Source organism: Trachypithecus francoisi, unplaced genomic scaffold, assembly GCF_009764315.1.
Source record: "Trachypithecus francoisi isolate TF-2019V2 unplaced genomic scaffold, Tfra_2.0 Lachesis_group10, whole genome shotgun sequence".
NCBI classification, from domain to species: Eukaryota; Metazoa; Chordata; class Mammalia; order Primates; family Cercopithecidae; genus Trachypithecus; species Trachypithecus francoisi.
In genome coordinates, this window is record NW_022681455.1 from 49,438,183 (window position 1) to 49,582,361 (window position 144,179).

At 37.4% G+C, this 144,179-nt stretch overlaps 4 protein-coding genes across 11 annotated transcripts; 3 read left to right on the forward strand and 1 right to left on the reverse strand.

Annotated features, from left to right (window-relative positions):
* Window positions 1–21,907: 21,907 nt before the first annotated feature.
* MMUT (methylmalonyl-CoA mutase) lies at window positions 21,908–57,651 on the reverse strand. Of its 3 annotated transcripts, XM_033217405.1 has the most exons (14): window positions 57,432–57,575; window positions 55,064–55,122; window positions 52,918–53,341; window positions 51,537–51,904; window positions 49,932–50,089; window positions 47,112–47,283; window positions 44,925–45,173; window positions 42,314–42,425; window positions 41,179–41,294; window positions 37,793–37,908; window positions 33,855–33,986; window positions 31,331–31,478; window positions 26,678–26,845; window positions 22,882–23,016 (listed from the first exon to the last, which is right to left on the reverse strand). In XM_033217405.1, exons 3-14 carry the CDS (start codon window positions 53,300–53,302, stop codon window positions 22,888–22,890), a joined length of 2,253 nt encoding a protein of 750 aa, XP_033073296.1. In that variant the 5' UTR covers window positions 53,303–53,341; window positions 55,064–55,122; window positions 57,432–57,575; the 3' UTR covers window positions 22,882–22,887. The 3 variants fall into 3 exon arrangements, with proteins under 3 accessions (XP_033073295.1, XP_033073296.1, XP_033073297.1); XM_033217404.1 differs by lacking the exon at window positions 55,064–55,122 and having other exon boundaries at window positions 21,908–23,016; window positions 57,432–57,651; XM_033217406.1 differs by lacking the exon at window positions 55,064–55,122 and having other exon boundaries at window positions 57,497–57,622.
* A 20-nt stretch (window positions 57,652–57,671) lies between these two features.
* On the forward strand, window positions 57,672–82,967 carry CENPQ (centromere protein Q). Of its 3 annotated transcripts, XM_033217409.1 has the most exons (10): window positions 57,672–57,782; window positions 58,057–58,180; window positions 63,794–63,913; window positions 64,630–64,684; window positions 65,713–65,833; window positions 66,436–66,504; window positions 70,405–70,534; window positions 75,181–75,300; window positions 75,436–75,513; window positions 81,977–82,967. In XM_033217409.1, exons 3-10 carry the CDS (start codon window positions 63,812–63,814, stop codon window positions 82,106–82,108), a joined length of 807 nt encoding a protein of 268 aa, XP_033073300.1. In that variant the 5' UTR covers window positions 57,672–57,782; window positions 58,057–58,180; window positions 63,794–63,811; the 3' UTR covers window positions 82,109–82,967. The 3 variants fall into 3 exon arrangements, with proteins under 3 accessions (XP_033073300.1, XP_033073299.1, XP_033073298.1); XM_033217408.1 differs by lacking the exon at window positions 58,057–58,180 and having other exon boundaries at window positions 57,675–57,782; window positions 63,770–63,913; XM_033217407.1 differs by lacking the exon at window positions 58,057–58,180 and having other exon boundaries at window positions 57,696–57,782.
* Window positions 82,968–95,181: 12,214 nt separating this feature from the next.
* GLYATL3 (glycine-N-acyltransferase like 3) lies at window positions 95,182–110,391 on the forward strand. The gene is given in 5 exon segments (XM_033219895.1): window positions 95,182–95,259; window positions 98,845–98,952; window positions 100,685–100,811; window positions 104,954–105,080; window positions 109,836–110,391. Coding segments are annotated over 5 exon segments (867 nt in total). The 3' UTR covers window positions 110,263–110,391.
* Window positions 110,392–133,318: 22,927 nt separating this feature from the next.
* On the forward strand, window positions 133,319–138,410 carry CUNH6orf141 (chromosome unknown C6orf141 homolog). Of its 4 annotated transcripts, XM_033217412.1 has the most exons (3): window positions 133,319–134,483; window positions 135,287–135,392; window positions 137,707–138,410. In XM_033217412.1, exon 1 carries the CDS (start codon window positions 133,598–133,600, stop codon window positions 134,333–134,335), a length of 738 nt encoding a protein of 245 aa, XP_033073303.1. In that variant the 5' UTR covers window positions 133,319–133,597; the 3' UTR covers window positions 134,336–134,483; window positions 135,287–135,392; window positions 137,707–138,410. The 4 variants fall into 4 exon arrangements, with proteins under 4 accessions (XP_033073303.1, XP_033073304.1, XP_033073301.1 ...); XM_033217413.1 differs by lacking the exon at window positions 135,287–135,392; XM_033217410.1 differs by having other exon boundaries at window positions 133,319–135,392; window positions 137,707–138,125.
* Window positions 138,411–144,179: the final 5,769 nt, after the last annotated feature.

A 144,179-nucleotide genomic window follows, 5' to 3' on the forward strand; every position in this document is an offset into this window, starting at 1 on the left:
GGCCTCAGAGCACAGAAAGCATATTAGATTGCCTCTTCCTAAGGAGAATGACATCTCCCAAAGTTTTATTTTCTTTTGTTTTTGTTTTTCAGTTGTTTGTTTGTTTTTATAGTAAGAGCCCTTAATATATGGTTTGCAAATATTTTCCTTTTGAACCTAAGATCCACCCTGCTAACATTTTGAAGTGCATAATACAGCATTGCTAACTATAGGGACTATGTCATATGACATATCTTTAGAACTTGCTCATCTAACATAAGAGAAACTTTGTACTAATTGAACAAATTCTCCATTTCCTCCACCCCTTAGGTGTGGGAAACCACTATTATATTCTCTACTTCTATGAGTTTAACTATTATAGATATCATACATAAATGGAATCATGCAATATTTGCCCATCTGTGAGTGGCCTATTTCCCTTAACATAGTGTGCTCCAGGTTTATTATGTTGTGCAAATGGCAGGATTTTCTTCTTTTTTAATAGTGAACAATATCTTATTGTATGTATATACCACATTCTTAAAATCCATTCATCTGCCTACGGGCACTTGTGTTGCTTTTTTATCTCAGCCACTTTGAAGAACACTGCAAGGAATATGGGAGTGCAGATATATCATGGAGAACCTGATTTCAGTTTTTTTGGATATATATCCAGAAGTAGAATTCCTGATTTATTTACATGATAATTTTATTTTTAACATTTTTGAGGAAACTCCACACTGTTTTTTGTAGCTGCTGCACCATTTTACATTCTCACCAACAATGTGCAAGGGTTCCAATTTCTTCACATCCTCACTAACACTTATCTATCTATCTATCTATCTATATGACATTCTAACAGGTATGAATAATATCTCATTATAATTTTACATTAATTGCTCTAATGATTAATAATGTTGAGCATCTCATATACCTGTTGGCTGTTTGTATGTCAAAAGGAGAAATTTCTGTTCCAGTCCTTGCCTATTTTTTTATTCTTTTGTGTTTATAATCCTTGCCTATCGTTTAGATAGATAGATAGATTATAATATAATATATATATGGCATTTAATGACAGGAATTCCTTACATTTCCTTACATATTTTGGAAATTAAACCATTATCACATATACAGTTCGCAGATATTTTCCTTTTGATTTCCTTGCAGCTATCACAGCTTTTCTGAAAAATCCAGTGCTGTCATGTACTTCTGATGCTGACCTCTCCTGGCCATTTGTGGTATAGCAGCTCCTTCAACGTAGCACACAATATTGAGGCAGCTGTCAGCTGTTCACTGTTACAGATGAGCTGAAATGACCAGAGGCGCCTGAGAGGCTAACACTGCTGGGATGCACTGCCAATAATGCCAAATTCGCTTTACACAACTCTTGCCGTTATCCAAATCCAAGTTTGTAATAGGTAGGGACTCCTAAGAGCTCTCTCACCACTCAGCGTGAGGCAACAGATTCCTCCGTTGTTAGACTCATTAGATTCTCATTCTCATTCTCATCTATGTTTCCTGGTTTCACACCTTTCTTTGCCTAATTTAACAACGTGCCTCGCTTTGATAATTGTGTCTCCACACTGGATAATAAGAATATTAAATTTGGTAGCAATATCAATTCAGAGAGAAGAAAAGCTGAACCCTTTCACATCTGAAATTCCATTTTTCACTTTAGGAGTAAGGAACTCTGTCCTTATATTGAAATGATACTCCAGCTGCAGTTGAAAACAGAGCCTTCGTTTTGGTCGGGTGCCCTGGGCAATCACTACACTACTAAGAAATTTCATGGGTCATACATTTTTTTAAGTCACTGACAACCAGCCCAGTCCAATTAGTTGATAAGTGCATTTGTCAGTCATTCAAGCTCTATTTTCTCTTCATACTAAGAGTTAATTGCTGGATAGGATATAATCAGAAAGCACAGTTTTAACATGAAGATTATCCAACTGGTAAAATAGATTTGTATGATTTATATTATGGTTGTAGCCTGATAAACAATTTTAGATGGATTATTTGGGTGACACCAGTTCTTAATATTAGGCTTGGAATTTTTCTAAGGGAAATTTCCTTCGAAAGCGTACATATGATTTTTAGCATTTCTGAGTATAAATGTGGTCAATCCTATTGAAATTAAATGATAATATAGGCCATTAAATCATGTAATTTGATACATTGACCTTAGACATGAGAAAGAGAAATGAGAGAGACATTAGCACAATGATAGAAGTATGAGAACTATTTACCCAAGAGGTTATGAAGCTTTGCCTTGTTACCAGTCTACAGAGGCACAGTTGGAAGCTGTCCTCCATCACAGCTTTCATTTGTATTGACCCCTTTTATCTTGCCTATAGTATTTCTACTTTCAATTTAAGTCTTGTTTATTTCAGGCCTTGGGTCTGTGGCATCCTGCTAATGACATGGTCATATAATCTTAACAATCAATGTGTCTATGTTTTCTTGGGGTATAATTTCTTTGCCTTTGCAAGGAGTTGATGAATATTAGTACCCATTTTACAAAAACATGAGAAGAAAATAAATAGAATTATAATCAAACATGGAGTACTTAATAATCTAAACCTGGCCTTGACACTGTGAAGGATATAATAGAAGTAGAATCCTTTGGGGTACAAGGAACAGAATATGCAGCTTAAAAGTGGTTTAATTGATAAGAACAGTTATTTTCTTCTATAACAAAAGTTCTGGAGGCAAAGCAGTTTCACGGTGTAGGTAATAGTTCAACAATAGAACAAGAGCCCATGTTCCTTATACCTTTCCACTCTGCCACACTTAGATAACTGGCACTCATTTTTGGCTTTTCTCTTGGGGTGGCAAGATTACCATCATGGTCCCTGGCAATCACAGCAAGACAGAAAACAGAAAATGTTATTTTCATGCATTTAAAAAAATCAGAGAGCAAACCATATCCCAGAAATCACAGAACGGCTTTCCACTCAGGACTCCTTGGCCAAAATTGAGTCTGCTGCCCAGGTTCTAGCTGCAAGTGATACAGGAAAAAGAATATTAGACATATTTAGCCTCTACTGTGGCTACTGTGAGACCGTATTCTGCTAGCAAAGAAGCACAAAGGAGCATGTAGGGTGTAGGCAGCTGGTAGATGATCAGTAGGCACAATTTGCTACACAGTAAAAGGTATACTTCACTCTCAAGAGGCTTACAATTTACTATTACTAATAATATCACGTTGTATGGTGATTGACAATTCATGAAGCACTTTCAAATAAATTACCTCACTTAATCTTTATATTACCTTGCAAAGTAAATTACCCTTTTCATATTTTTTAACAAAAAAAGTTAATCTTGGTAATGAAAAAGACTAGTAATGTAGCACAAATGAAGCTTTCTTCAATTCTTCAACTTTGTAAGCCTAGTAGTATACAAATTTAGAAATCACAGACATCAATTAGAACTAGAGTGGACATTTAAGACTGGAGACTGAGTCAAGAAAACTTGACTCAAGGTGCTACATAGCAGAATCACCACCAAGAATTAGGTTATAATCTAGAGGAGGAAGACATTAGCAAACAAGAAAAATTTAGCACCGATTGAGCAACTAAACTCAAAGACAGGGGCTATAAATGTGAGATCAGCCAAGAAGTTTAGTCCACAGAATTTATTGGTCACCTACTTTGTGCGAGAGTTAGCCTGTGGAGAAAATCAGGCTAAATTAGACTTAGTCTTTGCCCTCAAAGAGCAGAGTGTAATACAACACCAATTAATAAATGCTCTGATAGGAATATGAATCCCAGTATTCCATGGGCACGTGGAGAAAGATGGAAAAATATAGGCAGATTTTAGAGAGAAGGCAGTATGTCACTTAACATTAAAGACAGGATTGAGATGAGGAGAGAGTGCATTACAGGTGGAGGCAACACATGTTAGTAAAGGGATTAATACGGAGTGTGTGTTTAGAAGGGTAAAGAAGGGAGCCTAACAGAGCAAGTAGAATGCTGGGATAGGTGGGAATCGATGCGTGAGAAAGGATGAAGAATGGTATCTGAAGTGCAAGTGTTTGAGAAGTATCTGTTCATTCTCTTTGCCCATTTTATAATGGGGCTGATTTTTACTTGTCGATTTAAGTTCCTTAAAGATTCTGGACATTAGACCTTTGTTGGGTACATAGTTTGCAAATAATTTCTCCCATTCTTTAGGTTACTCTGTTGATAGTTTCTTTTGCTGTGCAGAAGCTTGTTAGCTTAATTAGGTTCCATTGGTCAATTTTTGTTTTTGTTGCAATTGATTTTGGAGCCTTCATCATGAAGTCTTTGCACTGATGTCCAGAATGGTATTTCCTAGGTTTTCTCGTAGGGTATTTATAGTTTCACGTTTCAGTCTTAACTTAATCCCTCTCGAGACGATTTTTGTATATAGTAAAAAGTAGGGGTCCAGTTTCCATCTGCATATGACTAGCCAATAGACATATGAAAAAATGCTCATTATCACTAATCATTAAAGTAATGCAAATCAAAACCATAATGAGTCATCATCTCAGCCTAATCAGAATGGCCATTATTAAAAAGTTAAAAAATAGCAGATGTTGGCTAGGTTGCAGAGAAAAGGGAATGCTTATACACTGCTGATGAGGATGTAAATTAATTCAGTCACCATGGAAAGCAGTCTGGAGATTTCTTAAAGAACTTAAAATAGAACTACCATTTATTTGACACAGCAATGTCCTTATCAGGTATATACCCAAAGCAATATAAATTGTTCTACCATAAAGACACATGCACACGTATATTTATCACAGCACTATTCACAATAGCAAAGACTCAACCTGGATGCCCATCAGTGGTGGGCTGGATAAAGAAAATATGATACATATACACCACAGAATACTATGCAGCCACAAAAAATAATGAGATGATGGACTTTCAGCAACATGGATGGAGCTGGAAGCCATTATTATATGTGAATTAATGCAGGAGCAGAAAACCAAATACCACGTGTTCTCACTTATAAGTAGGAGATAAACATTGTGTACAGATAGATACAAAGAAGGAAGCAATAAACACTGGGACCTACTTGAGGGTGGAGGGTGGGAGGATGGTGAGGATTGAAAAACTACCTATTAGTTACTTTCTCATTACCTGAATGACAAAATTACCTGTACATGAAATCCCCACTACATGCAATTTACCCATGTAGCAAATCTGCACATGTACCTGTTGAACCTAAAATTTAAAAAAAAAATAAAAAACTTTTAAAAGAAAGACCTTTACAATGAACAACTTTCACTTAATGAATAGTAAATATATTTTCTTTTCTTTATGTAAAAAAAATAAGTAAAGTGCAAGCACAAGCAAAACAAGGAGGCAAGGAGGCCGGCATGTGGCAGGGAGCCTGGGTGTCACCGTGAATGCCCGAGGGCCATGTGGAGGAGCTGCGGGAATGAGGCTGGATGGGCCTTAAGGGGCCAGGTAATGGGGGAAAGAGGAGATCCACATATAAGTAAGTGAGCATTCATAAGACACAGTAGTTCTGAGTGGAGAAATGTCGTGATCAAAGTATTATCCAAAAATAATGAGCCTGGATGAAAGATGCAGTTTGTGCAGATGAGAGGCCATGGCAATGATCACTATACACAATGCCTGAGAGCAAAGATAGTAAAAGGACTGGAAATTGGATAGATGTGTGCCTCTGATAAATATGTCAGAAGGGGGAAAAAAGGCAAAATCAGATGACAAAATAACTATGGGGTATTAAAGAAAAATAAAGAAATTTCCAAATATTTTAGCCTGACATACTAAAGCAATGTTGATGTCACTAAGAGAAATGAGAACAGTGAGATAAATAATTTGTTTGGAAGGTAAAATAATGTCTGGTTTGAGATACAGTGAATTTTTGGAAATGGTAAGTTGGAATGGAAATTGGAATCCAAAATGGAAATTTTGGATAGGCTCTTACATTAATATTAAAGGAATAAGATTGGAACTAGAATTTTGGGGTGTTAGCTATAAAGAAATCAGACTTGAAAAATAGCAGATATGACATTGATCTTGCAGGAAAGTAGAATATTAGGAATGTCAATGTGGAGGTGCTGGTAGATGTTTTAGACAAAGATCCACTCACTAAAATAAGAGTGAGATTATCAGTAGGAATTCCAAAAATGCAACTATGTAAAAGCAAAAATTAGAGTGTTTAATGTTTCATAGGTTCCTGCACTTCTCCCCCTTTTCTTTCCCCCAAGTCACCTCCTCTAAAAGGCCTTTTCTGGCCAATCTAATGTTTTTGTCTCCATACGCTCATCCCAGTGCCACCTATTAACATTTATTACATCACCCTGTTGAATTTTCTCCATAATAGCCATCACCAACTAAAAGTATGTTTCTTGATGAATGGATATATGTATCTGCTGTCTGCCACATTGGACTATAAAACTGCTTTGGTCAGCATTTAGTACAACTTAGTGTTATAACATTGACACATAACATATTCATTAAACACCTAGAGGAAGAACGAGAGAGTGGAGAGAGGAAGGAACAAAGGGTGAGAAGGAGAGAGAGAGGGAGAGAGGAAAGAAGGAATGAAGGAAATTTACATAAAATTCTTGTATATGTGCTATGTCCAATTGGTTACACATCTGTTATGTGTTAATGCATAACATATGGTAAATAAATATTTGGCGAGTAATTGAATAAAGAAACTAGAGAAATGAAGAATAAATTACAACAAAATAGATACATGTTATATAACATTTTAGTAAACTCAGAAGTAATTCATCAAATAATCGTCATATTTTCTGAGGCTGCAATAAAAAATAAATGAATGAAAAACTGTTTTTCATTTTTACCTTATCTCAAAATCATTGTCACAAAACTTCTGTTTTTCTCAGTGAGAAAAATCATAGTGCCATGCCCTCCATCCAATCTTCTAACCACTAAGAAGTTTTCAGTGATTCTGAAAAGTGAACATTTTCCAGTGTCACCATTCTAGCTTCTTGTGCATGTGTCATCGTAAACTTAGGTTAGTAATATTCTTGAGAGTAAGTGATCCAGACATCCAACCATGTCCTATAGATGAAGAAGGTGGGGGAAATTCCACAGAACAAACTACACAAAGAGGCAGACAAATAGAGACATTTGCATGTCTCGTTTGCGTGTATGAAACATTTGCATGTATCATACCTAACATTCCTGAGAGCTGATGCCCAGCACCGGGACTCAGCTGGGCTTCAGTCAATTCTGTCATTCTACTTAGAAAATGAGCCTCTCGGCCGGGCGCGGTGGCTCAAGCCTGTAATCCCAGCACTTTGGGAGGCCGAGACGGGCGGATCACGAGGTCAGGAGATCGAGACCATCCTGGCTAACCCGGTGAAACCCCGTCTCTACTAAAAAATACAAAAAACTAGCCGGGCGACGTGGCGGGCGCCTGTAGTCCCAGCTACTCGGGAGGCTGAGGCAGGAGAATGGCGTAAACCCGGGAGACGGAGCTTGCAGTGAGCTGAGATCCGGCCACTGCACTCCAGCCTGGGAGACAGAGCGAGACTCCGTCTCAAAAAAAAAAAAAAGAAAAAAAAAAAAGAAAATGAGCCTCTCTTCTTGTGTTTACCTTCTCAATGATGCACTCTGATCCTGGAGCTTTGGTCTTGCTTACAAAGTAAAAACTCGAGCACATGGTCAAAATATCCCAAGTAAATCGTCCTGGTGTTTTGCAAAATTCTTGATCAAATATCAGGAAGTCTAGATCCCTTCTTTTTGTCGGTATTATTTGTTCATTTATTCTTTCATTTATTTTTACTGATTCTTTCTATGAGACAGGCAGTGAAAGTTACAGAACTCTAAAAGCTAAATGCCATATCAAAGGGTGTTTCCAAAACAATCCCTTTTTGTTTCCAACTCAAGGTGATGTCAAGGAATAATCATATGTTACTTGCACTGGTTTTTCAGTCCTCCATAGGTGAGATTTTTTCTTTCAGCTCAAAGGTCTGGGTAGCAGAGACTATCTACCTTAGCAGAGAAATGGACACAGATAAAGCCACCTGAGGAAGACCTCCAAGGATGTGGCCTGTCACTGCTCAGCACACTCACTCTTCCATAAAAAGATGACTGTGCTGACACACTATTACAACTTTTCCTTTCAAATATGGGACACCAAGAGGAGGCTTCTTTTATTCTTTAATAGAAGAACGAATATTAATGCTGAAAAGTACTAAACTGACAATTTCAATCCTGGGAATGAATTTGAATAGGCATTCATATAGGTGCCTACCTTGATATAACCCAAATGCTCATCAATAGGAGAATGATTATATAACTGTAGTTCTGAAATATGAAGAATGTGCAAAGAATGGGGTAGATTAATACACACTGACCTGATATAAGACACATTAAACTTTTATAACACAATTTCTAGAACTACACATATCGAATTATGCCACTTAGATAAAGCAATGTCCAAACATTTAAAGTATGTATTAATGATGCACGTATAACATTTTATGGTGAATATATCAGGAGACTGGGATGAATGGGGGTTTTCACATTTGTTCCATACATTTTCCTATTTTTTCACATGATAGAAAGTGTGTAATCATCTTTCACCTGTATAATTTGAAAGACAGGTTCTGTGCCTATATATAAGTGGTGGCATACGGCACTGACCCACAGGGGCCATGTTCAGGAGTCTGGCTTGTTGGAACTCAGGTGAACCTGAAACAGAAGAGGGACGTGAAAGGGAAGCAAGGGAGGAGAATTTCTTAGGCTGGACAGATGACGCTGAAGTGAATTCCAGCACCAGTGTGTGCAGAAACTTGATTTTGTCCTGTTTTACACTGCAAGCTCAATAAGAGCAGCTGAGAGTCTAATCATTTCTTCACCACAACTTGGCTTTGGAGAAGCCATTTCACCTTCTCAGTGTCGGTTTTTCCATCCGTTAGAAGAGGAGAGGGTAGAACATCAACTGTGGAGAAAGATCACATAGTAACGTTGAATTCGTGGGAGCTGTGCTAGTCACATTTAAGGTCATTGACTCTATCTAATTTAGTAGCACCCAATCGATGTCACCTTGAATAGACAACTAGAACTTCCTCCTTTCTAAAAACGTTCATGGTATCCTGGCCTTTCCTGGTGCTTCAGTGAGTTTCTTGTGTCTCCTCTTCCCCCATCTCCTGGGGACTACTACTAATTCCATGTAGGCAACTGAATCAGTGAATACATGCTTTATTCTTTTTTTGCCTCTAAACAGGAAATAATTTTAGTTTGGAATAAAGGGCTTTGGGTCTAACAGTCATCTGGAGCAAGTAACAAGAGAGGGCAGCGGGTGAGCAGTCCTTATGTACCAGAGGCAAATGGGCAGTTGAGGTGATGGCTATCACAATTACTCTGATTTGATCATTACACATTGTATGCTTGTATAAAATATCACATGTACCTCTTAAGTATGTACAACAATTATGTACTGATAAAAATTAAAAATTAATAAAAAGAAAATATAAATTGAGCAGAAGCAGCAAAAATGGTGAAGAAGCAAGTGTCTCTGGCTTCTGCTGAAATAGCCTGGCTGGGGCCGTGGATGCTTCTCAGAGAGAGCATGGGAGTTGCATGAGAATGAAGCTGTCATCTGTGGAAATGGAGCAGACTTTTATGATATCCCCAGTATAAATTCTTGACTCCACCACTTGACTGAAAAGCCATTTTAGTACTCTGGGCCCATTCTCACTGGGAGTCATGACACATCCTTTTTAGGGTGATTGTGATAGTTAAATGTGAAGTGGCCAGCACAGTCTGGGTAGATGTCACTTGTCTTACCTCTGATCCAATTCATCCTCCACACCTTTCCTTTTTAAATTGAGGACTTCATCATTACAAGATACCACAGTCTTTTATTCAGTTTTCTTCTCCCTCCGTATTGGACGTTCATCGCCAATGGAAATGAGCAATTGCTAATGAAAATTTGTACTCTTATTACAGAACTATTTTGATGCCCAGATCATTTGACATGAACACTAACCAATCAGTGTGGCTTCTTTTTAATGCTCCAAGTGCTTCTGATAAGAACATGTGTAAGGAGAACCACATTCCATGGTTTCAAGTAAATCCCTTGAAAGACAATTATGAGCAGGTCAGGAGAGTCCTTGGCTTCCATTTGGTTAGATTTTTTTTTTTTCTCAATAGTCCTTATTTCTCCTATTCAAATCAAGGGCTTATTATGACCTGATTCTCACGTTCTTAATAACCGTGAGAAATCAACACATGTCAAGATATAAGATCCATCCAGAATTTAGCCTAAAATACATTTATTAAACCCTAATTCTGTTTTGGTTCTTCTTTTTTGTTTGGTTTTCTTTTAATCTATACTTCTAGGGAACGCTGAACGAATTTGTTCCAGAAAGCCCTTATGAAAAATATGCGAGTAGAAAAGTAGAGAGGAAAATGACAGGGAATTTCATGGGAAATAGACAAAGATTTCTCCTTACATAATGTCATGTAAGAGCTTAGGAGTTGCCCCTTCGTTCACTAGTTTTTAGTAAAGTTAACTTGACCTGCTTTCCCAAAGGAACTTCTAGTCTTAAACATTTGCAACATGCTCAGTGGAATAAACTCTTAAACTATTTCTTTTTCTTACTTAAAATTATTCTGAGATATACAACATTCAGTGGAACTTTCATAAGAGAAGTCAAAAGCAGAAATAATTTTTAAAAGAGAGAAGGAGTATTACTGACATTGCCTGACCTCCAAGTAAATAAACAAATCTGCGTTTGTGATCCTGTGAACTGTGCCATGAACATGGCATTTAAAAAAAATATTTTAGGGACCAGTCCTCCAAGTGTTACTTAGCATCTCATGCAACAACGAGACCTTATCATATAGAAAAGTGAAAATTGCTGCTGTGATGTGTGTGGTTGATAGAGAATAGAAATAGTCTTCTCAGTAGCTAATAAAATGCCATCTGGAAACACCTTTCAACACTGATGTTACATTTTATTTTTTTTGATGCACCAGAGACTGCACGGAAAATTAGGTTTTGTGAAATCTAGCAAAGTGGCATGGCCATTGCCTTTCCTTGGGAATTTGTCATTTATATTTATGATGTTGTTTCTAAACTGACAAGGTGACTCAAATCAAATCTATTCGCAGGACTTACTTTGAATGTGCTGCTGTAGACTTCTATATATCACAAATCCACACCTTGAAAACTGACTAAATAAATATCATACCTTACTTACTAGTGTCCTCTGATATATTTGGTAGTCAATGTAAACTAGAAGGTCAGATTTTGCTTTCCTTCCAGTCTTAATGGAGTTAAAAATTTTATCCATTGTATTATCAGATAACTCATATATTTGGTTTCTCTCTCCCTAAGGGAAGTGAAATGAGCATGTCTTCAGTTTACTCTGTTCGTGCAAAGAACATTTAAGGAAAGTATTAAGGTATTAAGAAACCTGAGGCTAAGCAGGACAAATAGATAACTTGCCCAGAATCCAACAGCTGGGAAGAGGCTGAAAGAGAGCTACAACCCAGGTCAGTCTATTGCCCATGTCCATGTTCTTTCCAAAACTCAGTATGTTCACTGAATTCAGCTGAGATACAGAGTCCTAGGTGTACAATCATAAAAGCCTACAGAGGAAACTTGATCAACGTGACAGAAAGACAAAGAAATTTGTTTTCAAATTGAAATCAGAATCTTAGAAATGGAAAGCATTATACCCGTCAATACCCACAATTAGGTTACTTCCACATCATCTGCACACACACACATGTGCACATGCACATGCGCGCACACACACACACAAATATTCACATGAATCAGTGTTAAAAATACTCCAATTATTGAATACGAATAAACAAACTGACAGAGGAAATGTTTCTATACAGAAAGGTATGCATGCAGCATTTCTTAGCACCCCTGTTTTCTTTCCACTCTTGGTTCCCTGTGGAGTGCAGAGTTCCTACTGACATTATCCTAGGAAGTATACTATCACACATATATTGGTATTTCCTGGTTCTTGAATTAAATTTGACCTGAGTAAAGCCATATTTGCATGGAAGAGAAACAGTAGGGTAGTAGAGTGAATGATAACCTAAGCTGCACACGAGTAACTACAAAATATTTTCGCTGCCAGTTACCTATTGTTTAGGAAAATCCATTGCAAGAACATGCCTTAGTATCATCTCCTCTTCCCCAACCCTTTCCCCATTCTATTGCTCACACAAATCCCCTTTTCGCATTATTACCTCCTGTATAATCTCTCCTAGATCAAAATGTATGTGTGTAAATGACCTAATATGGATGGTCTGTTAACATCTCTATCAGAGTTATTTAGTTTAGTCTGAGTTCTAACTGAAATTAAAGATGTGTTCTTTGTTAAAGGAACTTCCAGCCCAAAGTAGCATGCAGGAAGTTATTTTGGGGCAACATCTCTGATATCATGCGAGTTGATTTTTTGTTGTTCTACAGTGTATTGTCTCACTGAATAGTGACTTTGAAGAGTTTCAGAAATTTTTAACAAGTAAAACTGCTATTTAATATCATGTGTATTATGGTAATCTCAAGCAGCCGCATCCTCAGAAAAACAACAGAGGAAAGGTATTTCACGGGACTATTTTTACTCTGCTCTGGAATGATTCATATGCACAGATTGACTAACAATTGGATGTTTAAAGACTCCTTAGCTGAATTCTTAGCAAATGGAAGTCTACAATTATTCCAAATGCCTTCTATAGTAAAATCTGACATTAGGGAAAATAGAAAAAATCATTCTGAATTTTGGCCCCCCAAAAAATTCTTACTGTTCCTGGATTATTCACCTGATGATCAAAATAAGTCTTAGTCAAGGAACCTAGTTCTTTGGGAGAAATAGCATTCTGTTTGGATATGCCAAATAGGAAGAGATTAAATTTTCTCACCTAAAAAAGGCAGTAAACACAGGTTATCTCAATTATTTGACTTATTGCAAACATCATCTCTATGAACCACTTTATATTAATGGTGCTGTCAATCTTGATACATATAAGGCATGTCTGAAAAGTTTTTCTTGTGCAAACCATAAAATCGTTTGCCAGTAGTCTAGTTATCAGATTCTTTTGTGACCAATAACATGTACTTAGTACAACCACCCTGGGTTTGAGTATGGGTTTTACAAAATAGACCGAAAGTAAGGGATCTATTGTGAGCCAACTTATGCTTATTTAATAAGCAATCTTAAAGGATTTCAAAGCAGGTCATCCATATGCCATGACTTGGGAAGTATCTCTCTAATCACAGGACTTGGCCAATCCTAGCAAAAAAGAAATGCAACTTGAAATTAGTGAGTTAATTCAGTTTTTTTTAAAAAAGACATCATTGTAACATGTTAACAAATGATAAAATTCATACCCTATATTTTCAATCTTATCTCCTTTTATGAATTTCATGCTCTGTCCATTTAATCCCTGTCATTATTTAGGTTCCAGATACTGTCTGTTTTTTGAAGGCTTTATTTCTCTCACAGAAGAAAATTAAGTACCTCTTTTACCTTCTCAAGGTACTGTGTGGAAATCTACTTTATGACATGTACTAACAATCTTTTTATCAGTTCATCTTCTGCAAACTGGCTACCAGCTCCTCAAGGAGAACAATCATATGGTACGCAAACTTTTGTTTTCAAGGGTTAGACATGAGACTGTTCTAAAGTATAATAATAATAATTTCTATAACAAATCTTTATTGTGGTTTTTACCACATGGTACTCAATTCCAAAATGTTATATACAGTATCTCATTTAATTCTTGTAACAAACATTTGAGTTCTATTATTATCCCTTTTCTAAGACAAAAGAACTGCAGCACAGAGTATGCAGGACTACAACAGTGCATGTCGACAAAGCAAATGGCTCTCTCTGGAGTTGGACAGTCTATGACCCATGCACAATTAGCAATGGCCCTTGCAATCAACGTTTTTAGAATTAAATTAATATTAAACTTTCTCAGTGTATTTGCAGCTTTTTCAAATAATATTTTTAAAGACATAGATCCCCTAAACCAATGAGAATATGTTACAGGCAAAGAGGGCCATCTGCCTAGTGTCCTTCAATACTTGATATCTAATAACCATTTTATTCTGTCTGGCAAAAAATTGCCACTTGGCCGGGCGCGGTGGCTCAAGCCTGTAATCCCAGCACTTTGGGAGGCCGAGACGGGTGGATCACGAGGTCAGGAGATCGAGACCATCCTGGCTAACACGGTGAAACCCCGTCTCTACTAAAAAATGCAAAAAAAAAACTAGCCGGGCGAGGTGGTGGGCGCCTGTAGTCCCAGCTACTCGGGAGGCTGAGGCAGGAGAAGGGCGTAAACCCGGGAGGCGGAGCTTGCAGTAAGCTGAGATCCGGCCACTGCACTCCAGCCTGGGAGACAGAGCGAGACTCCGTCTCAAAAAAAAAAAAAAAAAATTGCCACTAATATTGCTCTGATGACCATATGGTCTGATGAGAATGACAAAACTAAAAAAGGCAATAGGACAGAATGCTTAAAGTCAAGTCAAGATGGTTCAGAAAGCCTGAGAATGTCATCAGTGTGGCTCTACTTTTCTACCCCCTTAAGCAAGCTCAGGGCTGAGCCTTCCATTTGCAGAAAGAATTGAACAGCAAAAACGTCTCTTTCCCAAAGGGACATATAGTGTTTATTGGGCATGAGTAGCTCTGCAAAATCACAGGAAAACCTTGTTTTTATTTTCTAAAGTAATAGCATATTACAATTTGACAAATGATAGTCAACCAATAAAAGTATATGGTATCATGAATTCATAGCATTTGTCTGAATTAATATTTTACCCATGATTTGAAAAGGGTATTGGAATAATCCTGACAGAAGATATTAAATTCTGCATTTCCCTGTTTTTCAAGACTTCAGGGGAATTACGGTAAATAGTAGGAAGAGGTCAGTATAACAATAAGAGGTTTGAATGTAGATGGAGGAAACAGGCCATGGAGAATTAGTAACTTAAAAAGGAGTCTATGTGAGTTAGGGATGGATTGACAGAATATAATTCAATATTAATCTCATATAATTGTAGTTTCACTGCTAATGAACTAATCAATTTAGTATGACATGCAGCACAGTTCATAAACAATTATCAACATTTAGTTTTATTGACCACAGATCACAATCACAAAGGATGACCTAAGGAGCATCTAAATAAATTATTAAACAGACATGTTTTTTCTCAGATTGTTTATAGCTCCTAAGGGTTTCTTGGATGGGCATCATTTCAAATACAGTGTCAGGAAAATAGAATAATCCTGAACTTAGGGAGACACCTACAGGTACGGTAGAAAAAAAAATAATAACATGAGGATCTGAGAACCAGAAAACAATAGCATTGTGTTTAATTAGGAAAACCAAAATAGTTTTTTCCTTCAAAATATTTTTGAATGCTTAGAGCATTTTTCACAACGATAAGCACAACATATACAAGGATATTTTAACAGCAAATATATGGTTTTTCAATTTTATCTCTCAACTTTAGGCTACTTCTAAAATCAAACTTTGTCTAATGGCCTAAAAGACGACCCATAGTTCTTTGGAAGTGAGTTAGGATTTACTTATTGGTAGAAATAACATTAGCTGTCATCATTGCCATTATCACCATCATCATCTTCTTCATTATCATTTTTACCGAGTGTCAACCAAGCGGCAACAAGTATATTTAGATATTAATCACTTTGGTAAGTTTTTTCTTCAGTTAAAATAAAAATATTTCTGTTAGAATAAACACATTTTGCATTAATAGACATTTTTGCCATAACATATATGGTTTTATTAGATTCATTTTTAAGAATAGGTTTTTGACTAGTATGAAGTGCAGAGGAGTTTAAGGATGCGAATGGAGGGTGGCAGTGACATGCGGCATAATTTTGTTAGCAAATGGACAGATCTTTTTAAAAGCTTCTCCCCTCACCACCTACCCCCCATTATATAAATTCCCACTCCATGAGATGAAAATCAAAGGAAGGAGTAATCATCCAATTTTTTTTTTATGCTACTTTAATTTAAATCTCCAGTTCCATGCAGGTTTTGCTCAGAAAGGATATCTCTCCAAAGCTGTCCTTCGCTTCCTGTATTTAAAATATTTATGCAATATGTAAATTTCAATTACATTACAGGAAGAGAATTTTCATGTCTTCAGTGCCCCCTAAATACATCATTCTGGTGCTCTTCTGATGCCAGAAAATCTTAGAGAGCTCTAGTATTGACACAAATTATCACTGAGAAAAAATTCCCATAATTTTACCTTTTCCTGATTTTGACATTATACCAGTGTATTCAGTCATGAAATCACTACACATCAAAAGAGGTCCACAGAAAACAACTAAAATGGGTGAGGGGATATAGCAGATTGCATACAGCAATACCTAAGGATCTAGAGACTTTTTTAAAACAGATAAAATCCAGTTTCTGTCAAGCCAATCTTCCAAAACAAAATCATATTCTCTCCATCTCTGACATCTCTAATCAGCACCTAAGCAGATAAGCTTAGATACTTTGAATTCTCTATTATACCACTATAACAGCCTTTTAATTCTTTTCTCCATCATTGCCCCCATAAAAAGGCGTCTTCTATCTGCTGTGCTGAAACAATCTGAGAATATTTCTCTGGTTAAAACTCTTAAATGGCTCTCTATAATCTTCAGGACAACAATCCAAATTTCTTAACAGCATAAGCCTCTAAACAACCTGTTCTCCACCTACTTTCTTGGTTTCACACCTTCACATTCATTAATTTCTATAAAATAATAATAATAGGAATAATAATACAGTAATAATAACTAATATTTACGTAGCCTGTATTATGTGCTAACCATTGTCCTAAATATATCGTTTTTATTGTGATAAAATATATATAACATACAATTAATCATATTAACCATATTTCGGTGTAGAGTTCTGTGGTCTTAAGTGCATTCCCATTGACCTGCAACCATCACTGACATCCATCTCCAGAACTCTTTTTCTCTTGCAAAACTGAAACTTGGTAGCCACTAAAGAATAACTCCCCTTTCTCCCCTTCCCTCCCAGCTCCAGGCGACCACCATTCTACTTCTATCTCTGTGAATCTGACAACTATGAAAACCTCATACAATAGGATTCATACAGTGCTTTTTTTTTTTCTTTTTTAACTGGCTTATTTCATTTAGCAAAATGTCTTCAGGGACAGGTGCATATTGTAGCATGTGTCAAATTTTCTTCCTTGTTAAGGCTGAATAATATTCCCTGTAAGTATATATCACATTTTATCATGGACACTGGGTTGTTGCTAGTTTTTGGTTATTATGAGTAATGCTGCTATGTGCTATGAACATTTGTGTCTTTGCTTGAGGTGTATAACAAATTACCATCGACTGCATGACTTAAACATCAGGCATTTATTTCTGTTATTCCAGAACAGGCAGTTCTGGAGGCTGGAAAGTGGAAGATCAAGATGGTAACCAGTTCAGCTCCTCTTGAAGATAGCTGCCTTTGTACTGTATCCTCACCTGACCAGGAAAACTCTGGTCTCTTCATAAAAGGGCACTAATTCCATCATGAGGCTCCCATCCTCATGATGGTATCCAAATCTAATTACCTCCCAAAGATCCTACCTCCAAGTACCATTACATTGAGGATAAGCACTTCAAAATAAAGTCTGGGGAGTCACATTTAGTTCATAGCAATTAGTGTACAAATCTGTTTGAGTCCTGCTTTCACTTCTTTTGAGTATATACCCAGAAATGGAATTACTGGATCATGCAATATCAGAATTTTAAAAATGGCACTAGGATAACAGGGTCAGGAGTTTGAGACCAGCCTGGCCAACATGGTGTAACCCCATCTCTACCAAAAATATAAAAAATTAGCTGGGTGTGGTGGCACGCACCTGTAATCCCAGCTACTAGGGAGGCTGAGGCAGAAGCATTGCTTGAACCCAGGGGGTGGAGGTTGCAGTGAGCCAAGATCACACCAGTGCACTCTAGGCTGGGCAACGGAGTGAGACTCCATCTCAAAAAAAAAAAAGAAAAAAAAAGAAGAAAGAAAGAAAGGCACTAAATTAGCCCTACTGTAAAGGCTGTTCTTGATCCAGACTAACAAAGCTTAAAAACAAGTATAGAAAAAATAAAAATGATCTGCAAGTAATTTAACTTTGTGCGAGGACATAGTTCAATACTCTTTGAAGGAATGCAATTGATATGGTTTGGCTCTGTGTCCCCACCCAAATCTCGTCTTGAATTTTAATCCCCACTTGTTGGAGGGACCTGCTGGAAGGTGATTAGATCTTGGGAGTGATTTCCCCCATGCTGTACTCAAGCTAGAGAGTGAGTTCTCACAAGATCTGATGGTTTAAAAGTGTGGCACTTCCTCTTTCTCTCTGCTCTGCTGCCATGTAAGACATGCCTTGCTTTCCCTTCACCTTCTGCCATGACTGTAAGTTCCCTGAGGCCTCCCCAGCCATGCAGAACTGTAAGTCAATTAAACCTCTTTTCTTTATAAATTACCTAGTCTCAGGTAGTTCTTTCCAGCCATGTGAAAACAGACAATACAGCAAACTAATATAAAATTTACAATATCTGTCATCTAATGATCAATTATCAAAAAAGCAACACAACCCATAACCAGAAAGAAAATAAATTAATTAATGCAAACTCCAAAATGACAGAAATAATAGAATCGTCTTGCAAAAACCTTAGCACAGCTAATATATTACAAATATGTTCAAAATGTAAAGAAAATGTGACAAGAGAAATAGAAAGCTATAAAAAAAAAAACAAAAAACAAATGTAACTTCTAGAGATAAGAAACACAGTATCCAAATGAAAAATATGTCACTATTGTTAGGGAAAGAACCTCCTCACTTTTAGTTAGGAAATATACGATACAGAATTCTTGAATGACTTAACTAGCACTCTATTATCAGCAGACTATTAGTTGGAAACATATTTTCTGGATTATCCAGTCTGGAGTTCTTTTTATATATTTTATATGTATTTTCTATATTTTTTTCAATAACACTTTGTGCAAGACTTTGAAAGAGCCCAAGGCTGGACAAATGAACTTCCCTTCTCCAGATTAGCTTTTTGATAGAACACTGCAGATAGATAAGATGTGATGCAACTAGCCTACTTATAATATTGCTAGAAAGACTTTGCCTTCCCTGTAGTTATGGAACTCCATATATTATAGCCAGAAGTTCCATCCGAGTCTATTTACTCCTGACTCATTTGGGAAGAAGAGTCAATAGTGTCTATAATCAGAGCCATCTTTACAGTAAAGGAAAAGTAGTGCCTGCTTGGTATAACAATTACTGTTAGTTGTTACAGTCTTGGAAAAGTCTTATGTATTTACTAATCCCAGTTGATATATATTCATTAATAACACAGAAGCTCTGAGAATTTTGTTTAAAAGACTGGTTTTGAGAAAGTACATCCCCAGATACCTTTGATGCAAATGTTTGATTCAATACAAAAGTGATTCTTCAATATTTTTGTCAACAACCATATATGTACTGACTCTAAATTTTGGACCTTTCTGCGGAATAATGAATAGCAATATGGGTAGTTATAAATCTTGATAATGTGACTTTCCTCAGATATGAATATGAAAACTGCTGAGTCTGGAGCCAACAGAGCGGGCTCTATACACGCTATAAATACCATGTCATCGTGGTTAAATCTTCTTCCTTTCTCTGCATCAGTTGCCTATCTATAAAGTGAGGGGATATGATGATTTTGTAATTGTAATGTGTCAGTTTAGCTAGAATGAACTACAGTCTCCAAAATTCTCTTTCTAGCATATTTCCAGTTAGGGTGAGATACAATGGATAAGATATTCCCTCTCTTTTGTGAATTGGAGGACAGAAAGGAGACGGTCATTCTGTAGCACACACACAAACACATTCTGCCAGTCTATCAAACACTAATCTCTGAATAATGCTGGAAAGAAATGTCGTAGATATAATTAAAGCCCCTAAACAGTTGGCTTTAATCAAAAGACAGATTATCCTGAGCAAGCCATCTGACTTAATCAGATAAAAGCTCACTAGATAAAGAAAATGATGTGGCACATCTACACCATGGAATACTATGCAGCCATAAAAAGAATGAGTTTCATGTCCTTTGCAGGGACATGGGTGAAGCTGGAAACCATCATTCTCAGCAGTTTAACACAGGAACAGCAAATCAAACACCGCATGTTTCATTCATAAGTGGGAGTTGAACAATGAGAACATGTGGACACAGGGAGGGGAACATCATACACAGGGGCCTGTTGGGGGGTTGGGGGGCAAGGGACGGGAGAACATCAGGACAAATACCTAATGCATGTGGGGTTTAAAAAACCTAGATGATGGGTTGATGGGTGCAGCAAATCACCATGCCACATGTATACCTATGTAACAAACCTGAATGTTCTGCACATGTATCCCAGAACTTAAAGTATAATTACAAAATAAATAATAATTAATAAATAATAAAATGGGCTTGAATCTTTCCTGAGCCCAGAGACTCCAGTCACTGAATCAACACCTGCTCTCCCTTCAGTCTACTATCTACTATCTTCCTTCCTGACTGGTTCCCTGAAGAAAACAAGCTTCAGCTTCTGCCTGTGGGGTTCCAGCCAGCTCATAAACACACATACACACACACACAAACTCACACACATTCACACACACATTTCTCCTACTGATTCTTCTCTGATTGAATCCTGATTGATATGAGTTTAAGTTAGTTAATGCCCGAGTTCCCTATTTCTTCAATTCATGTGTGGATGTGTGTATGTGGTATGTTTCTCACAGATGAACTTTTGATTCTTCATTAGCCTGTAAACAAAGCAAAGATATCTAGATCACACTGGCTATGAATGCAACATCTTCTTCCTATATCTGTCAGTTGCCTTACTGGCATCATGCATCATAAATATAATCTTATCAAAGATGAAACAGTTGTAACTAAGATTGGGCACTATTAGACTGATGAAGTGCTGACCTGTGAAACAACACACATCTCAGTAAGTTAAATTGCTTTGTGCTGTATCTTTTGGTTGTGTTTTATAATTGTCACTGGAATCTTCTATCTTGAATTGGATGTTTTTGATGAAAGGAAATGAGGAAAGTAGTTATCTTCCTGATCCATTTATTAATATCTTATACTATTTGGTGAATATGGGATAGCTTAGCTGTATAAAATATCTATCCACTTTTTTAATATACTTGGTTATTTTCCCGATCATTTCCAAAAGTCTGCTCATTGTTGGCCATAGAAGTTTTCATTCAAAAATAAGGATAGTAATAAAAGTCAGATGAAATTTCTTTTGGAATCTAAATAACACTAAAGTGTTTAAGTTTTAACATCTCCTCAATTTAATGAGAAAATTTAATCTTAGAGTCAGGCCAGATTTAATTTCTATGAGTTATGCCACTGGATATTTCAAATATCAAGGTTATTGGAGCCCAGTACTTCTGACTTCAGGTAAACACACACACACACACATACACAAACACACAATGGATGTGAAATTTGGTAGCAGGTGGCTGCTATTCTTCCTTCCAAAGTAGTCTACTCAAAAGATACTGAATGTCAAGAACTGTAAACTCCTCAAAGATGAGTTTATTTCACGTCACCCAGCAGACAACTGAACACATCACAGAAACCAAACACCTATTAAATTAGTATGCATTGCTTTACAAGCAATAGTCAATAAAATGGTATAGTGAATATATCATTGGACTTGAAGTCAGTGTTCATCTGTAAAATGGGAACAATAATCATGACAATACCATTCAGATAATCTTATTCTGAAAATTAAATACATTGTATTACAATGAGTTACTGTAAATTCTACAGTAATATAATACTTTCCAAAAGGTTGCTCTCTGATCTAACACAACAGAAATTTATTACAAAAGATAATTATTTTATATTCATGTAATGGATCATGTTAACAATAAAAGACAACTTTCCTTTTTTATTTTTAAAATTTTTATTTTTATTTTACATTCTGGGGAACATGTGCAGGATGCACAGATTTGTTACACAGGTAAATGACAACTTTCCTTCTTTAGTGAGCAAATCTTTCAATAAGCAAAGTACAGGTGTTCTCTGTGATATTTTTATCTTTGCAATTTATGTTTAATGAGCAAATCTAGGCAAGGTAGCATCTTTCTAGATCTGGAAAGTTGAATTCTTTCTATATCAGACCTATACTCACAGTTGACATCATCACTCTAGACAAAGCCATAACTACAACCTAAGCACTTTCATTTAAAGGAATGTTCATAAACATCTACTCTCCTGAGTCTTGAGCAAAGCCCAGAAATAACAAGGTCAAATGGTCATGCTCAGGAAGAAAGTAAAATCAGACTTGAAGAAATATGATGTCAAATTCCCCATATTCCAACCTGCTGTGCTTGATTTCAATACTTCTTTTATCAAGGTGATTCTGGTAGAATTTGGCTGAGGACTCCACCCAAAATCTCTTTCGCCACGTAAATACACTCCACTAGTTTTTCAAGATAGGTGTTTATTAATATATGGATTTTATTTTCTGGTGCTCAAGACACGTAATGCTAAACTGAAAAATGGGACTAGTCAGAGTTTTTTAGATATAGTTTAATTCTCAATATAAAAAGCAAACAGATTTATAAGAAACATTCTACTAAATACAACACCATGATTTTTAAAAATAATACCTTTGTCTAGAGTTCTTGATAAAGTATTGTTATAGAGAGGTTTTAGAGATTTTATTTTTTAATTTTTGAAGTGAAACTGTATGTACATACGTATAGCATGACGCCAGGCTTATAAGTAAGGTATTTTAAAGTAAAGCTTTCAAGGAAAGTACAAATCAAGTATTGAAATTAAATTGAAGACATAGCTTTACTCTCTTCTTTGATCATAACTAAAATAATATTTTAGAAAAAAGCTACAACAAAAAGAGGAAATTACATAGATTGCTGCTTCTTTTCCAAACACTTCTCAATATCATCAAGCACTTGAACGGCAGCCTTTGGAATTCGAGTCCCAGGACCAAATACATTGGAAACACCAACTTCAAACAGAAATTCATAGTCCTGTTGAAAGAATTTGTTTAATTAATAAGAGACACTATTTCCATTTTCAAGGAAATAAAACGCTATCTTTTCTTCTTTGTCCCTCAATTACCCAAAACCTTCCCAACTGGTATACTATTGGCATGTGGGTCTAAAAAATTCTTCCTTGTTTGGGAGTGCTACTAATAGCCCTCAGCACCAGTCTCCCAGTCCACATTAAAAAAAAAAAAAAAACTCCACCCATTTTCTAAATACTTCTATGTGTTGTTTGTGGTGGGAAGCTGGATATCCTGACTGACAACTTCTGAGCCTTAAGTCATAATTTTCTCTCACCTAAATTTTCACTACTTGTCATTATTTGTGTTAAATTTAGTATCATATGATAAGTTTGAGCCTAAAAAACTATTTTCTCCTAGGTATTCTGTCTGCAGTTAGTGAATGGTGGCACTTTGAATTTGGACACCTGATAGATTTCCTACAAATGAAAATAAGCCCATTTTTTTCTCATTCTCTGTTGCTGTTTTATTTTATTTATTTATTTATTTATTTATTTATTTATTTTTTGAGACGGAGTCTCACTCTGTCACCCAGGCTGAAGTGCAGTGGTGCGATCTCGGCTCACTGCAAGCTCCGCCTGCAGGTTCCTGCCATTCTCCTTCCTCAGCCTCCTGAGTAGCTGGGACTACAGGCACCCGCCACCACAACCGGCTAATTTTTTGTATTTTTAGTAGAGACGGGGTTTCACCACGTTAGCCAGGATGGTCTCGATCACCTGACCTCATGATCCGCCCGCCTCGGCCTCCCAAAGTGCTGGGATTACAGGCGTGAGCCACTGCGCCCACCATTTTTAGTTTATTGTAACAGTCAAAGTATGAGTCAAAAGATAGCAAGGGCACAAATAACCCCACAGGATTTAGGCTGTTTTAACATCTGAACATTTGTAGCTACAATATCGATTGCGGTTAGGATGTGCTATAAGAACCTGATCCTTATCCAGTAGAGTGATCATATATGACAGGACAGTCTGATGAGTGATCATATATGACAGGACAGTTTGTTGTTGCAGCACTCTTTTAAAGAGCACCCATTTCTACTCTCAAGTGACCATATTTGGATGATAAATTATATGGTCAAGCTAATTACTCCCCAACTACTACTTTTCTGTCTCTATTATATAACTGTAATATTCTTATAATACTATAATGTTGCAATAGAACTTAACACATCTCATTGAACTTGTCTCCTTCTAGTCTGTGAAATTCTGAGAGCAGAGATCATGTCCAATCTGTTTCCCTGGTACCTGACACATAAAAGTGCTCAAAACATGTCATTGTTCTTGAGCAGATGTTACAGAGTTTAAGAGCTCATAAGGGAACTGAATGAAACATGTAATAACAATCATCTCCAAATTGCAGATGGTCAGATTAATAGGTCATATACTTCTCTCCTTCCTAAAAATCCCATGTACCATTTGTCCTGACATCTGAGTTACGGCTTTAGAATGGAGGATTCAACTGGAAGAGAACTGCAAGATGTTGCAACTGCAAAAAGGGTATATGACTTACCTAACTCTTTCTTACATAAGCCTTGTAAAATATACCTTTGTGAGAGGGTAAAATGTTAGCAGTAAGTTAATCTGGGTAAAGGGTATACAGATATTTTTTGTACTATTTTTATTTTTGCAACTTATCTGTTAGTTTGAAATTATTTCCAAATAAAAATATATGTTTGAATGTCCTCCACTTAGCTGGGCCAGGGATAGCATAATACCTGCTTCAGGATGGAAGCAGGCATCGTGAGTCTGCTCAAGCTGCTGAAAAAAACTTGGAGGCGACTGCTGCTAAGAGAGTTAGAAAATCCTGATTGTAGTAACATATTGGTAAGGACAGACCACGTTTATTCATTTAATCAGACTGCAGAAATGGTAAGCTCCACATGGCAGAGGCTGTATCTGTTTGATTAGCCACTAGATATTAGCGCCTTCTAATTTAAAACTAAGTGACCTTTAATTGAACAATAGCAACATTTTACATATTCACTGCAACCAAATAGTGAGAAAATAAGGGTGTTAACTGCTATAATTATATAATATGGGATACCCATATTCACACAAAAGTATAACACAGAAAATGGTCCTTATCCTCAGTTGTTAAATTCATGGGAAAAATCACATGGAAAACACCTAAAGATGTTCTAAGTAATTTCAATATCCAGAGAATTAATACAACTTATTTGAAATACAATTCTTGAAAATGTCAGCTCACCTATATAACAGGCCTACATTTTTTTTCTCAACATGAATTCCAATCCAAATGTTTTCTACTGGCTAATTATTTTGGTCCTTACATTTTAATATCATGCCTAGGCATCACAGACTCTAAAACTGCAACACTGATAGAAGTGTTCTGCAGATAGACTGCAATAAAAAATAACTACGTTTTATTTTCTCAGATAATGACCTATTTTAGGAATGTAATAGGCAAGTATATTAACAAAAAGAATTTTGTGTTGATTATATCACATTAAATAATGTGCCGTTGGAAAGAAAATAAATATGTAGTTTGTTCACTAGCCCCACTTTATTACGAATCTCACAACCTTATTCATATGAATTTTCTCCTTTCACGAGTAGTATATTAATGCACTATTCTATATTCTGAGTTTTAATGGAGGAAAAAAAAAAAGCTGTAGAAGTGGAAACAAGGTCACACTTCACTGATGGATTCCGGCTATAGCAATGGGGCCTTTGTAGCATCTATGAATCATTTACTTACATGGCCTCATATACAGTTCTTTTAACTTGACATTTTTCCCATTCTTAGTAAAAAAGAAAATCTTGATATAATTGAGAACTGGATTGGAAACAGAACCTATTTGTATCTTAAATAACTACTTTAACTGGCCAGGAATGTCATATGTGGAAGGTGTCTCCCTACCTCACTAATAAATTAACTGATATCATTGTAGGTAACATCTATTTCTCCTTTCCTAAGAGGACTCACAGTTTTGTTCATGTATTCACCTCCTCCCCATTCAGCCTATAATTTTCAAGACAAGCTGATTCTATTTATGTCTGCAATAGGATATTTTTGGCTCCTGAAATACCATACCCTAATCAAATTAGCTTAAATAATAAAGAGTTTTATAGGACCACGTAAATGATATAGCTCTGAGGTAAGATAACATTTAGGGATGGGACCATCCTGGAGGAAAAGGACAAGGTAGCTCCTTCTAAATAGAAGCAAGCAAACTAAAGGACTCATCCCACACCCCAGGACAAGGAATACTCACTATATCTCTGGCTAGGGTTTGACATATTCACTGTGTATTTACTACCACTGTTCTCTACTCCACTTAGGAGTTTTATTACTTTTATCCTTTTCTTTCTCCATAACTGTTTATTGAGAATGAAGGTAGACATCTGGCATAGGTTACTGGTTTGCAAGGAGGTAGTTCTCTCACTGAAGCTTTGTAAAGTGTTAAATTATACATAATGAATTGCAATATAACGTGAATATAAAACAACACTGTCCACTTTTAGACCTTCTAGAATTTATTTAGTGAAATCAACAGGAAATAAATTTGTTGTAGATTTAAGAACATATTATCTTTAGAACCACATATAAGCTATCACTACTCAGGATTCCCATCACAGTACTAGAAAAATAGAGATGAAAAATACCTGAGGTGGTATCACCCCTCCACACATGACAAGAATATCTGGCCGTCCAAGGGAGTTAAGTTCTTTGATGAGTTCAGGAACTAGGGTTTTATGACCAGCAGCAAGGGTGCTTACGCCCACAGCATGCACATCTGCATCCACGGCCTGCTGGGCCACTTCATGAGGAGTCTAAACAGTCAGAAAGTAAAGATAAATCATTGTTTATTACTAGATAATGACTATAAAAACCCTGGAAGACTATCTAGGCAATACCATTCAGAACATACTAATAGGCAAAGACTTCACGATGAAGATGCCAAAAGCAATTACAACAAAAGCAAAAATTGACAAATGAGATCTAATTAAACTAAAAAGCATCTGCACTAAATAAGATACTGTCAACAGAGTAAAGAGAAAACCTACAGAACGGGAGAAAATTTTTGCAAACTGTGAATCTGACAAAGGTCTAATATCTGCATCTATAAAAAATTTAAACAAATTTACAAAAAAAAAACACTAAAAAGTGAGCAAAAGACATGAACAGACACTTTTCAAAAAAGACATACATGTGGCCAACAATCACACTTTAAAAAAAGCTCAAAATCACTGATTGTTAGAGAACTGCAAATAAAAACCCCAATGAGACACCATTTGACACCAGTCAGAATGGCTATTATTAAAAACGTCGAAAAATAACAGATGCTAGCAAGGCTGTGGAGAAAAAGGAACGTTTATACACTGTTGACGAGAGTGTAAATTAGTTCAACCATTGTAGATGACAGTGTGGTGATTCCACACAGACCTAAAAACAGAAATACCTCCCAACCCAGCAATCCCATTACCGTACATATACCCAAAAGAATAGAAATCTTTTCATTATAAAAACACATGCATGCAGCCGGGCACGGTGGCTCAGGCCTGTAATTCCAGCACTTTGGGAGGCAGAGGCGGGTGGATCACTTGAGGTCAAGAGTTCGAGACCAGCCTGGCCAACATGGTGAAACCCATCTCTACTAAAAATACAAAAATTAGCCAGGTATAGTGGCACGTGCCTGTAGTCCCAGCTACTCATATGACTGAGGCAGAAGACTCGCTTGAACCCAGGAGGTGGAGGTTTTAGTGAGCCAAGATCATACCATTACACTCCAGCATGGACGAAAGAGTGAGACTCTCCAAAAAAAAAAAAAAATACACATTCACATGTATGTTCATTGTAGCACTATTCACCACAGTAAAGACATGGAATCAAGCTAAATGCCCATCAAGGATAGACTGGATAAAGAAAATGTGATACATACACACTGAAAAATACTATGCAGCCAGAAAAAAAGAATGAGATTGTGTCCTTTGCAGGAACATGGATAAAGCTGGAAGCCATTATCCTCAGCAAACTAACACAGGGACAGAAAAACCAAATACCACATGTTCTTTCTTATAATTGGGAGCTAAATGATGAGAACACACGGACACAAAGAAGGCGAAGAGGGAAACAACACACACTGGAGCCTATCAGAGGTTAGAGGAGCAGGAGGAGGGAGAGGATCAGGAAAAATAACTAATGGGTACTAGGCTTAATGACACAAGTTTGCCTATATAACAAACCTAAACATGTACCCCTGAACTTAAAATAAAAGTTAATAATAATAATAATAATATTTTTTTGAATACTAAAAGAATGTTTCCTCAAATGTTGGGGGTCTTCCTAATGTAATGCCTACAGGTATCAGAAACTTTTAAATTTAATATTTATCATTATATTATTTCCCTCAGAGAACTTTGTTCTGATTATCTACATTTTTCATCAAATTTTCTGAAAGCAATAACTCAATCCCTAACTTTTCGTGTTTGCTGATTTTTATGTTGTGAATATTCCAACCATAGCCAATTTCACCCTATTAACATGACATTACTAAATGCAGAGCAGAAAAGATGCACAATAGTCACACAATTATACAATATCTCTACCATATAGATAAAATAGATGGAAATAACCTAAAGAGCAGATAATAATAAAATATAGTAAGTATAGGGAGTGATGAGTTTTTAGTACTTATCACCTTTGGTTTTAAGCAATAGTAAAAGGTCTAATCTCTAGAATCTATAAGGAACTTAAATAAGATACCATTTCACACCATGAAAAACAACTGGCTTTTGAAATTCTTAAAAATTTAATTCCTGGAGGCCTCGCTATTCCTTAGTGGTTCTATCAATCTTGCCTACGTATCTGTAAGTAGTCACTCCATTAAATTTTCTTCAAAATCCTAGCTGAGATTTGGTTTCTCTTGAGATCCTGACATTGCCCTAGTTAAGGTCTTCATTGCTTCTCATTTTTTTTCTTCACCGGACTCTTTGCATCTAGTTGCAGCTCTTTTCCATCCACTTCAGAGAGTGATTTTTACTAGAAAGTGAATGGCACTGTGCTTCTGAAACAAACAAAAGTTTCAGGGATCAACAAACATAAGTTTCTGAGTTTCTTGTAACAAGTGAGGTGCCCTGCTTGTCCCTATTTTAGTTACAGTAATTTTCATGCTCTGATGTAATTACAAGTAAGTAAATTTCTCTTTGTTAGGAGATTGTAATCTCCTTGAGGACAAAATTGTATCCTACTCAACTCAGAGCCTAGCATCTGGTAGATGATTAATAAATATGTAGTTGGTAAGGCTTTTCATATAAAATTATTACAATGTACTTTTTAGACAAATTTTTTTTGTATTATCATTCTATGGAAAATGTCAGTGTAATTTATCTCCAGCAAATTATTTTCCTGTCTAATATTCTGTGACTAAGTAACATATTAGTAGAGAGCTAAAAAACAACAGCAAAAATAAACAAAAATAACCTTACTTATGAATTGAGCTTATATTGCTATTTGATTTCCTTTTCAAAACACTTTTCACCAATCCCATGTGGGCTATCTTTCCCACAAAATATTAGTCAAATCTCAATAAAGAGTACAATAAGATCTTTGAAAGTAATCTTCATAGTTCCAGGCATAATCAGTTTTAGTTCTGAATTGACACTTTTAAAAGTCTGATAGATTAATTATATTTTATTTTTATTTCTATCATAATTAATTGGACTACATGTGTTATGGTTAATACTGAGTGTCAACTTGGTTGAAGGATACAAAGTATTGACCCTGAGTGTGTCTGTGAGGGTGATGTCAAAGGAGATTAACATTTGAGTCAGTGGGCTAGGAAAGGGCTAGACCCACCCTTAATCTGGGTGGCCACCATCTAATGAGCTGTCAGCATGGCTAGAATATAAGCAGGCAAAAAAATGTGCAAAGAGAGACTGGCCTAGCTTCCAGGCCTACATCTTTCTCCCGCGGTGGACGCTTCTTGCCCTCGAACATCAGACTCCAAGTACTTCAGTTCGGGAACTTGGACTGGCTCTCCTTGCTCCTCAGCCTGCAAAAGACCTATTGTGGGACCTTGTGATCATATGAGTTAACACTTAATAAACTCCCCCTTACATATATATATATATATATATATAAAGGCTGGGGGAGAAAAGGCAGGGTGGCAGGAGTGGAGACCATGGGTATTTGAGCCACTTTCTCATGTAATTTACTTGTGCCTTCAGGACCTGCTCAAGTCCGATCACATATATACCACTTCCATTTGATGATGGAATACTGCTGTGCATGACCCACTTTATGGTTAGATGGGTCAGAAAGCACCCAGTTCATGATAGGCAGTTCAGCTTGCATGGTGACTTGACCCATAGTCAAATGTTCAGTTTCCACCAAAGCCCAGTAACAGGCCAAGAACTGTCTCTCAAAAGGAGAGTAGGTATCTGCAGAAGATGGCAGGGCCTTGCTCCAAAATCCTAGAGGCCTCTGCTGTGATTCACCTATGGAGGCCTGCCAAAGGCTCCAAACATCATTGCTATCTGCCACTGATCTCAAGCACCCTTGGATCTGCTGGGTCATATGGCCCGAGTGGCAAAGCAGCTTGCACAGCAGCCTGGACCTGTTGCAGAGCCTTCTCCTATTCTGGACCCCACTCAAAAGTGGCAGCCTTTCGGGTTACCTGATAAATAGGCCAGAGTAACACACCCAAATGAGGAATGTGTTGCCTCCAACAATCCAAATATGCTCACTAGGTGTTGTTCCTCTTTCTTGGTTTTAGTAGGGGACAAATTCAGCAATTTATCCTTCACCTTTGAAGGAATATCTCAACAGGCCCCACACCACTGGACCCCTAGAAATCTTACTGAGGTAGAAGGTCACTGAATTTTAGACAGATTTATTTCCCATCCTCTGGCATGCAAATGTCTCACCAATAAGTCCGATGTGTTTGCTACTTCTTGCTCACTGGATTTAATCAGCATAACGTCATCAATTAATGGACCAGAGTGGTATCTTGCAGAGGTGAAAAGTGATCAAGATCTCTCCGAATAAGATTATGACAAAGCCGGAGAGTTAATAAACCCCTGCAGTAGGACAGTAAAGGTATATTGCTGGCCTTGCCAGCTGAGGGCAAATTGCTTCTGGTGGGCCTTATGGGCAGGAATGGAGAGAAAGTCATTTGCCAAGTCAGTGGCTGTATACCAGTTACCAGAAGGTGTGTTAATTTGCTCAATGTCTTGGTCTGTCATCATTTTACTACTATTTCTGAATGTAAGTGACTAGTACATACTTTTGAAATTCCCCCCAACAGTTTTTAGTACCTGGAAAAGAGGGCCTATGTCCACATCAAAACCAAGATCAGCAAATCCTGTCGCTATAACTTTTGCTCCTCTGTCATGGCCATCTTGTCCCATTTTTGCTACAAGAAGACGAGGTCTGCGACCTTCACGTTCCATGAATTTATGAACCCTAAAAAACATTTAAAAATATATCAGTAGTTAGATATTAATTTTCCAAAGGTAAGATAAAAAAACTAATTTATTCACAGCAAATCTTTCAAGTTATTGAAAAACACTTAATTTGTTTACTTGTATTTTGGGGTTTTGTTGTTGTTGTTCTATTTGTTTGATTTCCAATTTTTATTTTACATTCGGGGTACATGTGCAGGTTTGTTACACAGTTAAACATGTGCCATGGTGAACAGCTGCATATATCACCCCATCACCTAGGTATTAAGGCCAGCATCCATTAGCTATTCTTCCTGATGCTCTCCCTGATCCCATCCATATTTTGTTAATGTATCTATTTACATTGAAAACTCCATTAAAGCTATCTCCCCCTTAGAGAAAAATCTGAAAGATGGCACAGACTATAAGCACATAACACTGAGAACATCACAGTGAAGTAAGACAAAAAATGACAACCTCCCACCTTCATGAGTCAGTGTACAGAGTACAACATGCAGAAAGATTTAAATATAAGCGAAAAAGTGACTTCATAGTCATTTATACATATATGTGACAGACTAGCTGCTTTGAATTGTCCATATCTCATCTAGCCTTCATAAGTGTGAACTCTCCCAAGCTAAGAGCAACATGGTTTCTTATAATGCGAAATAATCAAAATGCTTGCTTGCTCCACCAACAAATTCACTTCCAACACAAAAAAGCACTTATCTTCGTTAAAAGAAAAAAAGTTCCACTTTGATGACTTTTACCTTGGTTGTTTTGATATTTACCTAGTGTACAAGTATTGAAATTCAGTTTTTAATGGGAAGCTTGTTACAGAAGTTGGAAAGACCAATCATCAAAAAGCTAGTTTTTACATTTGAGAGATATGATCACATTAATATATATTTCTAAGTCATGCTGTGGAAGTATAAGTCATTATCAGTTCAATAAATACTGATTGTAATGTATGCATAGATGCCAACTAAATGCTTACTTTCAATTACGAAAATTAAGATTTTATAATTATTCAAGCAATAAATAATGTAAACAAATTCAAAAAATATGAAACTCTACCAGAGTAAGCAGACTGAAATATAAATACCTGGAGTATATGAAGCAGTATCATTGTTAGTTAAACATCTGTTTGACATGAGAAACTCCTGAAGGGGACCATAGTGAAAGTTCAAAATAGTATTAATTATATGAAAACTAATATTATTAGTTTCAATATTTAATATTTATTATTAAATAAAAACAACGCCATCAAAAAGTGGGCAAAGGATATGAACAGACACTTCTCAAAAGAAGATATTCATGCAGCCAACAGACACATGAAAAAATGCTCATCATCATTCGCCATCAGAGAAATGCAAAGCAAAACCACAATGTGATACCATCTCAAACCAGTTAGAAGGGCAATCATTAAAAAATCAGGAAACAACAGGTGCTGGAGAGGATGTGCAGAAAGAGGAACACTTTTACACTGTTGGTGGGGCTGTAAACTAGTTCAACCATTGTGGAAAACAGTGTGGCGATTCCTCAAGGATCTAGAACTAGAAATACCATTTGACCCAGCCATCCCATTACTGGGGATATACCTAAAGGTTTATAAATCATGCTGCTATAAAGACACATGCACACGTATGTTTATTGCAGCACTATTCACAATAGCAAAGACTTGGAATCCACACAAATGTCCATCAGTGACAGACTGGATTAAGAAAATGTGGCACATATACACCATGGAATACTATGTAGTCATAAAAAAGGATGAGTTCATGTCCTTTGTAGGGACATGGATGCAGCTGGAAACCATCATTCTCAGCAAACTATCGCAAGAACAGAAAACCAAACACTGCATGTTCTCACTCATAGGTGGGAATTGAACAATGAGATCACTTGGACACAGAAAGGGGAACATCACAACACCGGGGCCTGTTGTGGGGAGGGGGAAGAGGGGAGGGAGGAAGAATAGCATTAGGAGATATACCTAATATAAATGGGTGCAGCACACTAACATGGCACATGTATACATATGTAACAAACCCGCATGGTGTGCACATGCACCCTAGAACTTAAAGTATAATAATAATAAAAAATAAATAAATAAATAAATAAAATAAATATTATCATGTACATATTATGATAGTACAGATATATATCATGTATATTTCTAATTATATATTATATGAAATGAATAAATGTATACTCTATTAATTATGTTATATAGTCTATATAATATAAATAATATAATTAATATTTATTTTGCTATTTATTATTTTAAAATTCAAAAAGTTTCTCAGTTGTATGTAAGGAAATTAAGCTCCCAGTAGATTCAAGGGGATTCTGTTAACAGAAAAGATGAAATTCTGGCCTAAGAAACCTTACATGTTACCTCTTGATAGCAGATGTTATCTCTTTACTTTCTCCAAATTCCTGGCGATATGCTCCACTCACCATTCGATCATTCGCTTTATGTTCACCAAATACCTTTTTCAGGGCATCTGTGATTTCTCCCACTGTACATCTGAAACAAGAAATGGTGGTTCCATCAACTTCATTATTTTGTGATAAAGATATATATTTACCATAATATTCAATATAATTAAACATATTTTATTACCTAAGACTGTTTATTAAAAATAGACTGTAAAAATGTAAAATAAGAATGTTTTTGGCCAGGCGCAGTGACTCAAGTCTGTAATCCCAGCACTTTGGGAGGCCGAGACGGGTGGATCACGAGGTCAGGAGATCCGAGACCATCCTGGCTAATACGGTGAAACCCCGTCTCTACTAAAAAATACAAAAAACTAGCCGGGTGAGGTGGCGGGCGCCTGTAGTCCCAGCTACTCGGGAGGCTGAGGCAGGAGAATGGCGTGAACCCGGGAGGCGGAGCTTGCAGTGAGCTGAGATCCCGCCACTGCACTACAGCCTGGGCGACAGAGCGGCACTATTCACAATAGCAAAGACTTGGAATCAACCCAAATGTCCATCTGTGACAGACTGGATTAAGAAATGTGGCACATATACACCATGGAATACTATGCAGCCATCAAAAAGGATGAGTTGCGTCCTTTGTAGGGACATGGATGCAGCTGGAACCATCATTCTTAGCAAACTATCACAAGAAGAGAAAACCAAACACCGCATGTTCTCACTCATAGGTGGGAACTGAACAATGAGATCACTTGGACTCGGGAAGGGGAACATCACACACTGGGGCCTATCATGGGGAGGGGGGAGGAGGGAGGGATGCATTGGGGAGTTATACATGATATAAACGTTATGCACATGTACCCTAGAACTTAAAGTATAATAAAAAATAAAAAAAGAAAAAAAAAAAAAAAAAAAAAAAAAAAGAATGTTTTTAATGTATTATGAAAGTGTTCTTCTGAAAATACTTGTGAAAAATTTATTCTGGATGCCTTTATGCAACCAATTCTCTTTTCAACATTTGTCAATCAAGAAATGACTGAGTGACCTAATAATTATATATAGACAAGTACCTTAAGGTTGCTGAATAATTCACCACTAAACACAAATAGATAAAGAGAAACACTCCCATAAATATTTTTTGATAAGAAGCAAATCTTTTAGCATATTCCATCCATTTGTTCACTAACTCATCCAACATTAGCTGTGTGCCTATTATGTGCCAGATATTACTATATCTCTAGATCTACTAGAGCAATACAGTAACAAATGAGACCAAAGAAACAGTGCTTGTTCTCATAGACATTAACATCTGTAACATCTAGTCAGAGGATGCACATGATAAACAACTAAATTAATAAATTAGTAAGATAATTTCATAAGGTAATAAGTACTATAAAGACACTAAACCAGGCAAAGATGGAACGGGGTGTCTGGAAGAACTATTTTAAAGTTATTGAAGATGTGAAGATATGACTTTTGAACTAAGATATAAATTATAAATAAGGGGATCCCAAGGGAACATAAAAGAGTAAGAGTGTTTGAAAAAGGAAGCACTAGGCCGGGCGCGGTGGCTCAAGCCTGTAATCCCAGCACTTTGGGAGGCCGAGACGGGCGGATCACGAGGTCAGGAGATCGAGACCATCCTGGCTAACACGGTGAAACCCCGTCTCTACCAAAAACTACAAAAAACTAGCCGGGCGAGGTGGCGGCGCCTGTAGTCCCAGCTACCCGGGAGGCTGAGGCAGGAGAATGGCGTGAACCCGGGAGGCGGAGCTTGCAGTGAGCTGAGATCCGGCCACAGCACTCCAGCCTGGGTGACAGAACGAGATTCCGTCTCAAAAAAAAAAAAAAAAAAAAGGAAGCACTAAAAGTAAAGGCTCTGAGATGTAGGAAAATATGTTTTATGTTCTAAAAATAGAAAGAAGGGCATTAGGAACACAGCATATTGAGGAAAGTGGTATAAGATGAGGTCAGAGAAATGGACAAGAGTCACATCTAGCATATCTTGCAGACTATCGAAAGATTAGGTTTTAATCTAAAAGGAATGGGCAACCGTCAAAGGACTTTAATAAAAGTCATCTCATGTAATGACGAGTTAATGGGTGCAGCACACCAACACGGCACATGTATACATATGTAACAAACCTGCACATTGTGCACATGTACCCTAGAACTTAGAGTATAATAATAAAAAAAAGTCATCTGATTTCTTTTATGAAATCAGTAGTAGAAAAAAACAACACATACTATTTATATTATACCTTAACCAGTTAAAGCAACATGTTTTTTTAAAAGTTCATTATATTAAGAAATAAACACTTAAAAGCAAAAGTAATCTATTTAATGATGTTGCCACATATTGGGAGAAAATTTTCCGTGGGTCACTTGCGTTTCTTCACATCCTGTGGGGCAAAGCACTGATGGCTCTTTATTCTGGACTATATTTTCAAAGATGTCTGTATAGTGAATTGCCTTAGAAGACAGGAATATTGGCTACCCCCAGAGCAAAGGGTAGGTATGCTTTCTGTCCAATATAATAATGCCTCCCTCTAGAACAATGGGGGCCATGCTTATTACCCATTAAAAAAGATTCAGAATCCCTAAGCTCAGGGTTCCTGTCCTTGAAAGTAACCCAATACACTGTACAAGAGGTATCACCTAGCAGCCCTTTTTACATCAGTCACATCAATTGGGCATCAAAGGAACTAGCCCAAACCTGCTGATGTTATGACTATTAATACTGTAGTAACAAACTGTCATTAGGTTCTGATCCAGGGATCTCATATCATCAACCAGCACCCCACTAAACAGGATAACTTGCTAGCTTACAAGAAGGATAATATTTCAGACCCCTTCTGGTTGTTAATATAATGAATTTATTTATATATTGATATATATAATGAGATAATTTTTAAATAACAACAAATAGAAAAATAATAATTAACACATTAAGTGCCATATTCTGTTTCAGGAACTATTTTTAATGCTTTAATGTCTTCTCACAACAATCCTATTGGGTAGTAAGTACAAAAAACTTCACTTTGCCAAATATCATGTCTATGGTAACACAGAAGCAGATATAACATGAGATTAGATTCTGTTTTTTACTTAGCCTTTTTTAAATGCAGGATGACAAAAGTTAGCAGATGAAGGAGCATGTTAAGGGTTACAAATGGCAAAAAGTTTCAAGAAGGAAGAGGTGGTCAATAATGTTAAATACTTTAGAGAATTCAAGATATGGACTAAAAATTATCCACAATATCAGACAAAGAGGGGGTCACTAGTGAACTTAGTAAGATCAATTATATTATAGTAGAAATCAAATGCAGTAGACCAAAATGTCAACAGGAGATAGAAGACTAGTAACAATTAACAAGTATTCTACTCCTAAAAGAACATATGGCTCTAATAACAAGGGAAGGACTGGGATGGGAGTGTGGGGAAGCTGGTTACTCTTCTGGTTGCTTCATGGTTAAAACTAATTCAAAAACAATGGGATGGCAAGTTTTTCCTATTAATTCTGAGATTAATGTTCCCCTCCCCGCCCAGAGCCATTTTAACTGGTAAAATACCAAGGTAATAGGCATAAACCTAGTGATATACTTGAGAGTTCAACACATTTCAACCTGTGAATCAGTGCAATGGATTCATTTCAACAGTTTCAAAATTCCTCAGCCACAGTAAAATATACAATTATTAATACATTTCACTCAAAATATATGAATGTTTTAAATACAGAGGATTTTAAAATGATAAGAATTAAATTTATTATGGATGCCATTATTTTCTTTTGGGCTCGCATGGTTTATAGCGTCAACCTTTTATTTAAGTATACTCTGAAAAGCTAAACTGGTCAACTTTCAGTCTTTGGAAACCTCCAAACTTATATATCTTTACCTTGCACGAGATGCATCCACTGCGAGAGCCAGGATATTTCCATCTCCGCTAGCAGCACATTCGGTTAGTGCAGCAAGACAACGTTCAGCCAAAGCTTGATCCCTGCTGGATTTGATCTATGGAAAAAGTCAAGGGAAGGGACAATTTACATGAAGAGAGAATAAAACAGAGATCAAGAGATTAGACCCTGATGCATACCACGTGGCATTTTTTTCCATAATCCTAACTCCAAATATAAGAGGAAAAAAATGAACAGAATAATATATAACCTAGTAAGTTTATTCATTCAATTCATTCATTCACTCAGGATTTCCTAAAATAATATTACATTTGGTACAACCCCAGCAAATCAGAAACATGCAGGGCAATAATAGTGCTGACCTTCCCAAGTAGCACATGTTACTTGGGCTTTTCTAAAGTAGCAAGACATTGAAAACAAGTAGGTCTTTCACATGAAGTATTTTGAAGGAACACTAAAGATTAGTAGTGACAAGAGAAAAAAAATATAAACTTGGAGAATATTTTAGTTATAGTTATATGTTAAGTTTCCTTTAGATAAATAACAATATATTGATAATATGTATGTATATTGCTGTACTTTTATTTAAAAATAATCTTAAGAGAGAGAGACTAAGAGAAAGATATACAATGAAAAGCATAATAAAAAATGTTTTCCCTGGGTCCTAACTCTGCTCTGCCAACAATTTGTCAAAACAAAGTTGCATAAATCCATTTTTTTTTTTACAAATTGTACCACCTGTAAAAGAGTCTAAAATATGATAGTGCTGAAGCTGCCACGAATATTATATAGTATATATAAGCAGAGATGGTACAGAAAATTTATACCGTCATCCCTCAATATCTTTGGGCGACTGGTTTCATGATCTACTGCCCACCCTATCCACAGATACCAAAATTCAGGGATGTTCAAAGTCCTTATACAAAATGATGTAGTATTCGCATATAACCTATGTACATTTTCTTGTATACTTTAAATCATCTCTAGATTACTTATAATTCCTAATACAATGTAAGTACTACATAAATAGTTGTTATACTGTATGGTTTAGGAAATAACAACAAGAAAAAAAGTCTGTACACATTCAGTACAGATGCATCCATTCTTTTTTTCTCAAATATCTTCAATTCATTATTGGTTAAATCCATAGATGTGGAACCCATAGATATGGAGGTCCAACTATATTTAGGGCAAGAAAAAACTCAACTCCAAATTCTCCATAAAAATGCCCAGTTTTGGCCGGATGTGGTGACTCACGCCTGTAATCCCAGCACTCTGGGAGGCTGTGGTGGGTGGATCACAAGGTCAGGAGTTCGAGACCAGCCTAGCCAACATAGTAAAACCCTGTCTCTACTAAAAATACAAAAATTAGCCAGGCATGGTGGCTCATGCTTGTAGTCCCAGCTACTTGGGAAGCTGAGGCAGGAGAATTGCTTGAACTGGGGAGGCGAAGGTTGTGGTGAGCCAAGATCAGGCCACTGCACTCCAGCCTGGGCAACAGAGTGAGACTCTGTCTCAAAAAAATAAATAAATAAATAAATAAATAATGCTCATTTTTCTTTATCTTTCATTGGAGACAGAAACAATAAACACATACAATTTAAGAGAAAAATAAAGTAAATCGAGAAAATAACAAAGTGATTTGGCACAGGGTAGAAGGGTGCTATTATAGATATTGGATCACCGTAAGCTTCTTAGATAAGGTGACATTTGAGCAAAGACCTGAGAAGCATACCTTTTCTGGTTTACTAGAAAACTAGTCATCCATAGATTAGGTAGTTTGCTCTAATTATCTCAACAACAGATTACTAAAATTCAGGGAGTGAAAACACATGCTAAAATTAATTGGGACTAAAGATTTAAAAAATAACTTAATACAAAATTACTGTTGAGGTAGTTCAAGTTTTTTAAAAAATTACCACCACAAGTAAAATACTGTTAAAACCCATGGGTAAAAGGAAAGCATAAGACAATATAAACTTGAGTTCATTACTGAAGAGAGCTCAGAGTATTGCAGCAGAAATATATTTTGCTATAAAAATATCTGATTCTAGCTATGAAAGTCAATTTTCATAAAAGAAGAACTTTGATTTGGTCATGGTCCTAAGAAGGTTCAAAACTAGGAAAGTTACATCAGAATATCCATTTATCCTAAACTGGCACTAGAATCAAAAAGCCTGCATTCAAATCCCAGCTTTCTCACTTATACTATAAACTTGAGCAACTAAATGAGACTCTCCAATCATTAGTTCCCTTATCTGTAAATGGAAATAAAAATAGTAATTACCTGCTAAATAAAATAATACACAAAAACAACAATTCACGAAAAGCATTTAGTATAGTATGTGGTACCTAGTAAGTGCTCAATAAATGTTAACTATTATTCCTATATTGTCATTAATGAATTTCTCTCTGTTGCCCAAAATAAAGTTTATCATTATTTATGATAAATGAAATCCCTCAGGCTATGAAGATATAAAGTTAATAAGAACCTAAAGTATAAGAGAGAAGAAAGGGGTTTTCCAAATACAATAAATACTATTAGATTTTTATAGATCGAACTAAAAAAAAAGTCATACATTAAACAATCTCAGGAAAAGTGAAGAAAGAAAAGTAATTAAATTTTTAAGCTTCCTACCTTGGAAACAGCAGTAATTACAAATGCCAAAGATTAAGAAGCCAAAGTAGCTTCACACAACAAAAATATATAGGTTACAACAGTGTCAATGAATTTGATTTACCTATTTTAGTATTTCATATGCTTTGGATCAACTCAGTGACAAAATAAGAAGGGAACACAGTACTCTAGTTTCAATCAAAATAAATAAAGGTTATTATAAACTGTACCTTACTAAAGCACTACCAAATATAGTTGAATTTTAAAAATCAAAAAGCAAGTAATTATTTAACAGTAGTATCAGACGCTATCATTCTGGTGAAAGAAATCATAATAAGAAGCCCTGGATTCAAATACTAACTCTAAACTTTATTCTGTTTTTAACTTTGAGTAAGTTACATAATTATCTAAGCCTTGGTTTTAATCTATAAATTATGGAAGGTATTATTGTAGTGTGGTTTTTAATAACAACTTAGAAGTTTCACAGAGGTAGATATCATGGTTTAAAACAAGTTTTTGGTGTCAACAGACTAAGACTGAGTCCTGGTTGTCTAATTATTTATCCTGAGCAAGTCTCTCAATGCCTTATCTTTAGTTCCCTTACATTTGAAATAATGGAAATTAATACCCACCTCATGCTGTTGTAAGGATTAATTTAAGCACAATTTCAAAGCCTAGCCAGTGCCCAGAACACAGAAAATACTAAAAAAAAAACAAAAAACAAAAAACAAACAAAAAAGCTATTAATACCTTCTGAAGTTTTTCAATCTGCCTGTTTCGCACTGAAGTATTATCAATTGCCAGAACTTCTACGGTGTCTTCTTTTTCCAACTGGTACTTATTTACTCCAACGATGACTTCAGAACCTGGTAATTTCCCAAAGAAAAATTTTATTCCCAAATAATTACCTAATTGTAATGCTCTGGGTATGATGTATTTTTCTTACAAATTTAATATCTTTAAGTAGTATTCTTAAGTCTTAATGAAACTTCAACATAGATCAGCAAATCCCAATCTGAGAAGGGGGTGTGAGAGGAAAGTAGAGGTATATGTCAGAATCTCTGTAAGGAAGGACTTTCATTATTCTACCAAACTATTAATACACACTTTCCCACAGTTTCTAATAAATCTTCTATCACTTCAAAATAACAATCAGAGAAGTTGCCATCTAAGATTTATAAGGTAGAGAATGAATACCCAGTAGCTTTTCTAATATTTTTTTGAATTCAGCCAGTCACTTTTAAACAAAAAAAGAACCCTTCTATAAGTAGTAAATCAAAATGACAAAGATACTTCCTTACATGATAAAGAATATATTTTACCTCAAACTACCAGATTATTATTCTTATATAAAACTTCCTACAACCCCTACCACTGGTTATACTCCTTCATATTTCCTTCATAGCACTTATCATGATCTATAATTCTTTATTTGCTTGATCATTTCCCTCTCTTTTACTAGAATGTAAGATTTGTGTGCATAGAGGTCATGTCTGTCCTGTTCACAGTTGTATGCCCAGACATAGCAAGTGTCTCAAACAAAATAAACTAAAAAAGTATTCATTGAATGAATGAATACTCCAATGCAGAGAACACTGTGATCATCAACAGTGTCATCTTCAAAATGTTAATGACATCTACTCACAAACAAGTACATATATACAATGGGTAGACATCCACACACACTTTGTACATATGCTTGCCTGTGTGCATCCATGTATGTGAAAATACAAACACAGATAGATACAAGTATATGAGAAAAAATTTACCCAAGTTCCATTTTTCATTATTTTTGTTTTAGTAACCATACATGTTATCTTCAAATAGAAATGAATTTCTTTTTAAATGCTGGATTTCATATATGAACTTTCTCACTTTATCTTACCAGAATCTATTCTAGCTTGCCTTCGGGCAGCACATTCTTCAATTCGAAGTTTAGGTATCCCCTCAGCTACAGCTTTGGCCATTCCGCCCATTTCTTCAATTTCATTAATGAGCTAAAAAGAAAAACGTTAACAAAACTAAAAGAGAATATTAAAAATGTGTATAAAATATATAAATTTGTTATGAGTGTTATATAATTACTAATATTAATAAAACTATAAACTAAATGTCAATGTTTCATAAGAACATAAATAAACATAAAAGGCATTAATTAGAATTTGTGTGTTTATAGTTACTTGAAAAGACAACTAACAAGTATATTCCAAAAAACACAAAACCTCTTAAGTCTTGGGAGAAAATTAAAGCCACATCACTTCTCTAATCCTTATTTTTAGGTACCTAAAGTTTTCATAATTACATACAGTCTCTAAGAAAAATATATTTTAAAATGCAATTTGCTTTTTATTTGAGCTGCAGAGAAACAATATAACCTCATCTTTAATGAAATATGAAGGCAGAAAGCAGACAGAGGAATGATACATGGCTTAGCAGAAAGGATCAAGGTCAACCCATTTTTCCCTGATGAATTCAAGAAAGAAGAATCTGTATTGGATTCTACGTAAGTATAAAATCAGAAGCTAAAAAGAAGAAAACAATTTGAGAGTCTGCAACCACCCCCCTCTCATTCTGTCAGGAGAACCAAAGTTTACTGTCTACAGAAAATGAACTCAAGATGCAACGAACTATCAAACACCAAATGCAGAGAGAAGTAAGGGCAAGATGTCTTACCAAAATAAAAGCCTGTACACTAACTAAAGGCTAATCACAAAAAGCACAGAGAGAAAGCAGAGACAATACAGGATGCAAAAGAAAACTTCAGAAAATATCATGAATTCAGAATAAAAAGGGATTCTGCACTAATGCAACAAATGAAGATGACATTAATTATAAGGGGGAAATTAGAAAACAAAAATGAGCTCTACAAATTAAAAATATAATACATGAATATAAAAATAAGTAGAAATATAAAGTTGACAAATCTTTAAGAACACACAACAAAAAGGCAAACAGATATACTATAGAAAAGATAAGAACAGGCACGGAGCAGTGGCTCACGCTTGTAATCCCAACTCTTTGGGAGGCCGAGGTGGGCAGATCACAAGGTCAGGAGTTTGAGACCAGCCTGACCACCATGGTGAACTCCCCATTCTCTATTAAAAATACAAAAATTAGCTGGGTGTGGTGGCGTGTGCCTGTAATCCCAGCTACTCGGGAGGTTGAGGCGGGAGAATCGCTTGAACTAGGGAGTCAGAAGTTGCAGTAAGACGAGATCGTGTCACTGCACTCTAGCCTGGTAACAGAGTGAGACTCTGTCTCCAAAAAGAAAAAAAAAAAAAGATAAGAACATCATCAGCACATTAGGATATTATTTAAGGAGGTCCATAGCTTATGACTAGGAGTTCTAGAAAGAGAAACCATATGAAAATGGCAAGAAAAAAACTGTCAAAGAAATAATACAAGAAAATTTCCTAGAGCTATAAAAATATTTTTTAAAAAAAGGTAAGACAAGAAAGAACCAATAAAGGTTCAGTACCACGTAGAAAAAAATACACCAAGTTATACATCAACACAAAAAGTAAAGACAACGTCCCAATACTTTCAAAAAGAGAGATCCTGAATGAGAATGGCATCAAATTTCTGATCAGAAATATTGAAAGCCAGAATAAAAATATAGAATAAAAAACAGATCAATGCTTATAAACTTGCTTATGAATTTCCTGAATGGAAATAATGTCACGCTTAGTCAGACTATCAATCAAGTATAAAAACAGAATAAAGACATTCTCAAACAGGCAAAGTTTCAAATAATTTATCTCCCATGCACCATTTTTAGCAGGTTTCTATGTACTTCCAAATAACCAAGACATAGACATGGGATTCAAGATTCAGAATTCAACAGAGGAGAAATGAAAATATATTCCTACTACAATGGCAAAGAGGAGTGAAACAACAGCAATAGTGAGCAGAAATAGAGAAAAAACAATTTAAATTAAATGAGAACATTAGAAAATTTTAGAAAAGATTATATTGAGATATAATTATATTGGTAGTAAGAGAGGAGGCAAAGTAGGGGTATAAATCAGCCAAAATCTAAACTACTCTACTAGGAAAGCAACAGATAGTGTCTAAGGTCTCACGTGTAATGTCTACAGTTGATATAATTAGAAGAAACAGTATACATGTGATTTTAAACTATGCAGATAACAACAAAAATAAGCAAAGAAGTATGTATTTTACTCAAGGAAGCAGGAAAAAAAAGTGGAAGATCAAAAACTGCTGTTCTTTGTACAAGCTTTTTAATACTAGCTGTCAATTCTTTTAATAAAATACTTTAATACAAATGTATTTTTAAATGGATTCAGTTTTGAAAACTATAAAATTAAATCTGAATTTCTTTTTTGGCAAACATTGTTTAAATTATTATATAAATTTGTAAGTGATTTGATTTGTAAATTTAAAATCTATAAATCTTGATTTATAAGTTTTAAAATCTATAAATCTTTATAAATCTGTAAATTCTGAAAACAAAGTTGCAAAGTGGAAAAACTTACCTTTAAAGCAGCATCATAAACATCATTTGTGAGAGATTCCATCATGTAGGAACCTCCCCAAGGATCAGCCACTTTGGGAATTCCAGATTCTTCTTGAATGATAATTTGTGTGTTCCTGGCAATTCGAGCACTTTTCACAGTTGGCAAACCCAAAGCTTCATCAAAAGAATTTGTGTGCAAAGACTGAGTCCCTCCAAATACTGCTGCCATTGCTTCTATTGCAGTACGGACAATATTATTGTAAGGATCCTAAAATATTTGATAAAAAACAAAAACCCAAAGAAACAGGTGATAGATATTGTAACTATAAACAGCAACATGATTAAACAGCAACTGCTGCATACTTTCTATGTCAATTTCCATATTAAGCTTCAGAATAGCAAATAAATTTAGACAAATTAGTTTAGAAGCCACAATTAGAAGAGAATTAGAAGAGTCAGAGTCAGTGTTTAGTGCTTAATCTTCTCTTAAGCACTAAAACATTACCTCTTATAATCCTCTGAAATATCAGACGTGTGTTGTGCTTACTTTTATATTGCCTACTTTTCTGTAAGTATATCAAGAACACATTCTTTTTCTACTTAAAATTACATAGTCCTTCATTTCATAATTCACTCTCCCCTAATTATTTTGTCTACCTCACAGTCCACAATGATGTGTACAAAACAGGCACTGAATAAATGTTAACCAAACACATAAACAACGAACTGAGATATCTGAAATTTGAGTTCTAGTTTATTGTATGCCTAATTGTGATTTGGGCAAGTCATTGGATCTCTCTGAACTTCAGTTTCCTTAGCTGAAAAAATAAGCAGGTTAAAATAAAAATGATTATTAAAGTTCCTTCCAACCCTAAAAATCTCTATTTCTCCATTTATTCATTTATATTTACTTTATTTTATTTTATTTTATTTTATTTTATTTTATTTTATTTTATTTTTGAGATGGAGTCTCGCTCTGTCGCCCAGGCTGGAGTACAGTGGCACAATCTTGGCTCACTGCAAGTTCCACCTCCCGGGTTCATGCCATTCTCCTGCCTCAGCCTCCCAAGTAGCTGGGATGATAGGTGCCCGCCACCATACCCGGCTAACTTTTTTGTATTTTTAGTAGAGACGGGGTTTCACCGTGTTAGCCAGGATGGTCTTGATCTCCTGACCTCGTGATCCGCCCGCCTTGGCCTGCCAAAGTGCTGGGATTACAGGCGTGAGCCACTGTACCCGGTCTATTTTTCCATTTATAAGAACCTGAAGTTATATTTCATATGGAGCACAATAGTTATTATTCAACATTTAAGTGTATAAAAGCAATGTAACTTTGCACATATAAATTATTTTTAAATGTACCAAAATAATTTCATATGTAAACAGAACATGTATAAAAACAAGGCCATAACTATACAATTTTTAAGAGAACAAATAAAATTACCCAAGTAAAAATAGTCTTCAAACAGTCTGTTTGCTTGCATGCTTGTTTAAACATATAACTTTAACACATAAAATATGTATTATATATATACAATTAATTTTAAATAGGCAGTTTTATGTTAAGAATTATAATTCTTACAAATATATGGGAGTATTCTTATGACTTTTGCTTCTTCCTCATCATTAAATTCCATTTACTTTTTTTTTTTTTTGACACGTAGTTTTGCTCTTGTTGCCCAGGCTGGAGTGCAGTGGTGTGAGCTCAGCTCACTGCAATCTCCACCTCCCAGGTTCAAGTGATTCTCCTGCCTCAGCTTCCCAAGTAGCTGGGATTATAGGCATGTACCACCATGCCCAGCTAGCTTTGTATTTTTAGTAGAGGTGGGGTTTTGTCATGTTGGCCAGGCTGGTTTCAAACCCCTGACCTCAGATGATCCATCCGCCTCGGCCTCCCAAAGAATTACAGGTGTGAGCCACCTCACCCAGCCTTGTTTACTTTTACAAAAGTGTTTCAGCACTACATGGAAGCTAAGATGTAAGTGATTTTATATTGTTAACCACTAGAGGGAGACAATTTTTATTTATTTATTTATTATACTATGTATAATTACAAATCTAAGTATACATTATGCTTCAGAATATTTATCATTTCAAATATTAACAGATAGCTTCTTAAATCTATTTCCTGCTTGTGCCATATTGCTCAGAAAAAATATATATAAAAAACTTTATTAAAATTCTACATTTTACATTATATACACACCTGCTCAGTAAGTGACCATCCGGATGTCTGACAATGTGCTCTTAGAAGAAGAGATTTTGAGCTTTTAGGCTGAAACATTTTCTCTATTAAGTGAGCCCAGAGTCTTCTACCAGCTCTCATCTTTGCTATTTCCATATAGAAATTCATTCCAATTCCCCAGAAGAAAGACAACCTAAAATAGTAATGCTAGGTCCAGAATTTAATGAAACTTAACAATATAGAACAGAAAATAAAACTAATTGCATCACACACTAGAAAATCAAGGTCTATATTTTAATTTCAAACAACTTAATTTGAATTAAGATCAGTACATGTATATTTATGTAACTTTAAACCTAACATAAAATCACAGTTTTATGCATATAGAAGAAATTTTGTTTCAGGTAAGAATTATTCACTTTGTAATTGGTTTTCTTCATGAAAGAATCTCTTCTTGTGTCCTTCATTAAAGAAAGATTCAATTTCTTTAAAAATATATATTTTAGGAATACTCAATATGTAAGATAGGAGTCACCTACGAATGAAATAAAACAGCAAATTTGCTTTGTTTAAATAGTCAGAAAGTGTTTTGTAAAAGAATGATTGTGCATTTGATCTAGGCATATACTTCTCCTTCACCTCTCCCTTTTATCTCACATTCTGTGCTGATTTAAACATTTAGGTTACTCGCCTGTCTCTAAAGGCACAAAGCTTGCAAATCCACTCCTGATAGATTTTTGGAAGAAGCTGATTTTTTGAGACAGAGTCTTGTTCCATTGCCCAGGCTGGAGTGCAATGAAGCACTGTCAGGTCACTGCAACCTCCACTTCCCAGGTTCAAGCGATTCTTGTGCCTCACCCTCCCAAGTAGCTGGAATTACAGATAAGCACCACCATGCCTAGCTAACTTTTGTATTTTTAATAGAGACCAGGTTTTGCCATGTTGGCCAGACTGGTCTTGAATTCCTGGCTTCATGTGATCTGCCCACCTCGGTCACCCGAAGCACTGGGATTGCAGGCATGAGCCACCACATCCAGCCTTGAAAGAAGTTCTTAACACAGCAGTTTTCAAATATTTTGATCTCAGCTTCCCTTTTTACTCTTAAAACTTACTGAAGATTCCGGCCGGGCGCGGTGGCTCATGCCTGTAATCCCAGCACTTTGGGAGGCCGAGACGGGCGGATCATGAGGTCAGGAGATTGAGACCACCCTGGCTAACACGGTGAAACCCCGTCTCTACCAAAAATACAAAAATTAGCCGGGCACAGTGGTGGGTGCCTGTAGTCCCAGCTACACGGGAGGCTGAGGCAGGAGAATGGCATGAACCTGGGAGGCGGAGCTTGCAGTGAGTGGAGATCACACCACTGCACTCCAGCCTGGGCCACAGAGCAAGGCTCTGTCTTAAAAAAAAAAAAAAAAAAAAAAAAAAAAAAACTTACTGAAGATTCCAAAGAATTTATTTCTTTATTTGTATAATATCTATCAATATTTTATTTACTAGTTCACTTGAAAGTAACGATAAGGAAGGGCATAGTGGCTACTGCCTAGAATCCCAGCACTTTAGGAGGCCAAGGCAGGAGGATAGCTTGAGCCCAGGAGTTTGAAACCAGCTGTGCAACACAGGGAAACCCCATCTCTACAAGAAAATTTAAAAATTAGCCAGGTATGGTGGCACACACCTGTAGTCACAGCTACTTGGGAGCCTGAGGCGGGAGGAACGCTTGAGCCTCGCAGGCTGAGGCTGCAATGAGCAGCGATCATGCCATTGCACTCCAGCATGTGCAACAGAGCAAGATCCTATCTCAATAATCATCAAATCAAATCAAAATAAACCCACATGTTAACATTAGGAACATTTCTTATGAAAAATAAGTATGCTTCTTAAAATATACACATAATAAAAGCATCATTGTTTTACATTTTTGCAAATCTCTTCAATGTATGGCTTAAGAGAAGACAGCTGGAGTCTCATATCTGTTTCTGCAATCTGTTGCAATATCACTTATCGTGTAGTTTCTGAAAAACACCACTATAAATTCTTGAGAAAATGAAAGTGAAAAAGGCAAATAAAGCTCTAATATAAGCATAAAAACCATTTTTATCTCAAATACCCCAGAAAGAGTCTTAGCAATGCCCAACTGTTCTTAGACCACACTTTGGGAACTGCTGTCACAATAAGTACACATATCCCTGGTATAAAGGAGCATTTCAGTAGTCTATAAACACTGAAGGCAGAAGCTATGTTTTCTACATATTGTATTGTCAGCATATAGGCTAGTGTTTGGCACAGCAAAGCTTAGCAAGTGATTGCTATACTGACTGAACCACTGAATGACTTTCGATTCCAAATTTAAATATTTCATAAACTTCATTTAAGTTTTCCCATATTTGTCATACAACATTATTAAGAAACTGTTGTGAAACGAATGTTTCAACAGCACAGTGGATCCCAAAACCATTACACTACATAGTGCAACAGGAAAATAAAAAATAAAAAATAAAAATAAAATAATAGATTAATTCTGTATTCTAAAATGGAAAAATTAGAAAAATAAAACTGTCTAAACATTATGTCTAACATTTTAATATAGTTTGTTAAAACGTGCAACTTGTGTTCTCTAAATAGCTGGAAATAAGATATTCCTTGAATTTACAAAGAAGTACAGCCAAATTTAATTCTATTTTTTATTAGAAATATTGGCTTTTTCTCTCATTATCACTCAAATATAAGAAAATCTAAATCTAGCCTGATATTTATATTTATAAATTCATTTTATTAATATATAAAATGGTCCTATGCATTTCTTAATGTTGAAACAATATCTAGGTTTAATTTACTCACCTTGGTGCAAACTCATCAATTGTCAGGCCAGCCTGGAGTCCAGTTCTAGAGTACTCCAATCCATCTGCTAAAGTATAGGCCAGCTCCAGAATGGCATCAGCCCCTGCTTCCTGCATATGGTATCCACTAATTGAAATTGAATTAAATTTTGGCATGTGCTACATAAAAAAAAAATTGTAACAGTGACTAAGTAAAATATCAAAAGGTTCTATTAAATCCACTTTCTAAGTGTAAATATTATTTTAAAATGATGTTAAGCTCAAATATACTTGGTAGTTTATAATATTAACAAAATATTTAATGCTTATTTGTTATATTTAATTTGCTTTCCAATTTAAAGGGATGATCCATGAACCATCATCAGGACTGTACCTACTTTATTTTTCTGGTGGACAAGAATTTGTACTAACCACTCTCCTAAAAGTTTAAATTGTGGAATTACCTAGCTGAGGTTAGGAATGTAACCTTTGGTCTGAGAACTAAATGACGCATTTTTAATTCCAAACCAATGACTTGGACCTCGTAAGAGGTTGTAGACTCAAACTTTGGATTAATCTGCTGAAGATGTATAAATTTATTATTATGTACTAGTTATTAATTTTCTAATTTGAATGAAGGCATCAAACATGAATAAGTACACAGTAGAAAAAAAAGAAAATGATTTGATTCTTAGTACTATATGCTAAAACAAAATGGGATAAAATGCATGGCTTTAAAAATCAAAGATTTCAGTTTGATTTACTGTGACATTTAATACTAAGCATATCCCAGACAGGTTCTTTCCACCACAATCACTACAAAAACCGTATTTCCACCATTCCCCTAAAATTTCATGTTAGGTAGAGTATATCACACATATCCTGCAGAGTCAAGAAAAACCATCTTTACCAAGAGTTAACCAAACATAAAATGCTTGCTAGGCAATGCTTGCCAGAGTTTGGAGATAATAGTAATCACAAGGATTGATAGAGATAAAAAGGGTTGATGATGATTTTCCCTGTGCCATGAAATAATGGTCTGACTTTAACATAGGTAAGGAGAAGGAGCGCATTGCTGGTAAGAAGCAAAGTGTGAATAATGGGTGGAAATATAAACAAATTGCTCACAGGAAAATGAAGGAGAAAAATGTGTCCCTATGGAAGGACTTTTCCCATCATTCTCATTGGGAAGGATGAGTCTAATTCAGGGGTGAATATTAGGGACCTCCTTGAGGTTGCAGATATGAGTGATAAGTGATATCTCCCAATTCAGTTTTTAGCAGAAATAAAGCTGATATTCCAATCCCCATTTGTCTGATACCAGTGTCTACTTCACAACTGCATCTGAATTTTGGAGGAAAATTTTAAAATGTAAGTGGAAGACCTCCCTGAATCTAACAGTTATCAGAGTGAAATTTTAGGAATAAAGAAAACACAGTAAAGATCTATTGCCCAGATTCCTACAAGTAATGACAGAACATAAAATTAGTACATTAAAAACCAAAAGTAACAATAATAAAACATTCTAAATTTATAATACTCAGTTTTAAAATTAGGTTTTAGCATGGTGTAAAAATTCCTACATTCAAGGAACTATAGAAAAATCTATAATAACCACAAAGTATACCTTTGACGTATATTGAAAGATGTCAGCAATAATTTTCATGGATGGTTCTGGAGGAAAAATATATGTGTTTCGAACCATAAATTCCTTTAGAATATCATTTTGGATGGTACCAGTAAGTTTCTCTTTAGGTACACCTTGTTCTTCTCCAGTTACTATAAAATTTGCAAGAACTGGAATAACCGCTCCATTCATAGTCATGGAAACTGACATTTTTTCTAAAGGAATTCCATCAAAAAGAATTTTGGTATCTTCCACAGTGTCAATAGCAACTCCAGCCATTCCAACATCACCACGAACTCGAGGGTTGTCTGAATCATAGCCACGATGTGTCGCCAGATCAAAGGCAACTGATAATCCCTGCTGACCAGCTAAATACATACAGAAAAATAATGTAAGATTCAAGAGTCTGGAATCAAGGTAAATGATTTACTTTAACACCACTAAAAATACTGATTCATCTCATAACAGTATACTTTTATAACAACTATTTTTATGCTCATACATGTCAAAACCAATTTAAACAAAGACACTTCACTTCTTAAGAGAGTTGGTTGTTTCCCTTGTGCCAAAACGCACAAATTTAGTTCCGGACCTCACTAAAGGAAAGAATGGAAGAAACAATAAATCTCAATCATCTCATGTCTATCTGAAGATATGGTACTTGATTGAAATATTTCTAAAATTCATGAAAAGATCTGGCTGTTCATATATGGTAAAAATAACTTAACATTTGTATGCTTGCTTACTTTTTTGCTCTTTTATCTAATATTGTCACAAGAGGATTCTTGGCTATTCAAATATTCTGGAAAACAGAATTATGACAATTGTACAAAATTTTTAAATAACTAAAATAATCTATACTAAATATAAGTTCAACCTTCCATGGGCACTACAATCTTATAAATCTACCAGTTTAGTATTCAAACAGTATGATTTTATTACAGCTCAGAAAGAATAATTAAGATAATTTTCAGTGAATGAATGCCAGATTGCACTGAATGTTTGTACCACGTTATCACATTTACACTTTCTTTGGGCATCATTTAACTATCTTCCTCTCCAATCCCTATCCCAACAATGTTAAACATTTTTCAAAGGCAAAGCTAATGTCTTCTTTTCTTCATGCAATTTCACCTCACCTAATTCCTTTTAAATAATGTGCATGTAAGTGTTGTTTTCTTTCAAAAATTCAGCACCTTATTCTAATTCACTTATCTTTTTGACCACAGAAGTTCAAAAAAATCTACTTTTTTCAGAGTGTAGTCTTTAACTACATAATTATAGAGTGAATATCATCTTTACATAGATTAACCTCAAAAAAATCAAAATATAGGAGATATATGTCTTATCATAAATACTATGTCTTACATTAAAATCTCACCCTTAATATTGTCCTTATAGAACTTATTGCTCTCTTCCACAGTACTAAAACCAGCATACTGGCGGATGGTCCAGGGCCTAAAGGTATACATGGTAGGATATGGTCCACGTGTGAATGGCTTCACTCCTGGAAGTTCTTCAGGTAAGTCTGTAGTATCTCTCTTGGAATACAAGGGTTTTATAGAGATCCCTTCTGGGGTGTGCCATATTAGGTCTTCTGGGTTTTTGCCTTTCAGCTGCTGTTTAGCCAGGGCAGCCCATTCTGGGTGAAGGGGCTGTTGCTGGTGTAGAAGTCGTTGCCGTATGAGCCTGGAGCCTGATGATTCTTTTACCTGCTTCAGGTAATGAGGTGAAAGTAAAAAAAGCTGATTCTTAGCTCTTAACATGGTGGAGCATGGAAACACCCAACAGAAATAAGAACTGACCTAGAAAAAGAAACATAGTGTATAAACATTTAGAAGAGGGGGTGGGAAATAGGAGCTACTGATTAGAAAGGAACAGAAAAGAAAGAAGATGTATTAGTCTGATTTCATTTCTTCCCCTTTTCTGCTTCCTGCACCTGATATTTTACAACTTTGGCCCCTCTTCTCCATAATTACTATCGGTCTTCTAGTTCTAGTCTTTTTCCTCAGTAGCCTCTTAGCTGGCCTTACTGACCAGTCTTAGCCCCCTTCTACTCCATTCTATATGAATCCCTTCCATACAATGACATCATTGTAAATATGACTATGTCACACTCCCCATGAAATTTTTCAAAGACTCTGTATCATGCGGAAGATATACTACAGCCTCCTAATTAACATCAAAATGCTTTTATTAAATATCAGTTTATGACTGATATTATGTAGGGCAATGGAGGAAAAAAGTGGTGAATAAGACAAACAGGTATTCAAGGTCTTCATGAACCAGTCTCTGTTTCCCCCTCAAACCCACCTCTGTCTTTGTCCTTTTTATGCATTTTGTGCACTAGAAATACTGCATTACCTACAGTTGGCTGTGCATATGTCAATGTTCTGTGAATTTGCTCTTGCTCTTCCTTCTGCCTAAAATACTCTTTTCTGGCTAATTCAGCTAAGGCATTATCTCCAATTTGCAGCGTTTCTATGTGCCAGTAACACAGAAGTCTATAAAGACATCACAGAGAGTAGTAATTTTCATCTCTGCAATACCCGTCATAGGTAGGTACTATTATTATCCCCATTTTACAGATTAGGAAACTGAGGCACAGAAGAGCCAGCATTGATTGGAACCTATGCAGCTTGTTTCAAAGTCCTTGCATTTAACTAACACGCTCACAACTCATCCCAGAACCCGTAAGGTGAGCCAAATGGCCTCTTCAGTAATCTGTGCTAATTTATAAACTGCTCCAACATTAGAGCTGTACATTTCTGATAACTAGCATAGACTTTTATACTAGGTTGCTGGGTTCAGTGTCATCATTTTCCAGATGTAGAAACAGAGGCTTAGAGAAATAAAGTCGCCTGATCAAAATCCCACCTCACAAAGCAGTAAACTGTTCACCTGAATTACTAAAACTTGTCAGAGTTACACAGCCTAAACATATAGAGCCTATTATTTAAAAAGATACTGAGATACAAACATTAATATATTCACTATACTATGTGTATTATAATGGATAAGGCAACAAATAAAGGGAGTTTCAAATTGTATTTTCCATATCACTTCTTACCTATCAGTTTAGTCAAGTTTAAATGAAACAAATACTCAACACTTACTACGGGGTTGTTAAACAAGAGACATAAACCACTGGTGAGAGTATTAACTATTTTAACGACTTTGGAAAGTAAATTGTCAATATATATGAAATGCTTCAGAAATGTTTACGCCATTCCACTGAGGAACATTACTCCTGGGAAAGCTTCTGTAATAATACATAGATGTTCCTTATAGTTTTATTTGTAATAGATAAAATTTAGGAAAATCGTGTCTAATAACATATGAATAAGTGAATTACAGCATATAAAAATGATAGCATTTCATGTAGCTATTAAAATATGTTTAGAAAGCTAGCAAAACTAATCTTTGATGTCGGAAGTCAGAAGAATGATTACTTATGGTTGCTAGAATACAACAGAAGTAAGAGAGGGGCTTTTGGGAGTAATGCTCTTGATCTGATTGCCACTTACATAGATATATTCTGTTTGTGGAAATTCATCAAATTATACAGTTATGTTTTATGCAGTTTCTGTAAATACATGTATAAGCACAAAGTTAATGTGTTATGCGTAGTTTCCCAAAAAAAGAGAAACTCAAAAAGTAGTAAGTAAAAGACTCAAGACACATAATTTTAAATGCAATAGATTCAACTATGTAAAAAGTACATAGAACAAAGTCTAAATGGAAACATAACAAAAAAGAGGCCGGGCATGGTGGCTCACGCCTGTAATCCCAGCACTCCAGGAGGCCGAGGCGGGTGGATCACTTGAGGTCAGGGGTTCAACACCAGCCTGGCCAACATGGTGAAACCCAATCTCTACTAAAAATACAAAAATTAGCCAGGCGTGGAGGCACACATCTGTAATTCCCAGCTACTCAGGAGGTTGAGGCATGAGAATCACTTGAACCCGGGAAGCAAAGGTTGCAATGAGCACAGATTGTGCCACTGCACTCCAACCTGGGCAACAAAGAGACTCCGTCTCAAAAAAAAAAAAAAAAAAAAAAAACAAACAAACAAACAAAAAAACCCTTCAATTTTTTAATACTAGCAGGATTTTTATTCTTTAAATCAATGGGATCCTTGTCATCCATCTTTTTGCAAGCCATCCACTATATTTACTAGCTTAAAAGGTGGGTGAGAAAAATAATGAAGCTACAACTAAACCGTTTCAATAGTAATCCTATAAAAGATAATTTGAAAGCCACCTGAGTCTAAACTGTTGGCAGGAAATATCACATTCATTTCACGTGGACTTTCCCAAATCTGAACAACTAATAGGAAAGAGCCCCGTATAAGGGACAATAACCTCCGAGATATTGCAGGGTCGGTTCCAGACCACCACAATAAAGTTAATAAAGCCTGTCACACAAATTTTTTGGTTTCACAGTGTATATAACAGTTGTATTTACAGTGTATTGTAACCTATTAAGTGTGCAATAGCATTATGTGTAAAAAAATACTGTACATACTTTAATTTTAAAATATTTTATTGCTAAAAAATGCTAACAATCATCTCAGCCTTCAGCAAGTCCTAATCTTTCTGCTGGTGGAAGGTCTTGCTTGAAAATCACATGTGAATTGGTGGACGCTGGAAACAGATACCATTTTTAGATAAAAACACAACTACTGTGGATGGCAATACGACCTCTGAATTTTCTCAGAAGACCATCAAGAGAGGCCTCAAGCATTCAAAGAAGCAACACGCAAAGCAAATATGTTACTGACAACTAAAATGAGTTAAAGAGCAATGATTAATCCCACCCCCACACCTCAAAAACAAATCAGTGAGAAAAATATTCTGAACCAGTAACTTTCAAGCTTTAGCTGCTGATGTGTTATTGTACATTAATAGTTGGATTGCATTGGGGAGTTATACATGATATAAACGTTATGCACATGTACCCTAGAACTTAAAGTATAATAAAAAATAAAAAAAGAAAAAAAAAAATAGTTCAAGAAGGTACTCTGATGTTCAACCAGTTGGGTTTGGAGATGGAAACATAGGACATGAAAATTATATTTGATATTAGCATAAGTACATCATTAAACACAAAATTATATTGAGAGAAAATCATCAAGTGGTTTAAAACTTTACACACGTACGTTATCCAGGGCTTCGAGCTTCCCTAAAATCACCTTCTTTCTAGACAAAACTGAGAACGAGTTAGTAATTTAAGCTTTTACGTCAATTTAGACCTGTCTTTTCTATTCTACCTCTCACTCTTTTTTTTTTTTTTTTTTTTTTTTTTGAGAAGGAGTCTCGCTCTGTCGCCCAGGCTGGAGTGCAGTGGCCGGATCTCAGCTCACTGCAAGCTCCACCTCCCGGGTTCATGCCATTCTCCTGCCTCATCTACCTCTCACTCTTAACCCTGTTTACACTCTTAATCCTGTTTACACACAGAAAATCACTTTTAGTCCCGAAAACTCTTAGAAAAACCCTGACAATAACATAACCCACAACCTAGAAGGGAGGCAGTCATGAAGCAAGCTCATCCCGTTGGAACCATACAAAAAGTGACCTCTGCCAACGGGAACAGTTCAGGGTGCTTAGGTGGCCAGAGAAGATAACGACATGGCCCCTAAAGTATTAAAAGCACCTTCTTTCCAGAAGTACCTCCGAATTGCCAAGGACTTCGCCCAAAAAGAGAGATTGGTCGAAGTGAAAATCTAAACCTTAGGAGAAGGCAGAGAGTGGGATCCCGTCACAGTAGGAAGGTAAAGAAGACAGAAGTAAAGGACAGACGGGGAGAGAAAGGACAAAAGTTCAAAATACAGGGGTAGAGGAGGGACAGGAGCCAGAAGAATGGAGCGATCTGAAAGGTGTACGTCCTACTCACTGGGAGGCCTGTTTCGGACTCCGCTGCCTGAGAGGGCGGCTGGACTTCTGCGTCCCCCGCCTCACCTGTCAGAGATCCACACAGCCAGGTCTCCCCGCCCTCACCAAACCCACACAAACCGCGCAACCGCAAGCGACAGCTGGATGACTATAGGGGCGTAGGCCGACTCCGCCTTCCCTCCAGCCAATCTAATCGCGCTCTCACGGGCGCGTTCCTGATGACGTTCAGGGGTAGGGTTAGATGCCCGTTTCCGCTTTCTTCCCGCCCACTTCCGGGTCTCCTCTGTTTACGAATATTTGGGCGCGAATTATTCTAAGCGCGGCTCCCAGAAGGGTGTAAGAAGAATCAGTGGTGAGTCGTGATATCCTTAACCGGCTGGGTGGATCCAAAGTTGAGGGACGAGTTTTAAAGCCAACGCGTTTGTGGCAGACTTCGCGGTTTGTATTTGAGGAGGGCGAGGGGGGATTGTTCACGGGGAAATGCCTGATGTCCTAAAAGGTCTGCCGTTAGGATCCTGGGATTGAGATATTTGATAAGGGTGGAGGGAGCAAAAGCGTGAATACTTCCTCCCTGTTTCCCCCGAATCATCCTTATACTCATCCTCATTGCTGGATTTCTTCCGCAGGCACGAGTGAAGTCAAGTACAGCCTAGGACATTAGTGTCTGTTTTTCCAGGCGTCCTACTCACTCTTGTGCCCACATAGAGGTCTAAATTGAGATAATTGAGTCCCATGAGTACCAACAAGCTGGTAAGGAAAACAAGACAACCTAGAATGCCTCCCTCTCTCCTAAAGCATATAGTCTGGCGGCAAACTACTGTCCAGCCTTATTTCTTTTCACTCCTCCTATACACATTAAAAACCTCGCTGAACTTCTCCTGTCCCTGAACACGCCAGTTTTTTTGTTTTGTTTTGTTTTTCCCGAGCTTTCCTGCCGTCCGAGTTTTACTGTTTTCCCTTGGATGCTTCATTTTTCTACTTTTTCACTATTTCAAAACGTCATTAAAATAATACTTTTTCCATGAATAATGTACAAGCATACCTCCGAGATATTGCGGGGTCGGTTCCAGACCACCACAGTAAAGTTAATAAAGCCTGTCACATGATTTTTTTGGTTTCCCAGTGCATATAACAGTTGTATTTACACTGTATTGTAACCTATTAAGTGTGCAATAGCATTATGTGTAAAAAAATACTGAGCATACTTTAATTTTGAAATATTGTATTGCTAAAAAATGCTAACAATCATCTCAGCCTTCAGCAAGTCCTAATCTTTTTGCTGGTGGAGGGTCTTGCTTGATGTTGATGTCTGTTGACCAATCAGGGTGATGGTTGCTGAAGATTGGAGTTGCTGTGGCAGTTTCTTAAAATAACAAAATAATGAAGTTTATACAGCAGTTGACTCTTCCATTCACTAAAGATTTCTCTTAGTGAATCTTTTACTAATCTCTTAGTAAACGGCGATGCTGTTTGAAAGCATTTTATCCACTGTAGAACTTCTTTCAAAATTAGAGCAAATCCTCTTAACCCCTACCATTGCTTTAGCAACTAAGTTTTTGTGATATTCTGAATTCTTTGTTGGTATTTCAACAATATTCACAACATCCTCACCAGGAGTAGATTCCATCTCAAGAACTTTGCTCATTCCTAAGAAGCAACTTCTTATCCACTAGTTTTATCGTGACATTGCAGCAATTCAGGTACATCTTCAGGCTCCACTATTTCTCTTGCTATTGCCACCAGATCTTTCAGGACTTCCTCCACTGAAGTCTTGAACCCCTCAAAGTCATCCATGAGGGTTGGAATCAACTTTTTCCAAACTCCTGTTAATGTTGTTATTTTGACCTCCTCCCATGAATCATGAATGTTCTTACTAGCATTTGGAATGGTGAATCATTTCCAGAAGTTTTCAATTTATTTTGCCCAGATCCATCAGGGGAATCACTGTCTAGGGCAGCTATAGCTTTACAAAATGTATTTCTTAAATACTATAACTTGAAAGTCAGAATTATTCTTTGATTCATGGGCTGCAGAATGAATGTGTTAGCAGACAGGAAAACAGTGTTAATCTCCTTGTACCTCTCTATCAGAGCTCTTGGGTGACCAAGTACATGGTCTTTGAGCAGTATTATTTTGAAAGGAATCTTTTTGTGAGCTGTAGGTCTCAAAGATGGGCTTAAAATACTCAGTAAATCATGCTGTAAACAGATGTGCTGTCACCCGGGCTTTGTTCTTCCATTTCCAGAGCACAGACAGAGTAGATTTAAAAGAATACGAGCCCTAGGATATTTCAGAATGGTCAATGAGCATTGGCTTCAAGTCACCAGCCACATTAGCCCCTAACAAGAGAGTCAGCCTGTCTTTTGAAGCTTTGAAGCCAGGCAGTGACTTTCTAGACATGAAACTCCTAGACAGCATCTTCTAAGAGAAGGCTGTTTTGTCTTCATGGAAAATCTTGTTTAGTGTAGCCACCTTCATCGCTTATCTTACCTAGAACTAGATAACTTGCTGCAGCTTCTGCATCAGCACTTGCTGCTTCACTTTGTACTTTCTTGTTATGGAGATGGCTTATTTTCTTAAACCTCAGGAACCAAGCTCTGCTAGCTTCAAGCTCTTTGGCTACAACTGTCTCACCTGTCTCAGCCTTCACAGAATTGAAGTGAATTAAGACCTTGCCACAAATTCATCTTTGGTTTAAGGGAGTGTTGTGGCTAGTTTGATTTTCAATGCCAGACCACTCGAACTTTCTCCCTATCAGTAATAAGGCTGTTTTTGCTTTCTTATCATTCATGTCTTCACTGGAATAGCACTTTAAATTTCCTTCAAGAACTTTCCCTTTGCATTCACAGTTTGGCTAACTGGTGTGGTTTCCAGCCTATCTTGGCTTCTGACATGCCTACCTCACCTTGCTTAATCATTTCTAGCTTTTAATTTAATGTGAGAGAGGTGTGATTTTTCCTTTCATTTGAACACTTGGAGACCATTGTAGGGTTATTAATTGGCCTAATTTCAATATCATTGTGTCTCAGGGAACAAGGAGGCCTAAGGAGGGGAAGAGAGGCAGGGAACAGCCAGTTGGTGGAGCAGTCAGAACACACACAACATTTACCTATTAAGTTCTCTGTCTGATATTGGCATGCTTCATAGTGCCCCAAAACAATTATAGTAGTAACATCAATCACCATAATAGATATAATAATGAAAAGTTTTGAAATACTTTGAGAATTATCAAAATGTGACACAGAAACATGAAGAGTGAGGACAATCTGTTGGAAAAATGGCATCAATATAGTTGCTCAATGCAGGCTTGCCACAACCTTTAGTTTGTAAGATGACAACAACAACAAAATACAGTGTCTGCGAAGCTCAATAAAGTGAAACACAATAAAAAGAGTTATGCCTGTACATTCTTACCCATATGCACAAACCAGTTTAAGACAGTCATTCGCTCACTTGCCTCTTTATAACATTTACAAATATATATAGTAATTATTTTCATATCTGTCTCTACCTATGCACTATCACTAAGCTATGGTTTCCCTTGGATCTAAGAATGGGACGAAATATCTATTTATTTTTATATGCATTGCAAGTAGCCCAGAAGTAGTAGAAACGATGTATTTTGTTTATTGGATTCTTGCTATGTCTCAAATACTGTTCTAGGTGGTTTATATATTCTTCGCTAAATCATTTTTGCTTTACAAAAGCATTTAATGTTAGTACTTTTATTAATCATTTGACTAATGTGGAAAATGAGTTAATTTACTTGCCCAAAGATATACAGTTAATTAAGCGGCAGGGCTAGATTTGGAGCTTGAACAATTTACCCTTGTCGCAGAACTGCTCTTAACCATTATGGTAGTGTTCTCAACCTGGGTTGATTTTGACCCAGGAGACATTTGGCAATGTCTGGAAACAATTTTGGTTGACTCTACTCAGGGGTTGGAGGTATTCTAGCATGTGACGGTCTACGTAGACCCAAGCATGCTGCTAAACATCCTACAATACACACCACAGACTCCACAATAAAGAATGATCCATCTAAAATGTTAATAGTGCTGAGGCTGAGAAACTTTGTGCTATTGTCTAGTGCCTCAAGTAGGTTTCATTGTTAACAGTACTTCTGAAACTCTGTTAGACCGGTTTTGTTTTTTATTTCTAATCAGTCATAACTGATAATTTTGTAAAATGCAATTAAAAATCAATTATTAGTCAAACTGCCTCGTGGTATAATACCAGGAGTGAACTCTGATGTAAACAATAAATTTTGGGTAATATGATGTGTCAACAATTACAACAAATGTACCACTTCGGTGTGTGATGTTAATACTAGAGCTTGCAGGGGATGGGGGGGCAGGGATTATATAAGAAGTTTCTGTATGTTTTGCTCACTTTTCTGTATATCTAAAACTGTTCTGAAAAAAGTCTATTTTTAAAGAAATAGTAATTACTAGAAAATGATATGGCAAAGACAAGGCTAATTATTTTATGATTAGGTTCAATGTGCATAAAATTACTCTTATCAAATTCCTGTAAAAGTTTCTAAATGATTACCTTCAATTTCCACACTTGAAAGGATTATGGCAAACAGTTTGAATGAGATTTGGAGTAGCACTAAATTACATGTTATTTTAATAAAGAATATCGAGAAGAAAATGATTAATGGAGCCAAACTATAAATAAGTGCCAAATGAGAGAGAGCACAAGAGCCACAGACTTAGAGAGAAATGAAGTAGAATAGTTAGGAAGATTTTGAGAAGGAGGTGGCTCATGATCTGAGAGGGTGGGCAGAGATGGGAGAGAGCTGCTCAGGTAGAAGGTATAGTATATGTTTGGGAGGCAGAATTACTCAAAGTGTGTTCAGGAAATCATCAAATCTAGCTAGAGAGGGAGATTTGATTAAGGAGTAGTAGGAGAGAAGTATGAAAAGGTAGGCAGAGTTAGGTTGTTAAGAACTAAAAATGGCATGGTAAAGAGTTTGACTGTTACACAGAACATATAGGGGTAAATTTTTTACTCACTTAATTTGTTCCAAAATTTGGGATTGGGAGGGATTAGGCAGAGCTTGCTCATGTCCACGCAGTGTGGGCTGCAACATACTGACTTAGGTACATGTACCAGACTGGCAAGTTGGTGCTGGCTATTGGCTGGGAGCTCAGCTAAGACCTTCCTGGGGTTTCAATTCCTCTCAGTGTTGGCATCCCTCATATGGTTATGGCTTGGTTACAAAAGCAAGCATTATCTGGGCTCAGTGGCTCACACCTGTAATCTCAGCACTTTGGGAGGCCAAGGCAGGAGAATCACTTGAGGTCAGCAGTTCAAGACCGGCCTGACCAACATGGTGAAACCCCATCTCTACTAAAAATACAAAAAATTAGCTGGGCGTACTGGCGGGTGCCTGTAATCCCAGCTACTTGGAAGGCTGCGGCAGGAGAATCGCTTGAACCTGGGAGGCAGAGGTTGCAGCAGTGAGCTGAGATCCAGCCCAAGCGACAGTGCAAGACTGTCTCAAAAAAAAAAAAAAAAAAAAAAAAAAGCAAGTGTTTCTAAGCAAGAGGAAGTCAAAGTTGCCAGTCTCTTCATGTCTAAGCCAGTAAGCTAGAACAGAATCACTTCTACTATATTCTGCTGCTCAAACAGCTTCAGAGTCTGCCGAGATTTAAGACATGGGGACATAACACCTTACTTCTCATTAACAATCGTAAGAAGGAATGGGTACCATTTTTAATCTAAAATCTCAGCTGTCACTTGCCCTTTCACTGGATGCTTTTATTCAGTGAACAACTTGAACTGCTGTACATGTCAGCCCTTCCAGGAGAGATCTATAAGTGAAATTCTTAGTAGTGTCAGACCAACAGATTAATTTTCACATAGATTGATGGTATAATCCTAAAAACTGTCTCCTTCCATTTTTGGCAAAAATTGAGTAATGGTAAATTTATTACTTAAAATAACAAGACCTAGGTTTTACTCCTTAAACTGACATTATCTGTGACCACTTTATATTTCTATTTCCGTGGACTTAAACATGGAGAGGATGTTATTATACGATTGAGTATAAAATAAGAGATACAAAAGCATTTTTAAATGATTTTCTAAAATCCATACAAATGGAAGTTAATTTCTAGGAATGAAATTGAATTAGATATCCTTATTCTGATAAGAGTGAAAATTATTTGTTTTAAAATGTTTGTTTAAAAGCATACAATACTATCCCCAAACTTTTAGTATCATTTTTCTTTAAAAAAAAAAAAAGAGAATGTGGAACATTTATAGGTAAGTTTTTTAAACAAAACATTGTGCAAGGCTTTAGCTTTTTTTGTATTTTCATCTTTACAGATTTTTTTTTTTTTTTTTTTGAAGCACTGTGTTTAGATCAAGATGTCTGGTAAAGCAAATGCTTCCAAGAAAAACTTTGAACAGTTAAAAAGAAATCCAAAGAGAAAAAAGGATAATGAGGAAGTTGTGTTGTCAGAGAAAAAGGTAATGAAAATATCAAGTTTCTCATTTAGAAATCTTCAACTAGGGCCAAGCACTGTGGCTCATGTCTGTAATCCCAGCACTTAGAGAGGCTGAGGTGGGTGGATCACGAGGTCAGGAGATTGAAACCATCCTGGCTAACATGGTGAAACCCTGTCTCTACTTAAAAATATATATATATATACACACACACACACACACACGCAAATTAGCTGGGCATTGTGGTGCGCACCTGTAATCTCAGCTGCTCGGGAGGTTGAAGCCGCAGAATCGCTTGAACCCAGGAGTTGGAGGTTGCAGTGAGCCGAGTTTGTGCCCTTGCACTCCAGCCTGGGCGAAAAGAGTGAGACTCCATCTGAAAAAAAAAAAAAAAAAAGTTTCAGGTTTTACCCTACTCATTAGGCAATGCCTATATTTGTTTTGGAGGTAAAGTATGTAACACTATTTCCTAGGCAAAGTAAGTAATGATTCATTTAAAACGTTCTTTGACACTGTATAAAATTTTGTTATTATCACCATTGTCAAGAATTGCTTTAGTATATCCTCTGCCTGTGAAAAATATATACCATTTTTCTGTAGAAGTAGCAACATACATTTTTTCTATCTACTAGAAATTATATGAATACTCTTTGACATATATAAAATTCTATTGTAAAAGTAGTATCCTTTTATCTGATGTTTAATTCTGTTTATGTTTATGCATGTGTTTTCCCCTGTAGGTTAGAAACACAGTGAAAAGAAATAAAAATCATCTAAAAGATCTGTCTTCTGAAGGTATTTCTTTTCTATTACCTTGTTTAACCTGCTTCTATGTCAAGCTATATCTACATTCATGAAAAAATGTTCAGCATCTTGTTTATGAGTTCTGGAAAAGATAGTAATAAACCACTACATTTGCATTTTTGTAAGAATATGTAGTAGTGGTTAGTTATTTTGGTCAACTGAAATTTTATTTAGCACCTCTGGCAAAATACTGTAGAGACTTCAATGCCACTGAGTTGATAGGAAATAGAGAAAATCAAAGTGGCCCACAGCCTGCATTATTAGTGATCTGTAATAAAAAACAAACCTGATTTTTCTTCAAGACAAATATGCTTTCTGTTCTGTATAGATTAGTTTGGAACCACTATTATAAGTTGGTTTAGAGTAAACTAGTTTGGAGTAGTTGCCTTTGCTTAAACATCACTGTTTTGTGAAAGGATTCTTTACGTCTCCTGAGCCAACACTAGGTTAGGTCCTCTGGTTTTATACTCCCATAGCATACAATACTTTTTTTTTTTCCTTTTGTATGCTTTGCATGCCTATAATTTGTTCAATACTCCTTCTCTCCAGCACTGATTTTCATGAGATCCAGTACTATTTCTTCTTTTTTTAATACCTAATAAGTAGAACAGTACCAACAACATAGTTGACACTAGCTATTTGTAGTTTGATTAGTCTGTTTTGTTCCAGTTGCCATCCAACATTTGGAAAATAGTTTTCTGGTCCTCTCAATGAAATGTTTAAAGAATTTAGGCCATTTCTGAGAATGAAACCTTTCATAATTAAAGTTCGATTCTTCATTTAAAATTATTTCTATTATCACTTGGTAGTATTTCCATTAACTCATCAGTAGAAAGCATATTCATATTCAACACCTGGAATGTTATAGCTGTGTGATAAAAAGTAAATTAAACAGTTTATACAGCTTGATAATATTTTGTTCTGATAATTTCATAAGCTTTTTTAGATACAAACATTCAGTTTTTAAGCAACAATATGTAAAACATCTAGATTGATCAGAGCCTCTTCTATTACGACAGGACAAACAAAGCACACTAACCTAAAACAGATAAAGATAGCACCCAACAAGAGAAAAACCTGGCAACCTCTGTCAAAGAGTACCAGAGACTATTTGCAAACTATGATGGAATCAGTAATAAGGTGAGTATAAAATTTTTCCATTTCATTCTTTTGGTTCCCACTTAGGCGTTTCCTATGGATACTGTTCTTTTAAATATTGCTATCTATCTTAAGGTAATAGAGTGTATTTCTATTTCGGAAAAGGATATAATTAATGTGGTGGTATTTGCCTTCAGCAGAAAAGTCTTTGTTAATTTTAGAAACTTGAAATTCTATCAATGAAATAAAAGCAAGTGTTTGTGGCCTGACTTGCTATCAATAAAATTTTAATTTATGTCAATAGAGATTGTTTAGGCAGAAGTTGAGTTCAGAGTGACACTTTACATAGAAGCTACCACACTAGAGGGGATACAGAGAAAATAAGACAGAATTCTGCTATGTGGAGCTGAATTCGATCGGAAGAGCCAGGCATATAAATTATTACAATACAGTGTGGCAAAATATATATATAAGTAGAAATTTTTCATTGTACCTCTGTTTAAAGTATCTTTAATATGGAAGGAAAAGTGATTGATTTTGCCTGGCTAGTAGGGAGGGACACTTGAGAGAAATCAGAGAAAAAATATACAGAGTATATTATTATTTGTGTTTCAGACTACTATTCCATCTTTTTTCTTCTCTAGGACAATTTTGAGTAACAGAATTAAAGATAAAGAAGAAATACAGTACCATCTCAACTTCCTGAAGAAAAGGTAATACTGTTGCATAATTAAAATGATTAAAACAAAATTTTTAAAAACCTGACTTCTTCCTATGTTGCCAAACAGACACTTGGTGGAATGTAAGTTTTTCTTTTTTTTTAAAGAAGGTGAACAACTTGGAAATATGTTTTCTTTTTTTTCTAAACTGCTGCTGCACGTATTTCTCAAATAAGTTTCAGGGGAACTTACAAAAAAACACCCTGAAAATCACAAAATTCTGTTTCCACAGTTCACTCTTCCGTATTTGAAATTTCAAATTTCAGAATTTGAAAACAGTTTTGTCAGCTTGAACTCCCTTCAACTTCATTTTTAATAATTTGAAGTTAATAGTTTACCACTCTTATCTATCTGATATTTACCCTATTGCGGTGTTTTTCCACTTCATATTGTCTTAAATTATTTGCACGAGCAACAAGTCTAATTTTCTAAGATATTATTGCTCTTCATCTTATGGTAAATCACCAATGGAGATTTCTCTTCAGGAGTTCTTAAAAGGCACACCACTGCCTGTGATTTTCAATAATTACTTTTCTCTAGTATTTACACAACTTTTTATAAGAAAATGTTCTGCTTCTCAGTTTCAAGTTTGCCTAGAAATGTTTGTGACCTATTTTAAGGAATTCCTTTGAGCACAAATTCTATTTACTTTTTCTTTAAATATAATTTTTAACCCATAGTAGCCAAGTAGAAAGAGTGAATGGGATGGGTTGGGTGGGGGTGGGAGTTTGTTGAGAAAGGTTGAACAAATTAAAGACTGCTAGAAGCAGGCTTGTAAATTTGCTTAAAGGTATAGCAGCCTATTATTAAAGAAGGAGGAAGATATTAAAAAGATAATAAATAAGCTAATACAAGCATAATGAAAATGTAGCTGTTTAGGATCTTTTTAATATAGGACAAATACTAATGTTTAGTGTATGAATGAGAATATTACATTACATAATAGTTGCTGTTCATAGTGATCACCTTGGTTCACTGGAAAAGATTATATTCAACAGATAGGCAGTCTCTTCATCATGTAGCAGCTATGGAGATACACATTTCAAGGCCTGACTATTTCCTCCTTATTTTTACTTTCACAGCTTGCTTTCTTTCGTTCCCGAAGTAACCATACCCAAGATACAGTTACTTATACCAATACAACAAAGTATAGCATTAGCAAACTGATAATTGGAACTCTAAATACATTCTTCTGTAGCAGTGTTTCTCAAAGTATATTTGAAACACTTGTTCTTACAGTTAGTCTATGGATAAAGATAACCTATGGTGAATTATATTTGGGTACCTTAGCATGTAAGAAGTCCTGCAGTAAATAAATCTATTTCATTTTCTTTAACCTAGCATCTCCCAAATTGATATTTCTGGGAACTCATTTTCATATATTAGGCTCATCTCTGCTTTTGACTAAATGTTAGCTTCATTATTTTCATTTTTTTTAGTTTTCAGTTCTTACTAGATTACAACTATAGTGATAGGCAGCTTCCTGTATATATCATTTTAGCCTTGTAAAGAAAGAGGAAAAAGACAATTCTTACCCCTTAGCTTCAGTTAGAAAATTCTAGGAGATGGTTTCTAATTGGCTGAGCTTAGGTGATATATATCTATTCTTGGCGTGATTTTGTGACAAGAGCTACCATGGATATGGTTGATATAGACTGGATTATATACCTAGCCCCATGATTACACTGACAAGTTTGCTAGGCAAACAAAACTATTCGCCATTACAATTCTAAAGGAACATACTTCTAGAAAGTCTGTCCTATAGAAACAATGTTATAAGTGGTGATTAAATGTTGCTGATATAGTAGGATATATTCAAGTCATGGTTTTAGTTTCTAAGAGTTAGTGAGACTCCTGGAAGTCTAACTGCTATTTAGAACGTTTGGAGCAGTGAATGACCCTTCTACATAATTGATTTAATAAACATATAGAAGAAACTTCATAAACAAAATATTTTTGTCAAGAAAATAAAAAACTTAGCCCTCTTAGGAAGGCTTAGGCAGATAGTTTGTGTTTAAATATGATAGCCTAATGACAATTTTTCTAAATAACTGGAGTTTGTCTTAACAGTTTAATGAGAATTACGATTTGTGGAGTTTTTGCTGCCTACTTTCTTCTTTACAAAAATTAAAATTTTATTTGCAAACTATGCATCGAACAAAGGTCTATATCAAGACTCTATAAGGAACTTAAACAAATTAGCAAGCAAAAAACCAACAATCCTTTTAAAAAGTGGGCAAAGGACATGAGCAGACACTTTTCAAAAGAAAACATACATGCAGCCAACAAACGTGAAAAAAATGCTCTCAACATCACTAATTACTAGAGAAATGCAAATGAAAACCACAATGAGATACCATCTTATACCAGTCAGAATGGCTGTTCTTAAAAAGTCAAAAAGTAACAGATGCTGAGAGGTTGCCGAGAAAAGGGAATGCTTTTAAACTGCTAGTAGGAATGTAAATTAGTTCAACCATTATGGAAAGCAGTTTGGCAGATTCTCAAGTTAAAACAGAACTACCCTCCAACCCAGCAATCCCATTACTGGGTATATACCTGAAGGAATATGAATTGCTCTACCATAAAGATAACATGCACACTTATGTTCACCACAGAACTATTCACAATGGCAAAGACATGGAATCAACCGAAATGCCCGTCAGCGGTAGATTAGATAAAGAAAATTGTGGGACATATAAAACTTGGAATGCTATGCAGCCATAAAAGAATGAGATCATGTCCTTCGCAGCAACATGGTTGGAGCTAGAGGTCATTATCCTAAGCAAACTAACACAGGAACAGAAAACCACATAGTGCATGTTCTCACAAGTGGGAGCTAAACATTGAGTACATATGGACACAAAGACGGGAACAATAGAGACCAGGGCCTACTTGAGGGAGGAGAGTGAGGGTTGAAAAACTATCTGTCAGGTACTATGCTTATTACCTGGGTGAAAAAATCATCTGTACACCAAAGCCCCACAACAGTTGCCTACATAACCTGCATATGTACTCCTGAATCGGAAATAAAAGATTCTTTTTTTTTTTAATTAAGATTTTTAACAAGATCCCAAAAGCAGGACAGTGGGTTCCACTATTGTTCAGATTTCTCCAAATCTTAAGTAGTAGAACTTTTTAGAATGCAAAGATGCTGCTGTTATAAAAGGAATCAAATTTAGCTTTTCCTCCTCATAAAATTCAAGAATCAAATCTGGGAAAGCTATTTTGCAGTCTGCCAGATGTGACGATAGAAACAGATGTTTCTACTGGTGATCAAATCAACTCGAATTTATAAAGGAATTTTTTAACTTTAATATTAAATACCATTCATGTTTATAATATTTTCGAGCAGTGCACTTTAATCTTAGTGTTTTATTTGCCTTAAACTCTATAGAACTTAGTTTTCTTCGAAATCATTTAAAATAACTAAGGTAAATCTTCTCTGTTTTTTATCACATTCTCTAAAATAATTGAGATTTGGGGTCCAGGGTCATAGTTAAGACTTCTAGACTAGTGTTCTGTCTCTTAACCAACAATTCACAATATATAATAGACTCATGTCCTGTAATAGTCTAGAAAACATCTGGATGGTACAAGGAAATTTTGGTTTTAAAATGTGTATACATTGTCAAATGTGTAAAATAGAAAGTTTTCTTTTAGTAAAGTAGCCCCAGTGTCCCTTAATTTGAGGTAAATCTTAATAAATCGAAAGGCTAAATGATGATTTGTCAGGGCTTTTTGAGGGGGAGACTTACTGGCACTGTTACCCAGTGGTAATAAAAGAATATTGTACCTTTTAAGAATATGAGGACAAGAAAAAATGAGGACTGTTTTAAAATAATAATAAGACTTAAAAAATAAACAAAATAATTACATTTTTATTTTATCCTTAAGATTGCTACAACTGTGTGAAACTCTGAAAGTCCCTCCCAAAAAGATGGAAGATTTAACTAATGTGTCAAGGCTACTGAATATGGAAAGGGCACGAGGCAAAGCTAATGAAGAAGGTCTGTCATTACTGCAGGTATGAAATTTGAATAGGGAATCCATAATTAGAGAGTTAGGGAAAGGGGAAAAGACTAAAGTTTTTTAAATTATCATGATGTTCCTGCAGTAGTGAATACTAGATCTTGAACCAGGTTTTTTTATTAAATTGTTTTTTTTTTTCATTAAAGCAAAAATTTGTCTGAACTTGGCGCCTCTAAAGTTGAAGTATTTCTAATATATTTGTGGTTAAGTAGCAGTCCTATTTTTTTCATCTAACTTTAACTGAACTATCTTAGTCTTTTTAATTATCACTTTATAGGAGTTTATCACTCAATACTGTGGAATTTTAAAACGTGTAAGTTTTTCTGACCTGTATATGGCAAGAAAACACAGGTATCATTAGAGTTAAAATGTACTGGGGACTTCCTACACTTCAGACACTGTTCTAAGCACTTTATACTTATATCCCTTAATCCTCACAATGACTTAGAGTATGACCTAAATTATTCTCTTTTTACAAATGTGATAAAAAGACATAATGCTATTTCTAACTGAACCTTAGATTGCTTAAAGTTGAGATGCTAACTTTGTCATTCTGACATTAGCACGATTCTTGATCACTATGTCGTATGGCATCCTTTGGAAGATAATAGGAGATAACCTTATCTATCATGGTTAACTTCAAGCTTTTAAGTAATGGATATCCGAACAACTAAGACAAAGCAACCTTAAGGAGCTTATTATATAATTATAAAAACTAATACACATCAGACCGTATATCCTTTAGACATTTTGAAGTAGTTTGTAGATGTCGTGTGCATAGATTTTAGTTGCAATTTAGTAAGTACAAGGTGGTAGTAGTTTCTGCAAGGAATATATTCCCAAAATGTATAATAATTCAAAGGTAACAATTCATTCCCATTTTTCCATAAGATTGAGAATAAAGTTGAAGGAACAATTTCTGAACACAAATCTATATATATTTTTAGTTAATAGGGTGGCATTTTTTGGTGGCTGGCTGCCTCACTTTATTCAAAGTGTAATATTATATTTGATTTCCATCCCAAGGTTCCTACTTTTTTAGGGCATCTTTTCAGTATTGGCACTAGCTTCATCACCTAAACACTTAGATGACATTTATTTAGGTTATTTTAAAAGGTTCGAGAGTATGATCATGGAGAATTTTAACATTTAGTATTTATGCACATCAGTTAAGGGTGTTTGAAGTCATAAATGATAGTATGATTTTTATGCTATTCATAAGCATTTCTGGTCTTCAGCTGAAATTTGACCTCCATGGGACATAAGCATAATTACAGTCTATAGTGTGCTTGTTAGTCACTCAGAAGAAGCACCACTGGCACCTGGGGCAGGAGAGTTCTTCATTGGCATAAGAGGATTTTCGGACTAGCAGCTTGTAAACTCGATCTCGTTAGTTTTCTCCTCTGTGCCTTAGACCCATTGCTTTTTCTCACTGCAGCCTAGAGTTATTGCTGGTGATGATCTTCTAAAACCTGTAATAGTAACAGAAATTTTATTTATTTAACATTTTTGTCGTGCTGTCACTCAGTAATGGTGCTGGGGAAACAACAGTGGTGAACAACATCTCGGAGATTCTGGGAAGACAGCATTAGAACAGCTGAAGCATAATTTTTTAGACTCCCTTGATGTTGTCATAAAAATGGAGCCATAGGATTTCAGAATCAGAGTTAGCATAAGAAAATAGGACAATAAAGACCAAAAATAACATTCCTGATACAACGAAAGCATGCCAAAAAGACATGTGCCTAGAATGGATGAACATTAACCTAATTTATCAAGTGAACTGAAATAAATTCAGAAAAATGATAGAAAGTATAGGGGAAAAATTATAAATCAGACTTGGAAATACTGATAAATGAAAGAAGAGAATTCAGGAATGAATGAGACATAAAAGAAAAAACCTTTCAGATATGTAGACTAAATTAGAAGAAACACTAAAGCAAATAAACACAACAAATAATCCTTATGGTAAATAGAATATAACATAAGGAGAAAATTTTCAGAATCATAAAAACACTTTTAAAAGGAATTGAGAAAAAAAATCCTCAAAGAAGATACCATGTGAGTATGGTAATAATACCCAAAGATAACCAAAGCAATGGAACAAAATAAATTTCATAATGAGAAATTTTAATCCTTGTTGTATTTAACCCCTTTATTCATTCAGTGCTGTTACACATTCCCTTTGTAGTGGGTTGAATCTAGGAAAAGGGTCTTGTCAGATATAATTAAGGATCTCAAGATGAAATCATCGTGTATTGTCATGGGTAGGTCCTAAATCCAACAACAAGTGTTCTTATAAAAGACAAGAGAAGGCACAAAGAAAAAGTCACGTGAAGGCAAAGGCAGAAACGAGAGCAATACAGCTACAAAGAATGCGTACAGCTACCAAAAGCTGAAAAAAACAAGAAACCATTCTCTCTTGTCTTCAGAGGGATTGTGTCCCTGCCAACAGCTTGATTTTGGACTTCTGTCCTCCAGAACCATGACAGAATGAATTTCTGTTATTTTAAGCCAAGTAGGTGGTGCAGCAGCCACAGGAAACTAATATATGTGGTTTGCTTTATATTTATATTGGACAGCACTCTGTTAGATCCAACAACCAATTCACAGAAAATACAGGGCTGAGGAACCAGTTTAAACTTCACCAGGGAATGCAGTTCAAAAATTTAGCCTATGGAAAATTCCACAGAGCAAACTAATCTCCACCATGAATTGAAATGGAAGTCTCCTATAGATGAAAAGAGACTTAGACATATCAACCAGTCACAAACAGTTTGGAACCTGATTAAAACAAAATGTAAAAAAAAAACTCCAATTTATGAGAAAACTGAAAATGTGAATACTAACCATATGCTTGATATTAAGGAATTTATTGAGATTCTTTAAAGTGTAGTAATGATATTGTACTCTCATATATCTTTAAATCCTTTAGAGCTATATACTGAAATATTTATAGATAAAATGATGTGATATCTAGTATTTGAAATAGCGCAGAGGAAGCAGGAGAAGTGGATGGAGTTAAAGGTGTGACAGGATGGCCACAAGCCAAGCACGGTGGCTCACGCCTGTAATCACAGCACTTTGAGAGGCCAACGCATGCGGATAACCAGAGGTCAGGAGTTCAAGACCAGACTGGCCAACATGGTGAAACCCTGTCTCTACTAATAATACAGAAAAAAAAACTTATCTGGGCATGGTGGCAGGCGCCTGTAGTCCCAGCTACTCAGGAGACTGAGGCAGGAAAATCACTTGAACCCAGGAGGCAGAGGTTGCAGTGAGCCAATATAGCACCACTGCACTCCAGCCTGCGCAACAAGAGCGAAACTCCATCTCAAAAAAAAAAAAAAAAAAAAGATTGTCATGGGTTGATAATGGAAACTGGCTGATACGTATATAGGTGTTCATGATAACGTTCTCTCTTACTGTATGTGTTTGAAATTTACTATAATAAAAAATAAAAACAGAGTCTGTTCCTCCATGGAGTTTAGATTCAAGTGAATAGAGCTCACAGTCCCAAAATCTTAGGCATTCAGGGAACAGCACATTCCCAGTAAGGGGCCAGACAATAAACATTTTAGCCTTTTTGGACCACATATGGTTGACTGTTTTGTTGCATATCCTTTTGTTTTGTTGAGGTTTTGACCAATCTTTTAAAATGTAAAAACAAATCACAGTTCTTGAACTGTACAAAAATATGCCATGGGCAATTGCTGACCCCTGCAGCTACCCTTTAAAAAAAAAAAAAAGTGGTCATTTAGAAGCCAAAATATATTTCTTGAGGAAGACTACTCTAGTTGCCAGCAACAGTTCTGCATCCAGTATTTGCAGAATGACATAGATAGAGCATCAACCTTATTGCTGAACAAGATGTAAGAGTTACTACTTCTGTATATTTTCTGTGTGGCTTATTTACTTGTTCCCCAAAGCCAGCAGGCAATGTTATCATTGACTGTTGCTAGGACTATATTTGAAAGCAGTGCCATATTTAATACCTTTTAGAAACCTGGAGACTTGCTAATTTTAATTTTATCCTCAGCCTGCACACAACACATCCTTAATGTCTTGTCCCCATACTTGTTTTATTCATTTCTTATTTTCTTTTCATCTTCCCCTCTAAATTATATATTCCTTTAATGTGGGAAACTGTTACTCATTTTTTTATTATTCTCCCTGCTCTAATGCCCAACATTACTTCCTTTTGACAAATTAAAATAGCAGCCTCTCAAATGTTCCTAAATAAATGAAAACAATTCAGAATTTCTCCACTACATGAAGTTTTATGCTGTTTAAGGAAGGTTACTATATTTGCTGTCATCAGTTCTGGGCTCTGCTAGATTTACACTTGGATCTTCCAGGATCCCTGACCCTACCAGCATTGGTAAGTTTTGAGGAAGTGTTCATGTACATCTCCTTATTCCAGGGAAATTAGATATCCTTATAACACATTAATACTTTGACATACCAGCTCTCCAAGAAGTCTATTTTTTGAAAGAAACAAAAGTAAATTCACCATTTGCTTCTAAAAATGTTTTAAATGTATATGGTGTTTTTAAAAATGTATATGTATAACAATATCTATTAGGATTTAATATAATAATGTGTTTAAGTTAAATTTTTTTTTTTCTCTTTCTGACTCAGGAAGAAATAGATAAAATGGTAGAGACCACAGAGTTAATGACTGGGAATATTCAAAGCCTAAAGAACAAAATTCAGATTCTGGCAAGTGAGGTGGAAGAAGAAGAGGAGAGGATAAAACGGGTAATTATTTTAAACTGTATTACTGGAATTTGGATATAATTTTGAATGGTTAAATTATGCCAAGACAGCTTTCGAGTATGATATGATGAGAGAAACCAGCTTTTTGAAATAATCTGCAGCTTTCTTCTACTTTAGATGCATCAAATAAATACTAGTGGAGTACTCTCTCTTCCAGAACTTTCTCAGAAAACTCTCAAAGCACCCACACTTCAGGTAAGTACCTATTTACCATATTGATTACAGGCATACTTTAGAGATATTGCAAGTTTGGATTCAGACCACAGCAAAAAAGCAAATACTGCAGTAACGCAAGTCACACAAATATTTTGGTTTCCCTCTGCATATAAACGTTATGTTTACACTATACTGTAGTCTAGTAAGTGCAAAAAAGCATTCTTTCTTTAAAAAATAAAAGAAACATAAAAGGACATACCTTAATTTAGAAAATGCTTTATTGCTAAAACATGTTCATCATCTGCACCTTCAGCAGGTCGTAATCTTTTTGCCGGTGGAGGGTTTTGCCTCAGTGTTGATAGCTGCTGACTGATAGCATGGTGATTACTGAAGGTTGGGATGCATGTGGCAATTTCTTAAAATAAGAAAACAATGAAATTTGCCACATCAGTTGATTCTTCCTTTCACGAAAGGTTTCCCTGGAGCATGTGATGCTGTTTCATAGCATTTTACCCACAGTAGAACTTCCTTCACAGTTGGAGTCAGTTCTCTCATTCCTTGTCCTGGCTTTGTCAACTAAGTTTTTGTCATATTCTATATCCTTCATTGTTATTTCAACTGTGTTCACAACATCTTCATCATGAATAGATTCCATCTCAAGAAACCACTTTCTTTGTTCATCCATAAGAAGCAACTCCTCGTCCATTCAAGTTTTATCATGAGATTGCAGCAATTCAGGTACATCTTCAGGCTCCACTTCTAATTCTAGTTCTCTTGCTATTTCCACCACATCTTCAGTCACTTCCTCCACTAAAGTCTTGAACCCCTCAAAGTCATCCATGAGGATTGAAAATTGAATCCATTTTTTCTAAACTCCTGTTATTGGTGTTTTGACTTCCTCTTGTGAATCATGAATGTTCTTACTGACAGAAGGATAAATTTCTTTCAAGATATTTACAATTTATTTTGCCCAGATCCATCAGAGAAATCACTACCTAGGGCATCTATAGCCTTATGAAATGTGTTTCTTAAATAGTAAGACTTGAAAGTTGACATGACTCTTTGATTCATAGACTGCACAATAGATGTTGTGTTAGCAGATGTGAAAACAACAATCTCCTGGTACATCTTCATCAGAACTCTTGGGTAACTGTGAACATTTTCAATGAGCAGTAATATTTTCAAAGGAATCTTCTTTTCTGAGCAGTAGCTCTTAACAGTGGGCTTAAAATATTCAGTAAGCCATGCTCTAAACAGATGTACTGTCACCCAGGCTTTGTTGTTCCATTTACAGAGCACAGACAATGCAGATGTAGTCGATTTAGTAGAATTAAGGACCCTGGGATTTTCAGAATAATCAGTGAGCATTGGCTTCAACTTCATGTCACCAGCTGCATTAGCCCCTAATAAGAGCCTAACAAAACCATGTCCTTTAAAGCTTTGAAGCCAGGCATTGCCTTCTCCTTTCCAACTATGAAAGTCCTAGAGATAGCATCTTCTTCCAATAGAATGCTGTTTTGTTTACATTGAAAATATGTTGTTTACTATAGCCACCTTCACCAGTGATCTTAGCTAGCTAGGTCTTCTGGGTAACCAGCTGTAGCTTTTCTATCAGCACTTGCTGCTTCACATTGTACTTTTTGTGTTGTAAACACAGCTTCTTTCCTTAAACCTTATGAACTAACTTCTGCTAGCTTCAAGCTTTTCTTCTGCAACTTCCTCACTTCTGTCAGCCTTCATAGACTTGAAAACAGTTAGGGCCTTGCTGTGGATTAGGATTCGGTTTAAAAGGGAATATCGTGGCCGGTTTGATCTTCCATCCGGACCACTCAGACTTTTCCCATATCGACAGTAAGGCTGTTTTGCTTTCTCATCATTCATGTATTCACTGAAGTAGCACTTTAAATTTCCTTCAAGTACTTTTCCTTTGCATTCACAACTTGGGCGTTTGGCACAAGAGGCCTAACTTTTGGTTTGCGTGGCTTTTGATATGCCTTCCTCACTAAACTTAGTAATCTCTAGCTTTTGATTTAAAGTAAAAGACATGATTCTTCTTTTCACCTGAACACTTAGAGGCCATTGTAGCATTATTAACTGGCTTAATTTCAATATCGTTGTGTCACAGGAAATAGGGAGGCCCAAGGAGGGGGAGAGAAACTGGGAAATGGCCGGTTGGTGGAGCAGTCAGAACACATAACAATTACCAATTCAGTTCGCTGTTTGATATGGTTGCAGTTGTGGCACCCAGAACAATTACAGCAGTTCCATCAAAGAACACGAGGCATAGATCACCATAACAGATACCGTAGTGATTTTTACAGTTTGAAATATTACAACAGTTACCAAAATATGACGCAGAGACACAAAGTGAGCATGTGTTTTTGGGAAAATGGTGCTGATAGACCTCCTTTACACAGAGTTGCCACAAACCTTCAGTTTGTAAAACAACGCAGTATCGGGGAACACAGTAAAATAAGGCATCCCTGTATATAATAGATCAGTTATACATCACATATATATGAAAACATTATGTCCTATTTCGTTCTTTAAACAAATGGAACCGGATATAAATGGTTTGGCAAATTACTTTGCTCATTTGACTATATAGTTTGAACATCTAGTCAGTCATGTAAATCTCTCATTTTTGTTGATAGCTATGTAACATTCTGTTGCATGGAGGTCATATAATTTGTAAATTACTGATGGAAATACATAATTTTTTTGTTACAGGTAAGACTGGGTACACCCTTGTACATACGTCTTTACTGATTTGTGTAGTCATAATTGTGGGATACATTTCTAGAAGTAAATAATTGACAGTTTGGTTTTTTTATGCTTTTAACAATAGCATATAACTCCTTATAAAACAGTGCTGTCTTATTTGTAGTAAACTCTAAACTGCTAATTTATCTTTCTTCAAAGGACTCCAGTAGATATTGTAGTGTAAATGTTTGTAGCATTGGAAAGTCTTCATGTTTTCTTTTTCTTTTTTTTTTTTTTTTTGAGACGGAGTCTCGCTCTGTCGCCCAGGCTGGAGTGCAGTGGCCGGATCTCAGCTCACTGCAAGCTCCACCTCCCAGGTTTACACCATTCTCCTGCCTCAGCCTCCCGAGTAGCTGGATTACAGGCGCCCGCCACCTCGCCCAGCTAGTTTTTTGTATTTTTTTTTTTTTAGTAGAGACGGGGTTTCACCGTGTTAGCCAGGATGGTCTTGATCTCCTGACCTCGTGATCTGCCCATCTCGGCCTCCCAAAGTGCTGGGATTACAGGCTTGAGCCACCACGCCCGACCCATGTTTTCTTAAAAAGTAATTTAAAATTTTCCTATTGGCTGGGCACAGTGGCTCATGCCTGTAATCCCAGCACTTTGGGAGGCTGAGGCGGGCGGATCACCTGAAGTCGGGATTTTGAGAACAGCTTGACCATCTCTACTAAAAATACAAAATTAGCCAGGCGTGGTGGCACATGCCTGTAATCCCAGCTATTCGGGAGGCTGAGGCAGGAGATTTGCTTGAACCTGGAAGATGGAGGTTGCAGTGAACCAAGATTGTGCCATTGTTCTCCAGCCTGGGCAACAAGAGTGAAACTCTACCTCAAAAAAAAAAAAAAAATGGACACTTACACTCTCCCAAGACTAAACCAGGAAGAAGTTGAATCCCTGAATAGACCAATAGCAGGCTCTGAAATTGAGGCAACAATTAATAGCCTACCCACCAAAAAAAGTCCAGGACCAGATGGATTCACAGCTGAATTCTACCAGAGGTACAAGGTGGAGCTGGTACCATTCCTTCTGAAACTATTTCAATCAATAGAAAAAGAGGGAATCCTCCCTAACTCTTTTTATGAGGCCAACATCATCCTGATACCAAAGCCTGGCAGAGACACAACAAAAAGAGAGAATTTTAGACCAATATCCCTGATGAACATCGATGCAAAAATCCTCAATAAAATACTGGCAAACCGGATTCAGCAGCACATCAAAAAGCTTATCCACCATGATCAAGTGGGCTTCATCCCTGGGATGCAAGGCTGGTTCAACATTCGCAAATCAATAAACGTAATCCAGCATATAAACAGAACCAAAGACAAGAACCACATGATTATCTCAATAGATGCAGAAAAGGCTTTTGACAAAATTCAACAGCCCTTTATGCTAAAAACGCTCAATAAATTTGGTATTGATGGAACGTACCTCAAAATAATAAGAGCTATTTATGACAAACCCACAGCTAATATCATACTGAATGGGCAAAAACTGGAAAAATTCCCTTTGAAAACTGGCACAAGACAGGGATGCCCTCTCTCACCACTCCTATTCAACATAGTGTTGGAAGTTCTGGCTAGGGCAATCAGGCAAGAGAAAGAAATCAAGGGTATCCAGTTAGGAAAAGAAGAAGTCAAATTGTCCCTGTTTGCAGATGACATGATTGTATATTTAGAAAACCCCATTGTCTCAGCCCAAAATCTGCTTAAGCTGATAAGCAACTTCAGCAAAGTCTCAGGATACAAAATTAATGTGCAAAAATCACAAGCATTCTTATACACCAGTAACAGACAAGCAGAGAGCCAAATCAGGAATCAACTTCCATTCACAATTGCTTCAAAGAGAATCAAATACCTAGGAATCCAGCTTACAAGGGATGTAAAGGACCTCTTCAAGGAGAACTACAAACCACTGCTCAGTGAAATCAAAGAGGACACAAACAAATGGAAGAACATACCATGCTCATGGATAGGAAGAATCAATATCGTGAAAATGGCCATACTGCCCAAGGTGATTTATAGATTCAATGCCATCCCCATCAAGCTACCAATGACTTTCTTCACAGAATTGGAAAAAACGGCTTTAAAGTTCATATGGAACCAAAAAAGAGCCCGCATTGCCAAGACAATCCTAAGTCAAAAGGACAAAGCTGGAGGCGTCACGCTACCTGACTTCAAACTATACTACAAGGCTACAGTAACCAAAACAGCATGGTACTGGTACCACAACAGAGATATAGACCAATGGAACAGAACAGAGTCCTCAGAAATAATACCACACATCTACAGCCATCTGATCTTTGACAAACCTGAGAGAAACAAGAAATGGGGAAAGGATTCCCTATTTAATAAATGGTGCTGGGAAAATTGGCTAGCCATAAGTAGAAAGCTGAAACTGGATCCTTTCCTTACCCCTTATACGAAAATTAATTCAAGATGGATTAGAGACTTAAATGTTAGACCTAATACCATAAAAACCCTAGAAGAAAATCTAGGTAGTACCATTCAGGACATAGGCATGGGCAAGGACTTCATGTCTAAAACACCAAAAGCAACGGCAGCAAAAGCAAAAATTGACACATGGGATCTAATTAAACTAAAGAGCTTTTGCACAGCCAAGAAACTACCATCAGAGTGAACAGGCAACCTACAGAATGGGAAAAAATTTTTGCAACCTACTCATCTGACAAAGGGCTAATATCCAGAATCTACCAAGAACTCAAACAAATATACAAGAAAAAAGCAAACAACCCCATCAAAAAGTGGGGAAAGGATATGAACAGACATTTCTCAAAAGAAGACATCCATACAGCCAACAGACACATGAAAAAATGCTCATCATCACTGGCCATCAGAGAAATGCAAATCAAAACCACAATGAGATACCATCTCACACCAGTTAGAATGGCAATCATTAAGAAGTCAGGAAACAACAGGTGTTGGAGAGGATGTGGAGAAATAGGAACACTTTTACACTGTTGGTGGGATTGTAAACTAGTTCAACCATTATGGAAAACAGTATGGCGATTCCTCAAGGATCTAGAACTAGATGTACCATATGACCCAGCCATCCCACTACTGGGTATATACCCAAAGGATTATAAATTACTCTACTACAAAGACACATGCACACGTTTGTTTATTGCGGCACTATTCACAATAGCAAAGACTTGGAATCAACCCAAATGTCCATCTGTGACAGACTGGATTAAGAAAATGTGGCACATATACACCATGGAATACTATGCAGCCATCAAAAAGGATGAGTTTGCGTCCTTTGTAGGGACATGGATGCAGCTGGAAACCATCATTCTTAGCAAACTATCACAAGAAGAGAAAACCAAACACCGCATGTTCTCACTCATAGGTGGGAACTGAACAATGAGATCACTTGGACTCGGGAAGGGGAACATCACACACTGGGGCCTATCATGGGGAGGGGGGAGGAGGGAGGGATTGCATTGGGGAGTTATACATGATATAAACGTCATGCACATGTACCCTAGAACTTAAAGTATAATAAAAAAAAAAAAAAAAAAAATCCTCTCAATCATTTACCAGTGGTGAAAGGAGCAGGATGGGGGGAGGGAGAGAGATTTGAAAGAAGAATGACCATTAGTTGACAATTATTGAAGTTGGGTGATAGATACTTAAGGTTTATTTTAAACTGTTCTAACATACATTTGAGATTTCTCATAATAAAATGTTAACAACTATATTTAATACTATCTTTCCCACAGAAAGAAATTTTGGCACTAATTCCAAACCAGAATGCTCTTCTAAAGGACTTGGATATTCTTCATAATTCATCACATATGAAGAGCATGTCAACCTTCATTGAAGAAGCCTATAAGAAACTGAATGCCTCTTAAAGAGTTTTTTTATTTTTTAGATTGTTCCATATTAATTTAATGTTCACGAATTTGTAAAACTGTTAACCTATGATTATATGTACAGAGGCTAAGGCTTCTGCAGGATTTCTTATCTCCTGATACGCACTTTAAAATTAGTCTTTGTAGCTCTATCATTAGCATCTAATGTAGTTCTGAAAACTGTTTAGCAGTTGCCATATCTAGGAAGCTAACATTTATATTGCTCTATCAATAAGTATTTGCTTAGAACCACAAAATAGGAATTGCCTTACGGATCGAATAGTTTATAATGCCTGAATGGAGGTCATTTATTGATTAACAGCGCATATCAGGAACTGTGATAAGTAAGTGTTTACATGTAGTGTCTAGTGCATAAAAACCTAAGCGTTTGCTATCATTCATTCTGTAGCCAATGGCTTACATTAAGTTTCTGTCTGGTCATCCGGAACTTGAAAAATCCTCAAATGCTTTCACTCTTTTACCTAATTCCGTAGTCTTTTTTGGGAAGTAGTTAAGATATGCCTGGTATCTTTAACTTTGGAGGTAGTCTCAAAATTTTACTTCTTTGGTTGTTTAGTGAATTAATGTTGAATATTTATTTTCTACTGTCATCAAAACATACTCCCAAAAAATATTAAAAAGGAACCTTAGCATATTTATTTCATTAAAACAAAACAAAACAAAAAACCAAAAAACTTTATAAACCTTTTCTCATTATGATAATAAGCTTATATATGGGAATAAATTATAACCTAATGTATCAAAAATTATTTCTAACTACAGTATACTGTCTTGGGTTTTTTTGTTTTTTTGTTTTTTGTTTTTAATCTGTAAAATAAAATGACTGCAATTACTTTTTTGTGTAACCTATAATATCAGTTCATTTGGGAGATGCCATAATTCTGTTAATATCCTTCAGGCAGAGACCACCAGGAACACACCTGTAATTAAACAAGTTAGGTTTTTACTGTACTGAGGAGATCACACATGAGGACCCTGGGGCAGCTTGAGAAGGGTCACAAGCAATATCCTCATAGGAATAATGGTAAAGAAGGCCTATTAACAGATTTTGGAGGAAAATAAAATCTCAAAGAAAAACCTGGCAAAGTGACTAAAAGTAAAGGTTATTACAAAATGTCTTAAAAACCCTTCACGTGGAAACTTAAAGCTTCATGTTTTTAGAATGAGTAGTAGAGCCCTAACTCTGATTTTTAACACTAATGTTATAGTAGCTTTTTGTGGGGAGGGAGGAATTACATATGCTGTTTCTCTCAGGGCATCTGTTTAACGGATAACTGATAGTTAACTGGGATTTTAACTTTCCATTGTTGCTGAGTGATATAGTTCTTCACCCTGTGTGAACTGGCCATACTACTCTTGTAGCTTTGAAGGTTTTATAATCTAACTTTAAGAGATCTACAGTATCATCTGGTAGGAAGCATCCAATCCAAAACATACACAATATTTTCTTTAAATAAGACTGCATCTTGGTATACTCTTTGGAAAGAATTTAAGAATTAATTACAGATCTGTTATGATTTACTTACGGTTTGTTTGGCCCCACCAACGTCATGTTGAAATTTTTTGATCCCCAATGTTGGAGGTGGGGCCTGGTGGGCGTTGTTTAGATCATGGCATGGATCCCTCATGAATGGCATGGTGCCATAGATGCTGATGCCATGCTTCTTGTACAGCCTACAGAAACATGAGCCAAATCTCTTTTCATTAATAAATTTACCCAGCCTCCGATATTCCTTTATAGCAACACTAAACATACTAAGAAAATTGGTATTCAGGAGTGAGGCATTGCTCTAAAGATGCCTGAAAATGTGGGAGTAGCTTTTGAACTGGGTAATAGGCAGAGGTTGGAAGAGTGAGAAGACAGGAAGACAAGGGAAAGTTTGGAACTTCTTAGAGATTGGTTAAGTAGTTGTGGAGCAAAATGCTTATAGAAAAAGAGACAGCAAAGGTCATACTGAGGAAGCCTTAGATGGAAATGATGAACTTATATGTAACTGAAGCAAAAGTCACACTTGTTATGCCGTAGCAAAGAACTTGTCCGCATTGTGTCCATGCTCTAGGGCTTTATGGAAGGCTTAATTTAAGAGACGACCTAGGGTATCTGGGAAAAGAAATTTCTAACCAGCAAAGTACTCAGACTGCTGCATGGTTACTTCTAACTGCTTACAGTAGAAACCAGAGGAAAATTGGAAAATGTGCAGCCTTGCCTTGTGTTAGAGAAGGAAAGAAGAATGTTTAGGAGAGGAGTCTAAGAGTATGGTCAAGCAGGAGCAGGAGTATGCTAAAGAGATGAGCATGACTAAAAGGGGCCAGGTGCTAATAAAACTATGGAAAAAATGTCTCTCAAAGCTATTTCAGAAATCTTTGATGCCACCCCTCCCATCACAGATTAAGAAGTTTAGAATGAAAGAATGGCCTTTCGGTGGGGCAGGTGATACTGCTCCCTATATCCCAGTGGCACCAGCTCAAAGGGCCTCAGGCTGCTGCTCTGGAAGATGTACCCAGTAAGCCTTAGGGACTTCCATGTGGTGTTAAGTCTGCGAGCATGCAGAATGTAAGAGTAGTGGAGACTTGGCAACTTCCACTTACATTTGAGAGGATGTATTAGAACGCCTGGGTACCGAGTCTAACTCGAGAAGGGGAACATCACACACCGGGGCCTATCATGGAGACGGGGGAGGGGGGAGGGATTGCACTGGGAGTTATACCTGATGTAAATGACGAGTTGATGGGTGCAGCACACCACATGGCACAAGTATACATATGTAACAAACCTGCATGTTATGCACATGTACCCTAGAACTTAAAGTATAATAATAATAACAAAAAAATAAAAAAAAAAGAAAGCCTGGGTACCCAGACAGAAGCCTGCCACAGGGGCTGAGAGCCTCTACTAGAGAAGTACCTACTGGAGCAGATGGAGCAGGGCTAACACTCTCTGATCTCAGAATGGTAGAGCCACCAACAGCTTACAATCTTAGCCTGGAAGAGCTGCAGGTATTGGATTCCAACCGGTGACAGCAGCTACATGGGCTGCACCCAGCAAAGCCATGGGGATGGGGATGCCTGAGGCTCTGGAACCCACCCCTTGAACCAGTGTTCTTAGGATGCAGGACATGGAGTCAAAGCAGATTATTTTTGAGCTTTAATATTTAATATCTGTCCTGATAGGTTTGGGACTCACATGGAGCCTATTACCCCTTTCTTTTGGCCTATTCCTCTCTTTTGGAATGGGAATGTCTGTACCACCATTGTATCTTGGAAGTAAATAACTTGTTTTTTATTTTACAGGTTCACAGTTGTAAGGAACTTGCCTTGAGTCTCAAATGAGACTTTAGACTTTTGAGTTGATGCTGGAACAAGTTAAGACTTTGGGGGATAGAATAATTGTATTTTGCAATGTGAGAAAGTAATGAGATTTGTTTTTCATCCCACCAAATCTTATGTTGAAATTTGATGCCCAATATTGGAGGGGGGGCAGATGGGAGAAATTTGGGGACAGATCCTCCCTGAATGGTTTGGTGACATTCTCCCAGGTATAAATAAGTTCTCTTGGTTCCCATGAGAACTGCTTCTTAAAAAGCCTAGCACCTCTTTCTCTCTCTCTTGTTTTCTCTCTCACCACATGATCTGCAAATGCCAGCTCCCCTTCACATTCCACCATGAGCAGAAGCAGCCTGAGTCCCTGGCCAGAAGCAGATGCTGGCACCATACTTTTTGTGCAGCCTACAGAACCATGAGCCAAATAAATCTCTTTTCTTTATAAAATATCCAGCCTCAGGTATTCCTTTATGGCCACACTAAAGAGACCCAAGACAAGATCCAAATAAAATTAAACTGCCGGGTGCAGTGGCTAACGCCTGTAATCTCAACACTTTGGGAGGCTGAGGCGGGCAGACCACCTGAGGTCAGGAGTTCGAGACCAGCCTGGCCAACATGGTGAAACCCCGTCTCTACTAAAAATACCAAAATTGCCAGGCACAGTGGCGGGCTCCTGTAATCGGGAGGTTGAGGCAGGAGAATTGCTTGAACCCGGGAGGCAGAGCTTGCAGTGAGCCCAGATAGTGCCACTACACTCCAGGCTGGGTGACAGAGTGAGATTCCATTTCAAAAAATAAATAAATTAACTACGTGATCCCAATAATTCAAATAACAGTCCTCCTCAGTCAGCCATCTAACTTCTCCCATGCACAGCCCATGCCAACTATGATGCATCTCTTCTTTAGTGACTGATAAATGCCAATGCCAGAAACTTTAAAAAAAAAAAAAAAACTTTCAGAATAGAGGATATATTGTATTAAAATGTAGCACATGATAAAGATAGCATTTCAAATGAAATACAGAAAAATATGTATTATTCAATAAATGGTCTTCATAAAACTGGCTAATTACATGATGGAAGGTGAGAGGATGTTTAATATTCTTACTTTATGCCTAAATACATTCCCAGTAAATAAAGTTAAATATAAAAATGGAAGCTAAAAAGAAAGAAATGAACAGTGGAAGTCATGGTAGCAAATGCCCTATTATGCATATAAGCAAAAGTAAAACCATGAAAGATTATTACATAATATTTTGAACTTTTTGAAATAAGATTTTTAAAAACACAAAACTGGCCGGGCATGGTGGTTCACACCTGTAATCCCTTTGGGAGGCTGAGGCAGGTGGATCACCTGAGGTCAGGGTTCAAGACCAGCCTGGCCAACAAGTTCTCTACTAAAAATACAAAAATTAGCCGGGCGTGATGGTGGACACCTGTAATCCCAGCTACTCAAGAGGCTGGGGCAGGAGAATTGCTTGATCCTGGGAAGCGGAGGTTGCAGTGAGGTGAAATCGTGCCACTGCACTCCAGCCTGGGCAACAGAGTGAGACTCTATCTCAAAAAAATAAAAATAAAAATAAAAATAATACAAAACCAAGCCAAAAACACATCACAAACAGGAAAATATCTACAATATAAATAAAAGAAATAAAACCTTTATTAATAAATAGCTCTAAAATATCATTAACAAATAGCTTAAATACAAATAGGAAAATGGGCAGTTCTCAAAGGAAGACATCCATAAGTATTTGAAAGATGTTCAACCTTAACTTCACCATTTAAATGCAAATTAAAACATGTTTTCACCTATCAAATTGACGAAGACTGGAAAAAGCTAAAAGAAAATTGCTGAACATACTGAAAAATGGGCACTGAGTACTTGTGCTGAAGGAAGGTGAATTGGTAGAACTGTTTTGAGAGGCGGATTTTACAGATTTGTTGCAGAACCTTAGTGTAATGTTAGCCACTTAAAATTCTTACTTTATATGAGCCCTTTGATTTTCCCCAACTCCCAGTTGGCATATATTCAACAAACAGGCTTTGTTTAAATATGAGCCACCTGCACTGGAACCTAAAATTTAAGGGATTTACTTTTGTTTATTTGGTTGGATAGAATTTCTTGGCATTCTGTGTTTACCAAAAATATGCAGTTGCACCTGTCAAAATTAGTATTTGAATTATACGGATTGGCTTAGTTTCTAAACATAAGTCTAAATCCTCTCATGTTTCATTCATTGTTAAGAAATATTTAGCTTTGAGAGAGAGAAAGGAAAGAAGGAACGTAAAAGCAGAGAGAAATTTTAATTTCTCAGTTGGGCTTTATTATGTCAAAAGAGTTATTTTTGTTTTCTGATTTGCATTTTTGGTTTAGAGTTGTTACTAAATGTGTTTCTTCACAACTAAGCCACCATAGAACCAATTTTTCTTGGCTTAGGGGTTTGCTGTCTTATTAAAGTAGCCTCTGTTCTTCTCAGGGCTGTGAAGTTGCTTTAGCAACCATATCCAAAATTGGATAAAATAGTTGTTAAAACTGGACAAAGAAGAAGATAAAAGAGTGACATTTTCTAAATTCAATAGAACTACAATAGAGCACATTTTAAAAATGAAGTTTTTCATTTTTAAACTAATAGAAATAAATGTGCCTTAGCAAATTTTGACCCATTTCTACCCCCTAGAGGGGTCCTTAAAATTACTTGAAGTTTTCAAATAGTACAACAGGGATATAAGACAGTAATAACAATGAGAACAATGGCTGACTTTTTTCGAGTGCTTGCTACATGCCAGGTACTAGTCTAATCCCATTACATATATACATATATTTATGCCAGTGTTTAATCTAAATGACAACCCTATGGGAATTAAACCTCTTAACATTCATTGTTACCTCCATCCTGCAGGTGAAGAAACTGTGGCACAGGGCGGCTAAATCACTTAAGGTCACACAGATAGTAAATGATAGAACAAGGAAGTGAAAAAATAACTGAACCTCTTCTTAGGAGTCTTCTGATAAACTACAAGTAGAAGGGGCTACTGAATCTAATGAATAACCCCTATTACAGCAAAGTACAATCTGATGTATTTTTCTGAGTAGAGTGATGATCGATATTGCGGATGTGTTCACCTGGGTCTTCAGAAGACAATTTCTTTAAATTAATCTTACAGTGGGAATCTCCTTTTTTCCTCCCTTTTCCTTTAATCTCAGAATTAAAAGTTTGCCTTAGCCTGATACATATAAATATCTCAGATTTAATTACCTTCAACCATACTTTCCTGGAAAAGTAATGTTTTGCCTTATTATTTATTTATTCAGGCAAAAGTTAGTTCCAATTAGTTCTGATGTTTTATAAAGAACAAAGAGCTCAAATTTCTGTTTTAACTGCACTTGGAAACAAGATGTAATCTAAATTTGGGGAGACTTTTACATGTCTCAGAGTTTATAAATAACCAGACCTCAAATTTTTTAAAGTTTCCCCTAGGATATTGCACTTACTATCTAAAGGAGTTCCTGTTTTGCAAATAAAAGCCTTAGCTTAACTTTTAAAAACTCTATTTTATTCAGTTAATATTTAGAAAACTATATTTATATAGGCTCCTTAGGGCCAAAAGTAGGTATACTTTGTTCTCAGTAACATCTTTTAAAAAAAGAAGTTATCAATATATACAGCAAGATCAAAAGCTCTTATTTTGACATTCAGTAATTGACACCTAATACAATTTCTCCACTCATTGTTAACTATTAGCTGCCCATTGTATTACAAAGCTCAGTGCCCTTTAGTGAAGAATGCCCTAACTTACCATTTTATGAGACATAAAGATGGTAAACAGAATCCTCCCATGTGACCACATTCAAACCGAAGCACTCTGCATATGTCATTGAGACATTTGTGTTGCATATTATTTTAAGATTCAGGTACTGAGTGCTGAGATGTCCAAGTAAATACTTACATGGTTGTTGAAATTTCAGTCTTTTGAAAGAAGTGGGTAAACTCTGAATGACTTTTCATTTAAAAGAATAGGCTGAAGTAATTAAAATTCTTTAAATTACTCTCATGTTCTTATGTATCCTCTGTAGAGATTACCCCCTTTCAGCCTTGTAAGTTTAGGGCAGCAAAATCATTTTCTTCAGAATATATAAAAAATAACTAAGGGGTCAATACCTTTATATTATTTTCTTATCATACTACCATTCGCCTGGGTTCCTTTTCTTTTTATTCTCGTTCATGAGATACTGATTATAATAGACAGGTTTTACGTCTAGAAAATACCTACCTCTAAATCAAGATTAGTATTCATTGGCTTTTACACCATGAGGCAAAATGTGATAAAAAGGAAGGGATGAAGTGGAAATGCCTGTGCTGTATGTGAGATGATTTTCACCTGACCAACACTATAAACTCCTCCCCCTCTACAGGTGTGGGCACTTTTTTTTTTTTTCCTCTCTCCCTCCTGTTTCCACTAAGGGCTAATTAGGGAGGTAGCCTTGAAGAATAAACTTACCATTGATATAAAAGGAGCTACTGGACTGATACACAGCTGAAAACCCTCAGTTTTGGACTGAACGCCCAACAGGTAAGCATTTATTCATTAATATAATACATTTTAAGTCATAGTTTATAATTGCAGAAAGGGATGGGAAAAATAAAGAGATGAAATCTAACCTTACACAGAAAGAATACATTGCAATTAGGTTTCAAGGAAAGATATATTTTGTTTTGTTTCTCGGTGTGTTTTTGTTTGGGGTTTTTTAAACTCTTAAATTTTGATATGAGGAAAATTTTTACTCTTAAATTTTGATGTGAGGACAATAAGCATTAAAGTATAAATTTGTTTGCATTGTGATATGGGTACAACTAGAACAACCTCTCTGAACAAAAATCCTAACATATCAAAAATAATTATTAGCATAGGATTGCAAGTGCAAAAAAAAAGTATTTCCTCATTAACAAATGCCCACCATTGTACTGTAAATAGTGTATTACATTATAAAAACGGAGATCTTATGTTTTATTGTTTATAAGACTTAAAAGCCTCCCAGGAGAGTTTCATGCTTTCATTGTTATGATAAATATTAATCAATAAAATATTTTAGATGCTTGCTCTGTGCTTATAAACACTCAAATGCCCTCAAAGTAACTTCAGTTTCTAAAACTTATATGAGCATAATTCTTTTTCCTGACAAATACTTTCAAACAGTGAGTCTATTGGCTATAATTTGGTTAAAGGAGTCACTAACGTTTACTTTCCAATTCCAGAACATACTGATTGTGGACGGTAGTAATTGAGTGGTAAGGATATGACATTCTGCTCTTGTAGCTTTCAGAGTTAATCGTCACTATTACTCTCTAACATGTTACAAAAATGTGTAGAAAATATTTTCTGCATCAATGAGAATTTCTGCTCTATTTTGTGGCATTAAAAAAAATTCTATTAAAGAAAGAGCCTTATGAAATGAATCACTGTTTACTGAAAGGGTATTGTCAAATGTAGATTAATTGTAGTGTCCTCTCTGCATGAACCCATGGGGGAATGTCTCTGATTTTAGTTTGTCACCCTGAGTCATTTGTGAGTTGCAAGAGTATAGTCTAGAAGGGTAGGTTAAAGCCTGATTAAGGAGAGGTTTATACTACTAAGAAATTCAGAAGCCGGGCGGGGTAGCTCACGCCTGTTAATCCCAGCACTTTGGGAGGCCAAGGCGGGTGGATCACATGAGGTCAGGAGTTCGAGATCAGCCTGGCCAACATGGTGAAACCCCCATCTCTACTAAAAATATAAAAAAACTAGCCAGGCATGGTGGTGTGTATTGCAGGATCTGGCCAGCAGCCCGCAATGCAACGGAGCTCTCTCTTTGTTCCCAGGCAGATCAGCAGATCAAGAAATAACAGACAAACATAAGATAGTAAAAGCTGGGTCCAGTGGAGGTCACTGCCTTCTGGTCCCCTAGTGGCGCCAATGCACTGAATATACCAGCATTTATTATTAAATTTAGTGAAGGCGGAGGTAGGTTAGTGACGGATTTAGGGTCATTTGATTATGAGGTGAGATGGTCACATGGGGATGAAGTAATTCTTTAACATAACATCTGTATGCAATTTACAGTATACGGAGATAAGAATTTACAAAATAATGTGTGCATCAGTAATTTCTAACAGAGCCTTAAAACAGAAACGCAGTCTTTCCATAATCTATGATTAGCAAGATATTAATCAGCAGTAACAGTTGCAGCAAACGCTGGTTACAAACAATCCATAGAAACATGATGTGAAGCTAGACAACTGGTTAGACCAGAAATCCTCAGAAGGGAGTATGCTTTAACCCTAAAGACGCCTAGAAGAGCCGTGGCAAGATGAGGGTGTTTGTAGCCCTATCTTATCCATATGGACAGGGGCCCCTCGTGCATCCATTTATAGGCTCTCCACAAGGGTCACATTCCATTCCCAGAGCTATGAACATCTGCTTTTCTGGGATAGGAATCTTGGTGATGTGAAACCTCCCTGACTGCACGTCCATTCATAGGCTCTCTGCAGGGAGAAGCACATCACGCGCTGTTGGCTCATTCTGGCAGTCCGACCTAGCATTGTCTTTACACAATCCTGCATGCAATTTTGTATTTACAATAATCAGGAGCATTTCATATTTTACTCCGTAGCAGTAGTTTCAGGGTGTCTCCCTACAGGTGTGTGCTTGTAATCCCAGCTACTCAGGAGGCTGAGACAGGAGAATCACTTGAACCTGGGAGGTGGAGGTTGCAGTAAGCCAAGATCATGCCACTGCTCTCCAGCCTGGGCAACAGAGCAAGACTGTGTCAAAAGAAATAATAATAATAAATAAACAATAAATAATAAGCTAGAGTATTGGACTTTAGAGATGGCATAAGTGAAAAAACAAGTAAATGTTAGAGGAAAGAGTGTAAGGAGGATAATTTTCTGGCAAACTGCATCATGAAACTAATCATATTTGTTTCACTTTATGTTAGAAAGTTTAGTGTCAAAAGTGGCCTCTCACCTGCTGCAAGTACAATTGATTCTCATTGTGGTAGTTATTTTCAATAAAATGATACCAGATACTGACTTAGTCAATACTGAAACATTGTTCCAAGCAGAAATACAGCTAGGTTCCTGTCAGCCTCTGGTTACGGTATTTTCATCAGCAGATCAGTAGTAACCTTGTTTCATATGTGTTTTTGTTGAAAGACACAATATATATTGTTGATTCAAAAGCATTGTAACTTATGTCCAAACGAAACTTACCCAACACATGTATTTCCTCCATTATTCACATCACAGCCTTTTTGCACTTAGAAACACCAATACAGCCAAAACGTGCTATGCTTTTGGTCCATTTTTAAACAGCAAAATCAACACAAAGCACAAAAACTTGAAAAACTTAGCACTTAACAGACCATGAAAAGGGCACTTGTTTACAGTATGAGAACAAACAAGAAGACAGAGCACTCTGTTCAGCCTTAGCTGGAAACATGTGAGTTAGGAAACCCAGTTCTTTTTCTTGCTCTATGCATGACTGCAAATGACTGTAAAAGTGCCACAAGTATTGAATTGGGAATTACAAATAAATGTTAGTGAGCAGACAAATTTTCAAATGTGAAATTCATGATTAAGGATGATCAATTGTATACATAGGATTATGTTCCATGCTCCATACTTTGCATATTAACCTCACTTTTGACCCCATATTACTTTATCCCTCTATTTCTCCTTTGCCAAGTTTTAGTTTAATTATTTTTCTTGATATATTTTACATATTTTCCTTCCCCGCTCCCCTTTCTTTCTTCTTTCTTTTTACAGAGTTTTGCTCTTGTTGCCCAGGCTGTAGTGCAATGGCGCGATCTTGGCTCACCACAACCTAGCAACCTCCGCCTCCCAGGTTCAAACAATTATCCTGCCTCAGCCTCCCTAGTAGCTGGGATTACAGGCAAGTGCCACCATGCCCGGCTAATTTTGTATTTTTAGTAGAGATGGGATTTCTCCATGTTGGTCAGACTGGCCTCAAGTGATCTGCCCGCCTTGGCCTCCCAAAGTGCTGGGATTACAGGCGTGAGCCACCGCACCCGGCCTACGTATTTTCATAAATGGCTTTAGATCCTTCAGGGAACAAATCAGGTAATAAAGGAGCAAATTATCAACAAATATTCTAATTCTTACTCTTTTCATTAGCTACTTTGATAAGTATTCAGGCATAAAAAGATCTGTAGACATCAAACCTAATTAAGAGGTTCATGTTCCACTGCCCTTTGAAATAATTTTGTTTCGTTTTCTATCAGGATATATTGAATTAGAATAAATAAATGTATTTCAAATAAGTATCTATTACAAAGTTAAAAACTGTATTTAGAGATGACGCAAATGAATGAAAAGTTAAGCAGATGAAAAAGTGAAGAGATGATGGCTCTACTTCTTTCTTTGCCATCCTGAAGTATGGAAACTAGATCTTTTCAAAGTTTCTAATATTGGTCCAGACTGGGATTCAAAAGCCTCTTGATGTTCGGGTGCTGCCCTGGCCCCTACAATCTCTTCTGACTCCTGCAGAGAGCACAGACACCTTAAGTGTACCACTCAGTGAACTAGAGTTCCACAGGGCTTGATCATATGCTTTCCAGAAGTTCAGGCTCACATAAACCTCATGATAGAATTTTACAGCAGATTTTAGGTAGATTACAATTGAATATTCAGGGTATCTTGTAATCACAGGGGTATGCCACATAGGGAAATTGAGTAGAATTTTCTCTACCTGGAAAACATGTTGTAAAGGAATGATCCCAGCTCTCCACCACAACTCCAGAGGCACCATGTTCTCCTGTCTAGCTGAGTTCTCTTTGCCATCCTAGTGCCTGTCTGCCACATGTGAGTTGATAAGCTCTGCTACATTGAACATAGGAAATATTTTTTTTCTTTAATTCAGTGCATCCCTGATTGGAATGATGCCAGAAACAGTTTTCTTGGGAACAAAGCAGGGGAGGTGAAGCCCCCAAATCTAAAAAAATAAAAATGTAATTTCATGAAGATGACTTTGCATACATTATATTTAGGCCCTTCTTCTTTCTTTAATTTTGTCAGGCGAAAATGAGTCTCGGCCTTTGATCACTTCTGATTCTTCATCTTCAATCTAGGTATTTCTCTCCAGTTGTTCCTCATAACGACCCAACCCACTCAAGTCTTTCTCTAGTCTTTGCCCCACATTGTGAAAAAGATGTTTTCCAACTTAGCTCAAGGTTCTTACCCTGAGCTTCATAGTTTCCATTCAACAACTATTTAGAATGTCCCTACTATGTGCCAGGCCCTTTGGCAGGTGCTGTGGGTACAGTGGAAAACGAAGAAGGCATCGGTCCTACCTTCATACAGCTTATAGGTTACTCAGGATGGATTTAGAGCAAATAAAACACAAATAAATGTAAAATTACAACTGTTATACATGCTCTGAAGACAGAGTTTAGAGTACAATCAATGTATATAATAGACTTAACCCAGGCTAGATACTCACATCTGTTCGGGATTAGGTCATTAACACTTCCCATGTATTCTCCGGTTTACCCATCCCAGTGCCTCCCCATCTTCCTTTTTCCCTCTTTAGAGGGAGCAATGGCAGTCAGAATTATACCCAATGAAAATAGAATTACAAGAACACTCTTAAATAGATCCAAATATTAACAGGCAAAAATTAAATGCCTACCTTCAAGTTTCTAATTAGGTGTGGAGTTGCACGAGCTCTGGAAAAGATGTTGGTGCTAAACTGTTCTACCAAATTACTGATTCTGGAGAAAATGTTGAAGAGTTGCTTTCCTGAATCACTCAAGGTACCATAAAATTACCAATTTTATTTTATTTCTTTATTGTGTTAATCTGTAAAATAACGTCAAACTTGTGGCTATTTTCCTTTTTTTCTGATGATAAGACTCTCTAGGAGCACTTGTTAAACCTACAGCTTCTAGCTCCCTCCTGCTAGAGACAGATTGAATAGACTGTGGATAAGGCCCAGGGAATTACACTTTTCTTTTTTTTTTCTTTCCTTCTTTCTTTCTTTTTTTTTTTTAACTTTAAGTTCTGGGATGCATGTGCTGAATGTGCAGGTTTGTTACGTAGGTATACATGTGCCATGGTGGTTTGCTGCACCTATCAACCCATCATCTAGGTTTTAAGCCCTGCATGCATTAGGTATTTGTCCTAATGCTCTCCCTCCCCTTTCCTCTCACGCCCTGGAAACGACACTTTTCATAGTCACTTGGATGACTCCTAAGGAAATTTAGGTAATTTCTAGATTATTTCTAAATAAATTTGAGTTCTAAAGTATTTTAAATAGCAGAAGGGTATAGACTAGGTGGCACTGCAGTTAAGAACATAATCTAGTTAAAATAATAGAACTGAGGTTTAGATGTTATAAATGCAGTGAAATTGCCTTTAAAAGCTGAATTTCTTGAGCAAGGAGACTGCACTATGCCTGGTTTTCAAATGTGAGTGGCATGCAAATCACCCAGGAGAGACATAAGAAATAAGAATTTGTGAAGACAGAGACTTGCATTTTTACCAAAGACCCTGTATAATCCTTATGTACATTAAAATTTGAACAAAAGTGATCTAGGAGTCCTCTAATGCACTATACTGTGTGAATTAAATCTGGCCATCTTGCCTTATTGATTATGCTTAAACTGTAACATTTAATATTTTCGTTACCAAAAATGTGAATAATAATTTGGAATCATTTGGCTAAAAAATAAAAGGTACCAAATGGACAATCTGACTCAAATCTTCCCAAGATCAATGCTGACATTGAAGTGAATTAATAGAATGAAATGGTAGGCTACTTTGCTTTAATAACATGGCCAAATAATTATTTTGCCAGAGATAATGAAAACAACTTCAGTGACCTTTATAAGGTAATAAAAGATGTTAGATAATTAAAAAGTTAAAGAAAATACAGTTTCATTTATTTACACTTCTTCCATTTTCTGGAGGTTGTGGCTATGGATTTTGTAACCTCAGCTTAGTGTTTCAGTGATTAAATATCCTTCCAAAGTTCCTTCATAAGCTCTCATCTCATTCCCCCAGTGCATTGACATCCTTCTAGCCACACGCCCTCAACTCAACATTCACCCTTTGAATAAATAGCTGTTGGAAGAGTTTGTAATTAACCAGTGTCAAATGTTTCAGTTGGCTCCAAGTCCTATACAAATAAGTTACGTTTTTTCTTTCCAAATCTGAATATTGAAAGGGTTTTCCCTTTTAACATGCTGAGCATTCCAGCCATATTTAGGTTACATTCTTGAGTAAGAATGTACAGTTTCTTCATGTGAAACTATATTAATAAACATTACTCTGTATATGCAAGATAAGCAGCCACAGAATTTAAAGATTAACAGAACAAGTCAGACCCTTACAGGTTACTTTAGATCTTGAATTTTCACTAAGGGTGATCCATGTTACACAATAATATAAGCCGAACCCAATTTGGAAAGACTCCCTCTATGAGGATATGTGAACGAGGTCTAGAATGGGTAGTATGGAAGAAAGTTGTACAACTCTAGGCATTGAAGAAAATGAGTGATTAAGATTAAAATAGTGATAAGCTCAGGTGTGGTAGCAAGTTTGTAGTCCCAGCTATTCGGAAAGCAGAGACAGTAGGTTCGTTTGAGCCCAGGAGTTCAAGGCCAGCAAAGTACCATTTCTTTATAAAAGTTTTTTTTTTTTTAATTAAACAAAAAAGTGGTAAGGGAGGTAAATGTAGGTTCCAATGTCCTTATAAACAAAACCAAGCAAAACAAAGTCCATTGAAATGTAACACATGCTAGCTACAAAGTGCACATAATTTAATTATGTAGCTCAATGAATTTTCATAAAGCAAATGCCTACATAACATCCACTACTACAGAGAAAGAAAATTACTTTTTACGTCACTCCTTCCCACCGGCAATGCCTCTTTCCAACCACTACCTCTCCCTGCTCCCTAAAAGTGACCACTAACCTGACTTCCAAAGCCATAATTTAGTTTTGCCTGTTTTGAATGTAACATAAATTGGATCACACAGTAAGTATCTTTTTCGTATCTAACTTCTTTTGCTCAACATTATGTTTGTGAGATTAATTTCATTGCTGTTTTGTAATCTATAGTACCAATGTGCCACAATGTATTTATTCATTTCACTATTGATGAACATGAATGGTGGTAAAAAGGATTCCCATAGTTCAGCAGTCCTTGTTACCACCACCACTTTATCCAACCTCTATAAGCATACATGTGACATATGAAAGCTGTTTTGTAGGACAGTCATCTTTCTTAGTACAGAAAAATATGTGGCTGTGTATGGTGGCTCATGCCTGTAATTTCAATACTTTGGAAGGCCAAGGTGGGAGGATCACTTGAACCCAGGAGTTTGAGACCAACCTGGGCAACATGAGACCCCATCTCTACAAAAAAAAATTTTTTTAATTATCCAGGTGTGGTGGTGCTTGCCTTAGTCTCAGCTACTTAGGAGGCTTGGGTGGGAGAATCGTTCGAACCCAGGAGGCAGAGGTTGCAGTGAGCAGAGATCGCGCCACTGCACTCCAGCCTGGGTGACAGAGCGAGACTGAGGAGTTCAAGGCTGCAGTGATCTGTGATTGCCCCATAACACTCCAGCCTGGATGACAGAGTGAGACACTGTCACAAAATAATAATAGTAATAAAAGAAGGGTAAACTTTAAAGAAAGAGAAGAAAAAATGTGAAAGGCCACAGAAAGAATTCTAATATTATTCTACTTTGGTTGAGTCACCAAGCATTCAATCATTTATGTCAGGCTCCATGGACATAATAATGAATGAGACATCATTATAGCCCTCAAGGAATGCTTATAGAGCCTTGCTCCATCAAATCTAAAGTGCAGTTTTGTTTGTTTGTTTGTTTTAATTTGAGTTGGTGTCACCCTCTAATGATGTCTAATTGTAATTTAGGGTTGAAGAAAGAGTTGCATTTCACAGGTTATTTTCAAATACCATAGTGGGCTTGAAAAGCTGCTGAGCATCAAAATTATTTGTGGAAATTTTTAAATATGCATGAACCCTAAGTGCATATGTTATCCTGATTCATTCAGCAAGTATTTACTGCTGACCTATGTGCCAAGTACCCACCTAGTAAGCCTATGAATTTGGTACCTCTCACCGCTATCCTATAAAAAACTAGGTTTGGAAAGAGTTTTTATAGGATTTCATAGACCTTTTACTGATAAGGTTTTCATGTGCACTGATAAAATAGCAACAGAAAAATTAATGTGTGTCTATGATGTGTCTGAATGTATGCATATATGTTTATAATTTCCCCTCTCATGGACATGATTACACAGTAGAACAAGAGGTAAAGAAGAACAGCTAATAGTATGATTGGCTTGTCTCTCTGGGTTATCTGACTCAGGTTTATGGAGCAGTGATGAACATAAATCGTGGGAACCCCTTTCAAAAGGAAGTGGTGTTGGATTCATGGCCAGATTTCAAAGCTGTTATCACCCGACGACAAAGAGAGGTACAGTTTTGAAAGGTAAAAAATTTACAAATAATAAGAATTGGAGAGAAAAAATAGGTAATGGTATTTTATAACCATAGTAGCCATATATGTTAGCTTACAACACTACCTGTTTCACCATTCATTTCTTTTCTTTCCCTTCCTTCCTTCCTTCCTTCCCTCTCTCCCTCCTTTCTTTCTTTCTCTTTCTTTCCCTTTCTTTCTCCAACTTTCTTTTCTTTTCTTTTCCTTTTCTTTCTCAGAGTCTCATTCTGTCACCCAGACTAGAGTGCAGTGGCATGATCTCAGCTCACTGCAATCTCCACTTCCCAGGTTCAACCGATTCTCCTGCCTCCGCCTCCTGAGTAGTTGGGATTATAGGTACCCACCACCATGCCTGGCTAATTTTTGTATTTTTAGTAGACACTTTAGTAGAGATGGGATTTCACCATGTTGGCCAGGCTGATCTCGAACTCCTGACCTCAGGTGATCCGTCTGCCTCCAGCTCCCAAAGTGCTGGGATTACAGGCATGAACTGCCACTATGCCCGCCTCAGCATTAATTTCTAATTTGACTGGCCTCAGAGTGTCAGGAACTTTAAAAACCTCTAGTCCAAACATGTTCAATAAAGTAGTTCCTTAGTGTTTCATGATCTCTAGAAGGATGAAGCACAAATGGTTGACTTACAGATACTAGCTTTTTCCCTGAGTGAATTGTTGCTTATGACTAGTGACTTTGGTCATGTGGGTATTTGGAAGAAGACTGAAGACAACATCTGCCCCATTCTGCTCCTGAGACCAACGAGAAGCTCATATGGCCAAAGAGGTACCGTCCTGACCACATTAGGAAGATTCTGAGAGCTGTAATTCTTCAAAGTAAATCCACTGAGTTATATACCCTCTTTATTTTTATGAATGAACAAAATCCTAAAAAAAGGTGAAATAGATGTCTTAAAACCTTCCTAGCCAGATGTGGCGGCTCGTGCCTGTAGTCTCACCTACTTGAGAGGCTGAGGCAGGGGGATTGCTTGAGCCCAGGAGTCCGAGGCTACAGTCAGCTATGATTTCACCACTGCACTCCAGCCTGGGCAACAAAGTAAGACTGCTGCTAAAAAATAAAAAATAATTTTTAAAAATTTTAAACAAAACAAAACCTTTCCTAATCCCAGAAGAAAGAATCAAGAAAAAATTGGCTGGGTGCGGTGGCTCATGCCTGTAATCCCAACACTTTGGGAGGCCGAGGCGGGCGGATCATGAGGGCAGCAGATCAAGACCATCCTGGCCAACACGGTGAAACCCTGTCTCTACTAAAAATACAATAAAATAGCTGGGTGTGGTGGTGTGCGCCTGTAATCCCAGGTACTCAGGAGGCTGAAGCAGGAGAATTGCTTGAACGGGGGAGGCAGAGATTGTAGTGAGCTGAGATCATGCCACTGCACACCAGACTTGCAACAGAGCGAGACACCGTCTCAAAAAAAAAAAAAAGAAAGAAAGAAAGAAAGAAAAGAAGAAAGAGAAAAACTTTTTCCTAATTCCAGAAGAAAGAATCAAGCAAAAGCTACAAAATTTCATTTTCCCCTCACTACAGCATATTAGCCCCATTCCCATTTAGCTATTGTTTTATAGGGGGCTAATTTTGTTAGCCAGCTATAAAAATTAGCTAGACATGTCCAGCTAATGGTATCTAATCTACCTAAGATTTGGATTATCCATATAATACGTTTATGTTTCTGTAATTATGTCTTCTGTCCTAGGCTGAGACAGATAACCTTGATCATTATACTAATGCCTATGCTGTGTTCTACAAGGATGTCAGAGCTTATCGACAGCTATTGGAAGAATGTGATGTTTTTAACTGGAACCAAGTTTTCCAAATACAAGGTGAGGTCAAGTGCAAGACTTATACTATGTAGTCATTTTTTTCCTCCTTAGCATATATCCAGATAGATATAGATATTTTATATATATGAAAATATGTAGATTATGTATATACACATATGTATAAATACATACACATCCATTTTATGCATTTACCATTTCTATATTACAGTGTTGTAAGAACACTTATTTGTCACTTCTAATGAGGCATGCATGGCCTTTGGGGTAAAAAGAGACCATTTAAATGGAGCTGTTCTTAGGTGACATATTTTTTCTACTATTACTGTAATATGGATGGATATCAGTGAGAATCAGAGAATATTTTTCCTTATTGGTTTTAATCCTTTTCTATCACACCTTTTAAAATAACTATAATTTAGGTCTTAGCCAATAGGTAGGCCTTTTATTTTTTCTGAAGCAGATGATTCTGGAAAGAAATAATCAATTGATCTGCATAAAATGCCCTCAAATGACTGTGTGTTTTTTTTTTTTTTTTTTCCTGAGTCAAGGTTTTGCTCTGCAACCCAGGCTGAATGCAGTGGTATGATCATAGCTCACTGCAGCCTCAAACTCCTGGGCTCAAGGATCCTGTCTCCTCAGCTTCCTGACTAGCCAGGACTACAGGTGGCACCACCACACAGGGCCCTTTTTTGTTTGTTTTTGTTGAGACAGCGTCTCATCCTATTGACTAAGCTGCTAAAGTGATTTTACACAGAAAGAGTTTATATGAGCTGTGAGGAGATAATGGCATGGCCATCAGGGCTTGGTGCAGAACTTCATGCCAGGAGAGAAGAAGATTAAGGGTTTCTGATAGTTTAGATGAATAGTTTCCGCTTCAGTATACACTTACTCATCCAACTTTTCACAATGATTAGGTGTTGGTACAGGCAATAAAGTTGTTGTTTATGATTGTTCCAGTGAAATGAGTGCCTTGATCATTTAACAGGAAATTAGGGAACCTCATATTGGAAATATAAAGTCTAGTAATTTTTTTTCACCTACAGAAAGCTGAGGCCCTCCAATAAGGAAAAGCTTCTATCCACCTGGAAAATCTACAAATAAAGACTAACACATGATCATAACCCAAAGACATCAGATGTCATATAAAATTTATTCATAAATGTACAAAAAGACCTTACGCAGGAAACTCTAAACTATCTCTCACCTTTACAGATTCGCCCCAGTTGCGCTGGTTAGAAATGAGACATGATTCTATCACTTCCATAGCCAATTTAGAAAAAAAATGTTCTGACCAGTATTACTTTAACATAGAAATGAATAAATGTCCTCATTGGCGTGAAAAATCATGGTAGTAATTGGATGGATCTTGGTGCTGCAGGCCTATTATCACTCAATCACCTCAATCCATCATTATACAGAAAAAAGGTATATAATTTCCAATATCCTTTTCAGAAGGCTGAGCTGATAGTTGTGAGTAACTTACAGTCATCTAAATTGACTCAATCATTCTTTCTGAAGGTTTGGTGGGGACAAATGTGAATTAGCATCACCTAATATAGCTGGAGTAGTAAAGGTCCCTCATTTAGCATGTAAGTCGCCTGGACATTACCCTTGGCTTCTGTGGTGTTTTGACTACAGACTTCTGTGGTAATAGCTGTAATGTTCTTAGAATACTGAATACTTTCCAAGAAGTCATTGGTATGTTTACTATTCTTTTTTTTTTTTTTTTTTGAGACGGAGTCTCGGTCTGTCGCCCAGGCTGGAGTGCAGTGGCCAGATCGCAGCTCACTGCAAGCTCTGCCTCCCGAGTTCATGCCATTCTCCTGCCTCAGCCTCCCGAGTAGCTGGGACTACAGGCGCCCGCCACCTCGCCCAGCTAGTTTTTTGTATTTTTTTTTTTTTTAGTAGAGACGGGGTTTCACCATGTTAGCCAGGATGGTCTCGATCTCCTGACCTCATGATCCGCCTGTCTCGGCCTCCCAAAGTGCTGGGATTACAGGCTTGAGCCACCGCGCCTGGCCCATGTTTGCTATTCTTAATTAGAGTACCCAAAAAGGTCATAAATCCTCTCTGTTTCCATAACACAATTCCAAAAGCCTACCTACTGGCCATATACATGATCAACATTTGCCACAGTTCAGGCTCCAGTCATAGATACTAGTTTGGCTACTGGGTAGATCAAGCATCAGGTGGTAGAGCTGCTTCAGGACTTGATGTCCAGAGGAATGACACATCCTGCATAGGAATGCCTTTGTAATTTTTAATCTGAGAGCCATTAATGAACAATATTAAATCATGTTTAACCCAACAAGCTACCCAGAGTAGCTAAACCCCTTTAGTTTGCCATATGAAGGCAGGAAGTGAAAAAGTATACAGCTACCCACACAGGCCAGGCTCTTCTGCTCACTACTGATTAGTAAGCTAACCTTGCACTGATGTGAAAAAGATTATCTACATGTGTACTAACGTGAGAGTTTCAGAAGCCTGCTTATTGGTAAGTAGTCTAATAAATGTCCTGAATTGTGGCTTATCCCCTTAGCCGCTCTTCTCATAAGAAGGTAGGTAGAAAGAGGCAGAGCAAGATGTGGAAGTTCCTTTCACTTGTGGGAAAGGAGAAAATCATTTGTTAAAAGTCGTAACTTGTAAAGAAGACAAAAGGACATGATCAAGAACACCATGAAGAGGTAATCAACAAAATCCAAGATTGTGAAAACCGCACAGTAAACACCTGGGTTTTTTCAACAAATAAAATGAAAAAATCAGAGAGTAGGGGTAGGGATTGAAGGAAAACTTGTAGATTAAAAAAATTTGAGACCAAAATTAAACTATAGTGTGTTTAAGAACACACACTTAAAAAGTAGGCACTACCTCCTTTTTTCTCACAGTCTTTTGAATTACTTAGATGAAATTCAGTGTTATAATATGAGATACTAGCCACAGCATCTATAATTTTAATAACATTAACTCAAAAGCCTACTTATATTTTCTGAGGCTTAACTCCCTGAGGGAGGAGTCAAGGCTCAGATACAACACTGTGTTCAGTATGCCTTCCCACTCAAGCATTCTTCAAGAAGTCCCAGGTCCACACTGAAGAACCTTACCAGAGGGGAGGAAATAAGCCATTAGTCATGGGAAGAGGGAAAGTCAGTTTGCAGAGAATTCAATCCATCAGGACACAGACTGGAAAGGATGGAGTTGATGGGGATTTGAAAAGGTGGAGAAAGGAATCATACTGTAAGCTCTCTAAGAACAAAGACCAGGAAGGGCCAGGCATGGTGGATTATGCCTGTAATCCAAGCGCTTTGGGAGACCAAGACAGGGGGATCTCTTGAGGCCAGGAGTTTGAGACCAGCCTGGGCATATATGGAGACCCCAACTCTACAAAAACAAAACAAAACAAAACAAAAACTTAAAAAAAAATCAGCCAAGTGGTGGCATGCACTCAGGAGGCTGAGGGAGGGGGATCATTTGAGCCCGGGAGTTCATGGTTACAGTAAGCTATGATCATGCCACTGCACTCTAACCTGGACAAGAGAGCAAGACCCTGTTTCTAAATAAAGAACAGAGACCATACTATTTTTGTGTACCACTATGAACATCATCTAGCATAGCACCTTATATATATGCAACACCTACTGAATCAAGATTTATCAAATAACTATGACAAGTGGAATCTGAGTGAGGTAAGTTCAGGGTAAATCTCACCAACACTGAGTTTACACCTTGTGTTCTGTAATGGCGAGGTGTAACAGACTGAAAGAGAGTCTTTGAAGTTGGTTTGCCATGTCCAACAAATCTAAGCTCTTGTATACTTCATAGACTTTTAGAACTCTGAAATGTCATCCTTTATTTTGTGGAGCTTAAGGTTAGTCTGAGAGTCCAAAGAATCAATATTCTCCCAAGGAATTCTAAAGTCCCATGAGATATTCCCATCATAAGTTTCTATGAAGATTGTGAAGAGTGGTCCCAATGGGCTACATCAGGGGAATTTGAAACTCCTACAAAAATTTGAAACTTAGACAATAGCTGTAATAAATCAGATGTAAATATATACTGGTTAGGATAATACAAGGTGGCAAACTGCTGGTATTGATGATTCTCAGTATAAAATTACTGCAACAAATTTACTGTCTGCTTTTTCAACTAAAATGCCCACATATTAAATGATGTCTTTCTGTACACAGGGTTGCAGAGTGAGTTATATGATGTTTCCAAAGCGGTTGCCAACTCAAAGCAGTTTAATGTAAAGCTAACTTCCTTCAAGGCTGTTCATCTTTCTCCTGTTTCAACTCTGCCAGATAGCAGTTTCCTGTATGTAAACCAAGTTTTTGCATTTGGGGCAGGACTTACTGCTATAGAAGTACAGGTAGCAGTAACTGGAGTACTTAGTATCACTATGGAATATCTAGGCACTTTGGATTTCAACCATTGAGCATAAATGGGTGTGTGTGTATTTATTTTTCTCCTCTCTCCTGTGCTTGACTGCTCATAATTTCATTGAAAATCAAATCAGTATCTTTGTCCATAGTTATAAATGAATTCAGAATTCCTGTGTTTTCATAGTATCCATGGAAAAAGTATTCCTTGGTGTCCTCGTCCCTCAAATCATTCTAAATAATTTATACTGTCTGAGTCCAAGGTTGTTATTGTTTTTGCCGTTTCAGGGATGGGGGTATATAGCTGACTTATGTTGAGCCCTTATATGCTACATGTAAGGGAACTACATGTCTTAAATATGTTATCCCATTAGTTCTTTCCACAACCCTGTAAAGTAGGACTATTATTATTGCCTCTCCTGCCCCCACACACCTTTTTAAACAGAGATGAAGTAACACACAGAGGTAAATTATGCAGCCAAGAAAGAATCCCAAGTCCAACTCCAGATACAATCTTTCAAAACATTGATTAGTTTGTATCTGCATTTATTCTTCTTTTGGAGTTCCTGCTCTGTCATTTACTAATTACCTTTCTGAGTCTCAGTTTTCTCTGAATTCATTCCTTTAAGTGTTTTTTAAAATTAATATCATTTTAAATCAAGAAATAATAATTGTACACTTTCATGGGGTATAATGTGATGTCTTGATAAATGTATATACCGTAGACTGATTAAACCAAGCCAGTTAATGTTAAAAAAAAATTATTATAATATTTTCCTGACATGTTGTTTCGCAAGAGACTGAAGCAAGATAATTAAAAATCACCCACCTCAATGAATGTTAATTTTCTTTACTCCTACAGTGAATGTTGAAGAAATTGTTGAGCAAAATAGCACTAAACCTTAAGAAGAATGTACATTTTAAGTCATGGGAAAGCAACTGGATTTTCTTTTATTGTAGTTTTAATTATGAAAATTTCAAACACACGTGAAAGTTTAAAGGCTAGTATAAAGAACCTCCCACCTATACGTAGCTGACCTTATTTAATTTATACAAATATATATTCTTTCCACTTCCTAGATTATTTTGAAGAAATGTCCTAGACATTATCCTTAAAAATTTTAATATGTAACTCTAAAAAATGAGTCTTAAAAAAAAAACACCCACTATACTGATATTACTCCTGTGTCCGAGGTCCCCAAGAACACCCACAGGTTCTATGGTTCACTATGTTGACACACAGGACTCAGCAAATATACTCATGGCTATGATTGATTACAATGAAAAGATAAAATGCAAAATCAACAAAGGGAAAGGGAGCACTGGGTAAAGTCCAGAGGAAACCAGGCACAAGCTTCCAAGAGTTCTCTCTCAGTGGAGTCACACAGAATGTGCTCAGTCCCTAAACAATGACCTGTAATGATATGTGTAAAACGTTTCAAACTCCTGGCCTCAAGCAATCCTCCTGTCAGGGACTCCCCAAGTGATGGGATTACAGGCCTGAACCACTGTGCTCTGCTAAAAGTTGTCTACCAGGGAAACTTATTATTAGACACTCAGTGCCCAGGATTTTTATTGGCAGCATCCTCTGCCTAGCACAGACCGATTTCCCAGACACGCAGAAGGAAAGCAGTGTTCAGCAAAACCCACACTGTTTGCACAATTTAATCACAGTGAGCCATTTATGTGAGTCCTGGAAATGGTAGCCCCCTTCCAGATCCATGTTCATAGACACCAACCAAGGGTCAATCTTGCAATTAGGCCTTTTTAAGGGCAATGGCCTCAAGCCTTCTATGTTAGTTTTTTCTGCACATTCCCTTAAAATATTGTTAACATATTTCCTTAAAGTAAAATAACAGTATTCATATTTCTGATATTGTCATAATATTTTTAAGTTTGTTTTGAATCAACATCTAAACAAGGTTCATACATAGAACTCTTTAATACATCTGAAGTTTCCTTTGACTTATAAGTTCCCCTTCATCTTTATTTTTTGCATTACTTTTCTGTTGAAGAAACCAGGTTATTTGTTCTTCGAAGCATCCCATAATCTGTTTACTATTGTATGCCTGAGGTATTATTTAAAATTTTCCTCTGTCCAGTCAAGCCTTTTGAAATGGGGTTTTAACTTGAATTGATCTCTTTTGCATACAGTTAGACATTCTGTCTTTTTTTTTTTTTTTTTTTCTGAACTTCCCACACAAAACTGACGCAAACAATTTGTCTTTAACACCTAAGTCATTACGCAACTGTGTGAACTCTATTTTGAACACCCGGTCCTTTGGAAACAAGGTCACAGCCTCTAACATAACTACTCCTGAAACACTTGCCTTAGCAATGTTTTTATCTGCAGTGATTATTTCTGCCTGAAGCTTCTTTGCCCTTGCTTTAAAGTTCATTTTCAAAAACTCAATTGAAAATTCCATTAAACCAGCTATTTTTTTCCCCCGCTTAGTCGATGGATGACTGGCCCAGTTCCATAGCTGATAAAATGCCTGAAATGTGCAACAACACTACACACCACTAATTAAAAGAAAACACAAATTTTTACTTTATAAAAATGATGACAAGAACATCATCAGTCTCTTAGCAGTCACTGGGGTAGTCTTATGATATTAATAGCTTTAAGACTGACAGCAAATTCTGAGGCACTGTCAGCCTCATAGGCTTTCAACTAAGTAATCCATTTCAGTTTTTAGAAATTGCAGCAATTCTTTTTCTTTATCTTAATATCAGGGGCTTTATACAGTAAATTAATAAAAACTTTCATAACATTAGAACAAATACAGTGAAAGCTAGTGGCGTATACAAATAGTGCCAATGGAAAAGTTGAAGGTTGGGACAATTTAACCTAGAAAAGAGCAGGCCTAGGAGACAGTTTGAAAGAACAAATATGGCCAGGCGCAGTGGCTCATGCCTGTAATCCCAGCACTTGCTGAGGCGGGTGGATCACCTTGAGGTCAGGAGTTCGAGACCAGCCTGGCCAACATGGCAAAACCCTGTCTCTACTAAAAATACAAAAAGTAGCTGGGCATGTTGGCACGTGCCTGTCATCCCAGCTACTTGGGAGGCTGAAACAGGAGAATCGCTTGAACTCAGGGGGCAGAGGTTGCAGTAAGCCACTGCACTCCAGCCTGGGCAATAATGCGAGACTCCATCTTAAAAAAAAAAACAAAAACAAAAGAACAAACATTTATAAAGCATGCACATATGCTTGGCAAATTAAGAGATTTTATTTCTTTTTTGGCCATGGATGCATAACCACAGAAGTTCTATTCTAAAACTTTTTTTTTTTTTTTATTGAGCAAAAGATTAGGGCTTCAAGAATCTGGACTTACCAAGGCCTCAGAGAGGACTTTAGCAAAGTCAGGACTAAATAAAAGCAATTCTGAGGGTTTTTGTTGTTGTTGTTGTTTACAGAAAGTGTTAAAAGAAAAACTTCAGACAGATTAAATTTAGCAACGTTGGTCTGGATGCAGTGGCTCACACCTGTAATAATCTCAACACTTTGGGAGGTCTAGTATGGTGGACAACTGGAGTACAGGAGTTGGAGACCAGCCTGGCCAACATGGTGAAACCTTGTCTCTACTAAAAACACAAAAATTAGCCAGACGCGGTGGCACACCTGTAATCCCACATATTCGGGAGGTTGAGATACGAGAAGCGCTTGAACTGGGGAGGTGGAAGTTGCAGTGAGCCGAGATTGCACCACTGCACTCCAACCTGGGAGACAGAGCAAGGCTCTCAAAAAAAAAAAAAAAAAAAAAAAAAAAAAAAAAAAAAAAAAAAGTTAGCAACGTTTATTTGAGCAAAGAACAGTTTCTGAATCTGGCAGCACTCAGAATCAGAAATGCAAAGTTACACCCACCAGTGGGAGATTTTATACGCCACACACAGAAGAAAAGTAGATAAATCCTCTGATTGGCAACAGTTAGCTATCTGTATGTTTGGGCATAGTCTGCTCGCTTACCTGCCTGTGATTGGCTTGTATAACAAACTCAGCTGTTTGTTATGCGCCTAAGGTTGGTTTTGTGTCAAGTTAAGTTGCAGTTCAACACATGGGGACTCAAGGTATGGAGGGAACTGCAGGCCAAATTTAATTCATTTAACAACAGAAACACTTTCCTTAACCTGTGCTGAAGGCAAAAGCAAGTGAACATAAAATTAGAAGCAACGACTTAAATTTGGTGTAATAAGTGTTTTGTCTTCTCAGAAATGAAACCCGGAAAGGTGCTTGTAAATCGGGAATGGTGGGTTCTAAATCACTGAAAATCTTAGGTGCCCTCTCAGGGATAGTTTCTCAGTTTGAACCAATATGAAAAGAGTAGTAATAGGTCGGACATGGTGGCTCACGCCTATAATCTCAGCTCTTGAGAGGCCGAGAAGGGTGAATCACAAGGTCAGGAGTTCGAAAACAGCCTGGCCAATATTGTGAAATCCCGTCTCTACTAAAAATACAAAAATTAGCCGGGATGGTGGCAGGCACCTGTAATCCCAGCTACTTGGGAGGCTGAGGCAGGCCTCCCAAGAATTGCTTGAACCCGGGAGGCGGAGGTTGCAGCGAGCCAAGATCACGCCACGGCACTCCAGCCTGAGTGACAGAGTAAGACTCCGTCTCAAAAAAGAAAAATAGTTATGTATAACTACATGACTCTGAGGTCCTATTTGTTCTTGTGTCATTCTGTTCTAGCAAGGGGCCTTTCCCACGACTAACCTACCTGAGTGTTGCCGAAGCGGATCTACTCAACCGGACTTGGTCGAGGGGCGGCAATGAACAATGTGTCCGGTACATCGCCAGCCTCATCGCCTGCTTCCCTAGTGTGTGTGTCCGGGATGAGAAGGGAAACCCGGTCTCCTGGTCCATCACAGACCAGTTTGCCACCATATGCCATGGGTACACCCTGCCAGAACATCGCAGGAAAGGTTACAGCCGGCTGGTGGCCCAAACGCTGGCTAAGAAGTTGCAAAGCTGGGGATTCCCGTCTTAGGGGAACGTCCTGGATGACAACACCACATCTATAAGCCTACTGAAGAGTCTCCATGATGAGTTCTTGCCTTGTCGTTTCCACAGGTTTATTCTCACCCCTGCGACTTTCTCTGGCCTGCCTCACCTCTAGCCCAGTGAAAAACTGCAGTGGTTTTCTTACTTTCCCGGAGCGTACACATACTCTTGGCTGCCAATGAGGGGAGAGTTACAATGGGAATCAGGATACTCTTGGGTTGTTGGAAAGGGTCTGGAGAATACATACAGGATCCACTTGAGAAGCCTTAATTCTTCGTATCTCAGGTTTCTCCAGTAAATAGCTGTGGGGGTGAAGAGTAGCTGTGGCTGAAGACTGAGGACAATTGTCCTCCTTTAGGAGAATAGATTCTAAAGCCAGCAGTTTTAGCGTACTAGGAGAAATTACTGCCTGAGAACAAATGATTCAACACAGGACCATGTGGCTACTGCTTTATGATTGCTGCTTAGACCTCTGCTCTGTATTCTTAAAGGCACACCGCTTCCCTACTGCCTTCATATTCCCCTGTCCCCACTGCTTTGTCTCAGCAACCTCTGTCCTAACACCTCTACCGCTAAGTTCTCTGTAGAGTAACCTCCTTTTTCCCCTTTAATTGCTTGCTCTTTACTTCTGCCTAGGACTGTAGCCTACCATTCACTGCCCTAGGAATGTTCAAATGTAGTGGTTCTTACATTTTAGTGTTTATCAGAATCACCCAGAGGGCAGATTGCCACACACATCACTAGGCCTCTCCTTCTATGAGGTAGGGCCCAAAAATTTGCATTTCTAACAGCTTCCCACTGCTTATTTGCCTTGGATGAATGACAATATGGGCATTTTGATGCTATAAACAAATGCTGTCAGCATAGGACTAGACCTTACCTATAATCTATTTCAGCCCTCTTATTTATAATCTACTTTCCCATATAAAATTAAGATTCATATATAGGGGTGTTTGGGGGCATGCAATGAATGTATAACATATATTCATACACATATATATACATTCTATTCATATCTTCCATATGTATATGTATATACTCATAGAATGTTGATAATACACTTTAACCCTCTGATTACACGTGAAAATTTTGAGGACCAGAGAAAAGAAATGACTTTGTCACGATTATATTCTTTATAATCAGTACTGGAGGCAGAGCCAGAATGCTGCCATTTCAATTCCAATCTGTTATTTTCACTAAATCACGTATCCTTTTTTATAATGAAAATTAAAATGCTTAAGTAATTAAAAGATTAATTTTATTTTTCTTTTATTCTTGTCATTATTTCTTCTTAATCTGGGTTCCAATTGCTTGTGTATGTATACCTTTCAAGGGCAGTGAAGAGAGAGATAAGCATCAGCAGCTGTGTTCTCCATTTACAATAAAAGCAGACACTAACACAATAGTTGGATTGCCTTGTCTTGATAAAGTTGACTTAGCTATATAGAAAATATTGGTTTCTTATCCCCAAGGAGGTCACAAAATCCTGACTACAAAGATAAGGGAAAATCCAACTTTTAGGCGTTTATTCTGAGGAAAGGAAACAAATTGGCTGAAGTAAAGCACATTTTAATTTAAAAAATAGAACTCAGTAAGAGTAAATATGTGCTTAGTTCATCCTGAGTCCACGGTTACCTGGAAACTTATCTATCTTTGGATCCAGAGAGGAAAGCACCAAGTAACCAGAGGCCATAAACCTCTTAGGAGAATATGCCCTAAGGATGCCAATTATCTTTAGCATCGATTAAGCATGAGTTACTCCTGCTTGATATATGGCAATATTATTATAGCCTTATTTTCTTCCTAATGATAATTTGCCTAACATTTAACACTTATTTATGTGCTAATAATTATACCAGATATGAGATGTATATAGCTTAATCCTAGTGAGGGATAAAGTATTGCTTGATTGTGGGAATTCTTGCTTAGAGGTGTTATGAGTCACCAAAGTCACGCAGGCTCTAAGTGGCAAAATCATGATCAGAACATGGGTTTGTTGGATTGCAAAGCCTATACTACTAGTCATTATGCTAATTGGTCTCTTAAGCAGCTTGGAACACTTTGTAAATAATTGTTCCCTTATCTCATTACATTCTGAATTTTCTACCTTCACTTCCACCTCCAAAACAGACCCCATATTTGAAAGATTTTTGTTCCTACCAAATTGCTCGTATACTATTTTCTTACTTTCATCTTCCAGCTAACCATGTTGGATATAATTGCTCAACTTTTAACACTGTTTCTGACCCTTTTAAGGCATGTGCAGAGAAATGTCTGGAGTAAGGAGAGGACAAGGAGAAGAGAAAAACTCAAGAAGTAGAAACGGGGCCAGGCGTGGGGGCTCACACCTGTAATTCCAGCACTTTGGAAGGCCAAGGCAGATGGATCACGTGAGGCCAGGAGTTAGAGAAAATCCCAGCCAACATGGCAAAAACCCATCTCTCTTAAAAATACAAAAATTATCTGGGCATGGTGGCACATGCTTGTAAACCCAGCTGCTTGGGTGGCTGAGGCATGAGAATCACTTGAATCCGGGAAGCAGAGGTTGTAGTGAGCCAGGATAGCGCCGCTGCACTCCAGCCTGGGCAACAGAGCCAGACTGTGTCTCAACAAAAAGAAGTAGGAAGAGGCTTCATTAACATAGGTTTTATTTGTTGATTTAAGGAAATTCTTCAATGTAGTATAAAAACCAATAGAAAGCCTTAAGTAGGGCATTAATCTGTTTGGAAATTAGTTGGGAGGCTATAGTCTAAGCAAAAGGTGGTGGTAGCTTGGATCTGAATGCTAGCAATGATAATGGTGAAAAGTGAACAGTTACTTGAACTATTTAGAAGGAAAAGTTGCCAGAACTTAATAATTTAGTGGCTGCAGGGTATGCTGAGAGAGAAATGTCAAGGATGACTACTGGGCTTCTGTGTTGTGAAAGCCACAGCTGGTGGTAGTTTTCACTGAGATCAGAAACCCTGGAACAATCCCAGATCTGGAGCAATTTGTAGCACAGAAAATTGTTTGTTCAGTTTTCGGATGTTGAGTTTTGAAACATGCAAGTGATAGGATGAAGTTGGATATTTGAGTCTAAATCTCAGAAAAGTTATTTGGGATAGAGGTATTGATTTAGAAGTATATAGATGATAACAGAAGCCATGAATTTAGCTGAGGTTGTCTAGGACTGAACCTTAAATGCATCAACTATTTAAGGCAAGGGAAAAGAAAAGCTCTGGAATAGGAGAAGGAGCAGCCAGAAGATAGGAGGAAAGCCAGGAGTTGACTGTCATGGAAGAGAAAGAAGAAAAATTTAAAAAGGAAGGGATGGTCAATGGTGTCAAATTATGCTGAGAGGTCAAGAATACATTAGGAATGAAACATCTTCATTCCATATTTAACTCTCAAATATTTTAAACATATGTACCAAAAAGAAGCCAGAAACTACATATTGCAAAATCCTGTTTCTATAAAGTGTAAAATCAGGCAAAACGAATCTGTATCTGTAGAAGTCAGGAAGTAATTACCCTTCAGAAGGATAGTAAGTAAAATTGGACATGAAATGGCTTCTGGATTTCCAGTAATATTCTGATTCTTGACTTGGGTGGGTTACAAAGGTGTGTTCACTTTGTAACACTTGGTTACACAGGTGTGTTCCACTTTTTAACACAAGTATGTTCCCTCCAGCCCTGACTTAGCCAGGCCCTTCTCTGCTGGGCTCAGTCTTTCCATAGGCAAATCTGCATGACTAATCACCTCCTCCCTGCCCCCTATGAGTCAGGGCCTAAAGCATATGATTATCAAGCTATATAATTATGATATATTTACTTTTCTGTATGCATGTTATATTGCAATAAGGAATATTCCTTAACAGAAAACAGGCCTGAAATCTGGGGAAAAAATGTCTGTATATTTTAGCAAGAATGAGTATTCAGTCTGCCTAAAATTCACTGAAAAGACATAGAGGGGAATAACTGAGAATTCAATCTGCTCAAACTTTGGGAGCAAGATAGGGAAGTGCAATTGTGGGGAACATTTATACAGCCTCTAAAATAGAATCTCATTTAATAATACAAGATTTGATTCTGTTAATTTTGCATTTTTTTAGTCACTAAGTTTTGTTCAGTGACTTGAATTTTCAGAAAGAACGTGAGATAAATATATATTAAATTTCCTTAAACTGTCTTTGATACACCTCAAATTTTGTATCCCTTTTTCTAACCTCAATAAATATTAGGGGCAAGGAAAAAATGACAATGAAAGTAAAAGGTAGCAGATGGAGCAACAAAACATGGAGTGCAAATATTATTTCTTCCTTCTGGCCTGAAATGGTTGGATTAAAATTATTTATTTCAATGGGGAAAATGAAGATAGTAGAGACATAAAACACAGATTGTTTTTCCACATCAGTGTGGTTAGTTAACATTTCCTAAGCTTCTCATAGCCTAGGGTTCTCAATCTAAGCTCCAACAATAAAACCTAATCATTAATAACACTGCTTTTTCTGATCTTGGCCCTGAAGGATGGAATAAAAGAAGGAAGATAGTCACTCCTAGTGTCTCCTTTTTTCCTTACCCCCTTCCACCTCAGCAATTCTAGTGTCATATATGTTCTCAGGACTGTCCCAATTTTGTTCACCACTTGAGGAAACATTTTTCCTTGAGACAGCTTTTGCTCACTTCTTGATCTTGCTCTAGTGACTTAAAAAACTACAAAACCCATAGTCAATGTCCGAATTTTCCTCTTACTAATTTATGTGCAATTTTCCCTTCCACCAACAGATGTATGTATTTCCAAGGCAAAATACACTTTAGGTTTTAAGCACTGTTACAAGACATTGCTTATGATAGGACTATGAGATGTTCAGTTAATACTATGCAGTTATTGAAGTGAACACTAGATGTCAGATTTTAGTTCTAGATTATTTCCCAATAGAGGGAACACTTGAATTGTTTCTAAACATTTCATTAGAATTTTTGCCTCATTTTGAACTATTTCCTTTCAGTAGATTCCTATAAGCTTAACTACCACATCAAATGATATGAACATTTTTAAAATCTCAACATATAATGTGTAACATTTGTTTCAAATGATTGTGCCAACCAATCCCATTTGACCTCATTTTCCCAGAGCTGAGTAGTTCGTTTTTCTTTTCCTTTCTTTTTCCTTTTTTTTTTGTTTTTGTTTTTGTTGTTGTTGTTGGTTTGTTTCTTTTTTAAGGGGGAATCTTGCTCTGTCGCCAAGCTGGAGTGCAGCGGCGTAATCTTGGCTCACTGAAATCTCCACCTCCCAGGTTCAAGCAATTCCCCTGCCTCAGCCTCCCAAGCAGCTGGGATTACAGGCATGCACCACCACACCCAGCTGATTTTTGTAGTTTTAGTAAAGACAGAGTTTCACCATGTTGGCAAGGATGGTTTCGAACTCCTGACCTCTTGATCCACCCGCATCGGCCTCCCAAAGTTCTGGGATTACAGGCGTGAGCCACCACACCTGTCCAAGTAGTTGTTTTACATTGTAAGTGATAGATAACAAGATCTTGCTAATTTGATTGGGAGGGGAGCACTTATGTTTATTGGAATTTATGGGTCTTCAATTTTTAGAGAGATTATTGTCATCATTTTTAATACTCTTTTGCAATGATACAAATTTTTTTTGTATGCCTGCTAGATTCTTGCTGTATTTTTACACCATTAACTACAAGAGACTGTTTACCTATTGAGAAGATAAGGCCCTTTGTTATTTGCTGCAAAAATTTCAGACTTTTATTCATGTAATAGACTAATATTCATGTAATCGAATATTAGATATGCTTTTAAATCTTTTAAATATTTGACATTTCCATTCGATCAATCTTTTATTTTTACATTGCTTTTATTTAAAACGGAAAAAGTTATTTTAAAATGTCATGAAATAAATCTTTATTACAAAAATTGAAATTGAACAGTATATACCTATATACATATAAAGTATACAGTGAGTTTCTAATCTCTCATCTCTCATGCCTGCTCCTTTCCAAGAATAACAATTGTTAATAGTTTGTATATCCATCTAGAATTCTCTCTATATGTGTGTTTGTGTGTGCATATTACATAATAAAAACACGTAAATATACTTTGTCGCTTATAAAGTGGAATCACATCATATATTGCTTTGCAACTTAGTTTTCAACTCAACAATATAGCTTGAGTATCTTTTCATGTTAGTTTATATAGGGTTTTCTTATTTTATTTTAGATTCAGGCGCTACATATACTTGTTTGTTACATGGGTATATTGCATGGGGAGGATTGAGCTTCCAATGTACCGAATACCCAAATAGTGAACATTTTATTCAACATTATCCCTCCTCACATTCTCCCCACTTTTGGGTCCCCATATCGATTTTTCTTTCTTTCTTTTTTTTTTTTTTTTTTTGAGATAGTCTCATTTTGGCACGAGGTGGGAGTGCAGTGGCACGATCTCAGCTCACTGCAACCTCCGCCTCCCGGATTCTCCTACCTCAGCCTCCTGAGTAGCAGGTATTACAGGCATGTGCCACCATGCCTGGCTAATTTTGTATTTTTAGTAGAGACGGGGTTTCATCATGTTGGCCAGGATGGTCTCGAACTCCAGAGCTCATGATCTGCCCACCTCAGCCTCCCAAAGTGCTGGGATTACAGGTGTGAGTCATTGCCCCCGGCCTCTTCCTTTTTTAATGACTATGCTAAAAAATGTATTCCACTCAAGATTCAGTGACTTAAGCCTTGTTCTAAAAATCTAATTGTTTGATTTTTAAATTTTCATTATTATATGTAAATTTAGTGATTTGAAGTTTTGTGTTTAATTAAATACATAAGAAATGTATTTTGGTTTGTGATGTGAACTGGTCTAATTTTATTTATTAACTATTAAGAAGTTTTCCAAGCAGGATTTATAAATAAGAGACATGAGGCTTTTTAATAACAATGACTTAAGTATTAGCATATGTATTCAAGTCACAAATGAGTTCATCATAATTAGTTCTTACCTATTTATTAAAAGATATCCAAGGTCTTATATTGAAGTGGTTCTACTTTGCCTTACTTGCCGGTTTTATTGGTAAAAGTAGAAAAAGATGTTTCTTTTAAAGTGTTCCATTATTTGTGGAAAGATCTTCTTTTGAATAGACACTCAAAATTTATTATGTTTATCTTTATTATGTCAATTGGGGAAAAAACAAGTTTTTAAAAAAATTTTTGGCTTTCTGGGACTAGATAAGTTTATTCTAGAGTTCATATGTAAAATAAATAGGTAAGAGTAGCAATACAAAGTCAGAAACAGCAGGATAAAGGAATAGGTTAACCTCACCAATATTAAAATACACTTTAAAGCTTCTATAATTTTAAACAATGCAGAATGGTAGATGATTATGCAGAACAGTAAGACAGAAAAAAAGTTTGGAAATAGCAACAAATAGTTAGGAACGTTTACAGAACGATAAAAGTATAATCTCAAATCACTTGGGTAAAAATGTAATTTTAAGTAAATGATAATGAGACAACTGTACAGTAATTTGAAAAAGTAAAATGAAATTGGATTCATAATTCACACCCTATACCACAATGAATTCCAAATTAATCCAAGGTATAAAAAAATTTAAAAGCCAGGCAAGGTAGCTCATGCCTGCAATCCCAGCATTTTGAGAAACTGAGGCAGGAGGATTGCTTAAGCTCAGGAGTTCAAGACCAGCCTGGGCAACATAATTAGACTCTAGTCTCTACAAAAAAAATAGTTTTAAAAAATTAGCCAGGCATGGTGGTGTGTGCCTGTAGTCCTAGCTACTTGGGGGCTGAGTCAGAAACATTGCTTGAGTCTGGAAGGGAAAGGCTGCAGTGAGCAGTGATTGTGCCACTGCACTCCAGCCTGGGCAACAGAGCCAGACCTTGTCTAAAATAAAAATAAAAATAAAAATAAGTAAATAAATACTTTTAAAAAGAAGTCACACATTTGCTAGAAGAAAACATGGGTTCCTTTTATTATAACCTAGATATGAGGTTATATTATCTAGGTTATAACAAAAACTATAAACCAAAAAGAATTCAGAAGCAATAAAAGAAAAAAATTAAGCTCAGTACATTGAGTATAGATGTATGGTGCATGTATGTAATTGTTTAATTGCAAAACAGCATAGCTACAGCCATAACACAAATGACAAACTAAGAGAAACAATTTGCATCTTATGTTAGAGATAAAGGGCTATTTTCTGCAACATGTAAACAGTCCCAAAAATTGAGAGGTGAAAAATATTTAAAACCGAACAGAAAAATGGGCAAGTGACATGGTTAAGTCACAGAAAAATATAAACGAAGTGGCTGCTAAACATAGGAAAAGGTGCTTAAAATCACTCAACAGGAAAATGCTATTTAAACTATAATGAAATACCATCTCTAATCTATCAGATGGCCACAGTCAAAAATCTTGCAAATTAAATATTGATGAATTGTGGAAAATTGGCCTATACATACATTGGTACTGAGCACATAAAGTATTACATTTCCAGTGAGGGGAATTTAGTAATATCTAATAAAGTGCATATGCATTTACTCAAGCAATTCAGCCCCTAGGAATTTACCCTGAGATTTCCCCCATGAGTATAAAACAAATGTTTGCACAAAGTAATTCATGCTGATATACTATTTGTAATTGCAACTTTTGGAAACAACTTAAATTCCCATGGTTAATAATCTAGTTGAATAGATTATGATACATCCACACAATGGAGCACTATTCTTCATGATATTTTTAAGTAAGAAAAAACAATAGCTAGGTGCACAAGAATAAGAAACATGTATATCAACATATATCTCTACTTATTTTGCAAATAGCAACTCAAAAAAATCAAATCAGAAACATTTAACAAAAAATGACCTATAAATAGTGGAGACTGGACTAAGGATACACTCCCTTGAATATATCCCTTTTACATAGTTTTGAACAGTGTATAAACCTGTGATTAAAAATAATATCAGACTGGGTGCAGTGGCTCATGCCTGCAATCCTAGCACTTTAGGAGGCCAAGGCGGAATGATTGCTTGAGCCCAGGAATTTGAGACCAGCCTGGGCAACACAGTGGGACTCTGTCTCTACAAAAAATTAAAACAGAAAAACAAAAATAAAAATGACATCTACTCCCTAGTTGTATCCACTGAAAAAACCTACAACTACCCCTGGGAAACAGTGACCATTCCTAGTATCCAGATCTTTGTTTCTAATACATGTTAGGAGTAAGACTTTTGATAAAAAGTCTACTTCTAGGTCCCTGGCAGGGAAAGATTATCTTGGGCAAGAAAGTAACAAAGTGGTGGCCGGGGCACAGTGGCTCATGCCTGTAATCCCAACACTTTGGGAGGCTGAGGCGGGTGGATCATCTGAGGTCATGAGTTCGAGGCCAGACAGGCCAACATGGTGAAACTCCGTCTCTACTAAAAATACAAAAATTAGTTGGACATGGTGGCACACGTCTATTATCCCAGCTACTCAGGAGGCTGAGGCAGGAGAATCGCTTGAACCCGGGAGGCAGAGGTTGCAGTGAGCTGTGATCTCATCACTACACTCCAGCCTGGGTGACAGAGGGAGACTGTGTCTCAAAAAAAAAAAAAGAAAGTAAGTAATGAAGTGTACAGACTAAATGTGATCTTGTCAAAAGGAAACAAAACAGGTGTAACAAAACTCTAACTTGCCAAACTTGGTATAATTTGAGCATCAAAAATAACAATAATGGTAATGAATAATAGATTGATTTTTTAAAAAAATACGTGAGTCCACAATGATACAAAACCAGGGGCAGGACAGGTAGCAAGCAAAAAAGCTTCTTCTTTTCTTTTATAATTTAGAGACGGGTTTCTGCTGTATTGCTGAGGCTGGAGTGCAGGGACATAATCACAGTTCATGGCAGCCTCAACCTCTCAGGCTCATGTGATCCTCCCATCTGAGCCTCCAAGGTAGCTGAGAGTACAGGCACTGCCACTACTCCCTGGCTAACTTTTTTATTTTTAGTGGAGATGGTGATTCTCCATGTTTCCCAGTCTGGTCGCAAACTCCTAGGCTCAAGCGATCTGCTCACCTTGGCCTTTCAAAGTGCTGGGATTATAGGCGTGACACCTGGCCCAACAGCTCTTCTTTATAGAAGAATATCTACTAAGAAATGAAGAAGAAATGACAAAATTAGAAAATTTCCATTTCAAAGAACTGTTTAATAATTGATTTAGGAAAGGATTATCAATGGATGGTTAAGTCAGTGCGTGAGTGGCTGTTGGGAAACAGGGTAACGTAGTGTCAAACTCTAATCTCACAGGTTATTTATTAATTGCAAAGGGTAAAATGTACCTTTACAATGGGATATCTAGTAATTACCATCTTAAACAAGTAATCAAAATTAGCATTAGTAATGGTGGAACGACCTAATACCGTGTGTCTTCTGATATGATGCAATGAGAAGTGCCATATGTTGCCTATGTAGAATTCTTGTCTAAAGTGTTTAAGCAGAATCTAATCAGAAAAATCCAAAAGGTGGAACATTCTATTAGACAATTGTCCTGAACTCATAAAAAAAGTCAATGTCATAAAAAATTGAATGCTTCCTTCATCCTAGATTATAAGGAAGTAAGGATTCTTTTTTTTTTTTTTTTTTTTTGAGACGGAGTCTCGCTCTGTCGCCCAGGCTGGAGCGCAGTGGCCGGATCTCAGCTCAATGCAACCTCCGCCTCCTGGGTTCACGCCGTTCTCCTGCCTCAGCCTCCCGGGCAGCTGGGACTACTGGCGCCCGCCACCTCACCCGGCTAGTTTTTTGTATTTTTTAGTAGAGACGGGGTTTCACCGTGTTAGCCAGGATGGTCTCGATCTCCTGACCTCGTGATCCACCCGTCTCGGCCTCCCAAAGTGCTGGGATTACAGGCTTGAGCCACCGCGCCCGGCCGGAACTAAGGATTCTTAACCAACTGTAATTTATAAACCTTCAGGAGACTAAAATCTAAAATACCCTTTTTGGGTACCACTGGAAAAAATTAAATATGGACTCTATATTAAATGATATTATTGGATTAATGTTAACTTTCTTAGGTATAATACAGTAGTGGTTACATAGAAATTTATTTTTTAATTCATCCTTGAGTATTTAGTGGTAAACATGGCATGTGTAATAATTTCAAATTGTTCTTAGTGAAGGGATGTATACATGGCTATATGTGTAAGGGAGGGTGGGAGAGGGGGAGAGATGTGAAATAAAATATTTTAACGATAAAATGTTAATAATTAATGAATCCAGATGAAGGTTATAGAACTATTTGTTATAGCATTATTTGAACTATTGTTATGTTTGAGCCAAACTAAAGCTATTGGTAAAAAGTAGCAGATTAATATGTACAAAAGACTGAAATAGAAGTCATCACAAATTTAATATAAAATATTATACTAAAAATGGTATTTTATTTTTAGTTTTCCTTGACTAAGGATTTCTTCTTTCTCTATCTCTTCATTAGTAACCCTATGACTACTATTTATTAATAAATATTGACTTTTTAATGTTTTATTCTATTTAAAAACCTTAAACCCAGACATAAAAGAAAAAGTGTTAGCAGTAGATGATAGAAACCTAAGAAGGAAAAAAATGCAGAAGTAGGACAAAGATGAATCACAGAGGAAAGAGGAAGCAGAACTCGAAAGAAAAAAAATAGTAAGATAAATATAATAGAAATAAAGAGGAAAGCGCCAAATTAATTGGCATCAGGCTGAGTCCTGTGACTCATGCTTATAATCCCAGGCTGAGGTGAGAGGATCACTTGAGGCCGGGAATTTGAGACCAGCCTGAGCAACATAGTGAGACCCCATCTCTACAACTAATAATAATAATAAATAATAATAATAATAAGAAGAAGAAGAAATAAACAAAGGTATCAGGCACTGTTTTAGGTGTTAGAGTGATAATGGTTAAACTACAGTGAACAAAATAAGCAAAAATCTCCACTTTCATTCTAGAAAAAAAAGGCATTTACTAAGTGGTAGGCACTATTCTAGGGGCTTTACATATATCTCACTCTATGAGATTTGTACTCTTCTTCACCTACTTTTTCATGTGATGAAACTAAGGCAAAGAGAAGGTAAGTATCCTGCCCAAGATTACGCAATTAACATGTAGCACAGGCAAGAATTACATCTAGGGAGTTTGGCTCCACCATTCAGTGTTGAATTCTGCACTACACCACGTTAGGAAGTAAGGAAGGGATTGTTCTATGGTTTCAATGTGTCTCCCAGAAAGTATGTGTTGGAAATGTAATTCCCAATGCAACAGTGTTGGGAGGTGCGGCCTAAGAAGAGATGATTAGGCCATGAGGGCTCTGCCTTCACAAATGGATGAATGTTCTTATTTAGGAAGTGGGTTTATTATTAAAGGGCAAGTTTGGTCCCCTGCACCCTCCTTTTTCTTGCCCTTCTACTTTTTCCTGTGGGATAATGCAGCAAGAAGGCCTTTGCCAGATGCTGGCCCCTCAGTCTCAGATTTTCCAGTCTCCAAACCATGAGACAATAGGTTTCTATTAATTGTAGATTGTCTAGTCTGCGCTATTCTGTTGTGGCAGCACAAAACGGAAAAATGGATTAAGAAGGGTTACGTAAAGTCTAAAAAAAAAAAAAAAAGAGGAGGAGAGAAGAATGAGAAATTACAGAGAAAGAGTAAAAAAGATGTAAATCACAGCCAGAGGAAAAGATTGCTATCAACATTTAACTGAGAGAGGGCTAATTCCATGGTTTTCTTAATAAAACTATAGTATAGAAAATAAGAAAATAGCTGTGTGTAGTGGCTCATGCCTGCAATCCCAAAACTTTGGGAGGCTGTGGTAGGAGGATTGCTTGAGGCCAGGAGTTTGAGACCAGCCTGGACAATATAGAAACACTTTATCACACAAAAAATTACCTGGGTGTCATGGCTCACACCTGTATTCCCAGCTACACAGGAGGCTGAGGCAGGAACACTTGAGCCTGCGAGGCCAAGGCTATAGTGAGTTATGACAGTGCCACTGCACTGCAGCCTGGGCAACAGAGTGAGATCTTATCTTTTTTTTTTTTAAATAAAAAGGGGGACCGGGCAAGGTGGCTCACACCTGTAATCCTAGCACTTTGGGAGGCCAAGGTGGGCGGAACACAAGGTCAAGAGATCAAGACTATCCTTGCCAACATGGTGAAACCCCGTCTCTACTAAAAATACAAAAATTATCTGGGCGTGGTGGTGTGTACCTGTAGTCCCAGCTACTCAGGAGGCTGAGACAGGAGAACTGCTTGAACCCGGGAGGCAGAGGTTGCAGTGAGCCAAGATCATGCCATTGCACTCCAGCCTGATGACAGAGCGAGACTCTGTCCCAAGGAAAAAAAAAAAGGAAAAGGAAATAAAAGAGGCAAATAATATAAGTTTGTCCTTAACAAAAAGGTTGAGAAAGAAGGAAGAGTAAAGGTAAGGAGAAGAATTGACTAATGACCAACTCAATGACCACAACTCAGCCTGCCTTGCCATTTTTCCCAAGCCTTGCCCTTAAGGGGTGAATTATGAAGTATATATAAGATAATGAAGGATTATTACTAACAGTTTCTTTGACTTCATGGACATTCCAGATCAACTTGTTTGCAAACTTGCCAAACAACAGACAGTATTTTCCACCCACCCACTCTTTGCTTTGTTGATATAATATAGCACATTTGTATGTCTTCACATGGAGCTAAATATTTGGAAAATGAAGTCTCTGTGGATATAATATATTGTTCAAGATTCCTCCAGTTGTTATAACCTAATTTGATCTTGTACATTGATTATGTAATAATATAATTGGAGGAAAAATTGCCTTGACCTTTTAAAAATGTTTCAATTATTATCTAATCTAGATTCCATATTAAGACTGTGACCTATTTTTAGAACTATAATGAGTGATTGTTTTATTTGAAATATGTAATATTAACTGATATTGAGTCAAAGATTAAATTCTGTCTATTGGAGAGATAAACTTTTGTTTGTGCTCAAGATGGATATGGGCTAAAGAACATTGGTTCTTTATTATCATCATTAAATGCTGACTCACTTACTGGTGATGCAATTTCCTGTTCAGTAATTTGCTTATTCAAACTCAATCAGAGAGCCTCATCTTAAATATTAACCTCTGGCAGGAGACAATGATGATGAATATACTTTAAAACTTTGGATAATGCAGGCAGCTGACACGGAATTACACTTCTAAAATCCCATTAAAGCAGCAACTAATCAGAGTGCTACATGAGTCATCCTTTGCAGTTATCTAACTAACCTCATATTCTTTGTCTTTTAACTTGCAGTTTCAAAATGTCTTGTCAACATCATTTAGGAGTTGCCACATCTCTACGGAATGAAAGTGCTTTTGAGAGAGAAAAAGAGAGAGAGAGAAAGTCTCAGGGCTGCATGCTAGGTAAACTTAAGCCTCTTTTATCTTTTCCCAGGAAAAAAGAAAGATATTAGCCACTCAAAATTTAAGCTGAAGAAACCTTTTTAAAACAATTACTTCACTTCTCATTTAATCTCAGACCACTGGGGATATTTACAGCATTGTCACCCTCCCTCTTTTCCTTTTTCCCCGTAAATTTATAACTTCCAACATTTGCTCTTCTATCCAAAAATTACAAGTCTGATTCTCATTATCTAGCTTAAGTCCTTGACTTCTACATCTTTCCCTGAGGACCTCATCAAAAACTATGCTTTGAGTCCACAATTCTAAAGAACAATGAACTTTAAAAATTAAATTTAAAAATTTTTTTACAGGTTTTATAGTTTACAAAGAGTTATCAGAAGAATTGTTTCACCTGAACTCCATAATAACTCTGGGAAAAAAGCAAGGCTGGTATTCTTTATACCTCAAAGATGAGAACACAGGGAGACTTGCCAAGGTAACATGACCCGTACAAGTCTCCTGACTCAGTCCTGAAAAAACAGCCAGGTGTTTTCTTTGCATAGTCTGTGTTATCCAGGTCATGAAAACCTTAGTTATAAGAGAAAATATGATTAAAATTTCACTTTAAAGGCTTGCTGTTTTTAACGTCTGTCCATAATCAGGTTGAATTTTATTTATATGGAATAATCTCACTCTATCCTCAAACCTGTGCTTTGTGTTCATTTAGGCTGTTTGTTTGTTCTTTTCATTAATATTCATTCACCTTCAATCATATATAGTAATTGTTTAGTGTAGGATTATGGAGCTCTTTTATGCCATGTCTAAAAGTTTGACTTTATTTTTGTAGCTTCAGGGGTTGGAGAAGAAGGGAAAAAATATTTTAAGGCCAGGTGTGGTGGCTCATGCCTGTAATCTCAGCACTTTGGGAGGCCGAGGCAGGTGGATCTCCTGAGGTCAGGAGTTAGAGATCAGCCTGGCCAACATGGTGAAATCCCATCTCTGCTAAAAATACAAAAATTAGCCAGGCATGGCAGTGCATGCCTGTAATCCCAGCTACTCAGGAGGCTGGGGCAGGAGAATCGCTTGACCATGAGAGGTGGAGGTTGCAGTGAGCTGAAATCATGTCACTGCACTCTAGCCTGGGTGACGGAGTGAGACTCTATCTCAAAAATAAATAAATAGAAAAGTAATTTTTAAGAGGGATCTACAACACTTGGCTTAATATTAGATATATGGGATAGAGATAACCTCTGAGGGAAGAGGTAGATCATAGAATTTCCAGTTATGTCATTTTTGAGAATAAGGAACGCAGAAAGAGAAGACAAATTTAAGAGAAGTAATGATAAATTCAATTTTAGACATTTTGGATTTAGAATGACTGTAGAACCCTCAGAAGAGAGTCCCGTAGACAACTCAACAAAACATTTTTCACTATATTAGACTATGATAAACAATCCCAAAATTTCACTGGTTTTCAATAACAAAACTTTACTTCATGCTCAAAATACATAACAGCTGCCACAGCTTCACTGAATTCTACTCAGCTCTGTTCTGTGTGTTGTCTTCATTCTGGGATTATGTCCAAGATAGCAGCCGTGATATGGGGCATTCCCAGAGCCAGCCTTGCAATGACTCTTTAAACTTCTGCTCAGATGCATCCAATGTCACTTCTGCTTACATCTTGTAAGCTGCAGCGAGTCTCATGACCAACGTCAACATCCGTGGAATGGGCAAGTGTATTTCCATAGAGGAAGCATTGCAAATCACATAAAAAACAAGCTCGTAAGTATGTTCCTCCTTCAGGAAGAGGAAGTAAATAATTTGAGACAGTAATATAATCTACCACAAGTCTAGTCTAGAAGTAAGTGGCATGGTCTAGAATAGAGATATAAATTGGAGAATCATCAGTGTACAGGTTGCAGTTGAAGCCACAGAGATAGTTAAAATCATAGAGTATTTTAGATTTATGATAAAAGAAATATCAAGAATAAAATTGCTCTGTTCATATACCTCCATTGCATCATAGCCTACAATGTTGCTTTGTTCAGAATACCCTATTTGTCACTTCCATATCCGAATTCCACTTCTAATATATTGTGCAGATTTGTTGTTCAGCTGAATGCTTTTCCATTATAGGAGCCAAAGAGGTCCCCAAAGTTTTTTTTAATCTTTTCTTTTATTGTCCTGTATTATCAAAGGGTAAGCAGGTGGTATAAACTCAGCCAAGTGGATACCTCTGAGTGGGATTTTGTTTCCTAAATGCCTCAAGGAAAAGTGAGAGAGTTCAAGTTTATTGATTGGACATGGTGGTTGATGCCTGTAATCTCAGCCCTTTGGGAAGCTGAGGCAGGTAGATCACTTGGGCCTAGGAGTTTGAGACCATCCTGGCCAACATGGCAAATCTCTGTCTACAAGAAATACAAAAATTAGCTGGGCATGGTGGTGTGCACTTTAGACACAGCTACTAGGGAGACTGAGGTGGGAGGACTGCTTGAGCTGGGGAGGTCGAGGCTGCAGTGAGCCATGATAGTGCCACTGTACTCCAGTCTGGACAACAGAGTAAAACCCTGTCTTAAAAAAAATAATTTATTCAGCCTAGTGATGGAATCTGCCATGAGATTTCTCCTGTAATATTATCTGCAACAGCTTTCCTTTTTCCCTGTTTTAAAGTCTGATACATCTGCTTCCCCAACAAATTTGTGAGCTACTAATATCCTTATGATAAAGTCTATTTTCCTTAACTGAATTAGAGTTGGTATATTAGCTCAGGCTGCTCCATAATAAATACCATAGATTGCATGGCTTAAACAGCAGAAATGTATTTTCTCACAGTTTTGGAGGCTGGAAGTCTGAGAGCAAAGGGTCAGCATGGTTGGGGATTTTCTTCCTTGAGAACAATCTCTCTTCCCCTTCTTCTAAGGTCACAGTCCTATGGGACTAAAGTCACTACTCTTATTACCTCATTTAACCTTATTATTACGTTAAAAACACTAGCTCCTGATACATTCACATTGAGGGGCAGAGTTTCAACCTAGGAACTTTGGAGGGATACCATTCAGTACATAGCTGTTGGTTTCTGTAGCTTCCAACTAAAGTATCCAAACCAGTACAGACAGAATCTCCCTGTTTCCACGAAGCCTGTCTCAACTACTCTAGCTCTCACCACTTTCTTTCCTTTACTAAATTTCATTACTCTAAATTCCCTTTAGTAAATTGTGATGCCAAATATACATGTTATTCCTAATTTTTCCTTATTTAATAACCTTAAAGGTAATCTAATTTGGTGGTTGTCAAACTTGGTGGCGTATTTGAATCATCTGAGCAGATTTTTTAAATGCCAATGTTCTAAGGTCCACTCCATGCCAGTTACATCCCAGCCTCTCAGAGAGAGCCAAAGAACATTTTTGTGTACAAATATTCCCCTAGGTGATTTCAGTGCACAGCCAAATGTGAAAATTATTGAAGTAATTCAATCTTATTTACAAGTTGGAAAATTTGGCTGTTTTATGTCTATTAGTTTTGTTCCCCCAACCTGATTATAAACTCTAGTTACAGAAATTTTTGCATTTACTTAACAAAAATAATGTAGTTATATAGGATGGATGCATATCAAGCAACCAATTAATAAGCTTCTTTATGCAAAGAAGCTTTATTATCCTTTTTTTTTTTTTTTTTTTTTTGAGATGGAGTCTCACTTTGTTGCCAAGGCTGGAGTACAATGGTGTGATCTTGGCTTACTGCAACCTCCATTTCCCAGGTTCAAGTGATTCTCATGCCTCAGCCTCCCGAGTAGCTGGGACTCCAGGTGTGCACCACCACACCTGGCTAATTTTCTGTACTTTTTAGCAGAGATGTGGTTTCATGATGTTGGACAGGTTGATCTCCAACTCCTGCCCTCAAGTGATCTGCCCACCTCGGCCTCCCAAAGTGTTGGGATTACAGGCATGAGCCATCACACCTGACCTGTGCAATGGTCCTTAACCTTAGTTACACATTGATCGTTTCAGATGGGGTGGTGTAAAAAATGGTCTTGCCTGCACCCCCTCATTCAGTCTGATCAAATAGTATCAGGTGAGGCCTGAACTTCATGTACAACCATAGTTGAGAACCACCACTAATCTATTTCTTGATGAAATTGATATGGGAGTGAGCACAACCTGTCATAACATGGCAGGCTCATTTATCTCTAAAGATGAAAAATATTATCTAAATATATTTATTTATCGACTGACCTAATAAGAGTAAGTGGGCCTAAGAGTCTTTGCTGAAAGACTCTTGTCTGAATTGTGAATTCTGTTGCCAAAAGCACTAACGGACAACCCATCTGCCAATATTGTATAGATTCTCATGGAATGTCACATTAACTCTACAATCAGATACAGAAACAAAAACTGTAGCTAATATGCTCAAATAGAAGAGTTCTTCTTGGTCCTTCTACTTTCTACAACTCTGTATTTCCCATTTAAAAGTAAAATCCTATTAATGTGTTGTTTTATTTGATTGATGCATTTATTCAATTGATGCACTGCTGCATTTCTTAATCAACCACTTCAAGCTGATTGTAACCCAAGTAACTACAAATCCATTCCTGCTCCAATTTGTCCCCCTCACTTTCTACCCACAATGTATGTGCCTACTTCATTTGGGAATACAACATTATATTCTTTCTAAATTGACAAGTTTTAAATCTTAGTAAACAAAGACCAGCAGGAACACTCCTGTACTAAAGAAAAATAAGTTAGGTTTATTTTTCTTGCTTCAGCGGCTAAGAATGCACCCTTGAGTAATTACGGGATAATTCACTAAGTGGATTTGGGAGGGGCTTTGTATAGGATTTGGACTAGAGATGATAGTCCTAAATAAGATTTAACGAAACAGGAGCCAGTGCTGCATTAGATGTTGTCAAGAACTGGGATCAACTCCATGATGGGGTACCTTGGTGACTTTTATCTAGGAAAGTAGAGGATTAAAGTAGATATAGACCAGAAGTATCATTAGTAAAGAATTGATAGTCATTTCTCTTAGCTATAAGAGGGGGATGTTTAATCTTCTTTACGGTTTTTAGTGTCCTTGTCTGTCTTGTTACAAACATGGTCACAGACTGGCTTTATATAAACGATGCTTCTATTCTGAGTTTTGATAATGTTCAGTTGGGATCACCATGGCCTGGCTACCTGAAGGGCCACTTTTTCCTTTCTCAGAAGTTAAAAACTGTTGAATAGATGAGTTTTTCAATTCAAGAATGTTGTATCTGATAAGGGAAAAAAAGCTATGAAATATTGCTACAGGTGTAAATTAAAGGCAGAGGTCTGCGGGTGAAGAGTAAACCTTAGAAAGGCAGAATTGTTCAAATAACTGAGAGTGTCATAAGTATGTAAAATAACTTCTAGTCCTAACAGGCAAAATAAGAGGGACTGCTCTTTGGTTAGGCTGGATGTGGTGGCTCACACCTGTAATCCCAGCACTTTGGGAGGCCAAGGTGGGTTAGATTGCTCTTTTGGCCCTACCAGGGCAAAGTGTGTGCTGATGATCCCCAATAACTTTACAGACCCCAGGAATATAAATTGCTTTATTACTCATTGGTCTGCACATTTGCAGCTATTATGGGCACATCAGAGACAAAGTAAATGGGTTCACTTTAGCATCCTTTATCAGTCTTTTAGGCACTTTGAGATATTACAGCACAACAGACACCACTATCCTAGAGGCAAGCTGTCTGTTTTCCTGATTGATATGCTTTTTAGACTTCACCTTTTTGAAGATTGATTCATTTAGCATTTCCCTTTCATGTTCTTTCATGCATTAATACATAACTTCTTGACATCTAGAAATGCAAGTGCAATATGACGAATGAGTCTGCTTCATTCTTCAGCAAATAACTTTTCCTCTTTTCTCACCCCCCACTCTAATACCTCATACAATCCCCAATGGCAAGAAAACTATTTGAAAGCAATAAACGTTATGGTTTACATTATATTTCCCTTAAAATGCAGACACCTTATTGGAATTCTCCCAATATTCTTCAAGGAAAGAAAATATAGTATTCTTGTTGCCACTCTAAATAAGCAAAAAGGTGTTAGAGTTTATCTATACATGTTTTTGGAAATGCTTCTCACAATGTCCATGAACCACTAGGTTTAGAATTACTGAGGGACTTGCTAAAAATCTGTATCCAAATCTCTATAAGAACAGAATCTTTGTAAGGAGTGTAAGACATTGAGCTGTAGGTAATTTTCATGTATATTAAGGTTAATTGATTATCTCCTAGTTCTGGACAGAGGATTGATGTATGTTACTGCATATATAAGAATAAAAACTTTTGGCCGAGTGTGGTGGCTCACGCCTGTAATCCCAGCACTTTGGGAGGCCAAGGTGGGTGGATTACCTGAGGTCAGGAGTTTGAGACTAGCCTGGCCAACATGGTAAAAGTTCATCTCTACAAAAAAGACAAAATTAGCCAGGTGTGGTGGCACATGCCTGTAATCCCAGCTACTCAGAGGGCTGAGGCAGGAGAATTGCTTGAACCTGGGAGGTGGAGGTTGCAGTGAGCTGAGATTGCGCCATGGTACTCCAGCCTGGGCGACAAGAGTGAAACTCTGTCTTAAATAAATAAATAAATAAATAAAACCTTTAAGAGGATAAGCAATTTGGCTTGTTCTTCCAGATGTCTCTATCACCTAGAAGAGTAGCTTATAGTTAGTAATTAGTGGTTATGTAAATGAACAGAAAAGAACATGAAGTCACAGGCTTAAAATATGAAGGTAATTTAGAGGTCATTTTGGAGCAAGCATTTAAATAAGTTAGAATCTTGGCTCCACTGTTTATTGGTGTTTAACCTTGGGTACACACTTAACCTCTTTATGCTTCAAAGATTTCAGGGAGACCAAAGAAACAGTACTACTTTCACAGTTTGTTGTAAAGAATCAATGCGTTTAAATATATAGAATGCTTAGAACAATTCTTGGCTAAAACACTCAAAAATTTGAGTTAATTCTGATTGAGGAGTAACCAGACCAAGGTCAGGCACGTATATTTTTTGGTTGTTTTTGTTGTTGAAGAGAAAGGGGTCTCAGCATACGGCGCAGGCCAGATTCCAACTCCTAGGCTCAAGGGATCCTCCCACCTCAACCTCAAAAGCAGCTGGGATTACCAGTAGGCGTCACTGTGCCCACTAAGGTCAGGCTTCTAATCAGCCAAGTCTGACACAGATTTTCTCACTCCTCCTCTATCACTTTATTCCTTTATATGATTTGGCAGATATCAAAAGTCCTCCCTTTCCATATATCTCACTATACTGCTTTGTTTTTTAATGTGGGCAGAATTTTTCACCATTGCACTCCTTTTTCTAAATCAGGCAGGATTTAGATTTCTCTTTCTTTCCTTTTTTTTTTTTTTAATTCTTGCTGTAATACCCAGACTAGAGTGCAGTGGTATGATCTTGGCTCACTGCAACCTCCCCCTCTCTGGTTCAAGTGATTCTCGTGCCTCAGCATCCCAAGTAGCTGGGATTACAGGTATGTACCACCATGCCTGACTAATTTTTGTACTTTTTGTAGAGACGGGGTTTCACCATGTTGACCAGGCTGGTCTCAAACTCCTGGCATCAAGTGATCCGATGGCCTCAGACTCCCAAAATGCTGGGACTACAGATGTGAACCACCACACTCAGCCAACAGTGGCTTTTTAATAAAACAAACAGCCAAGGATGAACTGGAAACCACAAACGGAGCTCTTTTTGTGAGCTCCGCGGTTAACCTTAGGCAAAGAGTAGTGTGTCGGGGGCTTGCCTATGGGTAAATTCTGAAAGCCTGGCCAGAGACACTTCCTTTTTTTCCCCCCTGTGGTTAAAGAGGACGGGTGGGTGCAGAGGGAATTTTATAAACGACACAAACACAAACAATTTCAAATCCTGAAAAAATTCATTTGGATGTTTGTTTTGCTTCCATTTTATAGCTTATTTTAAATCAAAGACTACACCTTCCTGAGACAAGGGTTGATTACACACAAAATCAAGACTGGCCAGGGCAGTGGCTCAAGCCTGTAATAGCAGAATTTTGGGAGGCCCAGGTGGGTGTGGGGGTAGAGTGGGGATCCTGGGTATCTCTTACGTCCAGGAGTTCCAGACCAGCTTGGGCGATATAGGAGAGCCCCACCCCTACCATCTCTAAAAAAGAAAGAAAAAAAGCCGGGCATGGGGGTGCACGCCTGTAGTCCCGGCTACTTGAGGGGCTGAGGTGGGAGCCTGGAAAGTCGAGGCGAGCCACTGCACTGTATTCTGAGCTACAGAGCGAGACCGTATCTCATGGGGGAAAAAAAAAGAGGCAGGGGGAGCGGGGAGAGAGAGAGGGAGAGAGAGAAAAGAAGGAGGAGGGGGAGGAGGAGGAGGAGGAGGACACAGGTGTGACCACTGTCCTCCAGAGATACAGATTCTGGCATTCTAAAGGAAGAAGGACAAAGAAAGCAAAACCAGTTTATCCAAGGCTTCAACTTTTCAGTCTGACCCTTTGATCTACATTCCATTATTTTGGTAGCATGGTAGGAGTGGATTCGGAGTGGACACAAACCCTTTTCAGAATTAGATCAGATAACTAAAATGCAAACCAACTTCTTTATTCCTTCACCTCAAGGAGCGTCCTTGGAAAGTAAACACACTTTGGGGCATTTCAAGGGGGGCGCAGTCAGAGGGTGTCCTTTGCGCCTCAGCTCCAGAGAAAAACGAAAGGTAGGTGGGAAACTAGGACAGAGGTTAAGTAAGAGGGGACTGAATCAGCGAATGACAAAGGGAGCAGGGCTCCGCACAGGGGTAGGAGGAAGAAGAGGAGTCACTGGGGCTTGTGTCAAGTTTCCTCTGAATGGCTAGACAGCTGCCAGGTGGGAGAGGCGGAGGGCGAGGAGGCGGGTTCCGCACGCGGTTGGCCTGGGGCTGATCCAGTCTTGCGCTCTCGCGGGCTGGGAGTCCGGGGCAGCCACAGAGGCCACACCCAGGGCTTGCTGGTCCCGCGCTTTTCGGAGCTCAGCAGGCGCTTGCTTGAACTGGCCAAAGAAGGAACGAATGAATGACGCTTTTGCCAGGATGGAGACCCGAGGGTCTCAGGGAGCTGCGAATCCCACCGACTCCTCCCGCAGCCTGGGGGACCTCGGGTCTTTTCTGCGCGAGGTGGGGCGCGGGGCCCCGCTGGCTCCGGGCGCCCGGAATCCCGCGACGGCGGGGGCGAGCCGAAGCCAGAGTGGCGGCCACGAGGACAGATGGGCAGGTCCGGCCCTCGGACCTCGGGCCGGAGAGGAATTGGACCGTGAGTCCTGGGTCAGAGAGAAAGTACTCTTTCTCCTGCACCCAGAGAGGTGGTTAGGGACTCAAGGGGACCCTGCACGGGAAAAGGAGGCCGGCGCAAAGGACCTTCCTCACGCGGCGGGTGGAGAGGACCACGGCGAGGAGCCCAATTACCCTTCTGTCTCTCAACGAGAAAAGCTAATTTCTGGCAGACGTGTAGCCCCGCCGCGGGACCCAGCAGACCCACCCAAATACGTGCTTGTGCGGGTGGAGGATTATCAGGTAACACAAGAAGTGTTGCAGACCTCCTGGGCCAAGGGTCGCATGACCACCAGGACTGAGGAGCACTCCGTGACTGCGCTCACTTTTCGCAGCAGTAGAGAGGGACAGCCTGGGGGACACCGGGCCCCTGCTCAACCTCGGGATCTCCAGGAACGAACAGGGGCACCCCGCGTTCACGCCGCGGAGAGGAGGGTTTCACCGTCTCCAGGGACCTTGCTCGAGGAGATTAAACTCTGAAGAGTAACCCGAGAAATGTTCCGGGATGGTGGAGGAGCGATCATCCTTAAAAGAAAATGCTATTCTGGGAACTCCAACCAGCAATTAACCTGCAAAAGGAACCTTTTGAGAGGCTGGCGCAGAGCTTCAGGCAGGCAGATTAAGAACTGTAAGCAGCATAATACCTCCTTTGTGGCTTGAATTCCTTGGCGGTGTGGGGACCTAAGTCATTCAGAAGAGGGAGAGAAAAGATATTTTCAGATTGACAGAATGTGGGAGTTTTGAAATGAGAAAACCTGTTGTTAATTTGCATTTTGGAATAACTCAATTGATCTCTTTTCTGTTCCCCCCACGCCATCCCGCACTCTTGTTTCTCTTTAGGACCTAGAAACAGAAGTGAAGTTTGAAGTCTGCTCTCTGCAAAGAGGGTGGGAGTGGGTGAAGTAGAGAGGCTTGTTTTAAAAGCCAAAAACAGAAAGTAAGAAGAAATGGGAAAATAAAACCAAAGCAGCAAGTGACTCTCTTCTGATGTGCACTTTTCATTTTTCTTCCCCACATTTCAGTGTTAGAAAGAAAAAGAGAGGAGCTAGGGAAAGAAGGAGTTGGGGACAGAAGACTAAGATTTCAACATGAAATTCCATTTACAAGGCTTTACCGCAAACAATAGCTTAGCTAATTTAGTCCTGTAAACATGCATTTATCATAAATTTTTAATTTTTGTATTAAAAATACTGCATGCAAATGTTCTGATTTAAAGGTAGATAACAATATGTAGTTTGCCATAAAATGAATGCATATCTTATTCTTTTCCTTAGTTCTTCATGAATGAGACCTGTAGTCAAGAATGGATTGAAAATACCGATCTCCTGGTGTAGTTAAAAAAAATCTCTTCTGGTATTGCTGAAACAACTAATTTTTCTTATTTTGTTTATTCTTCTTTATTATTAAATACCATCTGAATTAACTCTTTAGTAGTTGGCCTGGTTGGAGCTCTGCGAGGAGCAAAGCAGCCCTCTCCAGGTGAACTACTTGACTTTACCACCTGAAGGAGTATTTACTGCAAGAATTAACAAAGCAGGTAGGACTCTGGCTTTTGATGAGCAAATGATTGCAAAGTGCCTCCTTCCCCAGTCTTCCCTTTTGCCTTCATTTTTAGTTTAGAGCTTGAAATGTTCTCAAAAGATCATCTGATTCACCTCTTGCCTCCTGGCAGGCCAGATAGATAAGACGCTCCTGTTTCACTCCTGAGCTAATCTAGGCCTAGAGGTCTTGTAGCATATCTAAGTCACATAGCTAATAATTGCATATGCTTACCAAGTGGATGAAGAATGTGATAATCTCTTTCCTAAAGGTTTGGGGTGGCCTTTAGAGGATTTATTTGACCCTCACTTAGGGGTCAAAAGATGACTGAGGATATCCTAGGTTTTCTTTTTTTGTTTTTTTGTTTTGAGACAGAGTTCCACTCTTGTTGCCCAGACTGGAGTGCAATGGCAGGATCTCGGCTCACCGCAACCTCTACCTCCTGGGTTCAAGAGATTCTCCTACCTCAGCCTCCCGTGTAGCTGGGATTACAGCCATGCACCACCACGCCCGGCTAATTTTGTATTTTTATTAGAGACAGGGTTTCTCCATCTTGGCCAGGCCGGTCTTGAACTCCTGACCTCAGGTGATCCCCCTGCCTTGGCCTCCCAAAGTGCTAGGATTACAGGCGTGAGCCACCGCACCTGGCTGATATCTTAGGTTTTCTAACTCATGTTTGTGAGAAGTACTAGAGAATTACCTTAATGTTCCTGAATCCTGCAAGGCCTCGTGGCTGGAGAATCATCACTAGCAGTTCTTAGGCCTGTGAGACCCTCACTTGGGAGAGGAATTCAGCATCTGAGCTCATCTGTGTTCAAAACTGCTTGACAGGTAGAAAAGATTCATCCCTTAAGATGAATCTCTTTTCCTTAACACCCCTGCCTGACTCTAATGGTAGATTAACCTGTTTGGCATATAAGTTTCAGACCTGAGCTTATTAATTTGGTTGAATCATCACATGTCCAGGTGACTGATCATTGAATATGGAGAACAAAAAAAGTCTCTTTCACAATAACCAAAAATGGCAAGTAGCATCATTCAGCTGCCTTCTCTGGAGGCAAGCTCTGGAGGTCAGCTGCTTGGGTTCAAAACTGGCTCTACCTCTTTATTAACTGTGTGCCCTCGGGCAAGTTGCCTTATCTCTGTGTGCCTCTGTATCCTGATTTGTTAAGTGGGGACAACAAATAGTATCAACTTTACAGAGGGTTTTTTTTTTTAAGGGTTAAGTTAAACGAAAATACTTAGAACCTTGCCTGTCATACAATAAATGCTCAAAGTTAGTTACATTTTTTATTATTAGCATGGTTATTATTTAGTTCATTTTTCATCCTAACTAGGCTTTAGTCTTTTGTTTAGTAACAAAGAGCAGAAATTGTATAACACAAGAAATCTAATTAAAGTCAAACCAGTGGTTTTTAATAAGACTGTTCTGTACTCCTGAAAGCGAGGACTTATTTCTAGCTTTTCCCAACCTTTAATGGATCAGTAAGTATATTTCTTAAATTCCTTAGAAATGACCTTCATGTCTTGTGTAGGGACTCATGGTAAGGCTCAAAGGACTAAGGTATACTATGCTTAACAGTCATTGAAGATATTTTAGTACTGCCTAGTTCTGGGCAGATGGGAGCTTTGAATACTTTCTTTAACCTGTCAGGTTAGTTTGTTTTCCCTCTGGGGCTTTAAATCTGATGCCCTGTTGTCTAGAAAAGCAAAATAGACACAATTTGTTTGCATTTTGTCTTTCAGCCAAAAATGTGTTTAGCCAGGTTAGCTTAACTCCTTTAAACCAAATATGTTTGAGTTAATTATTTTTTTCTTTCCTCACTGTGTTTCAAGCAATGAAATTTTATTTTTATTTTTATTTATTTATTTATTTATTTTTTTTTGAGACGGAGTCTCGCTCTGTCGCCCGGGCTGGAGTGCAGTGGCTGGATCTCGCTCACTGCAAGCTCTCTCTCCCGGGTTTACGCCATTTTTCTGTCTCAGCCTCCCGAGTAGCTGGGACTACAGGCGCCCGCCACCTCGCCCGGCTAGTTTTTTTTTTTGTATTTTTTTAGTAGAGACGGGGTTTCACCGTGTTAGCCAGGATGGTCTCGATCTCCTGACCTCGTGATCCGCCCGTCTCGGCCTCCCAAAGTGCTGGGATTACAGGCTTGAGCCACCGCGCCCGGCCGAAAATTTATTTTTAAAGTGCTTACTGAACTTCCCGATTAACCGCATGCAACATGTTTATAGATTTCATTTAATATAGAGTTCCTTCTCATTGGAAACAAAAAGTCGTAAGTCGAAATACTGTTGAATTTGTTTCACAGATGTTCCTGATCCAAGCAGAACCCTGTTATTTGAAGAGCCTGACAAATCTTATCCCATTTAGAAGTGTCCTGGGAGTGCATCCAAAGTGAAATTTGGGCATCCTCAAAACTAAGAAATCTCTGAGAATGGCTGGGTCTTGGCTCTTTGATCTTACCTCTACTCCACTGAAAAATACGATTATCTAAAATTGTGTTAGGTGGATGAACCACATCAAAGACTTCCAGAAACCACTACAGTGACCATAAGACAAATGTCAGAATCGCATAACCACCAAGATCAGGCAAGTGTCATCCTCTCTTAAAAATATTTGTTTACAACCGCGATCTCCTTTTGGGAATCATTACATTTGACTTGCTACTTATTTTTGTTGGATGTTTCCAGTGCTTGATGATAAAACTTGATGTGGCTCTTTGCTTTGAAAAAGAAAAAAAACTTTTTATTAAAAGAAAAAGTTATACACACTGCATAAAAATTGGGGAAATGTTATGAAGACAAAGAAAATTATAATAAAGGAAACAAAAACTTACAGATGACCCCAAATCTCTTTTAATATTTGGCAAGTTTCAAATATGAGTTTTTTTGTTTTGTTTTGTTTTGTTTTGTTTTTGTTTTTTAGAGACAGCACCTTGCTATGTTGCCCAGGCTAGTCTTAAAATCCTGGACTCAAGCAATCCTCCTGCCTTGACCTCCCAACACGCTGGGCTTATAGGCATCAGCCACCATGCCTGGCCAAGTATGGTTTTATTTTATTATATCTTCATGTGTATATACCTACATATATACACACATTTTTCTAAACTATATAAAGTAGTATTAATGTAACCTCTGTATGTTTCCTGAATATTGTGTTTATATAAACAAACATATACTGATGCTACTCCTGATGTGTTGTGTGAAACGGCAGCATGGACATCTCCAAGAAGGTTTTTAGAAACGTGGAATCTGAGGCCCCATTCTAGATCTACTGAATCAGGATTCGCATTTTATCAAGATCATGGGATGATTCACATTAAAGTTTGAGAAGCATTGACATATTCTCATATTTAGTTCTGTATTCTATTTTGTCACTTACCAAAACTAAAAAGTTTTTTTATTCTGTGTTCCCAATTAATTGTTAACAATGCCATGAAGATAATAATTTGTAGAATTTTGAAAACACTTAAAGATTACAGGAGGGTGAAAGATAGAGGATATGAATTGGTAAATTGGCAAAGAGATCTCTATGAAACTTTATAGTATCTTTTGTAAAGAGCTTTATTATTTGAAAGTTTGTCCTAATGAGCCATTGACTCACCATCGGATTTCAAACTATTTCAGAAATGTGGCTATTTCGTTCTCTAGGAATATGAAATAATACGTTATCAAAAACTCCTGTGAGGGTGAAAAAGCAGGAAGTCATTAACATATTGCACAATTGCAACTCTGCAGGCTGAGTCAGAACTTGTCAGCCACTTGTGATGAATTGAGAGGAGTGGGGAAAAGGTGGAGCCAGAAGTTGAATCAACTGATTCAGATAAGTAAACAAAGGGCTGTGACTCTTGAACACCATGACATCTCTATAACCGCAGTCAGTACTTTGCTCTGTAATTAGGGAGGGCAAATCTGTGAATTTACTTCTCTAGATGAAGGTAAAGTCCAGATTACTTTGGAGAGAGTAAGGAGTTATGATTGGTTTTCAGGCATTATGCAGCCAGTAGTCACAAACAAAACATTAAGGCTTGGTTATCTTCAAAGCAAGGAATTAACCAAATTCAAACTTACATTTCTAACCTTAAAACAAAACAAGAGGTGGAGTGTGGTGGCTCACGCCTGTAATCCCAGCACTTTGGGAGGCTGAGGCTGGTGGATCACCTGAGGTCCGGAGTTCAAGACCAGCCTGACCAACATGGAGAAACCCCGTCTCTACTAAAAATACTGAATTAGCTGGGGTGGTGGCGCATGCCCGTAATCCCAGCTACTCGGGAGGCTGAGGCAGGAGAATCGCTTGAACCCGGGAGACGGAGGTTGTGATGAGCCAAGATCGCGCCATTGCACTCTAGCCTAGGCAACTCCGTCTCAAAAACAAACAGACAAACAAAAAACAGAACAAGAGTCTTTGAGGAGACTGCAGCCCTCCCAAAAATAGAACAGAGGCTGTGTTTGCAGAGCTTGGTATAATAAAAGAGTCTGCCAGCATCATTTGTGCTTGGCAGGGAAGCGAAGGCAGGTAGGGCAATAGGAAAGCTTTGTAGTGGCCAAGATGGTCTTACCAATTCCTCAGTTTGACTAAATTTTAGATAAGCTTCTTCTTGACTTAGGTCCCTGACTTTCCCTTTCTTAGAGCATTTACTTTAGAAGACTTTCAATTGTAAATTCTTTCTCTGCCTCTTTGAAATGTAAGTGTAAGGAAGATCCAGGTATGTCTTTCTTAAGGACCTAGGAGCCATTCCTTTGAAATGTAATCAAAAACAAACAAACAAACAAACAAAAAACCCAGAGGTCTCTAACTATCAGTCTCTGTGGGAGGGTGGAAGCCCAGCTTCTCAAAGTGCCAATCAGCAAACATAGATGGCATAATCACATTGACCAGTGTCCCTTTTAACATTGTCTCATAGTTTTTCACTAGCTCACTTTAATGCTTTAAACATTCCCACCTTTTGTTTCAAAGGAATTGAGTTCAATCTCTCTCTCTAATGCAATAGTTTTTGTTTTTATTGTTTGTTTTTTGAGACAGAGTCTCGCTGTGTCGTCCAGGCTGGAGGGCAGTGGTGCAATCTTGACTCCATGCAACCTCCGCCTCCTGGGTTCAAGCGATTTTCCTGCCTCAGCCTCCTGAGTAGCTGAGACTACAAGTGCATGCCACTACGCCCAGCTATTTTTTTGTTTTTCACTTTTTTTATTTTTGGTAGAGATGGGGTTTCGCCATGTTGGCCAGGCTGGTCTCAAACTGCTGGCCTAAAATGATCCAGTTGTCTTGGCCTCTCAAAGTGCTAGGATAACAGGTGTGAGCCACCATGCCTGGCCTCTAATGCAATAGTCTTGAATAGTTTTCCTTGCTTACTTAACTCTGTCCCATGCAATTACCCTTTAGCACTAGTGGAAAAAGAAAGGCTTTAGCTATGCTCAGCTTGGAGCCTATTGGCATGGGGGAGCTGGAGGCAGGTGATCTAGAAGGACAGCTTCTTACATGATTGGTTTAGGGATTTCTTAGGTGGGCCCTGCGTTGGAAAAAAGAGAGAGAGAGAAGCTGGCAGTCACTGACCAAGTCCTGACCTTTTGAGCTGTGGTTTGACTTCCCAGGTTGTGACTTTCTTGTCACAAAACTTGTAGGTTGGAATTCTGTAATAAATGGTATCAGTCTCATAAGTTTTTTTCAAGGATTCAGGTGAATAAAAAAGTTCTTAGAACAGTGTCTGGCATATAATAAATACTCAGAATTAACTATTATTATAATTAGTAGTAGTAGTAGTGGTAGTGCGTTGTTCAGTTTACTTTTCATTCTAATTATTAGGCTTTAGTCTTTAATGACAAAGAGCAGAAGACATAGAACACACACACACACAAAAATCAAATCCAAACCAGTGGTTTTTACTAAGACTCTTTTCTATCTTTTTTCATATTTTACCACATATGATCTGGTCATTATCCATACATATATTCAAGCTTTCATTTGTGTTAGACCAATCCTAAAGACCAAGTTAGAAACTGAAAAGTCGTCATAAAATTCTGGAAGATTTAGTCACAGATTTATTTTATGGAGATAATCACATTATACTTGTTTATTAGACACATCCAGAATGCGGCCTTGCAAGTAGCTTTTTTATGGAGATGAATATGCTTTGGCATAGTTTAATCCTGTGGACATCCAAAATGCTATGTAATGGACTACTGCCACCTACTGAAAGCAAAGTCAAGTCTGTGTGAGTCCACCTTGGCATGGGGTATTACCTAGTGGTCACTGGGGTTACAGCATATATAAGCATTACCTTAAGACTGCATGACTTGTTCCTGGCCCAAACCCCTGAGTGTTAAATTTGCTCTGTGTGACCATTGGACCATCCTTAGGCCATTTTCTACCTGCAAAACATCTTGTGACTTTGAGCGTATTTGGAAAGGCCATGAAGTCCATGGAAAAGTGGGCACAACTGCATATCTTGAATTCGACTTACTTGGAAGAGGACAAATGAGGTATAAGGGGTACCACCGACTTTTTAACAAAGCTAGAGAACTTTCAGGGAGGACTTCAGAATGCAGTCAACTTCTGTAAGGATTCTCTAACTGGTGTCCCTGTGTCAGGGAAAGCCCTAAGCCTACCTGTGGACTTTCCAATCCAGCCTCATTGTTATCCCATGCCCCTGAGGTTATAGGGTTTATGCTATAGTCTTTCTATCCTAACTGGGTGGAATAATGTACAAAGTTACAAATGAAATAAATAACCTTTTATTAGAAATTGGTAAGTCCGGGCACAGTGGCTCATGCCTTTAATCCCAGCACTTTGGGAGGCTGACGTGGGTGGATCACCTGAGGTCTGGAGTTCGAAACCAGCCTGACTAACATGGTGAAACCCCCTCTCTACTAAAAACAGAAAAAATTAGCCAGATGTGGTGGTGCGCACCTGTAATCCCAGCTACTCGGGTGGCTGAGGCAGGAGACTTGCTTGAACCTAGGAGGCAGAGGTTGCAGTGAGCTGAGATCACACCACTGCACTCCAGCCTGGGTGACAGAGCGAGACCCCATATCAAAAAAAAAGAGAAAGAGATTGCTCATTTCTCTCCCTGGTTGGGATTCTGTTGGAGTAGAAGAAAGGGGATTCTCTGACCTATATATTCAGTGGCATGCCAAGGACCAAACATTGGGTGGGGTTTGCTCGGGAGAGAACAATAAGCAGTGCTTGTCATTAGAGATTTTAAAACAATGATAAAGCCAGACTAAAAGTCTTTCTGCTTTCTTTTTTTAGATAGAGTCTCACTCTTGTTGCCCAGGCTGGAGTGCAATGGCGCAATCTCAGCTCACTGCAACCTCCTGCCTCCTGGGTTCAAGCTATTGTCCTGCCTCAGTCTTCTGAGTAGCTGGGATTATAGGCATGCGCCACCATGCCCGGCTAATTTTTGTACTTTTAGTAGAGACGAGGTTTTGCCGTGTTGGCCAGGCTGGTCTCGAACTCTTGACCTCAGGTGATCTGCCTGCCTCAGCCTCCCAAAGTGCTGGGATTACAGGCTTGAGCCACTGAGCCTGGCCTTTGCTTTTTATTACTGTCATGTAGTTAGTGATAAAATGCTTCTATCTGAAAACAAATTTATTGTTTTAAATTCTAAAAGATTCTCATGATTATTGTTTAAATTTTAATAAAGCAGATGTAATTTTCAAATTAGCACATTTTTATTCTTCTTTACTATATTTTTTCTGTGTGGAAGATCATTGAAAAGCCTCTGTGTTGTCCTCCTAATATCTCTATCCCTCTGTCACTGTCTGTCTGTCTCTCTCTCTCTCTCTCTCAATCTGTCTCACACATAGACTCAACTAAATGCATTCATTGTGAGAGTAATTTTTTTTTTTTTCTTTTTGAGATAGAGTCTTGCTGTGTCGCCCAGGCTGGAGTATAGTGGCATGATCTCAGCTCACTGCAACCTCTGCCTCCTGGGTTCAAGCGATTCTCATGCCTCAGCCTACCAGGTAGCTGAGATTACAGATGTATGCCGCCAAACCTGGTTAATTCTTGTATTTTTAGTAGAGACAGAGTTTTACTATGTTGACCAGGCTGGTCTTGAACTCCTGACCTCAGGTGATCCCCCTGCCTTGGCCTCCCAGTGTGGTGGGATTACAGGCATGAGCCACTGCACCTGGTTGGGTTCAGATCTTTAGAGCTCACTTTGAGTGTACCTTGTGTCTCCAATCCCTGTATATAAATATCTGCATTTCAAGAACAAATTTAATATAAACAATACCACAGCAATTTTGGTGTCTGAGGAAGAGAACTTGAGTTGCTTCAATCATGCCATTATATATGACTTATTATGTGTAACATTTTAAATAAGGAAACACCAAAATGTATTATTTTTGATCAGTGTAAATTTATTTCACAGCTGAGCTGTTTTACTGTATTTGAGTAATGTCTTTAATTAAAATTTATTCTTTTTTAAAAAAATAGAGATGGAGTCTCACTCTGTCACCCACCCTGGAATGTAGTGGCATCATTGTCACTCACTGCCTCAAACTCCTTGGCTCAAGTGGTCCTCCCACCTCAGCCTCCCAAGTAGCTGGAGCTATCGGCACAAGCTACCATGCCTAGCTATCCTTTTTTGTTTGTTTGTTTGTTTTTTTTTTTTTTTGTAAGCTAAGGAATGAATAAAGAAAATAAAACATTGCATGACTGGTACGATTTAGTTGTCTTAATTGTTTCTTCATATCATTTGGATCTGTGTCTCTGCCCAAATCTCATGTTGAATTATAATCCCCAATGTTAGAGGTGGGGCTTGGTGGGAGGTGATTGGAT

Bases quoted from the DNA above. Each gene is read 5' to 3' on its own strand.
- MMUT (XM_033217404.1), bottom strand. From the start codon at position 53,302: ATGTTAAGAGCTAAGAATCAGCTTTTTTTACTTTCACCTCATTACCTG. The intron at 51,905-52,917 runs GTGAGATTTTAA...GTATGTATTTAG, and splicing joins CTATAAGGACAATATTAAGG to CTGGTCAGCAGGGATTATCA. The intron at 23,017-26,677 runs GTATTTTTCATC...TTCTTTCAACAG, and splicing joins GAGGGGTGATACCACCTCAG to GACTATGAATTTCTGTTTGA.
- CENPQ (XM_033217409.1), top strand. From the start codon at position 63,812: ATGTCTGGTAAAGCAAATGCTTCCAAGAAAAACTTTGAACAGTTAAAA. The intron at 65,834-66,435 runs GTGAGTATAAAA...TTTCTTCTCTAG, and splicing joins ATGATGGAATCAGTAATAAG to GACAATTTTGAGTAACAGAA. The intron at 75,514-81,976 runs GTAAGTACCTAT...TCTTTCCCACAG, and splicing joins TCAAAGCACCCACACTTCAG to AAAGAAATTTTGGCACTAAT.
- CUNH6orf141 (XM_033217412.1), top strand. From the start codon at position 133,598: ATGAATGACGCTTTTGCCAGGATGGAGACCCGAGGGTCTCAGGGAGCT.